The sequence below is a fragment of the Dermacentor andersoni genome, chromosome 8, assembly GCF_023375885.2.
Source record: "Dermacentor andersoni chromosome 8, qqDerAnde1_hic_scaffold, whole genome shotgun sequence".
In the NCBI taxonomy this organism is placed as follows: domain Eukaryota; kingdom Metazoa; phylum Arthropoda; class Arachnida; order Ixodida; family Ixodidae; genus Dermacentor; species Dermacentor andersoni.
Genome location: NC_092821.1, coordinates 15,566,667 through 15,710,845, shown reverse-complemented (window position 1 = coordinate 15,710,845; position 144,179 = coordinate 15,566,667). Strand labels below are relative to the sequence as shown.

Sequence of the window (144,179 nt, the reverse complement as noted above, 5' to 3'; positions counted from 1 at the left end):
GCTCGGTGTCGGCGCGGCCCCTTTTCATCAATTCATCTTTAAATAAACGCACCCCATCGTAACAATATTCTTGTCTATGACATGAAGGCACAAATGAACCACCTAAATGCTTCGTCTCATCGGACCTCGCTGCGTGCTTTGTCAACTTGTCTGATTGTGTGTTGATTTGGCCTGTCTCGTTGTATGGTCCGATGTACGACTTAAGAACTAAAGTTGGTTCACCTTTCGCATCAAAAGTATGCCAACTTTATGCCCATAAAGTTTCAAAATTGAAACCCATGCGTTCCGTAGATTCCGCGGCTTACGCGAGATGCCGCGACAATCCCGCTCGCCATCAAAACGCCTTTGAAACTTATTGCTCGGATGGAGCGGAGCTCCTTGCGTTACTCTTCTGCCTTCTTAGCTATCTCTGCTATCTTCTTCTTTAGTTTCCTGTTTAGCTTTTGTCTTTTCCAGCGTTTTGTGAGCCCGCGTCTCGCCTCCCATAGCCCGAGTAGCCGCCGGTCCACCTCCGGTGTTTGTTCTGTTCTATCTATTTCCCGTGTGTAGAGTTCTTGTATCTGTTTTAGTTGTTGGCTCCATTCCTCTATCGAGGTGATTTCCCTTTTTAGCCAGGCAAGGGTGGCAGCAGTGCTGCAGCTCACTGAACGGCACGCTTAGCACAGCCAAAACGTGGCGCATACTAAAAGCCCTCATGAACCCAACCAAAACGAAAACAGAAAGCGGCAAAGCAATCCAGAAACTGGTCCACCAGCACGAAGGCTCCGACGAGGAACTATTGGAGGCAGTGCGTGTAAAATGTTACGGCAAAGACAATCCCAAAGGCTACGACGGGGAGTATCTGGGGACAGAGAACCCCCACATGGACAGACCGATTACAAGAGAGGAAGTTTACGCGGCAATTAGAGCGACAACCAAAAACACAGCCGCGGGCGCCGACAAGATCAGAAACTCCCTAATACGCAACCTCAGCGACGAGGCGATAGATCAGCTCACAGCATACCTCAACACACTGTGGGCAGAGGGCACGATACCGAAGGAATGGAAGCACGCTGTCGTGGTGATGATACCTAAACCCGGCAAAAAGCTTCAGATTGAAAACCTGAGGCCCATCTCCCTCACCTCGTGCCTCGGTAAACTCTACGAAAGGATAGTCACCAGAAGAATCCAACACCACCTGGAGGACAAGGAGCTATACCCGCACAGCATGTTTGGCTTCCGGGCGAACCTGTCAACACAGGACGTCCTGCTACAGATAAAAGAAGAAGTCATAAACACGTCACCCAGAGCAGGCGAAAACGTTATCATGGCCCTAGATATCAAAGGGGCCTTCGACAACGTTAGCCACGAAGCCATCATGGAAGGACTGAACAACGCCAACTGCGGCAAGAGAATCCACGACTACGTGAGGGCCTTTCTGACCAAACGCACGGCAACGGTGGGATTGGGGGATCTGCGAAGTGACATCTTTACCACCCCACGCAAAGGCACGCCGCAGGGCTCCGTGATCTCACCAATACTCTTCAACATCGCAATGATCGGACTGGCTCGACGACTCAGCAAGATTGATGGCATCCAGCATGCAATATATGCTGACGACATCACGGTCTGGGTCAATCGAGGCTCCCTGGGGCATAAGCAAGAAAAATTGCAGGAAGCGGCCGAGTGCGTGGAAGAATACGTCAGAGCAAGGGGCCTGGCGTGCTCCACCGAAAAATCAGAAATCCTGAGAGTGGGAAGAAACCCCACCAAGGAAGAACTAATAGTAAAACTAGACGGACAAAACATACCTGAAAGGAGCATGATACGCGTCCTAGGCATGTGGATTCAAGGAAGCAAGAAATGCAGCCACACAATCAGCTTACTAAAAAAATCGACAGAACAAGTAAGCCGAATGATAACGAGGGTATCTCAAAGAAGAAGCGGAATGAGAGAAGAAGACACAATCAAGCTGGTCAGAAGCCTAGTGGTCAGCAGAGTCACGTACTCGCTCCCGTACCACAACATGACCAAGCACGAAAAAGAACAGACGGAAACGCTACTAAGGAAAGCGTATAAGACGGCGCTACATCTGCCTAGAAACACGCCCAACGATAAACTGTTACAGATGGGCCTAAGCAACACTTTCGAAGAACTCGCGGAAGCGCAGCTCATTGCACAGATCGCCAGGCTCCAGCAGACTGCCACCGGCCGCAAGCTCCTAAAAAGAATAGGGCATAACACAGACGGAATAGCGGATCGGGCTGCTAGCATCCCAGACAGCGTTCGCCAGACACTGGAGGTTAGCCCCCTACCGAGGAACATGGACCCGAATCTCCACGCCGCCAGAAGGCAGGCACGAGCAGATTTCGTGGAACGAAACCTAGCCGCACTAGAAAACACAGTATACACAGACGCGGCCGTATACCCATGGGACCGCAACACTAGAATGTTTAGAGTCGCGGCAGCAGTGGTAAACCACACGGGAGAACCAATTAGCTGCGCGACCCTGAGAAACTGCACGGTAACGGAGGGGGAGGAAGTCGCCGTAGCTCTAGCGGCGGTTGATGGTTACCGCAGGAACAAATCTCTGATAATTCTAACGGACTCCAAAGCAACATGCAGGAACTACACACAAGGCAGAGTTAGTAAGGAAGCACTGAGAATCCTCCTCAAAACAGAGCCTCCTAACAAAAAGATAAAACATAGGATCTTCTGGATACCGGCACACACCGGGATAGAGGGCAACTCAAGGGTGGACCGCCTAGTTCGCGAACTCACGCACCGAACAGGGCACTCGGAAACCCTAGAGGCCCCCTTAACGGTGGAGCCGACGTATGCAGAAATACTTAACTACTACAGAGGAAGGAGACTTAAATACCCCCCACCCCACACATCGCTCACGCAACATGAGGCAGTAAGCTGGTGAAGACTGCAAGCAGGTACGTTCTTCAACCTGCACACATTACACAAAATGTTCCCTACCCAGTACAGGGATACATGTCCGTGGTGCGGAACAACCCCCACGTTATACCACATCACGTGGGAATGCAAGCGTAATTTCGCATTCCATAAAGTAAATAACCCAAGTGCGGAACAATGGGAGGGTCTGCTCACCAGCAGCGAGCTCGCAGCCCAACGGGCAATTGTGCAGCACGCCTGCGAGGCAGCAAGACTCAGCGGTGCCCTGGAATAGGGGCGCCGACCTTGTGAAGCGGCCAGGACTCAAAACATGAAGACACCGGCCCACCGCTAATCTCTCTGAGATATAGAGAAATAAAGTTTTTCCATTTTCCTTGCGTTACGATATGCGACTCCCGGTGCATGGGCGTTGCCGCGAAATCCAGCCCGATTTCGTATTGTTCGCGCTAAAATGTCTTTTCGAGGGTAAAAAGGACATTCTAGACAAATTCGAGCATGATTTCCGGCGCCGGGGGTTGTTTTGGTCGGCGCCACATGACAGCACAAAAAAATTTCGGGGGCGTCTGAAGCCATAAGCCACCCCCGCCTACGGCCGTGCCCTGGACCACTAGGTAAGTGCTCGTGGTCGTGGTGCCGTCGTGGTCGTTCCGTCATCATCATTCCACCTTTCACATACGAGTATTGTCATGCCGTCATCGTGACAGCATTGTCATCACACAGCCGCCTCGTCATCGCACCGCCGTCGTGATGTATTCGTGGTCGTTCCATCGTCGTCTCTCCAGCTTCGTCATCCCACTGTCGTCATGACATCGTCATACGGGCTTCGTGATAAAGTCGTCACACCATCATCGTCATAAACTTCTGGTCATCTCATTGTCCTCACAGCGCTGTCATGCCATCGTCGTCATACAGCCGTCGTCGTCACGCTGTCGTTTTACCATCATCATCACTTCAGTAACGTCACCCATTGTCGTCATGCCATCGTCGTCATACAGCCGTCGTCGTCATTATTACTTCATCATCCGACTCTCGTTACGCCGTCGTCGTCACGCTGTCGTTTTACCATCATCATCACTTCAGTAACGTCACCCATTGTCGTCACGCCATCGTCGTCATACAGCCGTCGTCGTCATTATTACTTCATCATCCGACTCTCGTTACGCCGTCGTCGTCACGCTGTCGTTTTACCATCATCATCACTTCAGTAACGTCACCCATTGTCGTCATGCCATCGTCGTCATACAGCCGTCGTCGTCATTATTACTTCAACATCCGACTCTCGTTACGCCGTCGTCGTCACGCTGTCGCTTTACCATCATCATCACTTCAGTAACGTCACCCATTGTCGTCATGCCATCGTCGTCATACAGCCGTCGTCGTCATTATTACTGCATCACCCGACTCTCGCTACGCCGTTGTCGTCACGCTGTCATTTTACCATCATCATCACTTCAGTAACGTCACCCATTGTCGTCATTATTACTTCATCATCCGACTCTCGTTACGCCGTTGTCGTCACGCTGTCGTTTTACCATCATCATCACTTCAGTAACGTCACCCATTGTCGTCACGCCATCGTCGTCATACAGCCGTCGTCGTCATTATTACTTCATCATCCGACTCTCGTTACGCCGTTGTCGTCACGCTGTCGTTTTACCATCATCATCACTTCAGTAACGTCACCCATTGTCGTCATGCCATCGTCGTCATACAGCCGTCGTCGTCATTATTACTTCATCATCCGACTCTCGTTACGCCGTCGTCGTCACGCTGTCGTTTTACCATCATCATCACTTCAGTAACGTCACCCCATTGTCGTCATGCCGTCGTCGTCCTACCGCTTTCGTCGTTCAATCTACGTCAATCGTTCTTCGTCATTCTACCATAATGCTTTCGTAATTCAATGGTGATTACGCGGCCGTTGTCATGCCATAGTTGTTACTGAGTCGTCGTCAGACAATCGCTGTCACGCATCCGTTGTCATACCGTTGTCATTCCAGATTCGTCAACCGGTTGTCGTCATACCGTCATCGTAAGTCCATGGTCGTCACACTCGTCGTCATCCTATTATCGCCATGTCGTCGTCACCCTGTCGCCGTTACACGATCACTATCTTTTAGGAATTATCTCATCGTCGTCATCATACCGCCCTTTGTGCTTCCATCGACGTTATTCCTCCTTCGTCATTATATCCTCGTCACTGCGTCGGTGTCATACAGTCGTCGTCATGCTGCCATGCTCATGGGCGGCCTTGGCAAGTGATTGTCATAAGTGGGACGTTAACGGAGTATGTCGTGTATATAACCGAAGCAACGCAAATCTCAGAATGACCACTACAGATGGTAAATAAACGGGACTTCAGCAATGCGGTGTTTCGCTACATGGCTCGAATGGCAATCGCATTACCGTCGACATTTGTCAATCGATCGATCGATCAATCAATCAATCAATTAATAAATCAATCAATCAAACAATCAATCAATCAATCATTTATTTCGGTATCAAAGTTATCGCAGCTTATGTTCTGTCATAACTTTTTGGTCGCAATAAACTTACTGAAAAGCTAGGACGACTCTATAAGGCGGCGTAAATGGCCAGCGGGGATGCCGCTGGCCATTTACGTAAAGTAAGGCATCGAATTCCTACTTTGAGCACCTAATGTGGCTACCGAAGGAATATCGAAGAAAACGTGAGACGCTTGGTCCAAGGAGAACCATACGCATACTGCTCGGTATCCTACACCGGCAAGACAAGGCTTTCCGGAGAGGTTGCGCTCAAGCGAACACGTTGCAATCCGTCGAGTCTCCATAGTGATGGCGGCGAGCAACCATTGTTTGTGTTACTCGTCTGCTAGCCAGATAGAGAGAGAGATAAGATAATGCAGAGAAAGTCAGGGAGGTTAACCAGAGGTAGTTCCGGTTGGCTGCCCTGCACAGGGGGAAGAGTTAGGGGGATAAAAAGAGAAACAGAGAGGAAGGGGGAGATAGAAAGAAAGAGAGACAAGCACGAACAAAGCGCGTACACTACAGAGCTGTAGGGGGCGGCAGTCTGTCGTGAAGCCCCGTAGACCGCAGGAACCTTAACAACGCGAGTAAGGCCTCCAACGCGGATGTTCTTTCGGAGCATTGGCTTTTAGTTCTGATTGTGGACGATTGTCCAACTGGTCCAGTACTCTGCACATCACTTGTTTCTGAGCACTATATCGTGGGCAGACACAGATAATATGTGCGAGCGTCTCGTCGATGTTGCATGTGTCGCACGTGGGGCTGTTGGCCATTCCAATGAGGAAAGCATATGAGTTCGTAAAGGCAACGCCTAGCCACAGACGGTAGAGCATGGTCTGTTCACGTCGTGGTAACCCATGCAGGAGGTGCATCCGTATGTCCGGAGACAGCGAACGCAACCGACACATGGTGAAAACCTTTGAGTGCCACAGGGGCAAAGTACAATCACGGGACATCAATCGCAGCCCAGCCGCAGCGTCTGTTCGCGAAAGCGGAATGAAGACTTGTTGACCACTTTCATGTGCAGATCGGGCGGTTTCGTCGGCGTGGTCATTCCCGCTGATTTTACAATGTCCTGGAAGCCACTGAATGATTACTTTGTGTCCCTTCTCATGGCTTTGATTAGATATGTGCCGAATTTCTGAGGCCAGTTGTTCATTGGGTCCGTGGCGCATTGGGCTTCGTATGCACTGAAGGGCTGCCTTGGAGTCACTATAAAGATGGTCCATTGTTGCGGTGGCTTCTGCTTAATAAAATCAAGTGCAGCACGGAGCGCCGCGAGTTCTGCACCCGTCGATGAGGTCACACATGAAGTTATTAATTTGATTTCCTCAGATTTTACCGGTATGATGAGTGCAGCAGCAGAGCTTTTGAGTTTTACTGAACCATCTGTGTACACATGTTGCCGGAATCTGTGCGCGTTGTGAATGAGCTCCAAAGTTGCTTGTTTCAAAGCTTGCAATGGCGCTCCAGCTTTCTTTCTGATTCCTGGAATTGTCAGTTGCACTTGTGGCCGGTGCAGACACCACGATGGATCTGATAATCGTGTAGCGGGCGTAAATTCTGATGGCAAGTAGGACTGAAGTCTTGCAATAGTTTAGGCAAAAGTTGAAAGTGGCATTTTTGCTGGTAAGCAAGCAAGATGGTGGGAGGGAATCCGAGTCAGGTGTCGGATGTGTGCTCTCAGGACATCTGTATCAATGTAGACTGTCAAAGGAGCGTCTCTGGCTACGGCCACTGTCGCAATCGATGACGTAGTTTTGGGGAGACCGAGACAAGTCCTGAGTGCTTGGGCTTGCACGCTCTGGAGCTTGCGGATATTCGTAGTGCAAGTATTTCCTAGTGCAGGTAAGCTGTACCACAGGAAGCCCAAAAACAATGCTTTATATTGTTAAGTAAGAAGACGCAGATGAAAAGTTATATACAAGTATATCTACAACGTAATACGCCGCACTTGGCCAAGAGGCAACAGCCCGCGCTAGCCTCTAATCGTCGTCGTCGTCTTCTTACTGCTCGCCTCTTCGTCATTGGTAATACTATTCCGTAGCACTACCCCCGGCGGCAAAAGCGCCGTCCCGGAGCGACTAAAGGCCGGATTCGGAAGCAGTGTAGTAGGCCTTGAGCCTACTGACGTGCACGACATCACTAGATGCCAGAGTAGATGACGAGGTTGAGCTCACAGGAGCAATTTCGTACGTCCCAGGCGTCACCTGGCGCAGCACGCGGCAGGGCCCTGTGTAACGCGAAAGGAGCTTTTCTGAAAGTCCGACGTGACGAGAGGGCGACCACAAGAGCACGAGCGCACCAGGCGAAAACTGTACGTCACGGTGGCGGGCGTTGTAGTGACGCTGCTGAGTGGCTTGCGAGTCCGTCAGTCGAGCACGGGCAAGCTGGCGTGCATGGTCGGCGAGGGCGATGGCGTCGCGCGCATACTCGCTTGTTGAGATCGCAGCAGGAGGAAGTGCCGTGTCAAGGGGCAAGGTCGGTTCGCGACCGTAGAGTAGATAAAAGGGAGAAAATCCGGCGTTGTCGTGCCGGGAAGAATTATAAGCAAATGTGATGTAAGGAAGGGCAATGTCCCAGTCATGGTGCTCCTTGGAAACGTACTTGGACAGCATATTGGTAAGAGTACGATTTTACCGCTCTGTCAGGCCATTGGTTTGAGGATGGTATGAGGTGGTCAGCTTGTGTTGAGTGGAGCAGGAACGTACAATGTCGGCAATACCTTTCGAGAGGAAGTTACGACCACGGTCAGTGAGCAGCTGTCGCGGGGCGCCATGAAGTAAGATAATGTCACGCAAGAGAAAGTCTGCGACGTCAGTGGCGCAACTAGTAGGGAGAGCCCGCGTGATAGCGTATCGGGTGGCGTAATCAGTTGCGACGGCTACCCATTTGTTCCCAGAGGATGACGTGGGAAAGGGACCGAGGAGGTCTAATCCAACACGAAAGAACGGTTCCACAGGGACAGTGATCGGCTGGAGATGACCGGCAGGTAGCACCTGAGGTGTTTTCCGACGCTGGCAGGTATCACAGGCAGCAACATAGCGTCGTACGGAGCGAGCGAGACCAGGCCAATAGAAGCGGCGGCGGACGCGGCCGTACGTGCGGGTTACGCCAAGATGTCCTGCAGTAGGTGCGTCATGCATCTCAAAGAGCACACTCTGTCGTAGATGTTTTGGCACGACGAGAAGATCAGATCCGTCAGGGAGGAAGTTCCTTCGGTACAGAATGCCGCCCTAGAGGACATATCGGCGAACCGACGCGTCGGTAGGTGTAGAGCGCAGACGCTCGATGAGTGCTCGCAGCGGTAGGAAGTTCCTTCGGTACAGAATGCCGCCCTAGAGGACATATCGGCGAACGGACGCGTCGGTAGGTGTAGAGCGCAGACGCTCGATGAGTGCTCGCAGCGGTAGGTCTCGGTACTGCTCATCGGCGATGTTAGCGAAGGCAGACACAGAGAAAATGCCGTTGGCGGTACTACTGTCAGCGTCGTCAGGCTCGTCTACCGGGTAACGAGACAGGCACTCAGCGTCCTTGTGTAGTCGGCCAGATTTGTAGGTGACAGTATATGAATATTCTTGGAGGCGTAAGGCCCAGCGACCAAGTCTTCCTGTAGGATCTTTCAATGAGCATCACCAGCAAAGCGCGTAATGGTCTGTGATAACGGAAAAGGGTTGGCCATATAAGTATGGGCGGAACTTCGCAACCACCGAAACTAGGGCCAGACACTCACGCTCAGTGATGGAATAGTTGCGTTCGGAGGGTGAGAGGAGCCTGCTGGCGTAAGCGATAACACGGTCGTTGCCGCGCTGGCGTTGTGCCAGTACTGCGCCAATTCCGTGACCGCTGGCATCAGTACGGACTTCGGTAGGCGCAGAAGGATCGAAATGGGCCAGAACGGGAGGCGTTGTGACAACGTCGATTAGATGCGAGAATGCAGAGGCCTCGTTATCGCCCCACTGGAAAGGCGCGTCTTTTTTCAAAAGCTCGGTTAGTGGTCGTGCTATGGCCGCGACATTGTTTACGAAACGGCGGAAGAAGGAACAAAGGCCGATGAAGCTGCGCACATCCTTGACACACTTTGGAACAGGGAAGTGCGTAACAGCATGGATCTTGCCTGGGTCCGGTTGCACTCCGTTCGCGTCAACGAGATGCCCAAGGACGGTAATCTGGCGACGGCCGAATTGGCACTTCGATGCGTTCAGTTGCAGACCGGTGCGACGAAAAACGTCCAGGACTGCCGAGAGGCGCTCGAGGTGCGTAGCGAACGTTGGGGAGAATACTATAACGTCGTCCAAGTAGCACAGGCATGTGGACCATTTGAAACCGTGAAGAAGGGAGTCCATGATGCGTTCAAAAGTGGCAGGAGCGTTACACAGACCGAACGGCATCACTTTGAATTGATAAAGACCGTCCAGAGTTACAAAAGCAGTCTTCTCACGGTCGAGATCGTCTACGGCAATCTGCCAGTAGCCGGAGCGGAGGTCAATAGAGAAGTAGCGAGCACCATGGAGGCAGTCAAGGGCGTCATCGATCCGAGGTAGGGGATACACGTCCTTTTTGGTAACCATGTTAAGGTGCCGATAATCCACGCAAAAGCGCCATGAGCCATCCTTCTTTTTTACCAGTACAACAGGTGACGCCCATGGACTACATGACGGTTCTATGATGTTCTTGGCAAGCATTTTGCGAACTTCTGCGTGAATAACTTGACGCTCAGCCGGTGACACTCGATACGGGCGGCGATGAATAGGAGGGGCATCGCCGGTATTAATGCGATGTTTAACAGCTGTAGTTTGGGCCAAAGGACGATCGTTAAAGTAAAAAATATCGTTGTAGGAAAACAGAACGCGGTAGAGCTCACGAGCGTGCTCGGACGGCATGTCGGGCGCAATCATTTTCTGTAAGTCGGCGATGGTACAAGTTGTCGACTGCGATGGTAGAGGAGGATCGGCTGAATTGTCGTCTACCTCAATAGATGCTATTGAGTGATCCTCGAATGAGCAAAGCTGGGCCAGAGACATCCCGCGTGGCAGCACTTGTGTCGTCAAGCCAAAATTGACCACTGGCAGGCAGACGCAATTCGCCGTAATAGATAAAACGGTATGAGGTGCCGTGATCCCGTGTGTAAGAAGGACGTCTTGCATAGCAGCCGTGATATAGTGACCATCGGGCACTGGTGGGGATGACACTAGGTCAACGTAAGTCATTGCCGAAGGTGGCAAGCGAACGGCGTCGACGGAACTGAGGCGACTGGGGTTGGGTTCAGCGGGATCCAGAACAGGCAGGTCAAGGCGGAGAGTACTGGCGGAACAATCGATGAGAGCAGAATGTGCGGAGAGGAAGTCTAAGCCGAGGATGATGTCGTGGGGACAGTGGGCAATGACTGTGAATAGCACACTTGCGGAGCGATCCGCGAAGGAGACACGGGCGGCAGACATACCAATTACAGGGGCTGTTCCGCCATCGGCGACACGGACAACATGCGTCGTGGCGGGCGTGATTATTTTTTTCAGGCGGGTACGAAGGTCAGCTCTCATTACCGACAAATGCGCCCCAGTGTCTATAAGAGCAGACACAGGAACACCGTCGACTTGCACGTCAATAAGGTTCAGATGAGTGGGCAACGTCAGTGGAGGATTTGGCGGCGTAGGGAGCAATGCAGCGTCACCTCGAGGCGCTGCATCATCTAGTTTTCCGGCTGGGAGCGGCGTCCGAAGGGAGTCGGCGAAAAAGAACGACGGGGCTGGGGTGAGCGAGATTGCCGTCGTTGGGGCGAAGGCGAACGAGAATAGGAGCGGTTCGGCGCAGGAGAGTCAGTGGCGGCATTATCGGAGCGTGCGGCATAGGGACGAGAAGGGCCACCTGAGGGGCGAGAGTAGACAGTATAAGCAGACCGGGTCGGGGAAGTCCAGCGACTTCGACAGTGCCGAGAAATGTGCCCGATGCGATGGCAGTGAAAACAAATGGGCTTGTCGTCAGCAGTGCGCCATTCAGATGGGTTGCGGAAACGTGGTTGGTAAGAAGATGCGGGACGGGGCGGAATCGAAGAAGCCTGATGGGTATCAGGGCGATCGGCCGAGCAGATAGTGTGAAGGCCCATGTTTTCGAACTCCTGGCGGACAACTGCCTGGATCAGGGAAACCATGACTGCAGGTGCGTTGGTGGGGCTGGATTCGAAAGCAGCCGGATAGGCGGCCTCAATCTCACGCCGGACGATCTTGGTAATATCGGCAGTGTTGTTGGGACGAGGAGCGTCGGCACAGGAAGATGTCGCTGGGGTGTTGGGCAAACGGGCAAACTGCTGGTCGATACATCGGCTATTAGAGAGTTCCAGGCGGCGGCACTCTTCTATAACAGCATCCACCGTCGCGACGTTGTTGAATACGAGCAAGTTGAAGACGTCATCGGCAATGCCTTTGAGGATGTGGGATACGTTGTCCGACTCAGTCATGTGTGCATCAACTTCGCGGCACAGAGCCAAGACGTCCTGAATGTACGTGACATAAGGCTTTGTTGACGTCTGCACACGGCCGGAAAGCGCCTTCTGCGCGGCAAGTTTGTGACGATAGGGGTTGCCGAACAAGTCTCGGAGCTTTTGTTTGAGCGAATCCCAACTGGTGAGCTCATCTTCGTGCGTCCGAAACCAAACTCGAGGTGTGCCACCGAGGTAAAAGACTACGTTGGCGAGCATGATAGTAGGGTCCCACCGGTTATTGCGGCTGACGTGTTCGTACAAGCTGATCCGGTCGTCGACATCTTCCCCATCTTTGCCCGAGAATACGTCGATCAGGATCACGAGGAGCAGGGAGAGTGATGTAGGTCGTCGAAGTGGCAGCAGGTGTCGGGGGCGGCTGAGTCGAGTTGTCATCGCCGGGAGCCATGAAGCTAGGCTCGACGTACCGTCCACTGCGAAGCTCCGTGACGAGGTACAGGGAACGTCCACCTCCACCAGATATGTTACGTAAGAAGACGCAGATGAAAAGCTATATACAAGTATATTTACAACGTAATACGCCGCACTTGGCCAAGAGGCAACAGCCCGCGCTAGCCTCTAATCGTCGTCGTCGTCTTCTTACTGCTCGCCTCTTCGTCATTGGTAATACTATTCCGTAGCAATATAGTTGCAACATTGACGGTACTGTTGCGTCCCAGGACTTCCCGCCGAGAAACGCAAGAAGGTCCACAATGGCGGCCAAACGCTTTGTCATGTACGAGATGTGAGGGCTCCAAGACAAGTCTCTATCAATGATGACGCCAAGAAATCGGTGCGTTCGTCTATATCGTATAATTTGGTCATTAATCCGCAATGCATACGGGGCCATCGCTTTGCGAGTAAAAGCAACGAGTGCACATTTCTCAGCGGAAAGCTCCAGGCCTTGTCTGCTTAGATATGTTGACACAGCTGTTGAGGCTTGCTGAAGTCGTGCGCGAACTTGCACACGTGTCACGCCTGAAACCCATATGCAAATGTCGTCTGCATATACGGTGAGCTGAACGGTTTACGGTAACGAATCAACGAGACCAACGAGCACCAGGTTGAAAAGGGTAGGGCTGAGTACTCCGCCTTGCGGTACACCACGACTGGTATAGCTAGGCGGCGTTGGTCCGTGTTCAGTCAATATAAAAATCTGCCATTCAAATAGTTGCCTATCCAACGAAAGGTGTGTCCACCAATCCCTACAGCTTCTAAGGCGGCCAGAATTGCATGATGGTCTACATTGTCGTACGCACCTTTAACATCAAGGAATAGGGCCGCAGTGATTCATTTCAGACGTTTTTGGTGTTGTACGTATGTCACAAGGTTGATAACGCTATCAATTGACGAGCGGCCGCGTCGAAAACCAGCCATTACCTCTGGATCTACGTTGTAAAATTCCAAGTACCATTCTAACCATGTAAGGATCATTCTCTCCATTACCTTGCCGACACAGCTGGCCAGTGCTATTGGACGGTAAGATGACAATTCCAACGAGGATTTGCCAGCCTTGAGGAGTGGAACAAGCCGACTGGATTTCCACGTTGTAGGGACCCGGCCGTCACGCCGTGATGCGTTGTATAGGCCAAGAAGGGCATCTCTGGCCTCTTGACCAAGGTTTGCAAGCGCAGAGTATGTGATGCCATCGTGTCCAGGTGACGAAGATCACCTGCACCCAGCAAGTGCGGCCTCCAGTTCTTCGATGGAGAAAGGAGCGTCCATACGAGGATATCTGGAGCAAGGGGGGCCAATGGGAATAGGTGCGCAAGGTGAATACGTGAGTGCCGGACCCGCGATCCTTGCGCAGTAATCTTCGGCTACCTCGACTTCTCGGCGTCCTTGATGTAGGGCTAGAGACTTAAATGGACGACGCTGTTGAGGAGCTGTTCGAAGTCCACGGATTGTTCTCCAGACAACAGACAGAGGTTTACGCGGGTCGAGAGACTCACAAAACGCTTTCCAGCGTTGATTTTGCAGTACAGCAAGGCGACGCTGAATTTTCTTTTGAATGCGTCTGGCCTCTCTAAGGTCGTAGAACGATTTGGTCCGTCTGTATCGTCGCTCCGCTCGCCGGTGGATTGCACAGAGGCACTGTATTTCCGAATCAAAATCTGTGTATTTCTCTAATGGCCGAAATGAACGCATAGCGTCCTGCATAGCCTTGGCGATCTCAAATTCTAGTGTGGAAGAAATGCCTTCCTGGCATGCGTCTTCCATAAGTGATTTAAATATGGGCCAATCTATTGTTTGTTTAAAATTTGATGGAACGGATTTGGTGAGGCCTTTTATCTTCAGGTAGGTAGGAATGTAGTGGCTTCCATGGGTTTCTATATCTGTGAACCAATGGACGCAGCGAGTGAGGCATCGCGAAACAAAAGCTAAGTCTAAACAACTACTGTACGTCCGGCCGCGCAGAAACGTGGGACTGCCATCATTTAGACAACAAAGTTCATGGTCGCAAGCAAGGACACGAGGTTTCTTCCTTTGGAATTTATCTTGTTGCTTCCCCAAAGTGACTGATGCGCGTTGAAGTCCCCAACAACAATCCATGGACCAGGTGTCGCATCTATAATGTCCCTCAGTCTCTGCCTATCGAAACGACTTGATGGAGAAAGGTAAGCGCCCACTAAAGTAAACGCAAGTTTTGTTTTTTCACGGTCAAAACACATACTGATTGCTGTCATGTGGCCGCACTGGATGAACAACGTAAGTCAGTTCACACCGTATGTAGATGATCACTTTCCTAATGTCACTACAAGTCGATGACACATGAGGTTCATAGCCCGAGATCCAGACGGGTTTCTGTAGCTTCGGTTCACAGACGGCAACAATGGAGAATCGATTGGTGAAAACGTAATGGCGAAAATCAACGCGGGATTTCAGGCCACGGGTATTCCATTTCATAATAGATGCTTCCTTGACTTGTCTGAAGAACGGCTGACGCGGTAGAGCCATAGTGCTTGCTACTCGAGGGTCGCAAGAACCGGATCCAGGCCGTCCAGCACTTGTAGTGCACATCGAGCCGATGGCATCTGCATGTCATTTATCAACACGTGAATGACATTCTTTTTTTTTAATTATTGCGATAAAGACTTGCCCTTAAGGCATAATTCTTGGTGCGTATATGGGTATTATATGTATGCTGTGAGGCCTGTGTTGTGTATGAATTGAAGCAGTGTTTTGTAGAATCTGTTGTCATGTATCCAGCGGTCATAGCTGGTTGTCACACTGTAGCGGAGGCCGACTTGCAGTAGGAGACGCGAGCGTTCCGATTTTAAACCAATTTTAAACCAGTACATGTCCATGTTAGGTGGTATGCATCTGCTTCCATCACAGGAACGGAGCAGTATGGACACGTAGCACCCAGTGGTAAATGCGACCAGTTCCACCTTGAGATAACAACCGGTGTGAGGGCCACCCCGGCCCGAAGCCTCCTAAGCACAACTTCCTCCGCCCTTGTAAGGTGAAGGGGGAGGGAGCAGACACACGGTGGGATAAGAGCGCGTGTGCCCTGCCGGAGAAAATTTTTACTGTCTCGGAGCGAGTAACGGGGTTGAGGTGGGAGGGGAATAGGCTGAAGATCAAGATTAGGAGGGCAGTGTGCCTGCTGGTCAGCAGCAATGTTGTGAGGGTTCGCTGAATGGCCTTGAATCCAGTGTACCTTGACGCAAGTAACTGTTTTACTATTCATAGTGTGTATTGTCTCGCAGATTTGCATCGCCCTATCAACCTTCTTGAGTTCCTGCATAGCCGCTAAAGAATCAGTGAAGATATGTATTTGCTTGATGGTAGGCAGCTTAGATGTCGCATCTTGCACAGCGTCGTGGATGGCTTGAAGTTCCATTACTAGAGCGCTGGCTTCAGTAGATAAATAGCGCTGGTGGCCGCTGATGAAATTATGCGTAGTACTCAGGAATGATGTCCTTCCGCCGTCTGGGAGAATGGCAGCATCCGTATGGACTTTGCAAGTGTTAGCGCATGATGCATCGACGATATGTTGTTCGTCAATAATACCTGTTGTATCGCTGCGTCGTAACTTCGTTGGCTTATTAGTTGTGATGCTGGTGAATTTCCAGGGAGGCATTGGATAGGGCTGATTGTCAATCCGAGAGCCGCGTTGAAAATGAGCATGCAACGCAGCGACAGCCGGAATAAGTTGATCTTTTATTTCACGTGCTTTTTCACGTTGCAAAATTAGCTCTGCAATTGTGTTGAGCTGGGCATGTTCCTGTAAGGTTGGTATCGGAGTGATGCGGGGCAGTGCTGTGGCGAATGGCTTTCATTAGAGATTTTATTATGGCTATTACTTGCTTGTTTTGACCTCTCACGTGATCTGTGCCCTCATTGGTGCGTCGGTAGTCCACCGTTGACCTTTGTTAGGCTGGAGGACTTAATGTCGGAAGTGCAGTCCAGTCGTTTGCAGTAGAGGTATTCACTGCGTCACCAGACACCGTGTTGTTAGTGTGGGTGAGCGCCTTGGGAGCACTAGCCTCAGGAAGTAGCGTCTGTCTTGCGACGGTATCAGTATTTGTAGTAGACGAGGATCGTCTGCGGTGACGGCAGACACGACGCCGTCGCACTTTGGCGGCGGCCTCTCTGTGAGTTGAGTTGTCTCTCACCATTTGTTTTGAGACTTTCCGCTCTGTCTTTTGTCTCGGGCAGTCTTTCGACGATGGTTCATGGGGACCAGAGCAATTGGCACTCTTGAAGTGAGTCGCACGGCAAGCATCAGCGCCGTGCTGTTCAGAACATCTTGCGCACACGGTCGAATTTTTGCATATGCCACAGATATGCCCGATCTTCAAACAATGACGGCACTGAAGTGGTCTTGGAACGAACGGTCGCACTGGATGACTAAAATATCCAACTTTCACGTGGGACGGCAAGATACCTCCCTTGGAAAGTTATCCTCACACAGCGTGAATCTCCTAGGCGACGGATTTCAATAATAGTTACATCTACTGTGGCGGGTTTGACAAAAATAGGCAGATCGTTGTCGTCGATGACTGATAGATAGATGATAATATTGCTGTCCTGTGGTATTATGGTGCGAACATTTATCTTGCCCAGCATTTTCACTGTACTCAAGATATCCAATGCTGCTCTGTTCTTGACACCAACCGCGAGAATGTTCTTACGTGTGTTACTTCTCATATCCTTAATCTCATTTGGAACAAGAGCCTCCAGTGTGACAGATATGGCTTGCCTGTTTAGCCGATTCAGGTTGTCGGTCGGCGTCTCGGGCAAGAAGAGGATAGTATGAGCCGTGTCATTGGCCCTTGCTGCCACCGTCGTCCTTGTTGAAGACGAGGAAGCCGTGACGATTCTCCTCTTTCCTTTTTGCCTCACAACTGTCAAGTAGTCGCCGTCATCCGACAGATATTCTTCTGAAGCAGAGCAGTACAGCAAATTGTCCTCACTGCCTGTGTCGCTCATCAGGTGATTGCGCTTCCTCGCAGCGCTTGATGCTGTGACGTCGGTCTCCTCCGGACCTCTAGCTGACTACGCTTCCATCGCCTAAGGTCTCGGGAGCGGCGCCTCCCGAAAACACGCAAAAATACTCGCAAAATGAGAGCAGTAGATAACAGGGTTCCACACCAGAACCTAGCCAGAAAGTGTCCACCAGCTAGCCAGAAAGTGTCCAAAAGTCTGCAAGGCGAAAATCCACTCGGCCAGAGAAAAACGAACGCGCACCGAAGTGCGCCGCGTGGTGGTATGGGCAACACGAGAAAAACGCGCATGCGCTTTGGCAGGCTCTGGCAGCCCGCGGGCAGCGAGAACAAGAAAATTGAAGAGGCTCAATGTGTCCTCGCGAATAAAAGTCAAAGTAGAAAAATAAATAAGAGCGTATAGTTACCTTTGCTGGCATTAGTGTCTTGACATGGATACTTTGCGCAGGTGAAAAAAATGTTGATATTCTTTTCTGTGACGTGACCGCACAAATGAAATGCCACAACGCTTCGTCTCATCAGACCTCGCTGCGTGCTTTGTCAACTTGTCTGATAATGTGTTGATAGGGCTTGTCACGTTGTATGGTCCATTGTACGACTTTAGAAAAATCAATGCCCCTTTGGCGTCCAATATTTATAACAACATTAAACCCACAAAGTTCCGAAATTGAACATCTAAATCACGACTTTTTAAATGTCATACACCTTTCGCATCAGAAGTTTATGATAACTTTATGCCCATAAATTTTCAGAATTGAAATCCATGCGCGCCGTAGATTCCGCGGCCTCCGCGAGATGCCGCGACGAGCCCGCTGGCCATAAAAACGCCCTTGAAACTTTGTGCTGGGATAGGGCTCCTTGCGTTATGTGACTCCCGGTGCATGGGCGTTGGCGCGAAATCCAGCCCGAGTTCGCAATGTTCGCGCTGAAATGTCTCTTCTAGTGTGAAAAAGATACTCTAGACAAAATCCAGAATGATTTCCCGCGACAGGGGTTGTTTTGGTCGGCGGTGCATGACAGCACGAAAAAATTTCGGAGGGTGGGGCGGAAGCCCCATAAGCCTCCACCCCCCCCTTATGGCTTATGCTTGTGCTAGCACTAAGCAAGGAATGTGTACTGGATTAAGAAAAAAAGCAGCAACGAGAAATTGCTCCCTGAGAAGACCGATAAACATACATACCTTAAAGAGAAACTGAAAGATTTTTCAGAAGAAATGAGTGAAGAGTTGTACGTAATGGTTTTCAACCCTCCGAACGGGAATATCGCTTCAAAATTGAGCGAAAGAAAGCGCAAACAGCTTCTATTTCAACGAAAAGTGCAGCAGCAGACTGGGGGCAGCTCACGCGCCTCGTTTCCGCCTGTGATTGGTCGGGCGCCTCGTAACGCCAACAATGGTGTTCGTCTGGACCGACCGCTACCGCTACACATGAAGCACGGTGCAAGGTGGTTTGGCGCTGTTGTTTTGCTGAGACGGTGACGGTAAAATTCGAGATCATGCGTTTCTCTGAGGAGTTCGGCGTTGCTCCCTACATAACAGCCGATTGCGAGGACCCGGCATCTCCAAGAAGCAAAAGATGCTGGTGGCAAGTAGTGCCTTCGACGCGAACGAAAGCTAAGTGTTAGCATCTCCTCGTGTTAGAAATATTCTTTGGTCAGTATGTTTTTTCGCAAAGCTGCATTCAGTGATCCAGTGAGTTCGTTTCCGGAGAAAAAACTGTACTGTTATGTTCCTCCTCGTGGAACGTAAGCGGGAATGCGATCGTTGGCATTTGTGCGCTGCCCCAAAGCTGTCGGGAATCTACATAGATGGTTTACGTGCGGGAAAAGCTTTCCGGCTCTTGTGGCACGTGTAGTGACCTTGATGAGCGCGCCATCCGCACGCTACTCGTAACCGGAGCCGTAAAGGCGGCGAATTCCGTCGGCTACGTGAGACGGCTGGTTTCTCTCTGTGCGCGAGAGAAGGGAGAGCGCAGCGTCCTGGGGTGCGCCGGCTTTCAAACACATGCAAACTTTACATAGCACTGCGTTATGGTAGCTGCATGTAGGCTGTTTCGCAACACGCGTGCGAATAGAAAATTAACGGCGGTTTGCGACGAAACCTGCGTCAAGGGTGGGAGATAAACATGCACCTTCCGTTCAGCGTGCTAACACGAAGGAGCTAGCAGTAAATCAAAATCCAGGTTTGGATGAGTTCGTGTATTCGTAAGGTCTTCCAAGACCAGTTACCATCCGTCCGCCCGCACCCGTCCCGTCTTTGTGTATTCGTTGCCCCGACCTTTTCGCGTTGCGTTTAGAAAGCCTGATAGCAGCAGGTCGTACTCTCACTCATTCACGCATTATTGATAAACTCTGGTAGTAATCGTCGTCACAGAAGTGGTTAGAGCACAGCACTATTGTTCTTGAGCGCTTGAAGTCCTTCCTATTCACAGTAGCCTCCCAGTTAGCTGAAAGCTTCTTGTCTTGCGGGAACTAATGGAACATCGTCGCGGCCGCAGGCGTTCGTGCAACCGTAGGCTGCACAGAACGCCGGCATGATCGGCCAGTTCAATTGATGCTGCGCACGTCGACTACCACGCTACATACACACAAACAAATCAATGCAGGGTCGAGCGAAGCAGAGTAGGACGGCACGCACGCAGAAATAAGCACGGTCAGGCACGGTCGCGGAGACTGCGAAGGAACGGAACACCAGTGCTGACGTCACTACGCCGCGGTTTCCGGTCGCCGCTCGCATCGTCAGCAGCAGCGCGCGGCGCTCGACGGGGGGCGGAGCCACAGTGCAATTTTAACCGACGATTATGTCGCTCCTAAGTGAAAAATCCCCCCCAAAATTTTACCTACATGGTTTATAAGGTTCCCGCATCCGTATATGAGCGTCTTACGTGAAAAAAGCAACCATTCGCCATTTGTGTACTGACGATGCCACCCGCATAGGTGGCGAAGCGTCTATGTTTTTGTTATTTTATTGTTCAGTAAAGCCAGTGAAGTATGAGCTTCTTATTGAATTCGACACACTCTTCAGCTTCCCTTTAAAGTGGGGCAAAAGAAAAAAAGATAAGAGAATGTAGCTATACATACTACAGTGCGATGAAACTTTTGAAATAATGACATTGAAACGTCCAATGGTTTAGAAGAAACGGAAATTTTTTTTTTTAATTACCCTCCGCTCCCCGGCAACGAGACGGCCCACGCCGCGGCTCGAGGATGCCGAGCCGCGGCGCCCGCCGGCAATCCCGGCGTCTCGCCCACTGCGAGAGCGATGGGGGAGTGGACGTGGGGGGTTCGCATGACCACTGTAGCATGACACAATGGAGGACTTAAAGAAAAAACTGGACGAAGCTGTCGCAAAAACGTTCACCTCGAAAGTGTAAATGCTGATCTGCGCCAAGAAAACGCGACCCTAAAAAGCTCTTTGAATGATCTAGAGCATCAACTAGCAGTGAGCAATACTCTAGGAATGGAATTTGTAGCTACAGGGTGTCATTAAGAAAGAAAACGAACCTGTCGATTACCTGCTGTGCAAAATTGGTGCAGCCATCGGTGACATGGAAGCATGTCACCGCGTACCAAGTAGAATAGATAACAAAAGCCACATTGCTGTTCAGTTCAAGTTTTGTGCACAGCGCGATAATTTACTGAAAAAAGCCAAAAAGACACGCCTCACTAATGCAGACTTAGGCATAAGAAGCTCAACACCTTTTTCACCCCCTGTGTACGTCAATGAGCATCTTTGCCCGACGCTGAAAAGGCCGTTGGCACTTGCGGTGAAAAAGAAATATGATGTGGAAAACAGTGCGGTCTTTTAACGGAGAGATATATGCTAGACAGTCCGACGCAACAACTGATGTGCGCATACCAAACGAGCGCGACATCGATAAGATTTTTGTGAGGCAGAGCAGTTGTTAAGAGTACTGTGCTTGCCTGTATTTATAGTCTTTTTACTGTTTTCTTCTTGATATGGATTATCTGGAGCTTGCCTTTTCCCAGTGCGTCACCAAACAAGTGAATCAGTTTTACATATTAGTACATCACTGAACCACAACAAAGATGTCGCAATTCTCGAACAATTTCAGTTAACCTTTAGCGCTATCATGTTGTCGGAAACTTGGGGAACAAATGATGATCAGGCATTCAATTTGGAGGGTTACAATTCATTTTCCCTAAATCGTCCAAACAAACGAGGCGGGGGTGTGGCCCTACTTGTTACAATAAAGAATTGCCATATTGTTCGTCAATTTACTGTAGTAACGGATGATTATAAAATACTAAGGATTCAATGTAAGCTTGAGCTGTTTTCTGTGCTGTATCGATCCCCGGGTGGAAGTATTGCCAGTATCTTGCAGTTCTTTAAAAACTTTTTTGGAATACGATTGCAATAACAGCGTGCACCTGGTTTCTGCAGGAGATTTCAATGTGATGAAAGAAAGCGATGTCACCCGTGAACTAAACACCCTGTTAAATTCCACTTGACTTGCTTGTTACGACGCCCACTCGTATTACATGCTCCACAGCATCGGCTTTAGATCTTATCGTGACAAATATTGACACCATTGTCTACAACACAGGAACTATCATATCTGATATTAGTGACCACTGGCCTGTCTTTCTAAATTACCATCATGAACCACTAGATAAAAATTTACGACAGGAGCAGCTCATTATTCAACAAATTAGAACTCGGAATATTGAACTATTCAAAAACGACATAATGAATCAACGCTGGTCCTCTGTAAACGAGAAGGAAAATGCAAATGACGCTTATGATGACTTCATTAATATTTTTGTTCGTATCTACGCAAAACATTTTCCTTTCAAAACTTTCAAACATGTAAAAAAGATTAAAGAAACTTGGGTCACCCGTGAGCTTCTGAAAATGATAAAAAGTAAAAAAATCTGTTATCGTTCATTCTTGCGCACACGCTCTATGGTGTGGGGTTCTCACCCGTGCTCTTGGGACAAAGGAACGACAACACAGTAGTGCAAACAATCACAAGGGCATTTATTGCACCTTTCATAATGCCTGCTAGCCGAGTTGCTATCCACGAAACATGCCGATGGGCGCGCGAAAAATCGCGGAAGTCCGACTCACCGCCACCGGATAACGAGCGATATGTTCGCCCCGTGCTGGAAAGCAACGCCTGGTCGTTCGCGCGTACGGTCACGCGAACGGTGGCGCGTTCGAACGATCGTGTTCGTCCATTACAGGGTAGGCCTCGCGAGACGGTCTCGCAGAAGCATGGCTCGGCGCACGCGCAGAATGTCCGCGCCGCTTGCCGATCCCGAGACAAAGAGGAAGAGCCTTCTCCTTTGTGCCCAAGGCACCCCGCCGTTAGGTGGCGTTAGCAGAGCGACAATCGCGCCATCTCTCGTACTACCCTGCAAGCATACCGGCCGCCGAGTAAAGTAAGGCGGCGAAGCCGGATTAGAGGAGACGAGAGCTATGCGAGAAAACAACATATCAGGGGACGCGTGAGAGTTGCGCTTCCCCACAATGGAAGTGTTGAAAGAATTTAAGAAACTTCGAAATCGAATAAATGTAGAACTTAGACGTACTAATAAAGCCCATCATCTCGTCTTTTTGAAAATGCTAGTCGACAACGATCTAACGCCCACTTCGAAGCTCATCAATAATATACTTGGGCGCGAAAATAAAAATGCTCTGCCTGAATCCTTAACACTTCGCGGTCGCGATTTAACTGACGTCACTCGCAAATCACTTCAACAACCACTTCATAAACGCAGTAACTCCCTGTAATGAACATGTGGAATTGGTTGCAGGACGCGGCAATATAAAGCAGAGCCTCTTTTTTGATCCAACAGATAAAAATGAAATGCATCAGACTTTTATGTGCTTAAATAATACTAAATCACTCGATGCCGTTGATTTCCATATCTCTCCAATAAAAGACGTTATACACTTCATCACAGAAGTTCCTGCATATATGCTTAACTTAATGATCGAATCTGGAGTTCTTTCCAGAAGCTACGAAAATAACTATAATAGTAATTTTTAAGCGAGGTGATCGTAACATGAAATTACAAACCTATTTCTGTCCTTCCTGTCTTTTCCTAGTGCCTAGAAAAAATTATATTTGTTCGAATTACGCGGTTTTTCAATAAATTTAATGTTCTAACAGATGTACGGTTTGGCTTTCTAAGCCGCCGGTGCCGTTGGTCCGGTGCCGGCACGACCTACTGTATAAAGAGAGCTACCTGCGCATCCCGTGGTCGCCTACGGCAGCGCGCGGCCGAAGAAATACCACGTGATCATTGAGTAGGGACCAAGCGTGCCGGTAGAGGCCGCCAGTGCTCACCCTCACATAAAGCCCCTTGATAATTTGAAAGTAGCGACACTCTCCTCCTCACGGCGCTTTCCTCCTCAATTCTCCTCGCCCGCTGGCTGCGCACGGCGCGCTTTTCCTCCTGGGCTCCCGCGGACGGGCTGCAGGATTCTATGGAGGCGTGTTATTTTGGGACAGTTGCGCGCCCCAGTAGGGTTGAAAATTTTGAGAAATGCTAATAACAGCATCGATAATGCTGGAGGCAACGTTTATGAGGAGGTTGGCTTTTCTTAAAGCCGTATGAACGGGGTATACCGATGTAAAGGGAGCTTTGAGGCGAGTTCTATACCCCAGACAATTTTTCTGCCTCACGATCAGATGCTTTACTTCGTGCGTCTGATCTAGTATTGCTTGTGACACATCCCTTTGTGTGTGGCTTATTAAGCGAAAGCCTTAGACCTCTGTTTCAAGGTCCCGTTGTGAGCTACAGAAAATATCACGTCACCGAAGGCGGGAAGCGAACGAAAGCATGAGGAGCCGCGCATAAGAGATGCTCAATGATTAGCAAAGTAATGATTGATTAGTCATTGGATTAAGATTAATTCGGGTGTATTAAGGAGGATTAAGGTCGATGAAGGTGCATTAGGGTGGATGAAGGTGCGTTGAGGTGCATTCAGAACGATTATAGAGGATTATGGTGGATTAAAGCGCATGAAGATGGATAATGGTGGATTAACACGAATTAAGGTGCATTAAGGAGGATTATGGTCGGCTAGGGTGAATTAAAGTGAATGAAGGAGGATTAGGGTGGACTAAGGTAGATGAATGTGGATTCGGGTGGATTAAGGACGATTATAGTGGATTAGGGTGGATTAAAGTGATCGAGGATGCATTAGGGTTGATTAAGAAGGATTAAAGCGCATTAAGGAGGGTTAGAGTAGATTAAAGTCGATGAAGGTGGATTAGGGTGCATTAAGGAGGACTTTCGTGGATTATGGTGGATTAAAGTGAATGAAAGTAGATTAAGGTCGATGAATGTGGATTATTGTGCATTAGGAGGATTATGGTAGACTAACCGGTCTTAATACTCAATGAACCCTAATTCACCTTAGTCCACCTTAATCCAGCTTAATACTCCCAATCCACCTTAATACAACCTAATCAACCTACATCGCCCCTAATGCACCTTAGCCTACCCTATAGGTCGTAATCCTTTTTTATCAACCCTAATCCATCATAATCCGCCTTAATCCTCCATCATCCACCTTAATCCTTATTCATGCAGATTAATCCAATTTAATCCTACATAATAGTCCAAATCTACCTTAATGCACCCTAATCCACCTCTATCAGACATAATCCAGCCCCATGGTCCCTAATCCACCTTAATATACCCTAATACATCCTAATCGGTCTTAATCCCCCTTTATCAACCCTAATCCATATTATACGACCTTAATTTACCTTTATCCATCTTAATCCTCCCTAATCCTTGTTCATGCACCCTAGTCGGTCTCAATACCCTTTCATCAACCCTTCACCATAATCCGCCTTAACCTCCTCCACCCACCTTAATCTTTATTAATGCATCTTAATCCTTCTTAATGCACTCTAATTCACCTTAATCTTCTTTAATACCCTCAAATTAACATTAATCCTCCCTAATCCACCTTATGTCAATCACTAATGATTCATTAATTAACTTGTGTAATCATTCTCTTATACAGGGGTGGACCATGCTTTGGATCACCTCTGGCCTTCCTAGGGTCCCGTGATACTTCCAGTTTACAACGCAACGTTGAAACAGAGATCTAAAGGCTTTCACCTTAAAACTTAAAAAAAAACCTCAATGTTGACTAGCTAACGCTCATCACCTGCAATACCACGGGTATACTTGCCACTAATTTTCTTCAGGGCGCGAAGCAGAATCTATAATGCTGCACTTCCGACTGAATAACAACAGTTAGCGAGGTAATCGAGCCGCCCGAGAATATTAAGCATACTGAGGACAACCGCAACAAGAACACTGGTTAGCAGGACGAAAGAATAAAAAAAATGCAGCATTACGGGATGCTTTGCTACGAGCTATAAGAAAGACGCCTCAGCTCGCAAACAACGCTGTTCTTTGTCGGAACAAAGTTCTTTCGGCCAATGTCATGGAGCCACTGCTTCCTGCGCAAGCCGTCACGCTTTACTTGTGGCATCATAAAAACGGCATAACTATCTTCAGGCTTCTTGCGGCAGTTATATGCGCAACAGCCCGGCATAGCGCTAGCACATAGAGCAGGAAACACAGCGTACAACGTTCGCTACGCCGAGCTATAGTGAACTAGAATACCTTCTAGTGGCGCGAACGGAAGGGAAATGGGCCCTCTTGACACGCCGGACGCCACTGACGGCCGCTGGTGGCGCTGCAGGTCTCTTGCGCATAGGGTGCCTCGACGCCTGCCCGCCGCGCCGCCGTTCAGGGTGGTGACAGCCCCGCGGCGCCGCCATTTTGGTTTGAAGAAGCGCCTCGCGTGCCCGCCGAGCTATCGTTGCAGAGGGCAGGATTCTCACCAATCGCATCGGAAGCTGAAAATTTCTGGCATGTGTGGAATTATGCTTTCGTGCTGAAATGCAGAGCTCATATTCTGTTGTAAAAAAGCCCAGTAGTCATGTTGGCAGAGCGCTGCGGTGTTACGAGGAGAGGCGATTGGCGAGTCGGAATGTTGAGTTTTCACTGTCGCAATATTATTTCGTTTGGACGGTGGAAAAATTTTTTGACAAAACCGTTTGTGAAATAACACAACGCTTTTCTGTTCACGTGTTGGTAGGCTCCCTCGAAACTTTGAAGCACATGTTTCGTTTGCTGCGTTTAACAGCAGTTCACGGCCTTATATCACAGAGTCCCGGCCGTATTTTTATTTCACAGTGATCCTGTACACGATGAGTCTAGATTACACATGAGCTACAATTTTGAGCTTCCAATTAGTGTATTGGTGGCATAATAGCACTCTGCATAATCATATCTCTAAAGCAAATGCGGAGGTTTAAATGTGTTTTTAATAACAGCGGTCGTTTCATGCACTCAGTGAGGTTTACAGAAAACAGGTAGCTTGCGAAAATGTATATAGACTTTGCAAAATAAATTTTATTCAAGGTTAGCACCAGCGACTGTCTTGCTGCCATATGCGTCACATGAATCATCAGGCTGCATCAGCCAACGCAAATAGATGCGTAGCCTCAGCGTTACAAAGCGCTCAAGTAGTCTTTTGTTCAGAGTGGGGTGGTCACTGCAGTGCACCGAAAAAGGAGGTACACATTCTTCCAGGATGCGCCTCAAAGTTTTCATGGGGCTTTTCAATCGGCATATGTCACTTTCCTCAGAAAACTTTTTGAAGGCACTCTCCCAGCTTTCAACGAGGCTCAGTACTCCACGACTAACGTAAGTAAGGTTCCTTCCACCACTCACATATTCCTTCATTTGTACAAGAGCATGTTCCTCTCCTACTTCTTCTGCAGTAAGCGCATTTGTGCACACAGCACAAGAAGTTACAGTTGACAGCAGTGGCCTCACCAGAAACCCTGCTAGATGGGCCACAATGTTGCTTTCAATATGAGAAAGAGGCTCAAGATCTTCAATATCAAAATCATTTACGTGGAAGGTGGAATATTGATAATCATTTATTGATAAGGTGGAATACGAAGTCCTTGAGCACATCTCCACTGACGTAAGCACCTGTGTAATGAAAAGCAATTACTTGTTTCCAACGGGTATTTGTGCCACCCACCATAAAGACAAGCGCATGCTTTGCTGGCTGGTCAGATGAAGGCAATGTTATCATTCCAAGCAGAGTATCGTTGCCACGGTCAAGTTCTATCCCGCTCCGGATTTCCATCTCATCAAGAAATAGTATGCAATCTTTTTCGATATCTTTCATTGAAGATATTTTTGTTTGCATTGCAGACAATATTTCATGCAGCACGCCAGGCTTGAAAGACAGATGCTGCAATCTTCTACATAGTGTGCGCCGTGATGGCAGGGGGTAGCCTTGCTCTATGCGGAGGTCATAACCTGTACTTCCACAGGCGAACTTGAGTTGCAGTGCCTTTCTTACTGTGTCGGCACTCCACGTGCGGCATGTTCTATCCTGCCTTTCTAGAGCTGTCTTCTGGTCTTCGTTCAGATATTTCAAGTTGGCAGTCAACATTGTGACCTTTGTTTCCAGCTTGGCTGCTTGCCTCGTAGCAGTCCTCATCTTCTTTTTAGCGACAGACAGACTTTCCTTAAGCTGAGAGTTTTTCTTCTGCATGTCCTGGAGAGCTTTCCGCATTTCGCTTGTTGACAGTGAGTCAACATCCAGGATGTCACAGTGCTCCTCCTGTTCCCCTTCTTCTGTGCTATCGCTGATGCAGAGTTCACCTGTGTCTAGCTCCTGATCGTTGGGAGATGAAGGTCCGGGTGAGGCAATATCTGTCGACTGAAATGATTCGGTAGCTGAAGTTGCAGAATCAGCTAAACTTCGTCGCCTCACAGGAGGTTTCCTGCATTTCGGTTGCGCTGCATGGAGAAATAAAGGCATTCATATTCAATACGCATAACGCTTGTAATTGGAAGCAACACAGTGACTCACAAGAAATCATTACTTACGTCTAAAATCAAAGAGAGTCGGAACTGCAGTAGACTTCAGCAGCCGCCGCCCGTCTTGTCTGGCATTTTCGTACTGGTCAGGCTCAAGGTGACGCTAGAAAATGTTAACACGGAAGCAATCTTAGAGACAAGCAGACCACACATGCAAGCACACAGAGTAAGCGGGACAGGCTCTTCTGATCTATCATGCAGAGGCACTTATATTCACGAAAGTGTCATATTGACACCATCGAGCTGATCACTGCTAACATTTTGGTTATTTACTGGGATGCTGAAACAAATTCGCATCATCGAACTTTCGGCTTATACCACCGCGATTATTCACGTACCGCTATCAGGATCGCAGTGAAGGTGCACTGAGTCGCGACACGTTGCGCGCTCTAAGTAGAGCGACATAAGCATGCGCACCTGCAGCTGCAAACAAACAAGACAGAACAGTAAAGGGAAAACTACCGAAGGCACCTAAGTCTCCCTACATAGGCTTTCCAAAAATATATGACTAAATAATGCAGCGTAAACAGCAATTTAATTACAATTAACTAGCAGTAATTAATTGAAACCTCTAATGAGCGCAGCGTAGCTATACTGGACATAAGCTATCTAACGATATAACACTTGCGGCTGTATACTAAACATAGGCTACACAGCCACCGCGGACACATTCTGTACACGTCACGTATGAAGAAGAAATGCTACGCCTTAAACGACGGCCGACCAACTTAGACAACTTCCCTATCAAACTCCGAGGCACAAGCAAGCTTCGATCACATACCTCGCATATCTTAGATGTGTCAGTCGCTTTCCACTTCTCCCGCTTCACTTGAGCCTCCCACTTCTTTCTTCTCTCAGGGTCTCGGGGAAACCGAAAAGTACGCAGTCCTTTTTTCCATGAGCTGGTGCACAGCGGGACGCAGCAGCCCGTCATTCTCTTATCTTGTTCACCCACCCACGGGTGAACGATAAGAATACTGTTACACTGCAAGAGCGTGTGCGAAAATGTTTTCAATGTCGGTTGCTCACGAGAGCACGATAATGCCGCCTCACCAACTCGTCGACCGCACGGGAGACACGTGCAGCGGGCAGCAACGTCGAACCAAAATGGCGGCGCGTCTGCCGAACGGCGGCGCGGAGCGGTACAAAGGCTGTCACCACCCTGGAACGGCGGCGCGGCGGGCAGGCATCGAGGCACCCTACTTGCGCATAGGTCCGGTTTATGATCCAGCCCTGCAGTGAAGCCACTCCTCCCGCGCGCAGGAGGCAAATGCCGCGCGGTCAAGTCAAGTCAAGTTTATTTACAACATGTACAAAGTACAGTGTTGAAAGCCACCCTGGCAAGAAAGCTGTAAACATACAGCTTGACGAGGCCAGGGGACCACCACCAGGCAACTTCATCATCGCGCACATCCGCAGTGCAAACAAAAAGCTTTCGTAAGTAGCTTCAGTAATACAACACGTGGTATATATCCACTTCCCTGGGCATGAATAGATCTTCATACATACATAATCATTCCGAGCGCATTGAAATTCGGGTGAATCACATTAGCGCCAGGGAAAGATATACTGTTAAACTTTAAAAAATGAACATTATTAAAAGCAATAATTAAAAGGAAGTTAAACAACAGTAAAGAATGTGCACGTGCAACTTACAAGAAATGAAATGAATATACATGTGACGAGTACATTCTGAATAGGTATGAAACCCAACTAATTTACAAATTTTAAACAGTCAGGTGAAATCTATCAAAGACAAAGATATCGCGGAATAGCATGCCTGATAGAACCGTATCTCCATTTACACACTTCTGCAGTTGATTTAATTGCGCGGGTACGTTGTATGTCAGGGTTTGCATAAAGTAATTTGTTCAATGGTGCCTTATCATCCATTTTTCCGATCCTCTTGTTACACGGGTGCTGGGTCGTTCCATTTGTGTTCCATTTGCTTGTTCGTCTGCTGGTCGCGAGCTACATGCGGCAACTGTACGCAAGCGCTGAGCAAGGTGACACTTTTTAATGCAGGCAAAGCTCGAACGATTGGCGCAGACGGAGGCGCCAACCCACCGAAATTTTAATTTGTGTGTACATATATACACGCACATATACAAACACACGCACGAATGTACATATAAACAATAGCCCCCCCCCCCCCCCCCCCCTCAATCCCTCGAAATAAAATCCTGACTACGCCCGTGGCTCGAACAGCTCAAAAGTTCGCGTGCAAACGTGCATTACCTTGCAACAAAAAGCGGTGCAATGTTTCTCAGCACGTATATTAAGTTTTCTCGCGGAGGCGGAAGACAAATGTTTTCGAGGGTGTTTAAAGAAAACTTCACAAACGTGTGGTAGACAATTACGTGAGCACATTTTGGCTGCCGAAACGAGACGAATAATCAATGTCGCCAACAGAACTATCGTGCCTGCAATTATGTGAGTGACCGTTGACCGTCATTCATCACTAAACGTTGTTCACAGCAACTGCACGTTTTCTATATATACGGTGCAGGCGCGTAAATTTAAGCGCATTTCAAATGTCCACGTGCGCACATCTTATGCAAAGCTTATTTTTACGATTCATACCGCAAACTTAACAGCTGCTTCGTAGCAGCAAATCTGCAAATGGAAAAAGATTGAAGAGGCACGAGCTTCTAGATCAAATTTATTTCGTACAAGGGAATGGATGAGCAATGGCTGGTAGTAGCAGGGGATGAGTGCTGGTTCTTGGAGCCTTGGGGGGAAGAATTCAAAGCCACTGGAAAGGCAACAAGTTATTAAGAGTAACAACAGGTTATTTTTATTGGACTAATCACATAAGATAACAAACTGGCAAAGTAATTATTCACACATTCCAGACTGTAATATGACAGCACATCGTTCTTTATCTCTTCATACTACTCAGGTTAATTTACTCTAACACAGCGCTTACTAAACGTACAAAAATAATTTCGCATTCCTCACGTCGACTAAGGCTGATCGAACAAGCGACATATTGCGGGCGGTAAATGCTGAAGCTATCGTAGCTGTCTCATAAGCAGGAGCGCATGGTGTCTTCGCTTACTACAAAACAATGAACACCAGCACAGCAATCGACTTTACATGAAAAATCAGAACGCCGACAAATTAAAGAAAAAAGAACGGTGCAGAGAAAAGCCAGGGTGCAGCGGGCAAATGTACCTGCTGGCATTTACTCTGTCCTGAACACACTTTTCTGGAGCCGCATAGTCAGAACAATTGTACAAGCAATAAAGCGAATTGAGAGAGTTGGTAAGTGAACATTCTTGGCGTATATGTGCAGCGCGACACAGACGTGCCGTCCTTTCTTTGTACCGCGTCTGTGTAGCGCTGCACATATACACCAAAAATTGCACAACTGAACAACTTATCATGCCAGGCGTACGCATTTCAGCGTGTACACGAGTGTTACTCGAGATAAATGCCGCTTTAGTGTAAACAAGCCGAACTCACCTCTGTAAACAAGGCGAACGGACCTCGCATATCCCGGTCCCTCTCGGAGCCGGCCGGTCTCGTCCGTCTACACGGCACCGCGTAAATAGTTTTGCCACCTTCCGTGCGATTTGCGCAGTTTGGTGCGCTGCAACCCGTCATACTTGAATACAAGTGTAAAAATGACCTGCTTCGTAGCACTTCACCAAAGCCATTAACTTAATATCCTCGAGTACCATACCTGCAACCCGGAGCTGATCGTTGCTACGCACGCTCGCTCGACGGTCCGCTAATTGCAATTTCGGTGGCACTGACAGAAACGAGTCGGCGCCGTTTCCGTAAAGTTGGCTTCGGAGCGCGCAGTTGATCATTTGACGTCATTTTGCGCCACGTGATTGCGCTCGGCGAATAGTGGTGCGAGCGGCGCCGGAAAAGGTATGCGCAACTCTGCTCCCTGCGGGAGCATATACAGGAACACTACTTTTCTAGGACCGCGCGCGCGTCGGTCGAAGTCTTTGCGGCTTTGCGTTCGGTACGTTGCGCACGTTTTTCTGCTTGTGGCCTTGAAATTTCACGTGTGTTTCGCGTAGCACCAACGAAGACGTCTTATATCTCTTCGAAAGCACCATGTGAAGTACGCAATGGCAAAGAGAAAGACGGACACTCACTGTTGTGCTCCGGGATGCCGAAGCGGCTATCCGGGTGCTCCCAAAGTATCTTTGTTTGCTGCTCCGAGGGACGAGGAGCATCGAAAAAAGTGGGAGCGGAGTTTGCGAAGACAGGACAAGCCTCTCACAGAAACCGCTGCGGTATGTGAGCGCCACTTTGAGCCGCATTTCATTTTGCGCGACTACGTTCATGTGATCAACGGCAGCCAAGTGCGGATTCCACGCGGTAAGCCATCGCTGGCACCTGACGCGGTGCCTACGCTCTTGCCTGGTTGCCCGGCCTATCTTTCCGTGAAGCCCGTGAGAGCAAGGACTCAGCGGAAAAGACCAGCTCCAGCAAGCGTGTCAACAAATAAGAAGCGCCAGGATTCTGTCAGTAGCGCAGCGAACGACGACAATGAAATTGTGGACTCATCGGGAACTGAAGCGTTCACGACTGGTGCACTTCGTAGTTTAGAAGTTTCCCCTGAGTACTGGTGCCGATTTATGTACGATGGTGCCTCAAGTCTTGGCTTTGCGACAACAAGCATAGAAACAAGCCCTAGGCTTGAGGTTGTACAGTCGCGATCTTTTTGACGGTGAACACGGGAGCGCGTGGCTTTCCGTACTGCAAGCGCAGTTTAGCGGCGACACCGAGAAGCAGTGCGCATGCGCAGTGCGTCTGGCGTGTGAGAATTCTACCTTCGCGCGCATTGCGTCACGCAAGCACGCGCGTGTCGTCTGCTACACGCGCACCGCGACAAGGGAGCCGTGCACTGCAAGAGCGGCAACAATGTTGAAGTTGAAATTACATTCCACACGATGCATGAATAAACTTGAAACTGTTATCTTTTGCCGACGTTCCTATACTTGTAGGCGTAATAGTGACCACCCCTGTGTTCGAGGAAGGTATGTATTTGATCCCATTACCACGTTTATCAGAGCAGCTGCTTAACCTCAGCATGTCCCGTGTTCCTGAAGACGAGAGGTCGAAAATAGTAAAACTTTCGCTGAAGGAAAATTTTCAGCGCTTCATCGGCGCACTGGTGCACAAGCCCGTGAAGACTATCAATAGGATCATCCAAGCATTCAGGAAGGAAGGCCGCATTTCTGACTCCCCACATAGGCGTCGGGAAATGGAAGCGACAGATGAAGGAGACGCGCTTATGGTAGCTTCAGTAGTGGAGAATCCCTTTCAGTCCGCGAGGGAAGTGCGGGAGCTGCTCGATGTGGCCGCTTCAGTTCTTACCCTACGGCGACCCCTCAGGTGCGCTGGATTGCGAAGTTATGCGGCTGCATAAAAGCCCGTTCTCAGCGCTTCTAACAAGGTGTCACGACTGCAATTTGCCGAAGCTCACGCCTTGTGGACTTCCGATGACTGGGGCCGAGTAATCTTCTAGGAGGAGTCGACTTTTTCAATACGTCAAAAGCACTGCGCGCGGCTGTGGTGCTCAAGAGGGACACGGTAAGAAAATTTTCTCTACGGATTTGATTTTGTGTGAAGAACTAAATTTAATATACTTTCGATGCTGTTACGAGCCAGCCAATCTGCAGGGAGTCGCGGCGAGCGGACGCACCTGCGTGAACGTGTGGGGCGCGCTGTCAAGACTTGCTGTCGGGCTTCTACACCGCATCGAGCGCCCTCTTACTTCGCAGCGCTACTGCAGCGAAATCTTGGACAACGTGCTCCTTCCTTAGGCCCACGCCGCTTTACCAGATGCCGATATTGTGTTTCAGCATGACCTTGCGCCGGTGCACACTGCGAAAATTGTGAAAGAGCACCTTGAAACTAGTAGGGTCCATCTGGTCTCCTGGCCGGCCAAGGGCGCCTACATGAACATGTGCGAAAATGTATGGGGCCGCATAAAAGCAGCCATGGTGCGGCACCCTATTCATTTGGCAAGTGAGGACGAGCTGTGGGAAGCTGTTTGCCAAGAGTGGGAGCATCTTAGAGCAAGTAACTTTGCGCCTGCCCTGTGCTCTTCCCTACCGTGTAGAATGACAGCAGTTTTTGCTGCAAACGGGAATATGACAAAATAGTAAAGAAAATGAAACAGCGATTAATACAAGTTTACAGCTATTACTTTTCTAAGTCTTTCATTATCTTCTGAAAAATGCACAAAATGAAAGTTCAGACGTTTGCATATTTAGCTTGTTTTCTGCATTGTGTGACTAAAGAAACCCGGGAGAAAAGAAATAAAAAAATTAGTTCACGATTCCCAGGTATTTAGCGCAACGCTAACAATCAGGAACAAACCATTTACATTGGAAACATCTCGATTATGCTTACAGTGATAATTCGGTCACTGCCGAGGAAACAAAAAACAGCTAGCAGACGACAAGCGAGCGCTCCGATGACGTGGTGCGCGCGAAGGAAAGCTACGCTCGCCGCGCATGCGCACAGAGATTGTAAGGCGCGGTAGTATCGAAGCCACGCGCTCCCGTGTTCACGCTCAAAAAGATTGCGACTGTACATGACAAGGTTGTTTTGTTTGCTGCCACCGGAGATGAAGTGCGCGCACAAGTATTTGTTAGAGGTGCGTTATGTAGTAACACTGTCGTGTGTTCGCTGGCAGAAGCGGACAATGTGCTGCGAGAGACAGAGGGAATTTGTGTCTGCAAGGGAGCCATGCTGGACACAGACTTCAGTCAAATAACGGAGCGTTTGATAGAAAAACTACGGGCGGCAAGCATTGTGAGTGGGCGTGGCATTTTCAGCACAAAATGTCAAGGAAAAGTGAATCAAGAAGGTAAGCTCGGCTTCTTAGCCTTTTTTTAAGTACAACTGCGCTATGTGATTCTTATGGTCAAATATTTGAATTTGCAGGAACTCCTTGCGCTGAATGCAAGGGCCTTCGAAAGTTGCTCCTTACAAGAAAGTCGCAGACGGCACGCACCAGAGCCAATCTGTCAGTGAAGAGAGCGTGTGCATTGCGGCTCAAGCTGGAAAAGGAAAGAACAGCTCGTCTGAGAAAACGCACCACCTGCATGGAAGAGCGGCTTGTCGCGATGGCGGCAAAAAACAAAAAGATTGCCAAGGAAGATTTTGATGCCAGAGTCGCTAAGCTTCCTCCGAAACAGCGCGAAGCGGTACACCACGTATTTGAAGCGTCATCACGCAAGAGTCCGAAAAGCATGAAGTACTCGCCACAGTGGGTTTTGGAGTGCATAGTGATGAAAATGAGGAGTGCGAAGCTCTATGAGCACATGCGAAAAGAGAACATACTTGCATTACCCTCTAAAACAACTCTTCGCAAGTATCTCAGTTGCTACAAGGCAGGCTTTGGATTCAATACAAAAGTTTTTGATGTGCTGAAACAAGCTACTAGCACCATGGATGAATTCCATCTACATGGAGGTCTCATTGTGGATGAGATGAAGCTATCTGAACATCTCTCCGTAAGCTCTGCTGGCCACATAGATGGCTTTGTGGACCTTGGTTCATTTACTTCTGATGAAGACAAGCACAATGTGTGTGACCATGGCATGGTGATAATGTTTGTTCCATTCGTGGGAAAATGGATACAGGTCCTGGCGGCTTTCGCAACAAAAGGCAACATCAAAGGGACCCTGCTCACAAAGATTATGGTTGAGGCTGTCATACTGACAAGGTCGACTCAAGGTCGACTTCATAACGTCGGACGGTGCGACTAGTGAACCGGAAGATGTGGGCCTTAATGGGCATCAGAGCATCTCTGACCGGCACTAAGTGTAGTGCGCCCCATCCCGTGGATTTGAAGCGACGGCTCCATTTCCTTTCCGACTTCCCTCATTTAATCAAGTGCTTGCGCAACGGCCTGCTTAGCCATGAGTACTTGGTGCCAGAAGGAAGGGCAGTATGGGAGCTCCGGCTTTGCAGCCAGTAGTCGAGGAAGTGGAGGACAAAGTGACTCTGAGGGTGAGCGCTGGTTCGAGGCTCAGCTGGGCAATTCTTGGACGCAGCCGGCCAACACTGGGGGCCTGCTGGCGTGGACTGAGGGACCGCGCCGTTCCCACAGTATTTGCAGCTAAGTGCACAAAACTTCATTCGTAAGTGCTTTTTGCGATTGGCCATGCTAGTAGTGTCCAGCATCAGGAAAGAATAACTTTCGTACACCGTGACGACCACGGTGTACGAATATACTGAGGTGCTGACACTGCGCCCGGCGGCGCGTCCATAGTATGTCCGGCCGCGGCGGGCGCACACTGTAGTTCTACTGCGAGACGACAGATGGCGCCGCGACCAGCGGGCCCAGATCAGAGGGCTGGCGCCTTGAGATCCCACTGCCCACGCTCGATTTTCGAGTTTAGCCATAAAATCAACAATCGAATTCAAAATCAGCGGCGTCTAATGAGTCAATTTTCATAACACACGCTAGTTGAGAGAAAGCGATAACCGCAGTCACTTCTAGCTTGCGAACTTCACGCGTTACCGCGAATCGAATCCAGTTTTGTGCTTGGTCAGAGCTGTCGCTTCGATGGGTGCCGCCATGTTTGCCGACGCAAAGCTTTTGGGGCCGCTATTTGGGCTCCCGCTAAATCGGTGAAATAGCGTTCCCAACGCAAAACCCAAACGCAGTTTGCGTCTTGCGCATGCGCAGTGGCTTCGACGCTATTTCTTTGGGGCCCCTATTCTAAAACTCTATTAACTGCTGTACAGCAGATACTTTCGTATCTGTAAAGCATTAGGCCTGACACACGCATGATTTTATTACATGTAAAGCATTTTCTCAGCGCTTTCAGTTGTACTCACGCTACTAAACTCGAAAATCGAGCGTGGGCAGTGGGATCTCAAGGCGCCAGCCCTCTGATCTGGGCCCGCTGGTCGCGGCGCCATCTGTCGTCTCGCAGTAGAACTACAGTGTGCGCCCGCCGCGGCCGGACATACTATGGACGCGCCGCCGGGCGCAGTGTCAGCACCTCAGTATATTCGTACACCATATCCAATACGATGCGAAAGTAATTGGCCTGATCTTCACGCTTGCTTTTGCACTTTACGAAAATATGCGCTGCTCTTGCTGACGTTCCCTCTTTCGGAGTCACCTTACCATTTTTACAGGTCCCGTAGACCCGGACAAACCTTGCACAGGGGCGGTGCCGGCGGACGCTGTGCCGGCGCTGTGCGTGCGATACCTGCATCGGGCCGACGTCGAGGAGCGCTCGCAATGTCAAAGTCCGCTACCCCGTTGGCTGAGGCCGCCGGTTTGCGACACCCACGGCGCCCCTTTTGCTCTGACAACGAAGTGAAATGCTTGCTTCAGCAGCATCGAGCACGAGGGGTTCATGGCACGCACAACATGTGGCACTGCGCGGGTCTCTACATTGAATAGATAGTATCATAGTACACATTCTATCTGTGAATCAAATTATACGAATGTTTGATATTCGCATACCCCTAACAAATATAGAATAACTATTGCATTAACACCCGTCTTATTCCTGCTGCTCTCTTTTTTTTTTCAGTTGACAAAGTTGACAATGTTCCCAGTCAATAAAATAGTGAACAACATTACAGGGAGCTTAGGTAAACGAAAAACAATTCATATATCTTATAAAGCATTTTGAAAAGAGGTCATTGACGCAGAATGTTGTTAACAATTGCAAAGTCAGTGCAAGCAAACAAAAACACGACAAAAAAATTTATATTCTTCCATAAACGTTGGTTAACCCTCAATTGGAACCAGTGCTTTAATCTTATGATAGGTTAGAAAAGTCAAACAAGTCTGTTCATTTAGACATCGCCAAGCAAAGCACACAACAAAATTAAATTATGGGGTTTTACATGCCAAAACCACTTTCCGATTATGAGGCACGTCATAGTGGAGGACTCCGGAAATTTCGACCACCTCGGATTCTTTAACGTGCACCTAAATCTAAGTACACGGGTGTTTTCGCATTTCGCCCCCATCAAAAGGACGCAACAGGATTGTAATGAAGGAAATTGACTGACATTGCAGGCGAGACAACCAGTAATTTTCGATATTTTTATCTGTGTCAAACCAGTTCGGAATAGTTCCTTCAATAAGCTCTGGTTCAGGCTCAGTTCCGAAATCACCTGTTGTTCTGCTCGGGCTCGTCTGAAGATACCGGTTGAGTTCCAGTTTTTGGTTGTTTGACACACTGGTTAAATGTGCTGGAAGCAATTTTTAGAGCTGGACATATGTATTGTCTGCCAAGTTTCACCCTGGCAATGGTTCCTTTGGGGCAAAAGGGGGAGAGGGCATATTAGGAGAGAGCATAAGGTAAACGTATTGGCTCAGCGTGCCATTCTCACGTCAGAGTATGGTAGGTTTTAGTGCTTCTACTGCACAGGCAGAGCGATGGAGTGGCTGCCGAACAACTACGCATCAACTGAAAACTATCGGCCAACTTGCAGAGTCTCAGACGTCGCATGTTGGGCAGACACTGCTAGTGATAAAGCAAAAGGAATGGCATCACGGAGAGTGCATTGACCAAAACAGGCTGCATGACCTAATGCTCTCTCCTAGTCAATTTCCTTCTTTCATGGGAAGGGGTGGAAGGGAAAGTGTGTGGTAATTCGATCAAGTGCAGGCTAAACGGAGGGGAAGGAAGGGTCAGGTGAGCTCTAGCCAGGCCACGGCTGCACATAAGAGTCTACGTTGCTGAGTGCATATGCAGGCAACACGTTCCGACTTGGAGGCAATCGGCAGAGAGCTCAAAAGCTAGCCGAGATGACTAGTACCTTGATGTGGGTTGTTCGTACGCACCTAGAGTTGAAAGCTGCGTAATCTCAAGTTTCAAAGACTCAGTGAAGCGAGAGGCAGCAAGAAGCACTCACTGCCTATTGCCGGCGCTCTACTATCATGCCGGCATTGCAACAGCAAGTGTTTGTAGTCATCGAGTGAGATCTGTGCATGTTTGGCTTGGTACATATGCAGGGTGTCTACCAAGTTGACATTTCCAAATTCCCTGAGTTTTCCAGGTTTTCCCTGAGTGCCGTTGCACACTTCCCCGAGTGATGCAGAACTATGTTTTATGTCAAGACGGGCTGAAACCATATCGCCTGGTGCTGTCACTCTCTAGTAAGCACATGAAAAAAATAAAAAAGCTACTTAATCCAATTTGAATACTAAGGAGTAGTGTTTATGTTATTCAAAAAGAGAATAGAAGGCAGGGGTTAGTAAAATGCACAGCAAATAAAGTGTCTTCGAAAAAAATTGCAAATGAAGTCGGACATTCACAAATACGAATAAAAAGGAGATACACATAGAAGCAAATATATTCGAATATGAGCTATTTCTATCAACTGATAGCAAGCTCAGTGGTATGAGGCCCGAACTCTGTCATAATTGAGATTCTCTCTCAACCGCTCGTAAGTCAACCTCAACTGTCCTGACATACTCTCAGCCCGCGCACGACGCCTGAGTGTTGTGTTTCACTGCTTTAAAGAGTGTATTTTGGTTTGGATGAGGGACACCTGCATCTCGGCATCAGCCAAAATTTTGTTTTTTGAGCTCAAACTTCTTCAAAACGGCGGCAGCAAGCTTCCTTTCCCGTTTATTCCTCAATGCATACATCATTTCTGTTCTTGTCCTCCTTCTGCCACTCGTTCACCCCAAGGACCATTTGAAGCATCTTGGTCACTTGCACAGTCCACGACCGATTTTTAGAACTCCCTAGGGGTCGGGAAAACGCTCGAAAAATCGGCCAGTCGGAAACAAATAAATGCGTGTCATTTACTGCCCTTAGGGGCTCAAACCGCTACAGGCACGTTCGAAAACGCTCTGAAGGCCTGTCGGTACACATATTAGGCATATCGGCGCTCGTACTGTGACAGGAAATACAGGGTGCACGCGTGTATAATTAAGGAATGCATACTGTGTTCCGTGGCAATAGCCCCTTCCCACGCTTGTTATGCTTCACTGCAATACTTTTGCGTATGCTTCACCATGTAACATTTCTGTAAAGAGGCGAAGCTGACTTTCGGGAACCGGCATCTTGCAACGCACCGTGTTTTCTAAGTTCCTAAGCCAATCACGAGGACCACAAATTTGGAGTCCGCGCCATTGCTGACAGCAGCTAATTCTTTAAATAAAAACTCGGCACCCAACGGCAAGAAGCTTCATAGCGAACATCGAAGCAGCTAGGTCTAGCGTTGCCGCAGTGGTGGCAACGGCTGCCAGCGGATCTGCGTGCGAGAATGCCGGTTCTAGGTGGCGAAGTAATCAAAACGGCAGCGGTGGTACCTTTGATTATTGCCGTTTCGGACCCGCGGTCACGGCAAAACGTCCGGAAAATCGGACGGCGAAGAGTTCTTGCGTCCGAATTTTCACACGTTCTGATACGTTGACTCTATGGGTTACGTGGCGGTGCCGCGAAGCCGTCCAAATTATCGGGAATCCGGAAAGTCGGTCGTTGACTGCACAATGGCAACTCCTCCAGCCGACGACAGCGCGTCAGAGACGATTCATTACGATTCCTGTCTGTTGCTCGAGCCAGCATTACCGCAACTTTCGACCCTTTCAATAAAATTGGCGCTAATTTTCCCTGATAGAGGCCCAAATTCCCTGAGTTTTCCCTGACTTTTTCCAGACTACTCAATATCCCTGAGAATTCCCGGTTTTCCCGGTTGGTAGACACCCTGATATGATACCACACTCGTTAACTTAATTAGTAAGCGAATGTTTACTGCTATTTGTAAGAAGAAAACTATGAATTTTACTTTGCGTAGTCTAATACTTTGCTCTCACTGTTAGCAGTTCACCTTTCTGGCAAAAGTGCACTCGATCCCATGTTCAAACGCCGATAAGGTATACAAGTACGAACGTGCTGGCAGCAGGCTTCCCACAACAGCTGGCCACCAGCCACTTTGCTGGCCACAGAGCTTTGGCTGCTGGGGCTAACGCACACTGCTTTATCGGGCGTAGGCAACCAACATTGCAGTTTCGTGCCACGCCAGTCGACATGACGGCACTTTTGTCTATGGCCGCCATGTCTGCAACACTGCACACGCAGTTCATGGCCGATACCTCTTACAGTGTCTGAAATATCGATTATTGCTGTAATACATTGGTGATAGCGGTAGGCTATAAAAAATCAAGAATCATTCAGAATTCAATCATCCAAGAATCATTCAGGTCCAAGAAATCAACCGGTGACTGTATTTGACATTTTTGCTGCCAGAATATATCTTAAGGCAATGTGCAAACAAAAATTTCCTTTGCTACAACGAAAACCATGATAGATCCCGCATTTCTTTATTTTGTTAAAGCAGGAGAAACTTCACTGAAATGAATCATTACCAACCAAATTTCATATTTACTCCATCATGTCAGAAAATATGTTATTAGATATTCATTATATCAAAGTTCGAGTGTATATAGAAAGACACTACACAGAGAAACACGTAGTAAACTCAGCATTTCATAACGGAACTTGGCAAAGCATATCATTCGGACATCTGCAGTGTAATAATAAGCATTATAATGCATTAAACTGAAGAGACATATTTCAAAACCATAGAAAGCATTAGAAAGAATATAAGCAGCTTGTTCACATACACAGGATACTCCAGAAAGTGTGCGTACTACATGATCGCTGTGTAGCTGGCACAGTCAGACTATCTCAGTGGTGCAGCTTGTTTCATTGTGCAGTTATAGTAAGCCACTTTTTACCTAAATGTACAAACTGCTTCCTGCTCTGCATTATTCTTTTTTTTCTTTACCCAGTGATTTACTTGTGCTAACTAATGCATTTATTATTTCTCTAAAGCTGTGTTATATGATTAAGTTTCACTGGCTTTTTTTTTCGTTGTTTCTGCCTAGCTTGAGTTGTGAAGTGTTCTTGTTCCTTCCAAATGGAATAACTAATTACGTTTGCCTTTCTTTCTTTATTGCTTAAATTACTTGCCTTGTAACACAGTACTGACCACCCGCGATGCTCTCAAACAGAAGCAGCAGTATTGAACATAAATAAATAAATAGATGTTCCTTTGTAGATTATATTTATGCTTCTCAAGAACTGCTACAATTCTAAAATTAAACAACACAAGCGGTTGTGTTGTTCAGTCTTGTCCATGTCCTTTTTTGCACTTTTCTAAATTTTACAACATACTACTATGAACTAACTATCCCAGCAGCAACCCTTGTTATGCTACAATTATTCCATTACGTATTACAAACACAAAAACGTGTTTGTGAATTACAAGATAGTAATAAGACAGTACTTTGATAAATATTTTGGATCCCCCTACAAGACGATTACACACTATATTCAGCAGCTCTGGATAAAAACCTAGGAGAAGAGCAAGATTAAGATATTAGTGGAATGCATAAAAATTTGATGTTTATGATGTTTACTGATTGATCATTCCGGCTGTTTTCACTTCATTGGCCTTTAAATATTAATAATCTCTTGGGCAGAAATTTCTTGATAGGCAAATATGTTATATTGATAAGCAGGGATCTTGGACATGCACTCATTACAGCTTAAGTAAGCTGACTGGCCACGTTGATGAAACTACAGTCACCGACCGTTTATTTGGACCTCATGGGGACTGCGGAAATGTCCGAATAAACAGGTGTCTGAAAAAGCAGATTAAGCAAAAAAAAAAAAAAAAAAGAAGTAGAAATCCTTCATTTCCACGCACTTCTTCGGTCTCGGCAGTAGGCTTGAAGAAATCATGAATGCGCCGTTGCACACTGTTCCGTTTACGTGCAATCAGATAAGCCTGAATCTCGGAGAGGGTCGTACGGTCACTATAGGCAGCTGAAAACACAGTCACTGCTTGTACACGCTCCGCATGCAACGGCAGCGTAGGACATGGTGAGTCATCTTCTGACTCAGAGTCAACGTCCGGCGGTGGAGCAGAAACCTGACAAATGATCTCGCCGTCGTCGAGTTCTGCGCATTTCAGTACAGCACCTATGAAATCAAATGAGACAATGTCCGGAATCGCAATGCAACCACTGCACAGGTCTCGGCAGAACATTTTCGGCGTCAGTAGGGAGCTCATCGGAATGCAACAAATCCTAGGCCTCCCGGCACCTGCTTGCTGGCATTCCCCAGCGCAGTCTGCGCGGGTACTGTCGGCGCCATTAGACACTTGACGCGATGTTTCCGTATGCCGCGTTGGATTACCGCAACCTCGACACAGCACACAAAGCAAACACCACCACGCCGTCATGCCGATACCGGTCGCACAAACGAAAAACGTGGCCTGCTCGCAGCGTCATGCACGAAGAAAGAAACAAATCAGCTGCTGGATTCTCTTGACTTGGCTTACTAAGCTGAGACCGGAACTGCTGTAGCCACTCTATTGAACCAGGCAGAAACGATGATGATGAGCGGGGATTTGCAGTAGCGCCACTTCGTGGGGCAGCAAGGAGGCTCTGTTCAAAACAAAAATGGCATTCAGCAAGCCGAACCATGCCCCGGTCAGAGTCGGTGCATGGTGCTCTCGATCGACTTGGCTCAAGGAGTGTCCAAAAAATCAGACGAGAGGTTTTAAGGTGTACGAACTTTCGGCAGTTGTCATACATTATGGTCTATGGGGAGAATGGCGGTGCCGCGAAGCAGACCGAATAATCGAGCATGTCTGAATTTTTGGAGTCTGAAAAATCAGTCGGTGACTGTATTGCTAAAAAAGTAAGCAAAAGCTGCCTAATTGCACTGTGCCTTATCCACGTCTAACTCTTAAAGGGGCCCTCAACCACTTTTTATCTTAGTGGAGAAAGGCATTCGAAGTGAAAATACGCTATTTCAGAAATACCTTGTCGCAAAAAGTACTTCAATGCGTTCAGCAGAAACGGAGTTATTGGCAATCAAACACGGCCTCCACTGTGCGCCCGTTCCTTCTTCAATGCCTTGCACTGCGAAGGCTACGGCGCACTGGGGCGTACCCACAGCCTTCTATACGGTGCCGTGGTGTGCAGTTCAAATTTCATTTTGGATGTTAACGTAGACGCCACAGCATCTGCCTTTAGTGCCTACGATGCACTAAACAAAAGCCAAACGCGGTTGTCCTCAGCGAGTCGCAGTGCGCTTAGCCAGTAGACTTGTGGCGGCACCTCGCGGCGGCGGCAGTATTAACGCCATGTAGCCGCCACAGCTTGATGTCAGCTATCGGCCAATAACAGCCGCCTAGGGGAATGACAAAATAGTGCGTCTAGAAAAGAGTGAGGGCAGGGCCTTCTGTTGAAAAGAGCGTCTGAGAGAAAGGTGACTTTGCAGTCCGCTTACGAGCTCCATGCACTGTGTATGACAGTAAAACTTGGCTGAGATATTCACAGCACCTGTGGACTATGTTATTTCACCCGGCCCGAGGGGTGGTTCAGGGCCCCTTTAACTGATAGTTATAGTAGAGTAATAACGAAATATCCTCATACCCTTGCACACATACATTATAATCTTGTCCACATATGCAAATACAAGTAGGCGAGGATGGCTCAATTACCTGGAGGACTCGGCAATTAATCTACCAAAAGCCCCAACTAGTAAAGTACCACACAAAATCTGGAAGATGTGGTCCCACCTGCGCCAAGTTATCTTCTCACTTTTTTCCTCACTATTTGAATTAAACACCACAATCATTTTTCTCCATGTTTTCTCTGCCTTCAGTGTCCATTTTCTTCATATGTGTGAAACTTCAAATAGGCAGCAGCGTGTTGAGAACACCAATATATATATTTGAGTAACACATTTGATATCAAAATTTATCACGATTGGGAACATTATTGCGCACACTGAGTCTTTTGAAAGTAAATCTGAGGAGTGAGCATTTCGTTGTTGTGCCTTTGCATGAAAGAATATATAGTCGAACCTGGCTATATCGAACTCGCAAAAAAACGCCTATCAGTTCAATATAGAGCATAATTCTATATAAGCCTGCTAATTAATTGGATGTCATAAAAGCACATACCATTTATAAAATCATTTTATTGGTGAAACTAGCTTAGTTTCGCATGAAATAGTCCTGCATTTTCTTCTGCTTGGGCAATTTCGCTGCCTACGACGCACGCACTTTTCCACATTGTCTAAAGCGTCGGAGCAGCTGAGGCCGCAACCTTCCGCATTTGCGCAGAAGCACCGACTAGTGCGAGCGCACCAATCACTTCGGAGGATGTGGGCCGAGGACCGTCGTTGCTTTCCTCATTGTGCCCACTTTCACTTGTGCTCGGTACGATGTCGGCAATGTAGTCTTCGTTTTCGGGCTCTCCTGTGGTCGCGACACCATCATTTGCGCTCACAAACTCGTCCACCATTGATTCGTCAACAGCTTCCGGAAATTATGACAGCTCGCTCCAAACTTCGGCAACGTTGGCAATGGCTTCGTTGCATTCATGTCGCATTCATCAGAATTTAGTCATCACCAAGCATGCGAAAGTTGGCACGGCTGAAGCAATTTCGGATGAACCACTCGCACACGGCCGTGTGTACGCGTCGGGCGCCACGGGCACCAGGTCGCGAGTTTGGCAGCTTTAGCAGTAATCCCCCCCTTCAAGATCGTGCTGAGAATGCTCCTCGGAATTTTGTATGCTGATGGGACATCCGACTTCTCACCATGTTCAATCCTATTTATGATTTCGAGCTTCACGACGAAAGCCGAATTCTGCCGCTTCATCACGGCAACACTGCAGGAGAAGGCCTACTTGGCGCACACACAATGAACATGCAATAAACCAGGAAAGCAGTGAGACAACTCGCACTTCCGCCATCTTGCACGATGAGGGCACAAGAGCCTCTGGTTGGCTGTCTGAGCAAGCGCTGCGGGCGGGCCAGGATAATTTTTCGCAAGGGGTTGTCAACGGCTTGTCCGAGGCAGGGCGGTCACGGTAGGGAGAGCGGTTGGATGGAGCGGCGCCGCCGGGTTTTCCTGCCACCGCGAGAGAAAGCCACCTTCCGGGGGCACTTTCTGCCGCTTGACGTTCGATATATCGGGAGTCGCTGCTTTTTTTGTTCGATGTAAGCGTAATTTTTGCTATATATACTCATCGTAACTATACCGTGTCCAGAAATTGTTCAATATATAGAATAATTCGATGTAAACGGGTTCGATATAGTCGGGTTCAACTGTAATCGAACCCACTTATAACGATCACAGGTATCTATTGATCTATATCATCTATCGGTTATATTCACTAATTTCATGGCATTTACAATTTTCTGACCCTGCCTATTGAAACTGCGTCCACATATAACAAAACATGTTCAAAAGTGTCGTGCTGTTACAACGAACACTTGAAATAAGGTCTTAAAAGGAGGGCACACATGAAGTTCTGAAGCACGCAAGTATGATCAAACTGGGTGCACAGCAGCGGCCACCCTCCCTCCCCAGCTCCAGTCTGACTGCAATGAAGATCCGAGATGAGTGAGTGCTGTGCGCAGGTTTCAGAAGCAGAGAGGAAAGTCACTCACTTTCAACCATGGTAAGGCAACCGTGCCCTTAAGGCATGCCTCAGTGTGCTTCCGGGCAAAGCAGTACGGCGTACTGTGTCCGTGACCTCCAATCTCGGAGGCAATGACGGCGGTACACCAGCATGGAGTTGACCGTGTGCGCGCGCAATCTTCGGAAGCCACAGCAGCGGTACTCTCATTCTTGCACTGTTATCGGTACGGCACCACGTTCACTATGTTATGCACGCTACTTGGACCAATTTGAACCAAGAGCCGCTCCTCAAGCGTTCCTATTGATATTTCCAAGTTGGCTTGAATGCGGCATGACCTGCCACTGCCAGTAGGTGGTTCATCGGTGCTTCATTTACATTCTTGCTGATAATGGTTTACAATGGTGTTCGACCTTTCGAAGTTCGCACTTTTTCAGTCAAAGCGACATAAAAATGTAACTTCGTAGCTCTCGGCGCGTGTGTGGCCGATGTCGGTGCCACAACGCAACATCTTTGCAAAATGCCGGCATTCCACATTACTTTCCACATCCAGGCAGCTGGAACACTTCAGTATCGTACACAGAATCTATTTGCAGTAAAACATATCACAAGCTCTTGAAGAAAAGTTGGCAGCAAGTTCAGTCATAATTTCAAAACGGCAGGCGATCAGAATGAGCTGAGCGCCGTTTCGAAGGGGCCAGGCCACCGCATTTCTTTCTTTAGATTACGTTTTTAACATAAGCTTGCAGCTAGATAAAGTAAGAGTAATGTGTAAGATGTGGTAGATATGTAAGAGCACAATGGTGTCCAATTATAACTGCCGACACCAGCAACAGTGTAAATTTTTTTGCGTTTTGAAGGGCAAGTCCACATATAACGAACTACTGATAGAACTACTTTTCATGGAACTCAAGTTCGTTATAAACAGGTTGGACTGTACCATGACACTGTAATACACTGCAATATTATTACTACAAACGTCCCTGCAACTTTCTAGATCAGTATGGAACATCATTTGAAGTGACTTGGGAGTTCAACATCTGAAAGTATATGGTGACACTTGTGCTACCTGATGCAGGAGTACACCATTCAGCGTGCTTCACGTGTATGCAAATCCCTAATTCACTCTAGTTCAACGCGGCTGTTGAACTACTTTATGGTATCATGGTGCTTTCTTTTATGTTTCCTCAAGTAATCAGCCCTCATAAATGACTTGGAGCAGACGTCGCAGCAGTACGGTAAGTCACCTGTGTGAATACGTTGGTGCTGCTTCATGGCATACTTCAGTGAGAAGGTCTGAGGGCATGATGGGCATTGGAATGGCCGTTCACCCGTGTGGACGCTCATGTGTTTCTTGAGTAGGGGCTTATATGAAAATCTCTGAGGGCATGAAGGGCACTGAAACGGCTTCTCGCCCGTGTGAATGCGTTGGTGTATGGTTAGGTTGATCCGTTGTTTGTAGCTCCGAGGGCAAATATGGCACTTAAAAGGACGCTCGCCAGTATGGACCCTGATGTGTGCATCCCAATGAGAAGTCTTGTCAGTCTCATAGTCGCAGAGGTGACAGCGGAAGCGGTGTCCCGGCTGCGAGTTGTCACCTTCAGCCAATGCTGCACAAACAAAACAAAAGTAAGATTTCATTATGAAATGCCAAAGAAATGAACTCAACTCATTCCATACCGTGCCCATTCGGCATCGTTAGCCTGCTAATTATGGTTTCAAACGCCGATTTTGAGACTTCTCACGCCGCTCACGGACACACTGTGCTGTCAGACGTGAAGGAGAACTGTTCTTTTGTTTTGTAAGCAGTTCGCTTTTTCCCCACCAGGCATTAATTTTTAAACACACTTCAAAGTTTGGCGAACATCAAAGCAGAAAGCAAAAGTGACCGCACATTCTATTTTCAAAACAGCATGGTTTTAAGTGAGGCCGGTCATGTGAATCCCAGCTTCTTGAACTAACTCCAGACATTCACCTCAACCTTCACGAACTTACACAAACTGACACCATATTTATAATTTTTGCTAATGCCTTTGACAGTGTGGCTCATAACCGCCCGATATATAAAATGAAGCTGATTAAAGTTGACGAAAAAGTAATAAACTGGGTTAAAGAATTTTTAGGTAACAGACAACAAGCCGTAGTAATTAATAATGTCCATTTGTCATTTCAACCTGCTCATTCCGGTGTGCCTCAAGGTTCCGTTTTGAGACCCACTCTATTTTTAATTTATATAAATGATAGTCATCAGGGTATAGACTCGGAAATCCGGTTATATGCCGACAACTGCGTTTTGTATTGGCTGTTAAAATGTAAGGCTGACTGTGTTAAATTACGCAATGTCTTTAACAGAATTGAAAGGTGGTGCTCAGACTGGCGGATGAGCGTAAATACCTCAAAAACTACACTTATGAGATTTACTACTTGCAGTGAAATTACGAAGCACACATACTTTCTTAATGGCGAAGCTCTAGAAACTGCAGAATCATTTAAACATCTAGGTCTTCATCTTTCTCAGACTTTGTCTTGGCATAATCATGTGGGTTGTATTGTTTCCACTGCATGTAAATCTTTTGGCCTCATTCGTCGTACGCTTCGTCAGGCTAATACTGATACCAAGCTTCTTACATACACCACCGTACTTCGTTCAAAGCTTGGGTATGCCTTATCTATATGGAACCCGCACCAAACACATCTTATTACCAAATTAGAATTTTTTCAGAACAAGGCAGCGTGATTTATTACAGTTAACTATTCACAACATTCAAGCATCACCAAAATAAAACATGACCTAGGACTCATCCCATTGCAGACTAGAAGAAAGATATCTCTGTTAACTTTCTTCCATCAGCTTTTTCATCACCCAAATATCTCAGGCACACATCTTACCAGCCAGAAGGAAATTCCCACGAATTGATCATGAATTTAAGGTCAAACAACCATTTGCACGTACTGAACTATTGCAGTTTTCATGTCTGCATTGAATGATGGAATCATCTCCCAAGTAATATAGCCGAAATAACTGACCATATTATATTCAAACACTTAATCAAACATTCGGAAATTAGAAACATTAACATTCTTACATTTCTTCAGATGTCGGAGGATGCAAGATTATTGTTTGTATAATGTAAGAATTATTGGCATATCATGTTGTTGAATGCGAAGAGATGTAAAAGTTACATAGCATGTACGACTTCACATAAGGATATTCGACTTACTTGCATGTTGCCTTATACTTTTGTATATCAACTGTTATTCTCCCCCCCACTCCCTACGTAATGCCCAAGCTGAGCCTCTAGGGTAAAGAAATAAAAAAAAAAGTCTGGCTAGACTGTTGAGATGTAACATTTTCTACTCCTTACATAAATATTGTAAATATAAACCCAGTACTCTTCATTCTCGATGAGAACCTGTTCCTCCCTTCAACAACGACCCCAGCGTGGGTTAGGCGTATGATGGCATGGACCAGCTACCGCTTTTGATATGTCTGACCCCAGTTCCTCCACCGTGCCCGTGAAACTCGCTCAGTCTGTGCGAAGTGCTTCGCGATACGGTGGAGAGCCAAATCACCACTGGGTTTTTAGGTTCGGTCATTTTTGCTTCACCACTGTTGCTCATTCGAGGCCTGCTCTGTCCACACTGTGATCTGATTCACGTCACACGTCATGCGACTGATTTGTCTGCGATCACATCCATCATGTAAATCCAGCTTTATCAGCATCGCCACAGGGGGTGGGGACATAGCCTCTGGCCGAAGACACGATGTGGACGAGTCGTGCATCCACGAGTGGAGACTGTTCTTGCAGAGATCAGAGTGCTGTTGTATGCAGTTATTTTCATGAGCTGTGCTCACAGATGCTCTTTTTATTTCCACGCTGTTGTAATTAGGTGCCAGTTATACACGATGGTAAGCTTTACGCGGAAAAATACGACATATTCATGAATAAAGCTAGCAAAATACCAAACAGAGTTCCTCCATTGTGCCAGCTGTAAAGCCAGTCTGAAGATTATCCAGACTGGCTTTGAGAAAATGAAGTGAAGGTTGCTGCCAATTAATTTTATGCTCGACTAAGATCTCGAGTGATATCTTCGGTGATAGTTTCACTTTTATGAGATTTAATGATTCAACACCAAATGCAATGGCATAATCATCCCCAGCATTTCTGGTGCTATGCCAAGCGCACCATCTGCGCACGGTGCCAGGAACACTATCAGACGCATAAGTGCAGTCGACTTATAGCATTCACTGCATATCGGATATAACTATAAAAATTGTGCCTGGATACGACTACAAAAATTGTGCCTTCAGGACGGCGCTTTCCCATGCAGAAAAATCGTGAAATTTGCATTTCTATGTTCCCCTCAAATGAAAGAAGCTGAGACAGGGAAATATGTTTGCCTACGCGAGTTCGTATCTGCCACCATTCGTATCTGCCACCAAACCATGAGTCTCTCGCACAGTACTTGGTGAGTACTGTGCGAGTGTACATACTCAAGCTTTGAACGAAGTACGGTGGTATATGTAAGAAGCTTGGTATCAGTATTAGCCTGACGAAGTGTACGACGAATGAGGCCAAGAGATTTACATGCAGTGGAAACAATACAACCCACATGATTATGCCAAGACAAAGTCTGAGAAAGATGAAGACCTAGATGTTTAAATGATTCTGCAGTTTCTAGAGCTTCGCCATTAAGAAAGTATGTGTGCTTCGTAATTTCACTGCAAGTAGTAAATCTCATAAGTTTAGTTTTTGAGGTATTTACGCTCATTTGCCAGTCTGAGCACCACCTTTCAATCCTGCTAAAGACATTTTGTAATTTAACACAGTCAGCCTTACATATTAACAGCCGATACAATACGCAGTTGTCGGCATATAACTGGATTTCCGAGTCTATACCCTGATGAATATCATTTATATAAATTAAAAATAGAGTGGGTCCCAAAACGGAACCTTGAGGCACACCGGAATGAGTAGGTTGAAATTACAAATGGACATTATTAATTACAACGGCTTGTTGTCTGTTACCTAAATATTCTTTAACCCAGTTTATCACTTTTTCGTCAACTTTAATCAGCTTCAATTTATATATCCGGCGGTTATGAGCCACGCTGTCAAAGGCATTAGCAAAAATTATAAATATGGCGTCAGTTTGTGTAAGTTCGTGAAGGTTCAGGTGAATGGTACTGAGGTAGGGCCCAGAGCGAGAACCCTCTTATCAGCATTCAAGCAAAGGCCGAAGGATCTGTCTGGGCATCCAAGGCCTGCATCAACGGATGGGCAGCAAGATTTAAAGATTGCAATGGCACTGTCTTTTGTGCCGTGTCCAGGGAAGTGCTGCTGCCAATGTGACTGCGTGCAAAGAAAGGCAAGCTGCCGCAAATCCTGTGAGAGTTGAGCCCAGATGACATCTGCAGCACAGATGAAGCTGCTATTTTTTTTTATTTCTTTCATCTAAAACCTGTTTTTTAAAAGGAGAGAAATGCACCGGCGAAAAGCTCAGTAAGGAGCGAGTGACTGTTCGGTCGGACGCAAATGTGACAGGTATGGACAAAATCAAGCTGCTGGTAATGGCAAGTCAAAACATCCTCACTGTTTCAAGAATGTCACCCCCATGCCTGTGTTGTATGCACATAACCACAAACCCTATGAATTCATCGCGAGGACATGTGGTTGTCAAGGGAAAAGAAATAGGTAATGTTTCTTGAGGGCATTTGCCCGGTAGTACATGGTGTTGTGCCAAGACTGAAATTTATACAGCTAGAATTCTTGCCAGCCAACACCACAAAGCTTCTTCAACCCAAGGACCAGAGCGTAATTTAGGCATTTAAGAGACATACCCACAAAAGCCTGTTGCAGGGAATGTTGCTCTTTGTGGAACAGGCAAAGGAGTGCAAAGCTGTTCTTCGTGCAGTGTACTTTTGCAACGACGCATGGAAGCAAGTCAGTGCGAGCGCAACAGCCAACTGCCTCAGGCATGCAGGACACACGTGATGGGGACAGAAAAAGACCTGCTCAGAATCGGCGCAGCAAGAGGTATCTCATTCTATTTTAATGAGTATGTTCACATCGACACTGATGTTGCAACCTGCACGGAAAACATTGTGTAAAACGTTGTTGCTGAACTTGCTCAAGACAACAGTGAAGACAAAGCGGAAGAACCAGAGGATCAAGTGTTAGCTGAGTCTGTCATTGTGACTGCACAGCAAGCAGAGTTGGCACTGGAAGCACTCAGGAATTTTTCTCAACAGGAGAAAGATTCAAAAGGTTATCTGCAGAATCTTTCAGTAGTGGGCAACTTCATTAAAGAAAAGTGGCTGGAACAGATGAAGCAACCAATGCTGCAGTCATTCTTCACAGTTTAATATGTAGCCAGTGTGTGACTACAAAACATCTTTTTCAGTTGGTATGTTCATTGTGCTTTTTTTGGTCATATTGCTGTGTTTGATGTGCTAGTCAGTGGCTATCATACTAGCCAGTTTGATAACAGTTAGCAACTGACTAGTATATGAAACTATCAGTGCTATATGAGTCAGTGGCTAACTAACTTCCAGTTTTTTTTTTTATGCTATGCAACACCTCTGTGCTGTACAACTGATTTCTGCTATGCAATAAAGTAGTTGCGCCTATAAAAAGAAAAGACACTTTGTGTACCCTTCAGCTCTGTCTCTCCAAAAACGGAACTCCTGATATGTAAAGTACATAAAGCATAGAGCATAAGGTTCCTGCACACCTTAGTTAACTCTCCATTCTGTACCCGCTTAGATAAATGCTTTAGATGTGCTGACCTTCCCGCACCCATAGCTCTCACAACCTAAATCTTTTGCCACTGCAATCTAGAACTGACATGTATAAACATGGTTTTTTTCCCTCAACAATAGAGTGTTGGAATGCATTGCCCGGAAATGTTCGTTCATTGCCCCTGACCAACTTGTTGTCTGCAATTGACCATATGATGTTATCGCCACTTCTGCTATAGCCCAAGATAGGCTGCAGCTTGTAAAAATAAACAAATAAATAAATATATAAATAAACAGGAACAATTTCCCTGGTCCCTGGAGGTTACATAGAGACCACAGTACTTTCATAATGAAAGCTCCTTTTAAAGAATTCCCAGTGTGTGAAGGTACATTATGCACATTTCGTTTATTCTGATTGTAAACACTGGAGAGTTGTTACAGTATTTTTCTTTTATTAATAGAGGGAATTCAAGTGCACTATTATTTTTTTACTTTTAAGCCCGCAAAAATCGGGTGCACATTAAGAGTCGGTGACCCGTTAGAATCAGGTAAATACGGTAGATGTAGAAACATAATAACTAGCTTACACAAAAATAGAAAACCTGCCATTTTTTACAATTCATAATAAAAATGTGTGGGCTAATAAGATACATGAAACACCTAGGCAAATCTACAGCTTATAGTCCATATAATGCTCATACTTGCTTCCGCGAAAGTTGCATAATCAAGGCTCCACTCTGCTACAAATGTCCTTGGCATATCCTAGATTAGGCTGGAACATCAAGAGAAGTGACTTGGCAGTTTGACATTCAAGAACATATGGTGACATTTGCGCTACCTGATGTAGCAGAACATAATGCAGCATGCTGCACAACTGTGTAGTCTCCCAATCCTGAGTTAAGTTCTACATGGCTGTTTACCTACTCCACGGTAGTATAGAGATTTGTTTCCTTATGTCTCTTTCTAAAGTGCTGAGTTCGCCCGAAGGACATGGAAGAGACAGTGCAGTGGTGTGGTCAGTAATCTGTATTTATGTAGTGGTAACCAGCTACTGCTTCATGCTGGACTTATGCAAGAAGCTTTGAGAGCCTGAAGGGCACTGAAACGGAATCTTACCTGTGTGGGTGCAGAGGTGTTCCTTCAGCTTGGAGCTCTGTTGGAAGTTCTGAGGGCACAGCGGGCATTGAAATGACTTCTCGCCTGTGTGGGTGCGCAGGTGTCGATTCATGTTATACTTGCACGAGAAGCTCCGAGGGCATGAAGGGCACTGAAATCGCTTCTCGCTGGTGTGACTGCGTAGATGTTCCTTCAGTTTGGACGGTTGTGTGAAGCTCTGAGGGCATGAAGGGCAGTGAAATGACTTCTGGCCCAAGTGGGTTTGCAAGTGCTTGTTCAGTTTGTACCTTTGCGAGAAGCTCTCGGGGCATGACGGGCACTTAAATGGCTTCTCACCTGTGTGGATGGGTACATGTCTCCGCAAGCTGAGCCTATGTGAGAAGCTCCGAGGGCACGAAGGGCACTGAAATGGCTTCTCGCCTGTGTGGGTACGCAGGTGTATCTTCAGCTTGTACCTTACTGAGAATCTCCTAGGGCACAAATCACATTTAAAGGGACGTTCACCAGTATGGACCCTGGTGTGTAATTTCAGCAGATAACCCTCATCAGTCTCATAGTTACAGAGGTGACAGCGGTGGCGGAGTCTCTGATGTGAGTTGTCACCCTTGGCTGTTGACGTAGATATAGAAGGCCTTGATGCTGCACAAATATAACAAAAATGGAATTATTATAACATGTCAAAGAATAACATAGGTACTTAAGCTAATGATGAACTCCCTTTTAATTTTTCTTTTTTCTTTTCCTTTCTTTTTATTGGAGAGGTCTTGAGAGAGATTTCAGGATAGAACAACACAGGGCTGGTTGACATTTCTGATTTACCGTATTTTCCAGTGTATAAGACGCATTCCTTTTTTTTTAATTTTTTACAGTGAGTCTCATACAATGATGCAACTTATACATGGAATTTACCAAAGGTGGCAGGTGTTACAAAACAGTATTGAGAGCACGCATACTTACAAACGCATACCTATGCATGCACAAACAGTGCGAAATAGGATGTATGCTACGAAACGCGGCATGATTTCAACTCTTCCTCCATTATATTGCCGATGATGAAAGCATCTCGCTTTCTGAACATTTGTTTTGGCCCCCATGTCACTGAGGAGGCAATGTTCAAATGCCAGCCCACCACGAGAGATAACGAAAGCGCAACTAAACGTTTGAAGAGAGAGATGCTTGCCCGATATCGCCCCTAGCTCACCTTTGACATCTGCTGCCTAATGTTTTGGGTAGCCAAAATCTCGGTACATTGGCAGAGCGTAGTAGCTGAGCACGTCAGATTCAAGTACTGCATTTTACGATGAGGATAAGTGCCTGCGAATCTATGATGCATGAAAGGCTTGTATTTTATACAAAGGCACGAATTATACAAGAGGGCGAATTGTACATCAGAAAATATGGTACCTAAAACTTTTTTATTTGAAGCTTGGTGACCCTGCTCGCAAATCTACCTGTTTTCACCGAGAAAATACTTTTTTTTTATTGGTATAAAATAATAAAGTGAGAGAACATAGACTGTTTGAGGATTATCAAAGTTTTCAACAAACCATAGAGAACCGTGTCAAAAACCTAGGACCCAGCTTGCTCTCACAACTATTTAGTGGCCACATGTGATACTTACAAAACTTCATTAATGAATCACTGGCACCAGAACAAATTTATCTCATGAGACTTCATCAATAGGTTTCTCCTTGTTGACAGCATGTAGAACTTTGGTGATGTCTTTGTAAGTTCAGATTGAAAAGAGTTGGCGAGGACATACATGGCCTCTATGAGTGACATCTCACCGTTCTTCATCTGTGAAAACTACCCGCAGAACTGGGCTTTACTAATACTAATCTTTATAGGCTTAACAAATTAGTGCAACATCTTGAGTTCGAGTTTTGCACAAAAGAAAGCAACTAGACACCCTGTGATCTGTCATCGCACACTTCTGGCAAATGCTTGCCAGAACGATCAAGAAATGGCGAAAACAAACCCCTCTCTTTGCGAAAAGTAATGCAAATTTGCATGCTAAAGCATAAATGTGCATACTAAAAACTAAATACCTCTGTGAAAAGGGAGGTAGTGTGCACATTGTTAAATTCCAGTTACTTAGTTTTTATGAAGGCACGGTTGATGGATGAGCACTTATAACTTTGTTGCACCTTCAGGTAAAGGACTACCACACTAACATGACTGAAGCAATGCACTGCAACCTTCAACAGAGCCAGTCACAGCTATGCCCTAGCATGTTGCAACACCTTGTTAAAACATGCTGGATACTCCTGTAAACTCTTGCAATGTTTATGCTCAAATACACAGGCACGTGGCATTAGCACTTTGCGACATACGATGCAACCAAACTTATCTGGAATGATCACAGACAAGCGGAATGGCTTCTATTCGACATTGTTGTAAATACCATCTGCGCCTTATCTCGAACGTTTGTCTGCTATAAATCCGAGTTCAGCCGAGAGTGGGTGGCAGTCCACTCTGACTACCGCTGCCAAATCGTTCCATTTCTTTGCCGGTGAAAGCCAACCTAATCAGACTCGTTCCAGTGCTACGCCATAGTTTGCCAATCTTTTGTCACCTGCACTGTCACCAATATGCGACATCTGGTGAAGGTGCTACCCAAATGGCCACAGGCCAGATTGGCAACCTCAGTGACGAGGCTCGAAGCAATCGCCCTCTTCTAGGGCTACCGCCGAAGCGCGAAACTGGGGCTGTATTCTGAAACGATCCACCTCGCCGATAGTCATGTTCAATAAAACAACCAGCTGCTTGCTGGTGACGACAGCATGCACTGCCAACCTGCACTCTCAAACGCCTCACAATGCACAAGAGAGCGCACCGTGCGAGTGTAGAGCGGCTCAGGTGTGTTGTTTTTTAGTGTAATGGCCGCAGTAAGGGTCCTGTGCACTGATTATGGTTGCCTACGGCTGCTTTAGGTAAATCTAATTAAAAAAGGAGGTGCGAAATGTTTTATTTTAATGAGTAATTTGTGCTACAACTTATGTGGTTGCGAAACACATTTTTGATGATATTATCAAGCGACACTGTGAGTCAGCCGTCATGCACCACCAGAGTGGCATTGTCCAACCTGTCTCTGCTACACTTCACCACCAACCGGTCACTACCAACCATGTGAGCAACGTGTTGTTCATGGTGCCACTGCCAGCTGTTCCAAGGCACTCAATGCAATAGACAACACAATGCAATAGCCGATCAACAGTCAACAAATATTGCTGCGTAAAACTATGTGCAAACTGCTATCAAAATACAGTCGCCGACCAATAAATCGAACACCAATAATCCGGACATGCTTGGTAATTCGAACAGCCTTCGAGTACCATCACTGGCCCCTTAGACTTAATTTAATGTATAACGACGACCGATAGTTCAGACAGCCGCCAGTTCTACATTCGATTATCCGGACTCCGTCTGTGATGTAGCGTACGCTAACACTGGCGCCGTTATCTCCTCTGGTAACCTCCACAATACATCAAGTATGGCCTCAGAGATTACACACTAGGTGGTAATCTCTGAGGCCTTGCCTTGGTTGCCGCTCTACGCCTCTGAGATTTAACTGCAACTGCCAATCTTGGAGGCTTTGCCTGAATTGTGAGGTCACATCGACATCGTGGTCATCACATCCTTTACCGGCACCCCCACGCATGGCCCGCTATCGCCATTCTGTTTGTTGAGTTTGCCTTGCAGACAGCATTCTGCCATGCTGTGCTTGTTTCTTTAGTTTGCGTTCAAGACAGTGCTCTGCTGACTCAAAGAAGTCTTTCTCGTGAAGTTATTGATAAGCCACGTAAAATGGTCCCAACGGCCCTCGCAGTGTGAATGAGCCCAAATCCGCAACTCAAGAGGCTGAACTGCCGTCTACCACAATGAGCTCAAATGTGTGCCAATTCCTGCCGCCGTTACATTTGAAGGCTTTGCAGACGACGACAGCGCAATTTTGTCGTGTGCCGAACTGAACGATGACAAAATAATTTAGCAAATTCTCCCACCGTCAAATGGCAACTCTGACTCAGATGATGATGTGCCGTGTGCTCCGAGCCTTCCACATGCGGATCTGGCTCAAGCCTCTGCAGTCCTTGCATCGTCGTACAGCGAAACTTAAAACTGGTAGAAATACAGGCTGACTTGGTTGCACATAAATGGAAGTGTGTGCAGCAATGCATCGACCATTTGTTTGTTGCACAGAGACCTTGAAACGTAAATAAAGTGATCTTTTTTGGATACATTAGTATTTTCGCACATTCGATAGTTTGGACGTATTTATGTTCCCCGTGGAGTCCGAATTATCGGTCGTCAACAGTATCTATACACTACCAACACTCTTGTCTCTATTACACTACACCACCAACCAACCGCGAAAAGACGCGTTCATTTACTCAATATATGTTGGGAGCACCCGACAACACTGTGACATCAAATTGTCGTAGGCCGGAGCTACTAGATGGTGCTATTTATTTTCAAATTTTGCTAAAACAGGCAATCAATGCATGACGTTGGAGGAGGCATGGCCAATGCGATAGTATCACTGAAGTGGATCGTTTCAGAATACGGCCCCTGTATTGGAGCATACTTGACAGTGCAAAGATTTGACGGCCATTATGACCTTGCCAGGGGCATTCCCCCCCTCATCCTGCAGCAGCCTTGGGTATCTGCAACCTTTAACAGCTCGCCTGGAGAAGACCCAGAAGAATGGCTCGATCAATTCGAGCGTATGGCTACATTCATCATGTGGGAGGATGACATGAAGCTCCATTATGTTTTCTTTACCCTCGATGGCCCTGCAAAAACATGGTACAAAAGCCCACGAGGCCTCGTTGGCGACGTCGAATCTTTTCAAGACTGAGTTCCCAAAGACATTTACCAATATTTTGTGCAACAAAAGGGCTGAGGTTTTACTGCAGTCAAGGGTCCAAAAGCCAAATGAAACTGTGATCATGCATGTAGAAGAGATGAAGCTCCTATTCAGGCAAGCGTACCCAAAAATGACAGAGGAAAAGAAAATAGAACTTCTAATACAAAACATAAAGAGCCCCTTTTCACTGACTTACCCGCAACCCACCGAAAACTGTCACCGAATTCACACATAAAGCATCGATTATTGCAAGGAGCTTAGATGTGCGTGCTCACCCATACAACCGCATAGTGCATGTCTCCACTATCGACCTGCCAGTATTTCCATTTCCGTTTCATTTATGCTGCAGCCAAGCATGAGCTGCACCACCTTTCCCCAACACGGGTACACATGTTTGACTTGCAAGAGAGAAATTAGGAGACTGCACCTAGGTGATATGGAAGAGTACAGGCTTTGCTCCATTCGTCCCTAGTCAGTGGCAATGTCCACTACCCGAGAGCCAGCGCTTTACTCCCGTACGGGATCATAGCGGCCCATACAGAGTCCGTAATGGGGAAGCATGCAAACGAACAGGCTAGCTTAGCAGGACTCTTTGAGGAACTATCAGAAATTGTTTGGGATATCATTACCCTTAGTGAGATTAGAAGAACTGGTGAAGCCTATACACTGCTGACTAACGGCCATGTCCAAAACTATAGAGGTATCCCCGACAAGAAGCAATACGAGGTAGGATTCCTAATCCATAAGGACATAGCGGGCAACACTAATGAATTCTACAGCATTAATGACAGGGTAGCAGTACAGTAAACCTCATTAAACCGTACCCGCTTAAACAGTAGTTTTGCTTTAAAAGTAGTAAAGTCAAATCCCCGACTCAGCGGCCATTGAACATAATGTGTTTTGTATCCGCATAAGCCGTACCAGGTTATTGCGTACGTGTCGGTTAACACATAGTGTTTCCACTTTTCGTCGCGCAAACACGGTGGTGGGTCATCTCCACCTGGCGGCTGTGAAGTTTGCACGTGAAGTCGCATGAACATCAACATCATTTTGGCGCCGTGCCAGAGAGCGTTGTGGCGTCGGGCAAACGAGGACTCGCATCATGCCGAAGCTAGGATAAGCAAGACGCCGAGTGCTGAGCATAGAAGAAAAATTAGACATTGTTCGTGCTATCAAACGTGACACTAAGAAGTCGGCGCTGGCATGCGACAGGGATCTGCTGTTGACTACGGTGTGTGGCATTTGTAATGCGAAGAAGTTGCTCGGCAACACTGCTGTGACCACGAAGAGCTGTCGGCTACGAGGTTCGACTTTTCGCCATTGTTGCCTCCGTTGTTGCTGAAGTGTCAACTAGCGACAGTGATGAGGACGACACGGAAAGCGGCAACACCGGGCGTTTGAGGCCCGACAGTAACAGAAGCTGCACATTACATCAGCCTCATGAATGCAATCGTCGCGATGAGAACAGTACCCCGCAATGAAAAAGGCGCCCCGCGACTTCAGCAGCCCTACTGCGTGCGTGCACGGAGAATACGTAACGCCAACGAGGAATCTTCCATGCGAGTGCTTGGTGAGAAGAGGGGGTTGGCTGAAAAGCTGGCACACAGCTTCAGTAAGTTTAAGGCCGCTGTCGTCGCTGCTAGGCCACTGCGGCATCAAACGAAAATAACACTTTTGTTGCGCGAAGTGAATAAATATTGCAGATTTATTTTCCCTTTCATCACACTCTCTCCGAGTTCCGTGTTCCGTTTTTGACAGTAAGTGGGCACAATTTCGTGCTCTTTTGGTTAAAAAGTGTTACCATTTAGTACGCACTTTTTCCAAGCTCTGGCCAACTACGGTTTAATGAGGTTTCACTGCAGTCGTAATCAAATGTAATGAGAGGTATATATTAAAGGTAGCACAAGCCTACACTCCAACATCCAGACACAATGATGATGAAGTAGATCAGTTTTATGAAGATGTTAAATTAGCGATGAGAAAAGTGCAAACTCGGTATACTGTAGTAATGGGCGACTTCAATGCAGAAGTGGGAAAAAAGCAAGCTGGTGAACAAGCACTTGGCAACTGATGCGTTGATTCTAGGAACGCTAGAGAGATGCTGGTAAAATTCGCAGAAAGGAATAAGCTGCAAACAATGAACACCTTTTCAGGAAGCGTAGCAACAGAAAGTGGACCTGGAAAAGCCCTAATGGTGAAAAAAGAAATTAAATTGATTTAATATTTTCTGCCAATCCCAGCGTAGTACAGGATGTAGATGTGATTAATAGGGTAAAGTGCAGCGACCATAGGTTCTAATGAGGGCTAGGATTCACCTCAATTTGAAGAGAGAAAGTGTAAAATTGGTCAAGAAGAAATAGGTCAACCTAGAGGCAATAAGGGTAAAAGCAGACAAATTTAGGCTGGTACTTGCAAATAAATATGCAGCCTTAGAACAGAGAGATGAAGATGACATAAGAGATAATGAACGAAACCATAACTAGGCTGGCTTCAGAGGCAGCAATTGAAGTGGGGGGCAAGGCACTAAGGCAACCGTAGGCAAGCTCTCCCAAGTAACAAAGGACCTAATAAACAACAAAGAATGAAAGTGTCCGACTCAAGAGATAAGATAGAATTCTAGGAACTGTCAAAACTGATCAACAAGGCGAAAATAAGTGATATTCGAAACCATAAGATGAGAAAGACTGAAGAAGCCGTAAAAAATGGATGCAGCCTGAAGTCAGTGAGAAAGAAATTTGGCATAGGACAGACAAAGATGTATGCACTGAAAGATAAGTAGGGTAATATCATCAGCAATCTCAAATATATAGTAAATGAAGGAGAAGAATTCTATACTGACCTGTACAGTACCCAGAGGAGTTAGGATACCTCCATTAGAAACAGTAATGAACAGGATACAGAAACTCCTCCTATAACTAGCGATAAGGTCAGAAGGGCCTTGCAAGACACGAAACGAGGAAGAACGGCAGGAGAAAATGGAATAACAGTCGATTTAATCAAAGATGGAGGAGACGTAATGCTTGGGAAAACTGGCGGCTCTTTATACAAAGTGTCTATCGATTGCAAGGGTCCCAGAAAACTGGAAGAATGCAAACATTATACTAATCCACAAAAAGGGAGACGCTAAAGAATTGAAAAATTATAGGCCCATTAGCTTACTCCCAGTATTATATAAAATATTCACCAAGGTAATTTGCAATAGAATAAGGGCAACACTGAACTTAAGCCAACCAAGGGAACACGCTGGCTTCAGGAAGGGGTACTATACAAATGGATCACATCCACGTCGTTAATCACGTAATCGAGAAATCCGCAGAGTACAATCAGCGTCTCTAAATGGCTTTCATAAATTCAGTAGAGATACTAGCAATCATAGAGGCATTACGTAATCAAGGAGTACAGACCGCTTACGTAAATATCTTGGAAAATATCTGCAGAGATTCCACAGCTACCTTAATTCTTCACAAGAAAAGTAGGAAGATACCTATAAAGAAAGGGGTCAGACAAGGAGACATAATCTCTCCAATGCTATTCACTGCATGCCTTGAAGAAGTATTCAAGCTATTAAACTGGGAAGGTTTAGGAGTAAGAATCGACGGCAAATACCTCAGCAACCTTCGGTTTGCCGATGACATTCTTCTATTCGGCAATACTGCTGCAGACGAGTTACAGCAAATGATTGAGGGCCTTAACAGAAAGAGTGTAAGAGTGGGGTTGAAGATTAATATGCAGACGCAAAGATACTGATCAATATCCAGGCAGTCAGCCTCTAGAGTCTGTGAAGGAGTATGTTTACCTAGGTCAATTACTCACAGGGGAACCTGATCATGAGAAGGAAATTTACAGAAGAATAAAAATGGGCTGGAGCGCATTCGGCAGACATTGTCAGATCCTGACTGGAAGCTTACCATTATCATTAAACAGAAAGGTGCACAATCATTGCATTCTACCGGTGTTGACATACGGGGCAGAAATATGGAGCTGACAAAGAAGCTCGAAATCAAGTTAAGGATTGCGAAGCAAGCAATGGAATGAAGAATCCTAGGCATAATGTTAAGAGACAGAAAGAGAGCAGTTTTGATCAGAGAGCGAACGGGTATAGCTGATATTGTAATTGACATTAAGAGAAAAAATGGAGCTGGGCAGGTCAGGTAATGCCCAGGTTAGATAACTGTTGGACCATTAGAGTAACAGAATGGATACCAAGAGAAGGGAAGCACAGTCGAGGACTGCAGAAGACTAGGTGGAGCGATGAAATTAAATTCGCGGGCGCTAGTTGGAATCGGTTGGCGCAAGGCAGGGGTAATTGGAGATCGCAGGGATAGGCCTTCATCCTGCAGTGGACATAAAATGGGCTGATGATGATGACAAAGCAACTAATTCACAGTGACAACATGCCATTACGCATTGGTCTGCGGCTGCTGAAGGGGCATCTGCCTAAGCCCCCATCCCCACACTTTGCTCCCCTTGGCAGTAACCCTACACGTCAGACTTGGTGGTAGTGAATCCACTACTACAGAAGTAGAAGGGTGAATTGATACACTGCAGATTAAAGAAAGGGAAAGAATAAAAACACAGTTCAAACAGGCATTCGAACAACGGACGAATCATGAGTGCAGTGGTGTGGTCGCTACACCATTCCAGTGTATTTACCAGCAGTCGCATAGTGCAGCTTGGCTAGGGACGAACAAGCAAAAACGTGCTTGTGTCCGTAGTCCACACAGTCCCCACATTTTCACTCACGTGCCTGCACCATAGGCAAAACAGAAACACGCATTAACCTGCACACGACATAGGCAAGTACCTGCTGTTTGCGGGAGATATATGACGTTGACTGCAAGGAACTGCACCGGCTGCTGCCATCACTGTCACACCCTCAAGATCATGGCATCGTCCTTGAAGGAGTTCGAAATGCATTGGGAATTCCTCAGGCAATGGCTTTTGAACAGAAAACCTCAAACTGTGACGTATACCACCACAGTATGCAGCGAGAGGCATCCTGCCAACCAACGCTGGGAGCGCTATGTGCGGCCCCTGCAACCACAGTCGCCCACCCATATATTTGGAAGCTTCGCCAAGCAAAGCAGACCTCTGAAGGACCCCCGACCAACAACGTTCACTGTCCTTCCACTGCAGTGAGCTCGGCCACATTCTGTGATATTGCTCATACAAACACATGGAACATGGTTTTGCCCTCGACGCACCACGACCCGAACAGCGATCCAGCAAAATAAAAGATTGCATGCGCCGCCCCAGCTACTCGCCCAGCTGTTCATCGAGGTCACCGTCACCTTATCCACAAGCACTGCGTCACCAAGCCAAAGCTATGAAGCAGAACGACTAAAGAAAATGTTCCCCAGACCTCATAAGGGAAACTAAACACAACCTACAGAAATGTGGTTGCTTGCTGGTGAAGTGACAAAAGTCCTCCTCCGACCACACCACATGACGACGGTGCACCTGTGATGCTGCCGCAGTTACTACGAGGATGGCACACACAAAGAAGTGCCAGTACAAGTGATGCCACCACTCTGAGAAATGACGATGTGCCCCAGCCACAATCACATCACCCACTGGAGCCGTGACCCGACACCAAGACCGATGTGCAACCTGAGGGCAATAATCCATGAACTGGACGTAGTTATAGACTGCCGTAATGTCACAGCATTAATCAACACGGGAGCCGACTATTTCGTGATAAGCGGAGACTTTGCTGTGCAGCTAAAGAAAGTGACGATAAAATGAGACAGTCCCCAGATCCACACAGCCAGAGGCCTTCTCGTCTTGCCGATAGGACAATACACCATATGAGTTAATGTCAATGCATGTACCTATCCTGTGACCTTCACAGTCCAGCAGCATTGGTCCTGTCATGTCATCCTGGGCATAGACTTCCTTAACTTCCTTAATGAGCATCATGTGCTCATTGACTTTCAATCCAAGCTCATGACAGTTTTGATGGGCAAAGCCATACTGTTGAAGATAACCCTGGGGCATCACCCAGTCCTGAGTGTCCTCGACGAAGAAGTGAGCATACCACCCTGACCAGGCATCACTGTCCCAGTGTTTACTCGAAATCCTGAAAACATCGAGGGCATCATCAAGAGAAACAAGCAGTTGCTCTTGGACAAAGATCTGGGCATCGCAAGGGTAATCACCCATTTCTGGGTGAAAAAGTCAAGCTGCTGGTGGCAAACTTCAGCAAGAAATTCCGACACCTCAACAAAGGCCCCACAATTGCTTTCTTGAACAAACTAAAAAACATTCAAGATGCCTTCTCCCTTTTCGGCCCATCTCCACAAGACTCGTATAACAAAGACCATAGGCCTGCCTTCAACATCAACCCAGCGCACTTCAGGCACAGACAAGACCAAATCCACTCTCCTTCAGAGTTACAGGGACTGTTCTGCATCCTCATGGTCCTAACAAACGCCGATTGCCAAGCATCGCATCATAACTGATGAACGTGCCCAACCTCTCCGCCAGAGCCCCTACTGTCTTGTCGCAGGAACGTCAATCCTGCGAGATCAAGAGAACGAGATGCGTTGCAATGACATCATTCAGTCTTCCAAGAGCTTTTTGCGCAGCACCGGTTATCCTTATCAAAAAGAAAGACAGGAGCCTAAGGTTCTGCGTCCATTACTGTATATTAACCAGCATAAGGAAGAAAGCTGTTTAAAGGATGGACATTTGGGCGAGTTGGTACTGGTTGAACATCTTGAAGGGGCAGCGCAAGACGACAAAGACAAAAAGGCAGGAAACGCACAGGACAGGAATGAACATTGCACATAGCAATGAGACTGCAAGGGAGATTATTCAGGCCTACTATATCAGAAAAAAAAAAAAAAGATCGGATTGTGTAAGCATGCCTTCATTAAATTTGAATGACAGTGAATTTGCATTTTTAAACCGCTTCATAGCGTGGCATTAGATTATATGGTTTTGCCGTTTGCCTGTGCACTGATAATGACGCCATTGATGGGAGAGCACGTGGGTATAGGTTGCAGCATTTAAGTTTCTGTATGCTTTCTAATAAAGTTAGTTGCGAGTTCAGCGCTGTCCTGTGTGTTTCCTACCTTTTTGTCTTTATCGACTTGCGCTGCCCCTTCAAGATGTTCAGAAAGCTGTCTACCCGCTCCCGCAGATCAACGACACCCTTGACAGACTCCACAATGCCAAGTACTTGTCCATGGATCTGAAAAGTGGGTACTTGCAGATTGAAACTGCCAAGAGAGACCGCGAAAAGACGGCCTTGATCATCTCAAGAGTTATTTGAGTTCAAGGTCATGCCATTCAGGCTTTGATCACCACTGGTAATGTTCCAACGAGTAATGGGCACAGTGTTGGCTGGTCTCAAGTGGCAAACCTCTCTCCTATATCTGCGTGGCCTTCACAGCGAGCTTCAATGAACACCTTCAGAGGCTGAAGGCAGTACTGGACACAGTCAAGTCTTCTGGACTTACCCTAAAGCCTGAGAAGTGCCGCCTCACATACCAGGAGCTGCTGTTTCTCAGGCACGTCATCAGCAAGGATGGTGTACGCTCCGACTTACAGAAGACGATCTCTCTTGTGCAGTTCCCACGATTTGTCCAGAACTTTTTGCGCACCACTGGGCCTTTGACCCAGCTGACAAAGGCAGATGTGCCATTGAAATGGGAAGCACCACAAGCGGAAGCCTTCAAGGAACTTCAGCATCGTTTACAGTCCCCTCCTGTCCTCACATTCGAACAAAAGTGTCGAGACGCAAATTCATATAGACGCGAGCAGCATACCTAGGTGCTGTCCTCCTTCAGAAAACAACAGGCTGGAGAAAGTAATTGCCAACACTAGCTGTTTGCTGTCAAAGGCCAAGGCTAACTATTCAACTACCAAAAAGGAGTCATCTTAGCGATATTGAAATTCCGTCCATACTTCTACAGCCAATCATTCAAGATTGCCAGTGACCATCACGCCTTGTGCTGTCTTGCCAATTTGAAGGACCCCTCCGGCAGCCTTACTCTGTGGAGCCAGTGTCTCCAAAAGTTCGTCACCATATTATATAAGTCCGAGCGGAAGCAATTAGACGCCAACTGCCTGCCAAGAGATTCTGTGGATGCATCACCGAAAGAAAACGACGATGACGCTTCCCTTGGGCCTATCAATAGCAGCACTCTTGCGCAGCAGCAGCGCTCAAACCCCGAATTAAGAGCGTCTCATCCAGTACCTGGAAGGCAAGGCGTCTTCAACCCTTCCAGCATTCTGGGTTGTTGTGGCAGTGTTGACAAGAGCTTTGCGCCCAGCAAGAACGCCTACCTTTTGGTCATCGCCAACAACCTTCTAGAAGAAATTCTCCAGGCTTCCTATGACGAACTGACAGCTGGGCACCTCGGGTATACCTGGGCTGTGTCCAAGTGTGATATGCGCATGACGACATGCTTGTATTGTGAGACTTGCTCGAGGACTGCAACATGTACCCAAGGAGGAACAAGCAATATCCGGGGAAAAGAAAGACAGGTCGTGGCGAACTGAAAAGGGAGAAGAGAAAGCGCGAGGGATGGGCGGACGAGAGCGTGCACTGTGGGGCTCAGGAGGCGAGGTGGTACGGGTTCAAAAGGAGATGGTACGGGTTCAAAAAACAGCAGCTGAGCACCCCAAGGGAGATACAGAAGGCAGCCCTGCAGGTCCATGCAACCGGACTGTTTCGGGGACGTCCACGGACGACGCTCCACAGTCAAGCTGTGCTTTCTGGATGAAACAGACTGGCCAGTCAGATGAAAGGACCTCGGCCCCCCTGACCAATCAATGCCAAGCGCTGAACCCGTACCCGGCCCTTCCAACGTCTCCTGAAGAACGCAGCTTCAGCCCAATCGTCGAACATGCTGGTCGTGACTAGCAAGCATGGCATTGATGACAGAGTTGACATGGGGCTCTGCGGCTCGTTTACTGCCACTTTCTCAGAACTATCCCGTCGTCTGGGCCAAAGCAACTCTACCAATGAATCCGTGTTTACACAATCACTGTGACTATGACTTACCGCGTCATTAACGGGCGGAACAGTGAAGTATTTAAAGGAACTCTATAACTTTGATTGCCTCCTGCCTATACGCTCCAGCCTACTTTAACAATGCCATCTTCCAAGTGCTCCTGCGTAGTAAATATAGCTTATTCCCTTTTATGAAAGTGTAGTGTGAAAAGATTGCATTTTGTATAAAAACGGCTGTCTGTAATTTGCGCCAAGGTTGCCCTTCCATGCGCGTGTCCTCACAAGAACCTGACTTTACACCATGACAAATACTTCTGGCCACAACTGTCCACCAACATTGCACGGTACATAAGAACCTGCTGTTTCTGTCAGAGACGAAAGATGCCACTGACCAGAGCAGCTGGACTGCTAAACCCCCCATCGACGAAGTCTTTCCAACAGATGGGAATGAACTTCCTCAGCCCCTTCCCAACACACACTTTGGGCAACAGGGCCAAAGGATATGGAGTGGACGGTGCAGTGGTGTGTTTGCTAACCTGTACGAACGCGTAGGTGCTGCTTCATGCTGAATTTATGGAAGAAGCTCTGAGAGCATGAAGGACACTGAGAAGATATTCTCATGTTGTAGTGACAGTGAAGAACGATGTGGTATCAAAACTGTGAGTTACAAATTCAACTCTCTATTGGGCGAACTTGTGCCCAGCAAAACAAGTAACACTCCAATGCACTGATAGTAGCAAGTAAAGTCCGCAAGCGTGGAAAATCTGATCTACGAGTCAAGCCTGTCGGCTTTTATACATGACTCGTCGAACACTGCTGGTGCCTGCATGGCTTCCAGAAACTACTACACAATTCGTGTCGCACATGCCATCTGATTATACAAGGTTCGACGAGAACACACACAACAGACAGAATCAACGATAACACTAGAGTAAGTTCCAAGTCGTTCAGGCGCATCTTTAAGTTGTTAGCGGGTGAAATGCAGTCCCAGAGAAAATGATAAGTAGGCACACATGTCCATATTTCACCTGTGTGGATGCGCAGATGTCTTCGCAAGCTGGACTTATGCGAGAACTTCTGAGGGCAAGAAGGGCACTGGAATGGCTTCTCGCCTGTGTGGGTGCGCAAATGCACCTTCAGCCTGTACCTTTCCGAGAACTTCCGAGGGCACAAATCACATTTAAATGGTCGCTCGCCAGTATGGACCCTGATGTGCAATTTCAGCACATAAGCCTTATCAGTCTCATAGTCACAGAGGTGACAGCGGTGGCGGAGTCCCTGGTGCGAGTTGTCACCCTCAGCTGTTGATGACAATACAGAAGGCCTTGATGCTGCACAAATAAAACAAAAATAGAATGTATTACAACATGCAAAAGAACACATAACCTAAAGCTGATGATGAGTTTTCTTTTCATATTTTTTTTATTATTGGAGAGGTCTTGAGAGAGATTTCAGGCATGATGGAAGAAGGCAGGTGGCTGACCTTCTTGATTTACTCCAAATTTTGCTATTTGAAGCTTAGTGACCCTACTCGCGAAATCTACCTGTTTTCACTGAGAAAATACTTTTTTTTCATTAGTATGAAATAATAAAGTGAGAGAACGTAGCTTATGCTAGTTTTCACCTTTGTGCCATAGTATAATAATTCACATTGCTCTTGGCAAAGAGATAGGTTTGTCTTGACCGAGTTTGTCAAAAAGCTTCGACCCAATTCGCCCTCTCATCCTCAAGAATGATTTAGTGGTCACATGTGATATTTGCAAAACTTCACTGACAAATCACTGGCACCAGAACAAATTTATCTCATATGAAACTTCATCAGCAGGTTTCTCCTTCTTGACTGAACGTAGAACTTTGATGATCTTTACATACGCTCAGATTGAAAGAAGCCAGCGAGGACAGACATGGCCTGTCCGAGTGACATCTCGCCGTTTTTTCATCCAAGAAAACTACTCAAACCTGGCCATTACTAACAATAATCCTTACAGGCTTAACGAAGTATAACAACACCTTGAGTTGGAGTTTTGCCCAAAAGAAAACAAATGGACACACACACTCCTCCTTGTGATTTGTCATCAGACACTTCTGGCAAATGCTTGCAGGTACTGCAAGAAGTCAAGACAAACCTATCTCTTCGCCAAGAGCAATGGGAATTATCATACTACAGCATAAAGGTGACAACTTGCATAACCTAAACAGCTGCACGCACAAGTGAGGTAAGTGTGCACATTGTCAGATTCTGGTTGCTTAGTTTTATTGTGACACTCCAGGCGCATTTCTGCCGTCGACATCGCTGTGAGGTTCCGTATGAGCGAAAGCATGAGAGGGTGAGCCGGTAAGCACTGTTCAATCTAGCATGTGCAAGCGACAAATGTGGCCTGGAGGCGTGCCCTCTCCTGTCACGCGCGAGGCAGGGCGGTCAGGCAAGGGAGGAGGGGTGGTGCTCTCCGGCGGCTGCTGGGTACCTCGATGTCCTCCTCGCCCTCTCCTCCATATAGGCTAGAGCCAACCGCGGCGTCTACTACTACGTTGGCCACGCGAATTGTGGACGCCGTTGTAGACGCCTTTGGCGGACGTCGTAGGGACGCGTTGCCAGTGCTCGTGTGTCTTGAAAGTGATCTGCGACGTGGTCAAAGTGCGCCCACACGGTCCTCATCTTCAAAGCGATCCGCAATGTTTGCAGAGTGCACATAGTGCCAGTAGCGTCAAATGCACTGTGCTTTCGACATTTCACTCGTGTTGAAGGGACAAATGCATGAAGGTCAATCCGCTTGCTGCTGTAGCAATTGCTCCCTCCAGAATTTTGACAGCGAGTTAGAGCGAGATGTGTTTATGTTTACCTCTGCACGCATGATACCGTGACGGTTAATTTGGTTGGTTTGAATTCATGATAGAACGTGACTGATGATGATGATGACGATGTATGGGGTTTTATGGTGCAAGGGCCAAGTATGGCCAAAAAGCGCCATGTCTGTGCTAATGAGTTTGCAGTGTAATTATGATTACTATGAAGTTGGTGTGACGTGGCTGTAAAGGGGCCTTAAAATACACGCTCTAAAGTGCGTAATATCTGTATAATAAAATTATGGTGATGACATATGACTTGTACTATGAACATTTAGATGCATTTAAAAAGAATGATACGATAGGTAAAATATATCAGATTATAAGAAATGCTAGAGCACTACTGCCTCCTTAGAGCCCTTGAAACACAAGGGCCTGGAGGCACGTGCTATGCAAAACAATTATCGCAGTGGCATCCTCTGGAGAGAGAAGGCGCTACGAATGCATGGGACTAATAACATGTAAGACCACATCTCTGAGGAAACCTAGGACTGTGTCTGTATTAAAAAGCGGTTCTGGGCCAAGAAGCATTGCAGGATGAAGAGGAATGTGCTGTCGGTATGCTAATGAAAAATGTCTCTGTCTCTCAGATTCGGCTTCCCGACACTCCAGGAGGACGTGGAGTACGGTCAGCCTCTCCCCGCATCTACCACAGGTTGGAGGCTCACTTCCGGTGAGTAGAAAATTATGGGTGCCAAATGTGTGTCCTATTCTGAGACGACAGAATAGGACATCTGTTCGGCGCGATTTTGTAGTAGAGGGCCAGAATCCTAACTGTGGTTTTATCAGGTGGAGCTTATTATCAGTTTCCGCGTCCCACATGCGTTGCCAGTGGTCTCGCAATCTCCTTCGCAAGAAAGGTCTCAGATCTGTGATAGGCACCGCAGCAGTAGGGTTAATAGCTTGCGATGCGATTGACGTGGCCATCTCGTCCGCCAGAACGTTACCCTCGATGCTCCTATGGCCAGGCACCCAGCATATAATGATATGCTGGTTAGATCTGTACGCTTTACACAAGACGGAATATAGTTCATTAAGTACTAGATTTTTGTGTGTATAGAGTGACATCAGGGCCCTCACGACACTTAGGGAGTCGTTATATATTGCTGACTTTTGAAGTTTTGATTTTCTTATATGCTTCACTGCAGACAGTAATGCGTAGGGCTCGGCCGTAAATATACTTGTTTCCGAATGTAGTACATCGGATTCTGAGAAGGATGGGCCGACGGCAGCATACGACACCCCGGCATTAGACTTCGAAGCGTCTGTGTAGAACTCTGCACAGGAGTGCTTGTGCTGGAGTTCTAGGAAATGAGCTCGTATTTCGATCTCTGGTGCGTGTTTTGTTACTTCTACAAAGGATATGCCACATTCTATGACCTGCCACTCCCAAGGCGGTAACAACTTGGTTGGATGCATTAGGCGAAGCTCGAGGAGTGGGACATGCATCTCATCACTAAGGTCCCTCACTCGAAGCGAGAAAGGCTTTCTTACAGAGGGACGATTATGGAAAAGTGTAGTGCAGGTGATATCGTTAACAGTGTTAAATCATGGATTTTGATGATTGGAGTGTATTTTTAGGAAATATGTAAGGCTGATTTAAGTTCTCTATAGATGGAGGGGCCATTCATTTGATTCCGCGTGTAAGCTTTCAATTGGGCTTGTTCTGAAAGCGCCAGTGGCTAAACGGATACCTAGATGGTGGACAGGATCTAGGATCTTTAGTGCGCTCGGAGAGGCAGAGTTATATACGACGGCACCATAGTCCAATCGTGATCGAATTAGGCTCTTATAAACATTCATCAGACACTTCCTGTTGCTACCCCATGTTGAGTGGGATAGGATTTTAAGCAAGTTCATTGTCCTTAGACATTTTTCTTTAAGATAGTTAATGTGCTGTATAAAAGTAAGCTTGGAGTCAAGTATAATACTTAAAGATTTGTGTTCTTTGTTGATAGGCATTTGATGTCGACACAGTTGAACACAAGGATCTGGAAGCAGGCCTCTCTATCTAGTAAAAAGGACACAAGAACTTTTGTGGGGGTTAATTTTAAACCCGTTTTCGTCTGCCCACTTAGATATCTTGTTCAATCCCTGCTGTACTTGTCTTTCGCACACTGCAAGGTTACAGGATTTAAAACCTATTTGTATGTCATCTAAGTAGACGGAATAAAGAATGGCAGGTGGTAATGAAGTGCACGGTGTGTTCACCTTAACTATAAAGAAGGTGCAGCTGAGCACACCTCCTTGGGGTACACCAGTTTCCTGTATAAATGGACGTGAAAGTACACTCCCGACTTTCACGCGGAATGTACGGTTGGACAAATAGCTTTCTATTAGGGCAAGCATATTGCCACGGATGCCCATTCCTGACAAGTCTCTCAAGATTCCGTAGCACCACGTTGTGTTGTACGCCTTCTCCATATCGAGGAATACGGATAGGAAATATTGTTTATGTAGAAAGGCGTCGCAAATGTTTCCCTCAATGCGCACAAGGTGATCGATTGTGGACCGCCCTTCTCTGAAGCCACACTGAAAGGGATCAAGCATTTGGTTTAATTCCAGGAAATATATGAGTCGCCGATTAATGATTTTCTCAAACAGCTTACAAATGCAACTTGTGAGGGCTATCGGGCGGTAACTTGACGCCAACGAAGGATCTTTACCTTGCTTCAGAATGGGAATCACAATCGCTTCTCTCCATGCAAGTGGAAGATATCCAGCAGCCCAAATAGTGTTGAAAAGTGCAAGTAAAGTCAGTTGTGTATCAGTATGTACGTTCTTAATTTTGTCGTACATAATTCTATCAGGTCCTGGTGCAGAGCTCTTGCATGTGATCAAGGCAGCTCTCAGCTCGGCAATGCTAAAGGGACGGTTGTAAGGCTCATTCTCTCGACTTTTTCTTGTTAATGGCTTACGTTCTTCTATTTGTTTGTATTTGAGAAAGGATTGTGAATAATTTGTTGGACTTGACACGCTCTCAAAATACTCCCCAAGTGACTCTGCCTGGTCTTGCAGTGTATCGCCCTGTGTGTTTACAAGAGGGAAAGAATATGTTTGCCGCCCTCTAATCCTATTAACCCTGTTCCAGGCTTTGGCCTCATCTCTAAACGAGTTAATATTCGATAAAAACTTGTGCCAACTTTCTCTTCTGGCCTGTCGGCGGGTTCGCCTGCCTTGGGACTTTATTTTTTTAAAGTTGACAAGATTCTCAGCAATGGGAGAAGCGCGTAGCAACCCCCACGCCTTGTTCTCATTCTTACGGGCGATCCTACATTCGCTGTTCCACCACGGTACACGTCGTTTGCATGCCAAACCACTCACTTCAGATATGCATTTTGATGCGGCATCTATTATGAATGTTGTAAGATACTCCACCGCAGCATCAATTTCTAAAGAAGACATGTCAGCCCATGAGATGCTAGTGAGAGTTCGAAATTTCTCTCAGTCGGCTGTGTCTATCTTCCACCTAGGAGCTTGTGGAGGATATTCGTTTTCTTTAGATGTTCTTATCAGTATGGGGAAGTAGTCGCTCCTGTAAGGATTGTTCGTAACTTCCCATTCAAGTTCGGGCAGTATAGACGGGGAAGCTATACTAAGATCTATTGAAGAATAGGTTCTGTTTGCAAGAGAGTAATATGTGTGTTCCTTCTTATTCAACAGGCACGCACCAGAAGAAAAAAAGGAACTGTTCAACAAGACGTCCTCACGCATCTATACGAGGGTCGCCCCACAAGTAGTTATGTGCATTGAAATCGCCAAGAACAACATAGGGTTCTGGCAATTCATCTATAAAGGACTGAAATTCATGTTTGCTTAGTTTGTAATGGGGGGGTATATAAAGCGAGCAAATAGTGATAAGTTTGTTTAGCAGAACAACTCGAACCGCCACTGCCTCAAGGGCCGTTCGTAGCTGTAAACATTGACACGCTATGCTTTTTCGAATTACAATTGCAACACTGCCTGATGATGCGACAGCATCATCGCGATCTTTGCGAAAAGTAACATGCAGTCGAAGAAAGTTTATGTATATTGTGTGTTTATGGATGAGTTCTTGCACATCATCAAGATTCCTAAGAAGACCTCTGACATTCTATTGAATGATTTGTCTATCCATATTTAAAGAAAGTTGGTGCTGTGTTTACGGAAACGGAAGGGATGCCTTAGATTTGCAGAGAGGCCCTTTAATAGGGGTTTTGCCCTTTCTGAAGCGTTCGAGCGAGTCTCGGCGCTCCTTAGGCGTTTGGTGCGCCTTGAGGACAGGTGTAGTGTCCATTGCCTCCTGTGAGATGCCGGACAAGCTCTCTTGCGAGCGAGAGGTTTTCCGAGAGAGTCCTGCCCCGGAAGGCAAGACCCCTGCGCCCACTAGCCCGGAGGTCGATGGGGCTCCCTGAGGGATTTGGCTGCACTGGAAGGGGCCTCGGTGGCTGGGGCAGCCTCGGCTGCGCCCACCTTCGGGGTCGATGGCCCCGTATGCTGCGTTGGCGGAGCAGCGCTAGCTGCAACCACCGCGGGGGCAGATGGCGTAGCTGCCGACTCACTGCTTGTGGGTCGGACAGCCGCCGGAGGCCGTTGTGACGCTGCCCCCTGACGCGCCACATCGGCAAAGGTTTTCTAGGGCAGGTACGATACCCGCCTGCGTGCCTCCTTGAAACTTATATTTTCCTTTACTTTAACTGTTACACTTTCCGTTTATTTTTTCCAGGATGGGCACGACCGCGAGTACGCGGCGTGCTCCCCATCACAGTTTACACAGTGGAGAGAATTCTCACAAGCTTCAGAAGTGTGTTCATGCGCGCTGCATTTCGCACAAGTTTGGCGGCCTCGGCAGCTCTCCGAACTGTGGTCAATACGCTCACACTTAAAACATCGCAGGGGATTTGGCACGTACGGCCTAACACGAAGCTTGATGTACCCGGCCTCGATTTACTCGGGCAGGACACTCGAACCGAAGTTGATTATCAAGTGTTTCGTTTGGATTTCTTTTCGATCTCGCCTCATCTTAATTCTCTTGACATTTATAACATTCTGTTCACTGAAGCCCTCCAAGAGCTCAGCCTCAGTGAGCTCCAGCAAATCATCCTCCGAGACAACGCCGCGGGAGGTATTCATCGTGCGGTGCGGGGTTACTACTACTTGGGTCTCCCCAAATGATACTAGCTGAGGCAGTTTCTCAAATTGCTTTTGATCGCGGAGCTCCAAGAGGAGGTCACCGCTAGCCATCCTCGACACCTTATATCCTGGACCAAAAACTTCGGTAAGAGACTTACCCCCGTATTCAGAAATGCGCCTTGACTCGAACTTGACTTGCGGCCGCCTCAAGTCGGCGCCAACGCGCATCATAAACCTCCCTTGACTTGAAGCGCCTCCTCGCGGCGGACTTCACTTGATCAAGTACGTGAAAACTTCAAGACAGGGCCAGCGCTACCTTGAAGTGGGCTTGACAGGTTGAGGAGCCATGGCGGCTTATAGGAGCGACGTTGCCAGAAGAATCAGCGCGTACGAATTTGCGTGTAGAGCATGTGATGTCGTCTTCGGTGATGCATTTTACATGCAAACTGTGCCACGGCCATGGATGCACGACAGATTGAACCCGATGGAGCTGTACGACGACGAGGAGTTTCTCACGCGCTATCGCTTCACGAAGCAAACAGTTCGTGAGCTGCTCGCCTTTGTGCCACTTGAAGCGAGCGGCGACAACCGAGGATTGCCGCTGACACCCATGCAGCAGCTGCTTGTGGCACTGAGATTTTACGGCGCCGGAACCTTTCAAATTGTGAGCGGAGACTTGGTCAATGTGTCCCAGCCCACGGTGTGCCGCACGGTGAAACGAGTGACGCGCCTTCTTGCAAGGCACCTGTTCCGAGCAGTCGTCCGCTTCCTGGATGCCTCACAGCTGTCAGGTGTGATGCGAGATTTCTACGAGATCGCCCACTTCCCCGGGGTGACGGGCTGCATCGACGGCACACATGTACGCATAAAGAGTCCCGGAGGCGATGACGCAGAAGTTTACCGCAACCGCAAAGGAGTGTTTTCTATTAACGTTCAGGTAAGCCCTTTCTCACCATGTGTAGGGATCGTACGTAAGAGATTAGTTTTGCAGAAACAAAGAAGCAGCGGTAAAAGTCATATTACAATTCTCGCATGCTGTTTTAAGTAACTGTGTTATGCGCGTCATATTCATTCACACGCTATATTTGACGGAGAGACGGTACGAGTGCCGCTGTTTAGTCGAATGTGTGGTCTCAACTGTAGCGCTGCGGCAAGGACGAGCTTCGCTTGCTGATCACGAAGCAACTGATATGATGTGCGCGCGCACATATTTTTATTTCACAACGTAAGAAATGGGCTATTACACTTCTGTCCATCGTGACCACTACAAGCTGTGCAACAAATTCCGTATTTACATGTGCCGTGGCAAAAACAGGGCGGTGAATTATGGGCCACATTAAATTTTTAGTTAGTTGAAAATTTCTGCGAGATAGCCTTCAGTTGTTTTCAGATTTTTATCTTCCGTATTGCTGGGAGGTAAAATGTACTGACAGTTGTTGCAACGACAACATTTCGTTCCTGCACTCATACTCTAGTTTTCTTTTTTTTTTTTTTTGCAGGCGGTTGCCGGACCAATGCTGCAATTCTTCAACGTTGTAGCGAGCTGGCCGGGGTCTGCCCATGACAGTCGCATATTTGACAATTGTAGAGTACGAGTTATGTACGAACAGCACCGTGTGCCTGGTCTGCTGCTTGGAGACATGGGCTATGCCTGCTCTCCTTTCTTGATGACCCCCCTTGCTGAGCCAGGTCCAGTCAACTCACCAGAAGGCAGGCAAGTAATGCCTAATCCTTTCAGGGGTGTATATGATAGGTAACACCTCTCCCCATAATAACATACTGTTTTTGTAAAGCTATGCAATACACCTGAGGTGTATTAAAGTGAGTAGCTGTAATGCATAAGCAACACATTCCTCTGCTATCTGTTGCTGCACCAAGAGCGCACAGATGGTGTTGCCTATATAGCGCAAGATTGTTACAGTTCCGTTCAATATAATGGTCGGTAATGAAATATGGCTGGGCAGAACGAATGCAAATCTAGGAAGGTGCTACATCGTTTGCAGGAAATGGAATGTATTTGTAACCATTCAATGTAGATCTGTGCTAACTACACCGAATAAAAGCTTTGGAACAATATAATGTACAGTGTGTATTCGAAAACTAATTGCATTGTATTGTCATTCTATCAGGTACAACAAGGCGCACATCAAGACCCGCAACTCCATAGAAAGGGCCTTTGGAGTGTGGAAAAGGCGCTTTCCATGTTTGGACATGAAGCTGCAGCACAAGCCTCGTAATGCAGCTCGCATAATAACTGCTTGCGCTGCCCTGCACAACGTGGCCCTCCTACGAAGAGAACCCGAGCCACTCGGTCTCCATGTTCCCACCAGCCGATGCAGACGTACAGGAAGAAATACTTGCCAAGAGCACCTGCCAACTGTTAATGGTGTGGGGGACAATCTACCTGGCATGCGTGCACGGCAACTTCTTATCCAGAGAAGTTTCTCTTAAGATTGTTGTTTGAAATCCACCTCGTGTTTCTGAATAATAGGGGTGTGTGAACAGTGAATTTTGGGACTGAATCGAATGGAAATCTAGCAGAATCAAATCGAATGGCTTTGGAATAATGAAGAGGCATTAGCAGCATTAATATAAAACAATGCTCACATCCTAGTATAGTCGGAAAGGTTCTGTCATTACATAGCACATTATGAAGTGTTTATTAAAAGCGGAAAGGTTCTGTCATTACATAGCACATTATGAAGTGTTTATTAAAAGCACAAAGAGCATCAGGAGCAGACCAGTAGTTTCTTTGTATGCACAGAACTCTTTAGAGTGTGCAAATGGTCACTGTATAGCCTGTAATGTATGGCTACCGAAGCAACGTAGCCTGTTCCACTACGCAAGTTCTCATGTTTTATGACTATACTATGCCCGAGGGGTAAAAACTTACCGTGCTGTTGCTCCAATTTTGTTTAATTAGGCGCGGTTGATGTTTTGAAATATTCAAAAAGTTTCGAATATTCACACACCCCTACTGAATAGTTGGGTAATGGGTTTAGGGTTCTTCTATGTGTCGTGTGGCGTCTGTATGGCACTACAGACAGACGAAATGTAAAAAGACCATGTGTGTTAAAAACTCAGTTACTGATTAGACACGCAGCCTCAAGGTGTCATGCAGCTTTTATTCATTGCATTCAATTTTGCAAGCTCAACTTGCTTTTGAAGATTCAATATTTCTATTTTGAGCTTATGCTCTTCATTTCTTTTTTTCAAGTTGTCTGCATGCTCCTCTTGCATCAGACGCATTCGCAACTTGTGCTCCTCCCTGAGTAAAGCAATCCTGACTTCATTTTCGGAAGCCAAAGTTTTCTCTAGGAGTGCCATCCTGCTTCTGGGTGGCCTCTCGCTTGTAGCTTCTCTGGCTCGTTCTCCTTGTTTGACTCAAGAAGCTCTGGCGCAGCTGTAGTGTGATCCACAATGGGTGAACTTGTAGCGTTCAAGTCATTATCCATTGATTGGTCGTGTTGTACTAGATGGCCAGGGCTCCTGTGCTCCTCTGAAAGGATCATTAGTTCAAAATTATACTCATCATGTGGCACACACTTTGCATCGCTGAATGTAAATGCCACAACAAATTGCTTTCGACATATTCAGCTGAGGGTTTTAAAAAAGCCTAAATGCCTTCTAAAGACATATGTAACTTCTCCGCACTGTACAACAAACAGGCTGAAGGTACCAATTGCACAGACATGTATACAGCATCAAAGCCTCAGAAAACACGATAAACTGGGAAGTGGTTCCTCCCACTTTCCTCACAGCAGATTGCCTTCAAGTTTCATGACACAAAAACTTTGCAATGTGTTTCATGAAATAGTACTATACCATAATAGTCATATGTTGCTTCCACTTCTCCTGTTATCATCAACTGCAGGAGCCGAACAACAGGCTCACTGTCGACGGGGGGGAGGTAGGTTGCGCCATCAGAGTCTTCTTCATTTGGTATTCTGGTGGCCATGTGGCCTGCCACAGCCCCAACCAAAGCCGACAGTGGTGTCATGCCTGCTGCAGCAGGTCCTCCTCCTAAAGAAATGCGCAACAGTTGTAACATTCTATGAAGTACACTTATGAAGTGCTTTGAGTGGGCCCGTACACAATGCACATTGAATAAAAATGTTCAACATATTTGATTTTAAGCAGGTTGCTGAAACTGCTGTGACCCACTCTTTTACTCGCATCCTCTCCAGTATTGCATGCAAGGTATATTACAGTATTACATTGTGCCACATTTCATGTTCTCTAATCTTTGTATAAATGTGTTAATATTTTCCTAGTACATGTATTTTTGTTACCTGCATTGCCTTTCAGCGTATGTTTAGAAGACCATTTGGTATTGCATAAAATGTCACTGCTGTATTGTGGATACAATACACAATGCTCATTGAGGCTGTTCTGAGTCTCGCCGAAATAGGGTGCAGCAAACTTCTATGCACATACAAACAAGTAGGCAGGCTGTTATAGTAATAGGGCATTTCAGGAGTTACAAAATGTGATTCAGTGCCAAATTTTGTGAACTGGAGCTTATGTGTACCTGATCATACTGAAATAAAGTACCCTGAGCGTGTCGAACTACCGCTAAGCTGTTTTTGCCAGCATACAGTTATGTCGGGGTACCATTAAAAAGACGTTACTTTTCAGAGCAGTAGAATGAGCATAATTTGCTGTTTGAACAGCTCGCTTGTTGCATAACTACTTCTAGCCTAATGCCTGCGTTTAGCAAACCTAAGCTGTGTCTGCTCGTGTGTTACCCTACGCCCCATGTGACCCCCATTATGTGTTCCAGCATATGCACCACGCGAGAAGTGCTTGCGCATCACGTTCATCACTTTGAGGAAAAAGCTTTTGTACCGTGCACCATTTCGGCCAGCTGCAAATCTCAACTCTACACGAAGCACACGTGTAAGCAGTACAGTACAAACGTGCGAAAACGTGGCAATGTTAATTTTCGTGACAACGTCGAAATGCGGAGACATAAATAACACGAACATACAGTACGATGCACTGTTCGTGTCACTTATACGTAGCGGTGTGTCGTTGTTTTCGCAGTCAACGACGCGAGCCTCGGCAAGCATGCAATCACCGAAGCCAATATACTGTCGACACCACACACACAGACACGCAGTTTGACAACACAATTCCAATGACCTACACAATGGTGCTAGTCTTCTACGTTCCATCATCAATAAAAGATCACTTACCTGTCTTGTGAATTTTTCTTTTTTCTTCAGAATTCTCTTCTTTCCATTTCTGCTTCATGTTTCCCCAACATTTCTTCAGCTGCTTGGGGTCGCGAGGCGTGACACCATGCTGTGCATTGTACTCCACAGCAAGCTTCTTCCACGCCGCAGTTTTCGCGCTTAGTGATGCCACGTCCGTCTTTTTACATTCTAGAACTTTTTTATGATTGTTGACTAAGCTCAAAAGAAGCGACCTCTCCTCGGATGTGAAGCGCGGTGCCGGTTTTCTCGAGCCACACGGTGCGGTCGTCTCCTCCGACGCCATTTTAAAAGTGACCGTCGAGCGGCAGTGGATCGACTTGGATGGTTATGGCTGTTTTCGTGCGATTTTCTTTTATTTATTTCTTTTTTCTGCCAATGCCTGTCTGCAAACGGGCACCTAGCTTAACCTTTCAGGAAATCGTCGGTTCTACAGATATATGAAATATTATTACTGTCATTCAATCTGGTAACCTCGCTCCCAGACACACCGCGGCGTAGCTTGGGCTTGACTTGACGAAGGAAGGCAGCGAGAACGTTTATGAAACGTGATCGCTGCCTTCAGCGTGTTCAAGTCGGGTGTAGTCTTGAGCAGGACTTGTTCAAGTCAAGGCGCAGCTTCAAGTTAAGGCGCATTTCTGAAAACGGGGGTTAGATACAAGGAACGGGGAGATTGTTTGCACTTGTTTAGCTGGTATTTCTGCGTGGATCACGTGAAAACAAGGAAAATTGTGGACTTGGCGTCCGAAAAACTGAAAGACCTCTTCGGTGCGCCCTTGTTTCTGAGGGCGATCAGGGAGCTTAGGAAAAGCGTTTTCTATAAGTACAGATGGGTTTTTGGCCGCGATGCCGACCACCCATCATGGAGCCCAACAGGGGGACGTGACAGAAGTTCCTGCTAGAGAAACCCTGCCAATGTCAGCCGTACATTGCTGCTATAATCAAATACAGCATAACCAAGGCTGGCTAGCTACACAAGGTTAACCCTTGCCGCCGGGAAACTAGGAAGTGAGGAGAAGTGATAAGACAGGAAAGATGAAAAAGGCGCGAGAGAAAGACGAAGATTGGAGAGGAGGACAGGAAAAGGCGACTGCCGATTTTCCCCAGGTGGGTCAGTCCGGGGGTGCCGTCTACGTGAAGCAGAGGCCAAAGAGGTGTGTTGCCTCCGCCGGGGGGCCTTAAAGGTCCGAACAACCGACATCGGCTCAACCCCCAGGATCCCCCTTTCCCCAGACACGGCTAAGCCGCGCACGGCTACACGCGGGAGGGTCCAACTCTCGTGTGCTCGGGTACGTGGTGTCGCAACACACCAAACGCCTGCTGACGCAGACGCCCCTGCGGGGAACGTGACTGAAAAAGGACGTAGAAAGAAGCAGACAAACAAAGACAGTGCTGTCTCTGTGTCTGTTTCTTTCTACGTCCTTGCCGAGTCATGCTTACACATTCTATCATTGTTAATTTAGTTAGTAAGCATATGTTTACAAGTTTATACGGCCGATACAACTACTATCCTTACTTAGTACAGCTATCTACTGATTTGCTACTGCAATCAGTGCTTTGCCATTCGGGCGGAACTGTGAATTTTTTTATGAAGTCATAGATGATCAATAAGCACTTTGTTGTGCCTTCAGATGAAGGACTACCACACTAACATCACCGATGAATGCCGTGCAATCTGCTTAAGACAATGCGCCTACAACCTTCAACATAGCCAGTCACAGATGTACCATAACATGGTGCAACACATTATTAGATCAAGCTGGATATCCTGTAAAGCGACTTCACATTCAGTCTTTAACACCATATTGACAAGTTTACATTCTCAATGTTTATACGGTGAAAATTTTTTCTCACTGGCTGCCGCTGTTACAAAGTTGATGCTCGGCGCATGACAGGCTTCCCTGTAATGGATCTTTCTCGAATGTCATCACCAATTCTGTAGATAGTTTTTCTAATCAGATTTCATTTTGAAGCAAATAGTGGTGCACAGTATGGAACTTACACAGCACTGGCAATTATGCTGGAATGTATCGTGAGTCACGTATAAGTGACCGACACATTTGACCCAAGAATTGTATTTCGACGACCGTTGATTGTGCTCGCCACTATTGTTGCGCTATGAGTGTTACTTTTTTTCTGGGCAAGGGTTCATTTAGCAAGAGATTTCGTACTCACACACATAATGAACCCACTCACAAAATGAACCGAACCACCACCTTTTGTTCTCAAAAATTTAGTTATCTCTCCCTCGCATCAAAAATGCCCACCCAACCTTCGTGGCTGACGTTCAGAATGTCCGCTTTATCTCGGCATAATGGACCCTTTTCCTAATTCGCAAGTGCACTTCACTGCACTGCACATTTGCTCAACTAATTTGGCACCAGTCATTGTTCAAGAAAAAGACTAAGTGCTCACTGCGCATGCTGGTGCTTGTCTCTTGCGCATGGTTTCGTAGGGAGAACCACGTCTACATTTTCCACGTCATAATACAGGCAAAGTGTGCTTGTACTTGCTGTTTGAAAAAATGACTATGCTGCCATTAGTTGGTAAAAGTAATCGTTGGATCACACCGTGATGCAGCAAACACCTTTAGAAGTGACTGATGCTATACATTGGTGACACCAATGCAAGTGATGCAAAGACGAAATTTGTTGATAACGAGCTTTCGTTGCTGAAGATAATAATGGCACATGGTGGCTTCAACACCAAAACATTGTCGCTTGTAGTGCCATAAAAATATGGTGGCAGCGGAAAAAAGACAATATACTTTGGCCCATCACACCCCTCTGCCATTCACCATTTTGCCAGGACATTTTATTTGTTGATCGGGTGCCGCGCCGCACCATCTTTTTTTTATTTCTGGAGTGCTGCGCACCTTCTGTGTGCTGTGCACTGGGCCGTCGTGCCAGTTAAAATGCGGCTAGTGCACACCACTGGACAGCATTCCAATGTTGACACAGTCCATACACACTACTGAAGGAAACAACAGGACGAGCTTACAGCTACAAAGGAAGATCGTCACACAGTCGTCACACTGTTGTTTTACCATCATCATAACTTCAGAAACATCATTCTATTGTCATCACATCACCTTCATTGCTTTATCGATGTCATTTGTTCTCGATCATTTTATAGTAATTGTTCTGTCATCACTCAATCGTGATTATGCCGCTGTTGTTATACCATCGTCGTCATTGCATCACTGTCATACATTGATTGTCCTACCATCGTGGTTGTGCCAATGTCTTCATTTCAGCTTCGTCATCCAGATGTCGTCACACTATAACTGTAATACACTCATCATCCCATCGTCTTCACATCGTCGCTGCCATTATGTCATTGTCACCATTTAAGAATCGCCAATGTTGTCCCGCCATCATCACACCGCCTTTGTCATTCTATTGACATCATTCGTTTTTCATCACTGCATCGACGTCATACAGTCGTCGTTATGCCGCCATGCTCATGGGTCATCTTGGAAGACGAGTGCCATGGCAAAGTAGGAGGATACGACAGTACGACACATATAGCCACAGCAATGAATGCCTTATAGAATGACCACAATAGATGTCAAATAAACGTGACTTCAGAAATGTGGTGTGTCGCTACAGTCCTCGAATTCTAATTGCATTGCCCATCGACACTCATCACAGGATAAGTTCTGTCGTAATTTTTCTTTCCTCTTACTTGTTCTCAATACATCGATCCAATGCCAATAAGTCTGGTGCACTCTCTCTCTGCTAAATCGTGCGCTGACCAGCTACAGCTCGTTAAAGAAGATGGTGGTCCAGTTATGACACAAGTCCAGGATTTTTCTTGTGTTCAAGACTTTTCCGTCACACTGCAAGTGGAGCACTTGCTCCCGTTGTCAGGCCTGGAAAACCAGAGACCAATCTGAGCATGCAATAGTCCAAACTTCTTGAGGGCAAAAGGGCTTGTCAGTGCACCCCGTGGCAACCACAGTATATCTACACTATGCAGCACGGTGGCTACGTCAAGGAGCCAGGCATTAGTTAATGTGTCACTTCCAGCGAGTCATAATGACTTTTTTTTTTCAGTTTCACTATCAAACACAGCTATTTTTGTGAGCTTTTCGTGGTGCTCACACTTGTATTTCAAGTGTAAAATTTTGTACACCTGCTGAATTGCCCTCGGCAGTAAAATGTAACCACCTGAGCAGGCTGTCGCACCAAGCTAGGCAAACCACGCCATTTACCATAAACTCACACAAGCAGGCAAAAGTAAAATAAGTGCACACATCTGCGGTCACTGCCTACCTGACGTGAAGCTTGACCGGCGCACAGTCTGTGTAGCCTTCACACTCCTTGACTCGCTCCCTGCTTCAAAGGAGCACCCGACAGACTTGTCAGCCACAGGCAAGCAGCACTGCACGGCAACATTGACCTGACCGACCTCGAGAGCACTGTGGCATGATGCTTCGGCAACAGCAATTCCTAGGCTCATCGCTTTTGTGAGGCCTGCAGAAAATAGACCGATTACAGTCCAATTACAGAATCAAGTGACAAATACAATATTAAAAATCAGGCAGACTACAATACGTAGCCGTAGAAAACAAAAACATTTGGGTTCAGCGAAGGGCTACAACAGACAACACCCATTAAATACTTGAAAGCAGGGCAGCTTTACTATGTGCAAGGTTCATGACAGCACAACGTATCTCACACTCATCTGACAAGTTTTTATCTCATGTTTTATCTCATCTCAGTTTTTTCTATCTAAGCTATTCTTGTCGTCTAACCGTTGCAAACCGACTGCAACATGGCAGAGTCATCATCACCAGCCTATTCATTGTCCACTGCAGAATGAAGACCTTACTCAGCAATCTTCAATCACCCCTGTTTTATGCCAGCCGATCCCATCCAGCCAGCAGATACCTTACTCAGAAATCTTCAATCACCCCTGTTTTGTGCCAGCTGATACCATCATCTGTTCGTAGATTTCCACAATTCATCACACCACCAAACTGTCTGCTGTCCATAAGTGCAAGTCTGTAGGGTCAGTGAGAGACCAGTGACCCTACAGATTACATTGCCTGCCCAAGTTATTTTAAGGCAATTAGCATTCTTGGTATTATTCATGCACTTTCCACTGTCTTTCTGCCTATGTCTAACCATTTTCCAGCCAACTAAGGTCACTGGGTAGTTAGTCCATAGTCTTATGTGCTGAGAATAAGGCTGCTGTGCTGAGAGAACCATGATCGAAACCAACAATTGGACCAGCTTGGATTAGCAAATAGTATATATAACCATGTAATGGCCACATTCATTTATCAGCAGCACCTCTAACTTCGCAAAGAAAATAAAAAAATTACCCACAGTGCCCCCACTGTGTGGTGTGAGAATTCCAGAACTCTTTTTTTTCAATTATTGCCGAAAGGTGACATGCAAAAATTATGCGTGGTGCGATTCTCGACATCGGGAATAGGCAAGAACAGCCACACCACCACCACCTGTTCTTGCTTTATCTTGTTCACCAATCATGCGAAATCTCAGAATCAGAAACCATTGATCCTCTGTTTGCTCCTGCACTCGTGTGTTTACAAGTTCACTGCTATCATCCCTTCTAGATGGGGAAACAGATTAGCTATACCACTCACTTTAAATTGAGATCGGTTGATTTTGCAGAAGGAGATGTAAAAAGAGCATCTAACTGAAAGTTTGAGGTTGACAAAGATGCGTATGACAATGGTGCTCCCAAGAACATGCCCTCCAGAAAACAAATCTATGGAGGCATGCTTTCCAAGGGAAGCAGAGCATGTTCCCAGAGATGGAAGACTCACTCCTCCGCTACGTGACGAAGAGGCGGAGCAACGGCTATGCAGTTTCAATGGAGATGCTGCGTATGAAAGCACTCAACATCACCACAGCTACGCTGCTTAACTCTTTCCCTACCATGGGGAAAATCCTCTTTTGCAGGTTAAGCCAGATCTTTTCTTCTGAAGGTACTGCCCTCAATATTTTATGTAATACATAAACAAAAAGCAGAATGAATGCACTTTTCATGCATGATAGTTTTGCTAACGACATGTATTTTATAAAGAAAGATATAAATTGCCAGAATCAAGATTGTGGGACAAAGAATTGAACAAATTTTGTGAAGACATGTTTGTATCAACGAATGAAAATATGTAACAAAAATTATTGGATATACAAAATGTATTGCTTCCTACTAGTAATAGGCACTATATCCGAAAAAAATCTAAATTAAGGTCATCATCATCATCATCATCCTGTTATAAGTCCACTGCAGGACGAAGGCCCTACCTTCCGATTTCCAATTAACCCTGTGCCCCGCCAACCGATTCCAACTTGTGCCTGCAAATTGATTAATTTCAGCACCCCACCTAGTCTTTTGCCATTCTCAACTGTGTTTCCCTTCTCTTGGCACCCATTATGTAACCCTAACGGTCTACCGGTTATCTAACCTACGCATTACATGACCTGCCCAGCTCCATTTCTTTCTTTTAATGTCAATTAGAATATCAGCTATGCCTGCTTGCTCTCTGATCCACACCGCTCACTTTCTGTCTCAGGTATTGAACAGGTATAGGAGTAATATTGTTTATCTGCAAGCAAAACAGTTGGGCACACCAGGCTGCGGGTGCCGAAGTTCTGGGCTGGTTTGCATCGTCGTCACTCTCAGAATCAAAGTCAGACAAAAAGGCAGCCTCAGACTCGCTGCTGCTCGATCCATCCATAAAATCAGCCACAGATGCAGTGGAGACGCGGGATCTGCAATCTTTCGAAGAGAGCATGGCTCGCAGAGGTGGCCATTTTTTGCTTTCTACTTTATGATGGCAAAACTTCGGAGAACTTTAAAAAATTACCACGTGGCAGCAAAAATGAAACTGCTTAGAAAGCAAAAATATAGTTCTCCTCCTTCATGTCCAATGGTGCAGAGTGTTCATAAGTGGCGCGGAAGGTCTCGAAAGCAGCACTTCAAACCAAAGAGAGCGGGCGGCCATTTTTGCTTTCTACATCGACAATTGTGAAAACTTTGGAGCACGTTCAAAAATTACCGCCTGGTGGGAAAAAAGCAAACTGCTTAGAAAAAAATAAAGCTCTCCTTCACCTCTGATAGCACGGTGTGTAAGGTCTTGAATGCGGCATTTCAAACTATCATTAACAGGCTAACTATACCAATGGGCGCAGTACGAAAAGAGTTAAAGGCACCAATGTATGGATCCAGCGCTTCTGCGAGTACTTAGTTTAATCAAGGCAAGTAGCACAGAAAGTGTATGAGAAAACAAATGTCGCCTTTTTCTATGTGTAATGACTGCATGCATTGTTGACTGCAATGACTGCAATTCTCACTCCAAGTTCTTTTATAAATACTTGTGGTCATTACACGCATATATGCAGTATGCAACACCGGTTATGCGGCACCCTTCACTGAAACTCTCAAAGATCAATGTCGGACACTAGATATGTGTCAGTGGGTAAGTACCCCTTTTCATAATATTCATCATTACATATAAAACATATCATCAATTACACAGGCATCAAGGACCGATTGCTAACTGCATTATTCTCACCAATCATCTCCAAAGGATGGATGTGCTGCTAATTTTTCTCTCTCTGAATCGCAACATCTATATCGGCTAGTTCCGTTTGCTCCCTCATTTAATGTCCTCGACACATCACGCCTATCATTTTTTGTTCCATCACTTTTTGTATGGTTTAAAACTTCTTTTCAAGCTTCTTTGTTGACCTCTGTGGTTTTATCCTATATGTAAGTACAGGTAAAGAGCAATGATTGTAGAATTATTTTTTACAAGAAGAGCGGCACATTGGCAGTGATAACTTCGTAACCTGTTTCGACTGGTTTAGTGATCAATATCACAAACAAAAACTGCATGAAAAAAGCTATCAAAGGAGGTCCCAAAGTAAAACTGTCGTGGAACCTACTGTAAAACTAGCATAAATATTAGTAACAAAAATACAGTAGATTTAGCAAATACAAAACAAATATGTGATTTTAGACATTCATAGAATGAATCATTTGTAGACATATTATACACCACATATAAACTACATACACCACACACACACACACACACACACACACACACACATATATATATATATATATACACAATCATATCATATAAAAAGTCAACAAAGACACCAAAGACAACACAGGGGAAATTGCTTGCACTTACTAATTGAATTAAAGGAAGAATAAATTAATGGAAATGAAAGTGGCTGAAACAACTTGTCGCAGTTGGGAAATGATCCCACATCTTCACATTGCGTGTGCGATGCTCTGCCGATTGAGCTACCGCGGCGCTGTTTTCCCACTACTTTCTGGGGTATTTATGTGTAAGTACTGGTACTAACCTTGGGATGGGAAAAGGGTGCCGCAGTAGCTCAATTGGTAGAGCATGGCACGCGTAACGCGAAAACTTGGGATCGTTCCCCACCTGCGGCAAAGAGTTTTTTCATCCACTTTCATTTCCATTAATTTATCACTTGTTTAATTCAATTAGTCATCATCATCATTATCAGCCTGTTTTATGTCCACTGCAGGAGGAAGGCCTCCTTGCAATCTCTAATTACCCCTGTTCTGCGCAAACAGATTCCAAATAGCGCCCGTGAATTTAATTTCATCGCTCCACCTAGTCTTCTGCCATCCTCGACTATGTTTCCCTTCTCCTGGTACCCATTCTGCAACCCTAATAGTCCAACGGTTATCTAGCTGGCGCATTACATGACCTGCCCAGCTCCAGTTTTTCTCTTGATGTCAATTAGAATATTGTCTATACCACTTTGTTCTCAGATCCAAACCGCTCTCTTTCTGTCTCTTAACGTTATGCCTAGCAATCTTCGTTCCATCGCTCTTTGCGCGGTCCTTAACTTGTTCTCAAGCTTCTTTGTCAGTCTCCAAGTCTCTGCCTCATACGTAAGCACTGGTAAAATGCACTGATTGTGCACCATCATTTTCTATGATAATGGTAAGCTTCCAGTCAGGAGCTGACGTCTGCCCTATGCGATCTAACCCATTCTTACTCTTCTATGAATTTCCTTCTCATGATCAGGGTTCCCTGTGTTTAGTTGACCTAGGTGAACGTACTTCCCTTCACAGACTCTAGAGGCTGACTGGCGACCCTGAACTCTTGTTCCCTTGCTCGGCTATTCATCATTATCTTTGTCTTCTGCATATTAATCTTCAACCCCACTCTTACATTCTTTCTGTTAAGGTCCTTATTCATTTGTTGTAAGTTGCCTGCATTGTTGCTGAATAGAACAATGTCATCGGCAAACCGAAGGTTGCCGAGATATTCACCGTCAATCCTTACTCCTAAGCCTTCCCAGTTTAATAGCTTTAATACTTCTTCCAAGTATGCAGTGAACAGCATTGGAGAGACTGTCTCCCTGTCTGACCCCTTTCTTTATAGGTATCTTCCTGCTTTTATTGTGTAGAATTAAGGTAGCTGTAGAACCTCTGTAGATATTTTCCAAGGTATTTAAGTAAGCGTTCTGTACTCCTCAATTATGTACTGCATCTATGACTGTTGGTATCTACTGAATCAACTGCCTTTTCGTAATCTATGAAAGCCATATAGAGAGGCTTATTGTACTCTGCAGATTTCTCGATAACCTGATTAATGACATGGATGTGATCCATTGTAGAGCACCCCTTCCTGAAGCCAGCCTGTTCTTTTGGCTGACTAAAGTCCAGTGTTGCCCTTATTCTATTGGAGGTTATTTTGGTAAAATATTTTATATAATACTGGGAGTAAGCTAATGGGCCTATAATTTTTCAATTCTTTAGCGTCTCCCTTTTTGTGGATCAGTATAATGTTTGCATTCTTCCAGTTTTCTGGGACCCTTGCAATCGATAGGCACTTTGTATAAAAAGCCGCCAGTTTTCCCAAGCATTATGTCTCCTCCATCTTTGATTAAATCGACTGTTATTCCATTTTCTCCTGCCGTTCTTCCTCGTTTCGTGTCTTGCAAGGCCCTTCTGACCTTATCGCTAGTTATAGGAGGAGTTTTTGTATCCTGTTCATTTCTGTTTCTAATAGAGGTATCCTAACTCCTCTGGGTACTGTACAGGTCAGTATAGAATTCTTCTCTTTCTTTTACTATATATTTGAGATTGCTGATGATATTACCCTACTTATCTTTCAGTGCATACATCTTGGTCTGTCCTATGCCAAGTTTCTTTCTCACCGACTTCAGGCTGCATCCATTTTTTACGGCTTCTTCAGTCTTTCTCATCTTATAGTTTCGAATATCACTTATTTTCGCCTTGTTGATCAGTTTTGACAGTTCCTAGAATTCTATCTTATCTCTTGAGTCGGACACTTTCATTCTTTGTTGTTTATTAGGTCCTTTGTTACTTGGGAGAGCTTGCCTACGGTTGCCTTAGTGCCTTGCCCCCCACTTCAATTGCTGCCTCTGAAGCCAGCCTAGTTATGGTTTCGTTCATTATCTCTTATGTCATCTTCATCTCTCTGTTCTAAGGCTGCATATTTATTTGCAAGTACCAGCCTAAATTTGTCTGCTTTTACCCTTATTGCCTCTAGGTTGACCTATTTCTTCTTGACCAATTTTACACTTTCTCTCTTCAAATTGAGGTGAATCCTAGCCCTCATTAGAACCTATGGTCTCTGCACTTTACCCTATTAATCACATCTACATCCTGTACTACGCTGGGATTGGCAGAAAATATTAAATCAATTTCATTTCTTGTTTCACCATTAGGGCTTTTCCAGGTCCACTTTCTGCTGCTACGCTTCCTGAAAAAAGTGTTCCTTATTCGAAGCTTATTCCGTTCTGCGAATTCCACCAGCATCTCTAGGATTGACGCCGTAGTTGTCAATTGCTTGTCAACCAGCCTGCTTTTCCCCCCCTTTTGCACTGAAGTTGCCCATTAGTACAGTATACTATGTTTGCACTTTTCTCATCGCTAATTCAACATCTTCATAAAACTGATCTACTTCCTCATCATGACTGGATGTTGGAGTGTAGCTTGTACTATCTTTAATTTTTATGTCTTATTAGGTTGATTACCACTACAGCTACCCTCTCATTTATGCTGTAGAATTCGTCAATGTTGCCCGCTATATCCTTATGGATTAGGAATCCCACCCCATATTGCTTCTTATCTGGCAAACCTCTATAGCAGAGGCCATGGCTGTTATTCAGCAATGTATAAGCTTCACCAGTTCTTCTAATCTCACTAAGGCCGATGATATCCCAAACAATGTCTGATAGGATAGTTGCCCAAAGAGTCCTGCTAAGCTAGCCTTATTCAACAGAGTTCGGCAATTAAAGTTTGACAGGGTCAGTTTCCATTGGCAGCCTGTCCGGACCCAGAGATTCTTAGCATCCGCCGCTGCGTTACAGGTCTGACTGCTGCCTTGTTCAGGTGCTCCGCAGCTGCTGGGGACTGAGAGCCATGGGTTTATTGAAAGAATCATTTGGGAAGTAGCGGCCGAATACTGCACCAGAGAGGCCAATTCCTGTTCTAGTGAGGGAGTGTCTTTGTTGAAGCTTAGTGGGCCTTACTAATTTGGTTATACCTGGATTAGTACAGCCCCACTCACTCTCGGCATCTTGTGCCGGTGTCAGGCGTTACTCCAAGCCTGCAGATTAGTAAGTACAAGCAGTTTCCCCTGGTTTTTTTTTCAACCCCCAAGAAGCTTGCTCAGCTAAGCCGTAGCATCACTTGTGCAGACAAAAATGTGGCCTGTAAAAAGAACCATGAAAAGTGACTAGCCAAGTGTTCCAACGACATTGTGGACGAGATCCCCCTATCCTGCAGAAAAGTATAGATCGGCCAGACGGGGCAATGCATCATTGACCGACTCAGGGAGCATCCAACAAATCTGGCTAATAAGGAGAATATACATCTTGCTGACCAGTGCAGTAGCTGTCCCACTTGCAAACCACGTCTCCATAGTGTGAAAATCCTACGCAAGAGCAAGCAAAAACTGATTGTGAAACGTTAGAGGCATTTCTTATCAGAAAAGCCAGTCAGGATTGTGTTAGCAAAACATCGATTGCACTGTACAATGCAGAAATGAAATTCCTTTCGCACCTTGTTAAATTACTTCCTGTTTGACGAATCCCATTTTTCCTTGTAACGATGCGTCTGCGCGGCTAGCGGATATGTATACCTGTGGGTCTGGCTTCAATAAAATCAGTTATTAGTTTGCACCTGTGTTCTTCCTTTCTGTTGTGCTATCCTGTTGTGCTGTACTTCAATATTGTTCTCATGTCAAAATACCAACCAGCCCAGCATTGAACTCATTTATAGTTCACGTGGGCTCTCCCGTGCTTCCGAATCTCACCGGCAAGGTGTGGACGCTGCTCATTACACGCTGTATAACTGCTGAAAATAAAGTTGCTGTTGCAAGGAGTAGTTGTTCGTTTTTCAGCTCTCTCGAGTAGGCGAGGTGCCCTTGCACGCACAGGCACCATTCAAGACCTCACAATGCGAATAATCTTCGAATGTGTTGGGTGCACCTCGTTGGTCACGGCATATTTGTGGCCACTGCCTTCAGCTCATTTTAGCATCATCATCATCATCATCATCATCATCATCATCTATTGTCCCTTAAAGGCCCCTGTCGGGGTATTACATAAGGGGGGAGCGTATACAGGGTAGATAATAAAAACAAAGGTCATAAAAATATAACACTGCAACACAGGGACATAAAAAGAAACAAAGAACGCGATTGTTATAACGGTGCTTGTCCATATTGGCTTTATGCCACAAGCGCCACACACGTCGGCAAATGGTTAGGGCAGCAGGGCGAGTACACAATGGTTACAGGTGGAAAAAAACTCAATACAGAAAAAGGGATAAAATTTCATGAACACAAATCGGAGCAAAAAGAAACATGTCAACCCAGATGATTTAACAACATCGCCTTAAACCTTGTCGCGTCGTGCTCATTAGTTAGTGAATGGACAGCAGGTTCCATTCTTCCATTGCGGTCGGAAAGAAGGACTTGTTAAAAGCATTAGTGGAGCCATGAAGTCGTTGGACACTATTTGAATTGAATAGGCGGCGCGATGTACGAATGGGAGGAGATATAAGGGAACCACGCAGATAGGGGAAATATAGTGTATGGAATAAACACAGGCATGCAACTTTTCGTCTGAGAGCTAAGAAAGTGAGGCCAAGTGATAGTTTAATGGAGCTTACGTTGGAATGAAAGTCGTATGTTAACAGCCCTTTTTATTGAGTTATTTTAGAGTTGTTTATTGGGCAAAGCTTTATGCCCGGGTTTGCTTCTCCGGGAAATTTTTACCAGGAATATTTTAGGAGCACCAAAGCTAGCAAAACATGTTTCCTTGGCGCTTCGCAGTTACCTGGATTGGGATGTACGCTTGTGCGGTACACCACGTGGCACATGGAGACACGTCTCATTGTTGTCATCTGATTTATACAGTACCTTAACGAAGTTCAAGGCTAGAAATACAAAAATAACATGCTACATGTATACGTTACGTATCGACAATGTTCATACTTGACTCACCTCCTATTTCAAACATAGACAGTCGCGGGTGCGCCTCTAGGCCCGTCGCCGTTCGATATTGAGGCTATATCGAAGCTAAAATCTTAGTGGCAACATGCTAAGAAGTTTCCCAATCTAAACAACTTGTTGATGCCTCTTGGAAAAGTGTGAAAACTTGCCACTCGTCATCAACAGCCCATTTGCCGAGCACCCTCCAGCACGATCCCACATACCAGCATGGCGCCGGACAATAGACGGTGCTGTGATCGCAAAATGATGGCGCCCTCAACAAAATGGTCTATATCTTTGTTTCTATATGCCCATTTAAACGTGCCCACATTCACTCCAAAGTTTTTCTGATCATGAACAGTTCACACCCAGCAATAAAAAAAATTAAGAAAGCAGGCAGGTTAACTTCTGTTGAAATATATGTAAAGTGAAGTAGCTTGAGTAGTTTATGTAGAAGTTTGAGTAGCTTATGAACCATATGGGCATATTAAGTGTGGTTTTCAAGGTATAAATGTTACTTGAAAGAGCAATGTGTGTTATACGAAGAAATTATTTTATGTGCAGTGAATTGTAGAAAAGCTGGATATTATATATACATATTTACATGCAGCACTATATAAATAACTTATTTACATTTTCTGTACCGATTTATAGTGTCATGTTGCACTGATGGTCTTTCTGATGTGCCAGTTTCCTTTAGTGGGACTGCGAATTGACACATGCTAAGCATCTCAACGCAATGGCTTCCCCACAAGAAAGGGCGTTCTATGCTATTTGTCTAGGCACGTGTCGGTGGTGTAATGGTTTCCATATCAGGCGTGTGTGCTAGATGTCCTGTGTAAACATTCTGCATTGGATAATTTCATTAATGTTTATTTATTTATTCATAACACCATACTTTCTTGAAAATTATGGATTTGCAAAATGACAAAGCCGTATGCGAAGCCAAAAGAATGAAGTTTAGGAATATTCACGTACTAGCCATCATTCCCATGCTGGCTTAATCACCATTGCTTGCAGCTCTTATAGACATAAGCGCCTCAGTTCCCTCTAGTAATTATTGTACAAAACTCTATGCTTGAAACGGTAAACTCGTAAACTACATCTTCCCTGCCCCAGTCCTAGATGGTGCCGCCATCCTGTTAAAAGCCTTTGGCGCTAGAAGCCGGACACGTACGAACCAGTGCCTCGAATTCGGCAAGAACACTTCGCTTTAAAAAGTGCATGAAAATAAGCTTTGGGACTTATTATACTTGGTTGTGCATTTCTAATGCACACATGGCAAGCCAGCGAGACCCCGAAGAATGGCCCCCACTCTCTCGTGCCACGTGTTCTGAAAGCGCACACCATTGGCTAGTCTTCTTGCTCGCTTAGAGGTTTAGCCAAATACACTTGAAGCTATGTGCCCAGCGGTCGATTTAGGCATGCCTGGCCTTGGGTTCAGCAAGAGCAGGGGGAAAGTAAACATGTCCACAGTAGAGATTAGTAAGCACCGATTGGAAGATTGGTGGAAGTAGGGAAACGACAAGCAATGGAGGTGTGCAAAAACAAAGTTCTCAATAGGGGTTCTGAAAGTTTGGTTATAGGAATTAATCGTGGTTTCTTTTTATTTTATTTTTAACATAGGTAGGACATTAAGCAATATAATAAGAGCTTGGTAGGGCAACCCATCGCCCTGTTCCAATAGGGGACGCTCATAGCATCCATCCATCCTTCCGGGGCCCTGCCGGGATGGGAGCGGACCAATCAGAGGGCGTGTGGGAGGGAGGAGTGGACCAATGAGAGCACACGCCGGGGGAGAGGTATAGGGGCAGGTGTTTTACCAGCGTGTGCCCTTTTGCACCTTGGATTTCGCTTGGCACGAGCGGCAGCAGGACCTCGCATGAGAGTGGCAGTGCCAACATCGTGCAAATCTCGAGCTTCAAGAGCAAGAAGCGCAAGCCAAGGCCCGGTGGAGACAACCCAACCCACAGTTTAAAGAGAAGGCAATCCAAGCCGAGCACCAGCAGAAACAACTAACTCCCAACTTCGAGAGTTGGAGCCCAAGAAGAGACGTCGATGCAGAAAGATTCTTCTCACGGAGGCTGCCGACGGACTGTTCAAGAGTGAATTCCTCAACTGTTACTGCGGTCACAGCTGAAGATGTGCGATAGACTGTGGTTTGATCACAATCTCATGCAACTGAAGAGTGCGTGCAACCCAGAACAATGTGCGAGAGCCATCGTAACGCTGGACAGGAAATTCCCAACCACGTCGACTACTTCCATCGCCAACTTCAGGGTGTGCAGAATGTGCAAGGAATCGTTGCTCGTAGGCAAGGTACTACCACTACCAGCTACCACCAGATAAGACCACCAGCTTCGCTGCTTTGACAGTTTTCACTGTGAGGAACTGGGTTCACTTTTTCTTTACCTCCCCTTCAAACTGCTCCCAACTATGCAGGTGACCCCTCCTTCATGCCCCTTTGTCATAATTTGAATATCTGCCTTTAGTCTGCCGTCACCTTACAAAATGGCGCCATTTCATAGCGATGCCAGGAAACTTTGGTAATGATAATTGCATGACATATGTACAGCATACAGATTTTCTGTCGAGCCCAGCATAAAACACTTTTGTTTTAAAAAGCATGGTGACAGACATGCCAGTACAACAATAGCAACAAAAAGAATATATATACACACACACACACACACAGGTAAAGAAATGATCAAAGAAAAAATCTCACATTATGCACACTTACATAAACTACAAATTTTATTCAGGTGTCTCACATTTGTTGTGAAAGGTCAAGCTTGATCTTTGGGAAAGGGTTCTCAGACAGTCCATTCCACTCATTAAAGGCAAAAAAGAAGAAATACTTCAATAAATTAGTTCTCATTTTCACTGGCCTTAATTTCAGCCTGTGTTTCCACTGACATGAAATGTGATATAGATTAAGCAAACATTTTGACTTGTTAATGCTTGTGTTACTATAAAAAAAAAATTAAAAATACAGTGGAAGTGCCTAGCTTTTCATTTCCGTGACAGTACTACACCAGCGATAGTTACCAGTGTTTATAAAGCACACTGCTTGGTTCTGGGCATGTTCTAATTAATGTCTTAAGTTTTGCTAATAGGGATCCCAAGTTACACACAAATATTCAAGTATTGGTCTGACGTCTGAAATACACAATAACATCTTGTTTGGATTGGGGAAGGGGTTAAAGTTCTGAGCAAATAACATTAGCATGCAGTTTGCTTTTATAGCAATTTCGGCTATATGTATTACGGAGCCAACCGAGCACACTCGAAAACTAGAAGCCATGATACTTGACCATCGTTACTATCAGAAAGGTCGTATAGCTGAGACTGTAGTGGTTGGAAGAGCCACATTTTTTCTGAAAAAGCATACCTAGTTGAACTTTGATTCACTTAATGTCATTAAAAAATGCAAATGAAATTTTGGGGTTTTACTTTACAAAGCCACAATATGATTATGAGGCACGCCATAGACTCCGCAATAATTCTGACCACCTGGGGTTCTTTAACGTGCACCTGATTTATGGTACACAGGTGTTTCTCACACTTCGCCCCATCAAAATGCGGCTGCAATGGCCGGGATATGATCCCACGCACTCGGGCTTGTATCAGCATCGCCCCAACTGCTCAATAAATCTCAGCATGAATGCCCAGGATTTATTAAGCAGTTGTTTTATACAGTGAAATGGGGCAACGCCCCTCAGGTGCTCATGCTAGGATATACAGAGAAGTGGGACAATGCCCCCTCAGCTTATCATGCATAGCACACGTGTCAAACGCGATACAATATATCCTCTTTCGTTACGAGAAAGAAAAAAAAAACAGCACAATTATTTACAGATGTGGTATAGTGATGACTCCCGAGCAGTGGCGTAGCTAGGTCGTCTGGCACCCGGGGCCCATAGGTCTTCTGAGCGAACACCTCAATTTCTGAGTTCATGCAAGGCCAGAAGATGAGACGACGAGCCCTAGCTTTATATTTGTCGATCCCTAGATGACCCTTGTGAATCGTGTGCAAAGTCACTCGCCTCATACTGCTTGGCATTATGACCTTGCACCCCTTGAATAAGACACCTTTAATATGAGATAGCTCAGATAAAAAGGGTTTCAATGCACCATCTATTGACTCATTTGTTAAGCTTTGCAGCACCACTTTCACATAACTATGCTTGGCTGTTTCTGCTGCGAGATGCTTCCATATTTCGTCGCTGATGAGTGAAGATACTGTATTCATGGCGTGCACTTCTAAGTCAGTGGTGCCAACCGCATCCGTGTCCCAATTGCTGGGTGCTCGAGACAGCATGTCCGCGAGCACGAGCTGTTTTCCTGGAACTAATTGCAGGTCGAAGTCATATCTGAGCAATCGCATAATGAAGCGCTGTAGTCAGGGTGGCATATCACCGATTGCCTTCTTACACATAACAATTAAAGGGCGATGGTTGGCCTCAATGAGGACCTTTCAGCCGCACACAAAGTGGTCGAATTTTTCGCAGCCGCACGTAATGGCCAGCGTTTCTTTTTCTATTTGTGAATTGCGTCTTTCCGCTTCTGCGAGTGTTCTCAATCCATACGCAACCGGTTTCCATGTGCCACTGTAGCTCTGCAAGAGTGCGACACCTATGCCACTGCGTGATGCGTCACACGAGAGTTTTGTTTCTTTTGCTGAGTCAAACACCGACAGCAACGGTTGTCTACTTAGAGTGTGGCATACTTGATGCCATTCTTCCGCATGGTTCGGTGTCCATTCAAACACCGTCTCTCTTAATTATACTGCACAAAAGGTTCATCCTTTCTCCCAGTGTTGGAATAAACTTGCCAAAATAATTTACAGGTCCAAGCATTCTCTGCGCAGCTTGTTTGTCACGCGGCTCTGGAATTCTGAGCATAGACTGAACGAGGGAAGAACTTGGTCCGATTCTTCCTGCAGCAATTACGTCCCGTAGAAAGTCTATTTCGTTGACTCCAACAATGCATTTGTCAGGGTGGAATGTTAGCCCTGCTTTTTCTGCAGTCTTTTGCACCAGCCTCAGTCGTTCCTCATGCTCTTGCCTTGATGAGCCCCGACATATACCTTCATTCCTGGTACAGTCTCAAAAATATTGTTTAGGGCCTTTTGCAACACTTCCGATGCTGACGATAAGCCAAAAGGCAATCGGAGAAGACAGTAGCAACCGAAAAGGTGTCGTGAAAGTGCAGGTTCTCAACATTTCGTCGTGCAGCAAAATCTGGTAGAAACCTGAATTAGCATCTAGGTGCGTGAACACTTTAGCTCCTGCGAGCTCAGATTCAATGTCCTCTCGCATGGGCATTTCGAAGTGTTCTCGTTTAATGGCCTCATATCTCTTATGCAGGTCCATGCACACACATAGCTTACCATTTTTTGTGCGCACAATGACATGAGGGCTCACCCATTCAGTAGGCTCAGTCACCTTCGTGATTATGCCTTCCAGTTCCATGCACTCCAGCTCATCTCGAAGCTGCTCTTTCAAGGCCAGTAGTACCCAACGCGCCGGCTGGACTACTGGGAGTGCTCCGTCGCGCAGGACCATGCGATAGTGGCACTGGATACAGCCTATGCCAGAAAAAAGGTGGCGTAATTCATTCACAACTTTTTCTGATCTGCTTTGCAATACGCTGTGTACTTGTCGGGATACTAGCCCCATGGTCTCGCATGCCTGCAGACCAAGATTTGCTTGGCCTCCCTTGCGGACAATGAAAAAATCCTGAGCGAAAGTGCGGTTGCACAGCGTCACTTCTTGCCTTACGGTTCCCAAATACTTGATTTCACTTCTCCCGTAAAATCGGAACACCGCACTGCTGGGCTTTAACTGTGGCTTTGGGTTCATGTGTGTACAGCGCTAATGGTAGTAGATTGGCATGTGATCCAGTATCTATATTAAAATCATTTTTCCTCCCAACTTCGCTTTCACCGTCCAATCTGGTCGGCTGGTCTTATTTCCAATAGCAAGAATTTCAAAATTATTTGCCCTACCTTGCAACTCGCCTACTTGCGGTTTTGTTTTGCAACATATAGCGAAGTGTTTTTTTCCTTGGTATGCACAACATCTTTGTCCGTAAGCTGGGCATTTTCGTGGTGCATGTGCCCTTGCACACCTTTGACAGCTGTAATTTTTGTGCTGTTTACTTCCAAAGCACCACTTGTCTTGTACATTGCGTCGACCTGCTTTTGTTCTCGCATCCAAATTGCCTGGTTCGCTACTGCTACTTCGGCTGCCTTGCACTGTTCTTCTGCCTTTTGCAGCATTAACTGATTGTTAGAAAGAAGCTTCTCTTGAATCTTTGCGTTGTTTGTGCCAAAAGCAATTTGGTCTCTGATCATTGACTCTGCTATCCCACCAAATCTCTTAAGAAATGTTCAAAAGGCTCACTGGGCTCTTGCATTTGGCTATGGAACAGGTATCGCTGATGTACCTCATTGACTTGTGAAGCTAAGTATTCATCGAACTTTTTGATTACTGCGTTGTAATCATCCTTTGACTCGCCTTCCGTGAAGCTGAAGGTGTTGTATACCTCGATGGCTTCCTCTCCAGCAACGCAGTGTTTGTCATTGCTTCTCTTTTCTTACTCGCTGGTTCTGTTGTCATCGGGAATAATTGAAACCTTTGCTTGAACAGCCCCCAGTGCTTGCTTATGTCACCTTCAAACCGCAATGGCTCCGGTGGCTTTATGAAATCCATGCTGGCAGCCTTTGTTCAGAGACTGCTATCCTTCAGACGAGCGGATGTGGGCCGGGGCTAGACACTTCTGACACCATGTATCAGCATGGCCCGTGCTTGCGGTTGCGAGAGCATGAGTGCCCGGGATTTATTGAGCAGTTGTTTTATACAGTGAAACGGGGCAACGCCCCTCAGATGATCATGTTACAATATGCAGATAAGTGGGATGACACTCCCTCAGCTTATCATGCATAGCACACGTGCCAGACGCGATACAATACAGGGCTTAGCAGCACAACGCCGAAGCAACTACGCCACCGTGGCAGGTAATTTAGCATTATAGACGACACGACATGCCATTCTGAAATCATCTTAATGTTTTGCAAAACATCGCCGTCGTTTAGTGAGACATAAACAACGCAGTCATCCGCATACAATCGCAGATTTGATTGTGTCTTCAGAAACATTATCCATAAAATTGACAAAGAATAACGAGGCTAAATTGAATCTCTGCACGCCAGGCATAACTGGAAGAAATGGTGAGCAATGTCCACTGACCACAGTAACCTGCCTGCAATTTGTGTAGTTATACAACACCTTCGTTAAGTTCGCAGGGATATTTAGATACTAAAGCTTCTTCATTACAAAATATACGAAAAACCCAATCAAATGCTTTTTAAAATCTAAGAACAAGCAATCAACAATGGTACCCTGATCTACTGCCTATAATGTCAAAAATAAATTTTGTTAGTCGAGTGTCGCAAGAAAACCTCGCATGAAAACTACGCTGTCCTGAACAGAAAAAATTATGCAAGTTCAAGTGCTTCATTAAGTTCTGCACACTAGGTGTTCCAGTATTTTTGAAGCACCTTGTAACAGAGGAATCGACCAATACTGTTGAACTGAATTTTTTGTCCTTGCTTACGGACAGGGACAACACGAGCAAATTTCCATCTGGCTCCCTTCACTCAGTGACTTAACATACAATGCGTCTAAAGATTGCACAAAAGGGTGGTGCATTCCTTCAGCACTCGGTTTGGTATGCATCAGGCCGTGTCATTTTAGCAGTATCTAGGACACCGAGAAGCTAGAAAACACCATTGACTGATCAAGTAACATTGTGCATTTGCTCATAAATTCCAACACAGGCTGCTGAAGGGGAATTGTGCATATGTGAATTACTGGAAAGATCCGACCTAAAATAATGATTGAAACTGGTGACCGCTTGTTCATTAGTTATAGTCATTTTCAGATTCAAGATAACGTATTCCAACCTGTCCTTTCCAGCTGTTTTTCACAAGCTTCCACATATCATTGACTTGTGCCTTGCATCTAGCGTACTAAATTGTGCTTTGTTTGGTCTAATTCTTGCCTTACATATTTACTGCTGGGAAAGTATTTCTTGAAGGATAACTCGCCTTTTAGATTTGGAGAAATTTGCAAAAAAGGCCAGTGTATTCATCTCATAAGTTGACGAATATCATTGGTCATCCATGGTTTATCTTTCATGTGTCTTGTGCTTAGCAGTTTCAACAGTATATATTGCGATATCAGTGCAAGTATCTTGGCTTTTGAGAATTCTCCAAGCACTATTAATGTCTCAATCAGTGCATATATCTTCAAATGCAGAGATAACATTGTTTAGTTCTGTTTTCACTGCTAAAAAATTTCCACCATCATAGGAATGTACCAAGTATTGGAGAGGGGGCTTGGTTTTATTGTAGTGAGGACAATAAACATTACTTAAAACAACAGCATAGTCGCTGATGCCAGGAATGCAAATGGGAGGTGAAACAAAGTCAGCCTCATTTGTAGCAATACTTGCAGCTATGTTTGTTGTCAGAAAGGCAGAGTCAAGTCAGATCTTGATAAGCAGAGTAAATATTAGGTGGAGGCACAATAAAGTGGCATAAGCAGTAAAGACAGCAGCAGCAGCCACAGAGTGAAACAAATTATAGGCCAGTGATCCAGGCCTAGTCCTCTTCACAATGCCACAGCCACAAATATAAACGTCTGCTCCACATGCAACAGGAAAAACATCACTTAGCTGTAAACAGCTCGATTGTTTGGAGTTCGTTTAGTTCATTAATAGTTTATATTCCAAAACAGCCCAGACAAAAATTAAGCACACACAGTGTCATCTGCCTTCTTGCCATTTCTATGATCTCAACCATGGATGCAAAGTTGACATATGATCAACGAGAGCAACACATATACATACAGAACGGTGAGCTGATCATACACTCATATGTGTTTACTTTTGAAAGTGCCAATAAGCAACAGCAGCAGTGAAGCAAGTTTCTCTACCTGCACGGTCACTCACAAAGCACGCATATCAAGACAAGTCCACAGCTCACATATAAGAGCTGCTAAGAAGCTTTAAGTGAAGAAAATACACTGTCACTGCCTCAGTGTCACAAATTGAAGGTGATGATGGCACCCCTAGCTAGCTAGAATACAGCCGTGTCTGTGACCAATGCTGAGCACTGTAGTAAGCCCAGACCACGACGTCCGAATGAATAGGCACATAGCTGTCATATTATCATCATCATCAGCCTGGCTACGCCCACAACAAGGGCCTGCAAAGGGCAAAGGCCTCGCCCATACTTCTCCAACCACCCCAGTCATGTGCTAATTGTGGCCACGTACCTGCAAACTTCTTAATCTCATCCGCCCACCTAACTTTCTGCCGCCCCTCTGCTAAGCTCCCTTCCCTTGGAATCCAGTCCGCAACCCTTAATGACCATCAGTTACCTTCTCTCGTCCTTACATGCCCTGCCCATTTCTTTTCCTTGATTTCAACTAAGATGTCATTAACTTGTGTTCGTTCCCTCACCCAATCTGCTTTCTTCTTATCCCTTAACGTTACACCCATCATTCTTCTTTCCATAGCTTGTTGCGTCGTCCTCCAGGTTTCTGCCCCGTAGGTAAGTACTGATAAAACACAGCTGTTATACACTTTCCTCTTGAGGGATAATGGCAACCTGCTGTTCATGATCTGAGAATGCCTGCCAAACACACCCCAGCCCATTCTTATTCTTTTGATTATTTCAGTCTCATGATCCGGATCCGCGGTCACTACCTGCCCTAAGTAGATGTATTCCCTTACCACTTTCAGTGCCTCGCTACCTATCGTAAACTGCTGTTTTCTTCCGAGACTGTTAAGCATTACTTTAGTTTTCTGCAGATTAACTTTAAAAACCACCCTTCTGCTTTGCCCATCCAGGTCAGTGAGCATGCATTGCAATTGGTCCCCTGAGTTACTAAGCAAGGCAATATCATCAGCGAATCGCAAGTTACTAAGGTATTCTCTGTTGTATCGTCATGGCACCGCACGTGCCTATGAGGCTGGGCGCACCTGCTGTAATCACTTTCTTCCCTTACTCTCTATTTGTCCCTTCCCCTTCCTGCTGTGTGCAATATATTGCACGCGATACCCGTAATAAACATTCTTTGCTCGGTTGATCTTCTTGGGAGTACGTGGTTACTTCAGTGGCAACGAGGATGGGATAAGCCTGCCGCCCCACCAGCAATACCCCAGTAGCAATGGCCGGATACGCAAGCCCACCGCAGTTCGAGGAAGCTACGGACCACTGACCGGCATATCTAGTGCGGCTAGAAGCTTTCTTCGAAGGCAACGGCATCACGGAAGAAAAGAAGAAGCGAGCATTGCTCGTAGCAGGGCTGAGCACTCACACGGTGGCCGTCATTTGTGGACGCTGTGCGCCAACAAAGGTGAACCAGCTGTCGTACAATGAAGCCCTTGACATACTGCAGAAGCATTTTTCGCCCAGCCCGAATGAAATAGCCCAATCCTACAAATTTTTCTCACGCAACCAGATGCCAGGAGAGCCAGTCAGAGATTTTCTTGTAGCCATTCAGCAATTGGCAGATACCTGCAACTTCGGCACTTCACTTGACAGGATGCTCCGGGACCGTATAGTTTGTGGCTTGCAAGACAACTCAGTACATCGTCAACTGCTTTCGAAGGCATCCTTAACAAGAAGCGATGCAGAGGAAATCGCCTTAGCAGTAGAAATGGCGGAAGAAAATGTGAAGACGTTGAAGACTGCGCCTGAGGACGAAGGCGTACACATGTTAAGAAACATGTATGCACGACGTGAAAGTCGGCCACCATGCTTCAGGTGTGGAAAAACAGGGCACGACCCCAGAACCTGCCGGTTCCGCTCGGCCAAGTGCTACCGGTGCCAGCAGCGCGGTCACGTTCGCAAGATGCGTCCCGGACAAGCAGACAGCAGAACGAGGGAACCGTTCACGTTGCCACACCAGCAAATTAATGCCGTGCATCCGTCAGCAGGAAACTGCAACAATCCGGGATCAGAAGCTCTGTTCCTCGTTGAAACGGCAGATAATTTCGTTGGAAACATTCACACCGTAAAGGCAGTAATGTGCACTCTACTTTGGAATGGAATAGCGATCAAGATGCAGCTGGACACAGGGTCCCCGGTTTCCATCATCACTTGGCCCACCTACGTACAGCATCAAGATGCCTGGCCGAAACTGCAAGAATCGCCGCTCAAGTTGTCATGCTTCCTGGGACCACTGCCGGTGCGTAGCCAGTTACAGCTCGACGTTTCCTTGGGTTCGAAGACTACGAAAGCCACATTAGCGGTGCTGAGTTGTTCCAGGCCGAACCTGTGTGGCCGGCACGTCATGACAGCGCTGGACCTTCTTGGGGAGCCGGTGCTCAGCGCAACGCAGGAAGGTGAGAGTGCAGCCATTCGTGAAGTTGACAATGGCGTTCAAGTCTTGTTAGAATAATTTTCCGACGCGTTTCGACCCGAGCTAGGGCTCATAAAGGGACCGCCCGCCCGTTTGCCATTGCGGGATGATGCTGTTCCTCGGTTCTGTAAGGCGCGGCCGGTGCCGTACGCGTTGCGCTCAAAAGTGGAGGCCGAAATTGATCAGTTAGTCGAAAATGAAATTGTTGCCCCGGTCGCACACTCGGAGTGGATGGCACCCGTGGTGGCGGTAGTAAAGCGTAACGGAAACATTCACTTATGCGGCGATTTCAAAACTACTGTCAACCAAGCCTGCCATACGATCCAGTATCCTCTCCCGCGCATAGAGGACATCATGGCGACGTTAAACGGCGGTGAAGTTTTTACAACTATTGATCTCCGGGACGCCTACAAGCAAATTGCGTTGGACGAAGAATCGCAACTGCTCACAACGGTGAATACACAGAAGGGGCTTTTTTGCTTCACACGCCTTCCGTTCGGAGTAGCCTCTGCGTCAGCGCTAATTCAGCAACGCATGGAAACAATTTTGCAAGGACTGCCCGGAGTACAGGTCTATTTGGACGACGTAATCATTGAAGAAAAGCGGAATGACGCCGCCACCTTACGCCGAGTTCTGGGAAGGTTCCGCGAGTTCGGGGTGCGGCTGAATCGGGAGAAGTCAAGATTTCGTGAGAATGAAGTTGATTTTTTGGGTTACAAAATCAACGATAAGGGCGTGCATGCCAAAAGGGAAAATATTGAGTCTATTCTGGACGTCGGCACACCCACGGGAGTGCCCGAGTTAAGGTCATTTTTGGGTCTGGTCACCTATTACCAAAAGTTTTTACCGCAGGCAGCCACGATCCTTGCACCTCTGTACGAACTATTGCGCGCCAGGACGGAGTGGAAGTGGGGCATTGCTCAGCAGCAGGCGTTCCAAGAGGTCAAAGCACTGATAAGTAAAGCAGAATTTCTTGCCCATTACAACCCGAACAAACTGTTGGTACTAGAATGTGACGCTCCATCAGTCGGCATTGGAGCCATCCTTTCTCACGGCACAGCTGAGGGGATGAGGCAACCCATTGGCTTCCGCTCCCGCATACTCACAGACGCAGAGCGGAAGTATTCGCAGCTTGAAAAGGAAGCCCTGGCGTTAGTGTTTGGAGTGGCGAAATTCCGGGCATATTTGTTGGGTAGGAAATTCACACTTCTGACTGATCACAAGCCATTAGTCAGTATTTTCAATCCAGATGAGCCGGTTCCAGCCATGGCGGCCGTCCGCATACAACGGTGGGCTCTCCAGTTGAGCACCTACTCCTACATCGTCAAGTTCAAGGACGGCAAGGCGAATGTTCCGGCTGATGCACTCAGCCGCCTGCCACAGGCAGCGCCTTTCGAGGAAGTGTCTGGAGACGTGGACGGCGCTGATGACTGTGAGTACGTACTTCTCACCGCCTGTTTGGACAGTAGAGTGTTGTCAGCCAAACAACTGGCCCGCTATATGGCCGAAGATGAGGAGTTACTTGTGATGCAGAAGTGGGTGCAGGAAGGCTGGCCTCTGAGCAAGTCACTCTGAAGCCATACCTAGTCCGGAGGGATGAGCTAACTGTGAGAGAAGGCCTGGTGTAGTGTTGCAGAGAAGAGGAACGTAGTGTTGCAGCTGATTCATGAGACACATCAAGGAATCACCGCAATGAAGAGACTAGCTCTCTCGCTGCTTTGGTATCCCGGCATTGATAAACAGATTGAGCAGCTCAATAAGACGTGCCACTTATGTGTTCAAGCTGCACCGGTGCCTCCACACCAGGTACCAGTCCCGTGGCCGGAAACTAGGCAGCCGTGGTCTCGTCTGCACATTGATTTTGCGGGTCTGCTGGATGGCTACATGCTATTAATTGTGGTCGATTCCCACAGTAAGTGGATGGAAGCTGTGCCTTTGCGAACTTCCACAAATGGGACGACCGAAGATGCCCTGCGCACCCTCTTTAGCACTTTTGGGTTGCCGCGCACACTCGTCACAGATAATGGGCCGCAGTTTGCAAGCCGGGAATTCCAGACTTTCACTACGGTGAATGGAATAAAGCACATGCGCACTGCATCATGTCACCCTCAATCGAATGGGTTGGCGGAACGAGCGGTGCGTACCATAAAACAAAGCCTGCAGAAAAACAGGCAAGGATCAATGCGAACGTGGCTGGCCAGGATCTTGCACAACTACCTACGAATGCCGCTGTCAGGCGGAAAAACGCCGGCTATGCTGCTGATGGGGCGTGAGCTACGCTCCCAATGAGATAACTTGTTGCCGTCAGAAACAGAGCGTTACAGTTAACCTTTTGCCAATGATTTCTTGCAGAAGGATAAACCAATTTGGGTGTGAAACTACGGTTGCCTCGGAGACCCATGGACTCAGGCAAGTGTCCAAACAACAGAGGAGTCTCGTACGGTGACTGCCGAGGGACCGGAGGGTGAACTAATGCGACGACACTTCGACCAAGTGCAACCGCGTGTGGTGGTGCAGGACTCGGAGCAAGTGCAGCTGCGTCTCTCAGCCAGAAGCGACAGAGCCGTCGACAAGACTGCTAGTGCGAATACGACGCATGAGACCACAACCCTGGAACTACGAAGGTCAACACGTTCGAGACGTCCCCCTGACAAGTTCTCTCCCTAAGAGAAGAGGAGACTGTTGTATCGTCATGGCACCGCACGTGCCTATGAAGCTGGGCGCACCTGCTGTAATCACTTTCTTCCCTTACTCTCTATTTGTCCCTTCCCCTCTTTCTTGCTGTGTGCTATATATTGCACGCGATAGCCGTAATAAACGTTCTTTGCTCGGTTGATCTTCTTGGGAGTACGTGGTTACTTCATTCTCCATAAACTCTCACCCCCAATTCTTCCCATTCCAGGTCTCTGAATACCTCCTGTAAACACGCTGTGAATAGCATTGGAGAGATCGTACCTCCCTGCCTGAAGCCCTTCTCTATTGGGATTTTGTTGCTTTCTTTGTGAAGGACTACGGCGGTTGTGGAGCCGCTATAGATATCTTTCAGTATTTTTACGTACGGCTCGCCTACACCCTGATTCCGTCATCTCATAAAGGTGGAGAAAAAAGAAAAGGGAAGAGACACTGCAAGACAGCATCTGCTGACGTTAACACCCGAGTGCATATGCGTATGCAGGCGAAGGGGCCTACCTCTTATTACGTAGCGACTGAAGACATGACACATGCATGTTGTACACAACTAACAGTAGCACTCTACTGATTCAAGAAACAGCAAGTAGGAACTGCAGAGTTGTTCATCGAAGGGACGAATGAATAAATAATCCTGCAATCACTGCGAGACCAGCGGCAATCGTTTCGCATTCGCTGGCATGTCTAGATCACTTTCAACTGGTTGTTTCTACAAGCGCCAGGAAAAGAATGTGTAATTGCGCAAAACTCGTAGCAGGGACGCGCTTTATTAGTGGTGCCTTTTCACGCTTCGTCAGCGGTAAGCGACCCTCCGCCCGCGTTATCAACGCGATCAGCCGGCCATGAGCGGTGGGTAGATTTATGATAAGACTGGCATAGAACCGAGCGGAAGGCATGGCTACAGAAAAGCACCGCAGAACCCTCACCTTTGCTCTAGATGCGGTGCGGTAACACCAGCAGCTGGGCGACAACTCTAATCAAGCCATGGCCCACCGGAATATGGGCAACTCAAACATCCCAAACACGTACAAAAAAACAAGGAGCGAACCACAACACCGCAGCAGAACGCGAAATTCGCGCTGCTTACACGGCGATGCGAGCCTGTCTTAAAGACTCCGAGTTCGAGAGTACATATTAGGCCCGAGAACGAACTACAGGGGCGCTGCGAGCGCTGCGAGCGTGACGTCAGGGCACGGACTCGCGCCTGTCGTCTGCTGCAGTTCAGGCAGTACGCGTACGGGCGCTTTCTGCAGTGTTTTACTGTGTTCGCTCTCGTTCCCTCTACTTGTATACTTATGGCGGTCGTCTCAAATATATTTTTGCGAGAATATGTTGTGCGAATTATATTTTCGCTCGCGAAAATTTATTCTCAAAGACAACGCTACAGTACCAGCCGAAGGAGCGCAGACCAACCCACTGCGGTTATTTCGTGCGCGGATCGACAACCGCAAAAGCATAGCATATAATAATCCAGCTATGATACCATACCTGCCACGGTACAACAAGTATGTTACAAACGCTGCCTATATATGACTTCTACAACCGTTACCTTGATTTTAGTCCGCTATAACAGGTTTGCTCACGACGAGTGGTTCATGGTATAATATCGAATTTTTGCATTTCTTCACAGAAACACTCGGCAGTAACACGAGGACTTCTCTAGCACTGCAGTTTAGATTCTACAGCACCACTTGCTTTTTTAACTGCTTCTCCAAGTTAGGCGGTTCTTCACGTATTTATTATAAGTGGCGGTAATTTGAAGTGAAAAACTAATTGAGGCTTACAGCTCTCTGCAGAATACGCAAAGAAATGTACCAATATATATTTCCTTTTTCGTGCTACACGTTCAACTCCCTTCAGCAATTTACTGGTGTTTGTTGCTTGAGGAATATACAGGACGAATCTCTTCGGCGAACTGACACAGGTTCTAAAAGAGTTGACTGCTGGGCTAGTTGGTCGTGCATATTTGAAGTAGTAACTTAGCGCGAATAAAAACACGGGAACAAGAAAGACGGACAAGGACCAGCGCTTGTCCGTCTTTATTGTTCCTGTGTTTTTATTCGCGCTAAGTTACTACTTCAAAAAATGACACAGGTTGCTCGGCCCAAATTAGCCTTTTGGACTGTATGGCTGCCGCCAGAAAGAAGCCGAAGCGTCATTCATTAGTAGTACGGTACATATCTTCAATATATAATTTCCAGGCGGAGGGTCAAAAATGAAGTGAAATATGTAAGGCTTGTGGCGTCTTTCTTATGAAGGTTTGCGAAGTTCTTTTTTATGTACTGACGAAGCGTATAGTTCTCCGGTTGTATAATTACACAACGCTGGATCGAGACAAGGTGAGGCAGAAGGTACTTGAATTTTCCTTTTCTATGCACCTTAAGCTGCGCTGTAGTACGTACCTCGCGTATACTCTAGGCGTTGCAATTGGAGCTGTGAAAAACTGCTTAATGGTTTCAATTCGTGTAGTGAACTGATGGGTTTCGCAAACAATGCGTCCCTCGCCATACCGACAGTCACTTGCTACTGTTGAGTGAGGGGTGTGCCATATGTTGATAAAGGCTAGTGAATGCCATCATGAAACAATTCATCACGTGCACTTCATTGGCTCTCGATCTTAACCACGAAACATTTTTTTCAGGTGATTGCTACTATGGTATTTGGGAATTAACTATGTAAATACTCTACACGAACGTGCTGTCGTGTTATCAGCCATGAGCAATTCGTTTTATGGGGCCTGTCTGAGAGAGCAGTGAAAGTAGCAGCCAACTTTTCATACGAAATGCGCACTTAACTCTTTCTTTTACGCATTAATAATGTAACCATATTTGACTGGAACAACTCACCAGAATAATAAGAAGCGTGATGACAGCTTCGCTGGGCAGTGTCTTTCTAACATGGATAACATGTTGACACCAAATACCAAGATGTTTCTTCCATGTAAAATGCAACGTCTCTCATAGCTAAGTACTAAGCGAATGTTAAGTGCTTAGCAAAGCATCGCAAACAACTTCGCTTGTTGAATTTGCGGACATGGTTGTTACGCATTTATGGACAGATAAGCGCATATATGCATTGCCAAACCAGTAGACCCCTTCAACGCTACGTAGCTTGCGATATCCAAGCTACAAATTTTCTCGACTGACGCGTTTTTGAAGAAGGAACTGTGGTTCAGGCATGGCAGCAGAAAGAAGACACATTGAATAGTACTGCTCTAGCCACCTATACCGCAAGCGAACACGAAGGGACCGAGCGCCAGCCACAGCGAGCGGCGTCCTGGCCGTGACGTCACTAGCGAGAGGGCGCCTCTCCAAGTTCTCGCCGCTAATAGCACAGAGTTTCATACAAATTGCTAACAACCAGACGTACGCGTTGAAGCGCGTCCGCATGTGCCGCGCTCACTCGACGTCGAATCGCGCCCGACGGAGGAAGAGGGCGCGCACCCAAGCGATGCACGAGTTGCCGCGCGTCTAGCCGTGACAGTGGCTAGAATCATAGAGTTACTATACTGACTCTAGAGGACAAGCTACCCATAGGGCCCATGCATAGAGTTTCTAAAAATACCCTAGAGGGAAATGTGGCGCTAGTGTCTACGGGGGTTCTCATGAGCGTTGCCTCAACCTACATGGGAATGATGGGAAGTACAGGCTTCGGATTGACTTCGGTCTTTAGACTAGTGGCGTTTGTTTCTGACGCAGTAAACAAAGCTATACTCAAATATTATCGCGTAAAATCTAATTCTATTTCTGCAGTATGTTATATAATGTACAACACGCTGCATAAAGTTTGTATGACTTTGAGATGGAAGCATGGTTTACTATGGTTTGTCACCAGGACATATCAGGGTATGCATACTTGTGCGATTCTGTTCCGAATTTAACGCCAAAGAATAATTATTTATTCATTTTTTTCAACAGCAAAACAACCGTGCAAGTACTTATATAAAAATACTCATCAAGTATTTCTGGAAATAAAAATGTTGTATTGTGACAAAGCGTTGCGCCCTTGAGAGGAATGCTACAAGTGTCGTCTGCTACGACGCCTGCTCGCTGCAAACGCGAGACTTTTCTCGCAGACGACAGCTAGGCACTTGCGAACTCTCTCGCTCTTTCGAAAGGTTGCGTCGGCTGTCACGATTGCTGAACGTCTTCAAGTACTTTTAAGCACATCTGCTGCGGTGCTAGCTAGGACGCTAGTGGCCTCCTACGAGTATGCTGCATCATATTTTATATTGGCGTACCGCTTCCGAAGCGTTACAGCGTGGCTTTGCGGGTACCCATTGTGCGACACTAGACTACAGCTAGGAAGCAGCTATCTTTCCTACCACAAGTAAGTTTGTGTTCTCAAAGTCCTAAAACACGCATTTCAATGAGCACATAAACAAACACATAATGAAGCCCTCAATAAAATTTGATTGTCAAGCCACTAGAAGTACAACTGTATATGTCTTGTGTCAGTAGTGCCTTCTTTGTCCTATTCTGAAGTTTCATAAAGCACGTAACGCTACAGTGCCAACCTAACACACTTAACAAACAAAGGTCCAAACGCTCAAAACATGTTCTTTCAACGTTTACGATGCCGCCGCTTTCTCGTCACGGCTTCGACGCCGCACCGCGACACAAGCATCGTCCCAGTCGCTGGCCCAGCGCGCTATCGCCACTCCGAGCAACATAACAAAGGCAGAGAGCTTTGCGTTGCACTGTCCAACTGCAGGTTATAGCAATTGCGCTTGGAGCGAAACCAAAACTGCCAAAAAAATACTTGTACACTAGTTCGCCAGTCAATAGAATGCCAATCCGAAGCCTGTACTTCCCATCATTCCCATGATGGTTGAACGATCGCAGCGCCAGATTTGCCTCTAGGTATACTAATATGAAACTCTATGGGGCCCATGCATTGAAATCGGGAACCGCAAGAGCGCCGCCATGTTGCTACGCGCCGAGGTTGCCAGCTCCTGAGACGCTTGCTAGACTTGGTGACAGTAGTCAGTTTTAATCCGGCAACCGTAGCAGCGTAGCAGCATGGCGCCTCGCTAGTAGTGTCGTGATGTGTGCGTGCAGCCGTGTGTTTGGGCTTTATGAGTTGGTTCTTTATTCTATGTTGCGGGACGGTGTGGGTGTGGTCCATGTTGGCCGTACAGGTGGCAGTTATGCAACCGAGGGATGATCCTGTTGAAGTTTCCGGCGGTATGCGGTTTTCAGCGGTCATGCCTGTTGCAGGAGTGTCACGTACTCGACGAGGTTACGAGCTCGAAGCTGTGGTCAGATTCTTCGTTGGCGTTCCGTAATTCTCTTCGCACGGGCGCGGTTTGTTGCAAAAGCCGCTTTCGCGATCTATCGTAGCGACGATAGATCGGGTTTCTTTATTATTATAAGTACTGATCCAGCTGTAGGGCACATGTAGCCGACAAACGGAAGTCTCAGGAGAGCACCTGAGATTTTAATAAAGCAGGCGGCACAGGAACTCCAGGGCACCCATGGGACAGTGGGGGGATCAAAGCTCGAAGCAGAACGGTACGTAGGTTGGGGCCGCCGAGGCAGGTGTGTGCCAGGGAGTGTTCGCACACACTGTTAACATTTGCCTGCAAATGGTCCTATCAAACAAATATACTGAACAAAGGTGCTTTCTTGGGATTGTTGGCAATTAATGAGAAAAAATGACGTACAGCGTGAATGAAAAAGGACTGCGAGAGACGACTTGGACTGCGATGACTTCCAATAATATTTTGTTGCGTTGCCACATCGTGTGTATATATACAAGAGGGGCCATGTGCAGAAAATGAATGGCAGTCACAAGGGGTGTTCTAACAGCAAGTCATTGTACAAAGAACGGGGTCACTTGAAAAAAAAAAAAACATAGTTTCTATCTGTTGAGATACAAGACTTCACTAGGGGTCAGCGCGATGGAGGGGGCACTAACGCCCACACTACCCAGTTTTCTGGTGAAATTTGCTTCTATAATTTCCCGGATGACCTATGAGCTGTGTAAAACTTCCGTATCTTCAAAGAGGGGCACGCAGCCACAGTCCCGGCAATGGATGCCCAAGTGGCCTTTGACGGTGTTATGGACATTGTTATAGTGCTCTCGTAAACAATCGTTTAGGCACCTGCCTGTCTGTCCAACAAAGTTACTGCCGCAAAACAGTTCGATAAACCACATTCGTTGCGCATGTCCCAAGACGTTTTCTGTACCCGACAGAGCAACAACACTGACGTGATTTAGGCGCGTTTACACGCTTACAAAGCCTTGCTTCCTATTCCGGAGCTGAGAAAACGACTGATTCCTGCAGGTTGCCCAATCTTTTTTAGCCTATGGGAGGCATCATGCACATACGGTAGCACTGCGAACCTGTCTTTCAACCGGCTGGTTCCTTGACTGAGCGGGCTCATCACGGTTTGTGCACGTCAGAAGCTGTTCCGCTATGGCTGAAATTAAGGCGAAAGGGTAGCCAACCCTTGAAAGGTGATCAACCTGTGCAGCAAGACTAAGTTACATCTCATGTGGGCAAGATTTATTGAGGCTGTTAACGAGGCAAAACGTTTAATACCTCATTTAACGAGCTTTGAGTGTGCAGAGTTAAAGGGCGAGGGTGACTTCTTACTTCTCGGTTCAAAGCACCAGCCTGAGATCTACAAAGTGCAAGGAATCATCAATGGGGATTTCATGCGTTAGTTCTAGAGGCTTTCTTAAAGATCGCCAAGACTATCGAAGCAGCAGGCTCGAAAGCGCGATCAGTGCAATCAATACATACGAGGTAATCATCCACAAACCTGCACACTTTGACAGGAGACACATCTAGGTGACCTTCAATATTGCAATCATGATGAGCTAGATAAATATCACTTAGTGGCGGCGCCAGGCATGATCCTATACAAACACCATTCATTTGTATATTGTATAGGATCATGCCTGGCGCCGCCACTAAATGACACTTATCTAGCTAATCATGATTGCAATATTCAAGGTCACCTACACGCATCTCCCGTTGTCCAAGTGTGCAGGTTTGTGGACGACTGCCTGGTATTTATTGATTGCACTGATCATGCTTTTCAGCCTGCTGCTTTGGGAGTCTTGGAGATCTTTAAGAGCTGCAGTCTCTACAACTAACAAATGAGGTTCTTTGCACTTTCTAGATCTTAGGCAGTGCCTTGCAAACAAACAGGTGTGCTAGTGCTTCGAACCGAGAAGTAAGAAGTCACTCTTGCCCTTTAACTCTGCGCATTAAAGCTTGTTAAACAAGGTAATGTAAAGTTTTTCCTCATAACAGCCTCAATAAATCTTGCTCACATGAAATGCAAGGTAGTCTTGCTGCACAGGTTGATCGCCTTTCTTGGGTTGGCTACTTTTTGGCCTGAATTTCAGCCATAGTGGAACAGCTTCTTAAGGGCACAAAACGTGATGAGCGCACTCAGTCAAGGAACCAGCTGGTCGACACAGGTTTGCAGTGCTACCGTATGCGCATAATGTCTCCCATAGGCTAAAAAAGATTGGGCAACCTGCAGGAATCACAGTCCTTTTCTCGGCCCCAGAAAAGCTGGCAAAGCTCTGTGAGCGTGTAAACGCGCCTAGATCGCGTCAAAGTTGTTGCTCTGTCGGGCACAGAAAACGTTTTGCTATATTTGCAACGAATGTGGTTTACCATATACCCGTTTTGAGGCAGTAAATATGTTGGATGGACAGGCAGGTGCCTAAATGATCGTTTAAAGCACTATAACATAACACTGTTCAATGCCACTTGAGCATTCATTGCCGGGACTGCCGCTGCATGCCCCTCTTTGAAGATACGGAAGTTTTAGTGAGACACAGCTCACCCGGTAAATTATTGACGCCGATTTCACCAGAAAACTGGGTAGTGTGCGTTAGTGCCGCCTCTATCATGCTGACCCCTATTGAAGTCTTGTATCTCAACAGATAGAAATTGTGATGTTTTTTTTTTTCAGGTGACCATGTTCTTAGTACAATGACGCTGTTAGAACACCCCTTGTGACTGCCATTCATTTTCTGCACATGGCCCCTCTTGTATATATACACATGATGTGGCAATGCCATAAAATGTTGGAAGTCAGCGCAGTGTATGTCGTCTCTCGCAGTCCTTGTCCATCACGCTGCAAGTCATTTTTTATACTGAACAGTGAATATTAATTGATTCAAAATTAGAAAAAATATAGTACACATCTGAGCTGCAAAAATGCAATTGATGCAGCAAACGGCGTTTAGCTTTCCAAAAAAAAAAAAATGTTCACGGTTAACCACGAGGTACAGAGACTCCATTCTCTGAGCATCTTGACCAATAAATGCAGCACATGGCACTGCTGGTATCTTGCATCCTGCATTAGCAAAATAAGAAGAGAATCATGAGAGTTCAGTCTGTGCAATTACATATGTACACTGCGGAAAATTTGATAAGGCGACAAGCTCCTGAAAGTAACAAACTTAATTAATGTGACTGGGCACAACGCGAAGCTATTTTCCTTAGAGCACGTCCCCTTCTTTCAATGGGTTAGCTTGGAAATATGGCGACAAGTAGTATTTCCAAAGATCATAAGTTTAAATAAACTTATGATCCTTCCTCATGCTCCCACTTTCTACTTCATGCTCTGAACTGTGAACCCCTCCTAGGCAGTTTATGTTAATCTGCGAATACTTACATGGTCCTTCTTTCTGTATCCTCTCAACTAGAGTCTGAAATTTCTTGTCTCCTAAAAAAATCATTTTTACCGCCCAAAATATATTTCACGGTTACCCCTCACTTGGGGGGGGGGGGGGGGATTGTATATAAGTGTTCAGATATTCAATGAACCTCAGAGCCACAACCATTTCTCATCCTGTGTTGCTACTACCGCATGAGTCGCAGTGGTTGTAAATTGGCTACCCGCCCTGTCCCGCTTAAAAGTACATTTTGCCACATGGAAAATGACCACAAGCATTGCATTTGATTGAATGAGTGTTCCTGCACATGTTTTTTTTTTCTCGTCTTGTAATGGCTATGTTCAACATGGTAAAGTTGTCTGAAAACTGCCTAGCCTCACCCAATACTTGGTGTAGTTTCAAAATTATGAAACATTCATATTTCAAGACTTGTCCCAAATTAAGCATGAGACAGATTTTCATGATGCAAATGAGGAAAGGTTGTGCTTAGAGACAATGATAGGCCTGCTATATCCTGCAATACTGTGTGAAATGAAATATGCTTGCAATTTTCATGAGCAGCTAGCTCAGTACAAGAAATAGGCACATTGCCTGCGGAAATGTTTCTTTAACACGCCCGAGAAGTCCTGGTTTCTTGTAAGTTCTTCAAATCCCTTTCAGTCTAGATTGCAATCCGGCGCATTTTGATTTTGATATTGTATTCAAAATAAAAACAGCTCAAATTTTAAGGTTTTGAGAATTATATGGGAATAAATTAAAGGTAGAAGAGTGTAATGCAACGAGCAAATAACAAGCTCATTGCAGATAGTAAACAAATATTCCTTTCCTGCAAATAAAATGGTAGCAGGAAGGTCATACAAAATTAGTGAATGCACAGTAAAGAATATGATGCTGCAATGACCCATTCTGTGAATATTCTTGCACAAAGAAAATCCTCATTATGAAAGGATATCAAGAAAATGCAAGTGTATACTTTGGATCAGGAGTCATACCGGCAGTATGCACTGTACCATCGGCAATATTTACAACCACACACAACTGCACATGATATCAAGCTTAGGCGGCCAAGGAGCCTCAGAGTTTTAAATTATAACTTGACTTATTATATTACACCACACACCTATATCTACTTACAACCTTGCCTTCCCAACTGCTTTCAAGAAGACATCAATCATCTGTCTGAAGGCGAACGCAAGTGGCTTGTTCTTGGTGGAGGGCACCAAGGCTAGGCATTGTGAAACTGCTGCTATCATCTGCATGACCTGCGAAAAACAACGCTCTAAGTTCAAGATAAACAAATGCTATTAGAACAAAAGACAAGATCACTAGCATTGAGCCTCGTTTTGGTTTGCACGAGAAAAGCAAAAAATATGGACTTTGTGCTGCTTACTGAAGAAGCAAGCCTCCTTCCAGATGTTGCAGTCATGGATTAAGATTGTCACACAGCTGCATGTTTGTATGCTCATAGGCTGCTGTCACTACTGTGCCAGCATGCTTTGCATAGTTCACTATTTCAAGTTATATAGATTATTGTGTTTTCTTGCCAATTCTCGGCAAACAGCACCAGCAAGGAAGTAGCTCACTTACACACATACTCCCTTTTGAGGAGCGAATTCACACGCACGCACGCATACATGCACACACACACACATGCACACAAGCCTCTACCACATGAGCAACTTCCCACGCTTGACACACTGCACTTCTTTTTATCCTTTGACACTCCTAGAGCTAAGGCATAAAAAAGCCTTTGTGTGACCAACCCCAAACTTCTCAACCTACACTTCCAGCTTAAACACTTTCTCGAGAGCCAGGACAAGCCTTCTAGCTTCCACAGTGCTCCAAACTGTAGTTAGGAATTTTTATAGGGCTATAGGCGACAGCTCTCGAAGGGCATGCAAACTACCCGGAGAGACCTAGAGCTTGCATATGATATCTCTAAAGCACAACACTTCAAATTTTCAAAATTAATTAAAGCTCCTGAAGACAATTGCTATATATGTAGAACGTCTCGAGTACCTACCATTCACAATTTCAGCGGTTGTTTACATCAACGGAAATGTGGGCTAATGGGAAATCCACGTCTCTAAGATCAGAATGAGTGTAATGGCGAAACACACTACCTGACTTCTTAATCATTTATTTATGCTCTGGATGTAACGTTCCTTTCACAATAACAATCAAGGATATCGATTCATCAGGGCAGAGGAGGGAAAAAGGAGGAAGCGTATACCTGACAATTTCCCACAGGTCCTCCCGAGAAACGGCGCCTCATAGAGCAGTTGTCCAGGGTGGCTTGAAACCAAACTCGGCTTTCAGGCGGGAACACTCGCTGCATCAAATTTGAAGAGCTTTATTGCGAGTAAAACTCTACCCACCTTACGCAATACATACGCACGCACACACAAATGTATGCACTCTCAAAGCGCAGACAAAAAAGCGCGCACGCGCACATTGATACACAGAAACGAGCACACACATGCAGGCAGACACGCTAACACGCAGACACACGACCCACACAGAAACATGCGCGCGCACGCACACATACACAAACACGCTAACAAAACACGTAGTACGCAGCACACACACGCAAACACGCCGGTACATACAAACCGGCATGAACGCGCGTGCGCGCACACACACACAGCGAGCCGCGCGCACACACAACGCAGACACAGCGAGCCGAGCACGCGCGCGCGCGCACGCACACACACACACAGCGAGCCGAGCGCGCGCACGCACACACACACACATAAAGGGAGCCGAAAACATGCTGAAGGCGTCCGACAAGCAGCAACAGCACAGGACCGCGTCAGGGAGAACCAATACCGCGCCGATTCTTTCGAAACGTGGCAAAGCCAGTCGTCATTTTTCTACGCGGCGGAACAATGGCCGACCACATTTCACTTAAGTGCGAACGACCGTATTACAAGCCGCGCTGAACGTACAAGAGATTCACATCTACGGACGTTCAAGCGCTGAAAAACAAAGCGGAACTATGCAGGCGCACCACGCCCGTTGTATGTTTGACAAACATTAGTCATACGGGGCACGATCGAGGTGAACTTGCCCTACTACGAGCGCAGCTGCTCTTGCCCTCACATTAGTGAATTATGCTACGAGATCACAGTAAGATACTTCTATAGCGAACAAAAACACGTAACCCACCAAAGCAATATCAAATAAATGGGCACTTGCCTGAAAATTTCCATTATAGGCAGGTTGCGAACGTAGTTCCCGCGCCTACTAGGACGCCCCTCGCGGCGGCGAGCGCGCAACTGGCAGGATACGACGGGCCCGCTTGCGATCGGAAAGCCTGTCTGTGCACTCTTTCGCGCGTAGCTGTTGCCTTTCCTGAGCAATGTTGAAGTGCAACCCGAGCTCTTGCGTAGTGGGCTTCAACAGCACGTACACCAACTCACTAAGAACAAAGTTTTACAAGTTTCCGAGCCGACCGTATGAAGCAGAACGGCGTCAATGCTGGCTCGCGCTTGTGCGACGGCAGACTTTTATGTTCCGGCGTTATGCCAAATGCGTTAACGCTGAATTCGTTGCTTTTAGAGCAACGATGGCAGCAACGGGACACCTGTAGTGCGTACTAGGATATGCAGCAAACAAAGTAATTTGTTTCCACACACTATCGAAGTAAAGCTGTGGAACTCGATCTTTCCCAATCCTCTCCCATTCAAACAGCGCCAGGACTTGCTGAGAGCTATGAGGAGGGGTTGCAGCTGGCTCAGCTGGCGTACTCTTCTGCGCCCAGCATATCAACTAGAGGGCAGTTGAGATCACCAAAATATTTGACCGCGTGGTTTATTGCAATCTCCTTTGCACGCACTGAAAAATCGCAACAACAAAAAAAGAGTCGGACTTCCAGTAACTTGGGCGAAAATATTTTCCTAGCGTAGCCTAACAAAACTGGTTAGCTCCTCACTTTTTTGTGTTAGGGAAGAGCAACGTTAGAATACCTCGGCTAGGTCTTACGAGACGTTGTTACGCCCCACGTTCTTGGTTGAGATGTTTTGGAGTCGCATTTGCCGTCCTGTATGCACAGGGCAACTACCGCGGCGTGCTTGCTCTTCCCTACGATGTAAGCACGGTAATCGCAGCTCCCCGCTACGATTTGTTTGCTGTCGCGGATCTGCAAGAATCAATGTAACCTATAATTTCATGCGTCCACAACGTATATAACGACGTAACTTACGCTGAGCTTCACGCATCTCGCTGATGCGGTGATTTAAATTTCGTTAGCGGAATACACCTAACAGCACCTAATGCCCTAATGCCCCGCTTCACCTAATAATGCCCCGCTTCACCTTCACCTTCACCTAATACACCTAATGCCCCGCTTCAAATTGACGACTTCCTTTCTCCAAATTCTTTCCACGAAAAAAGCTGGCAAGATCTTGTGATTCCCGAAACCCGGCTAGAATTAATATCGGAAAGCTGTTTCGTGCGATCACTACCGTTTGACAGGGCGCCAAACACGCAGCGCAAGCTGCTGACGCCGTGAGTAATCCTACCACATTTGAGCAACTATTCGTCAGATGGCGCTAGGGGTCCGAAAGACAGGGCTCCGCCTAGCACTTGCAGCGTGCCCATGGCAGTACTACCACGGAGGAACGAAACTAAGGAGAGGCCCTACCCCACGGAGGAAGGAAACTAAGGAGAGGCCTACCCCCTCCGCACGCTAGGAGAAAAGTGTGGCGGAAATGACGTAGTAGGTTCTCATTTTTTTGCTGCTTTTTTATTTTTTCTGTTGTATGGCCACGCCTTTTGGGCCACAATGGCGGCATTGTTATGGTTTTGAGCGCTCACACGTGTTGCTCTGGTAGGTTTCGGGCCGTGGCAAAGGCGCTGAGTGGGCGGCTTTGCGTTGGTCACCGTGTCTTGTTGCGCTGTGTTACCTGCACCGTGCTCTGCCAGATGTTGCGCGAGCGCGCGCGCTCCGCGCGCGACACCACGCGCTGCGCGGCGTGGTTTTGCGAAAGATGTAAACAAGCGAGGAGGGTGGCCCAAAAGGCGGAGCATCGCCATGAGCAATGCCAAATTCCGGCTTCACTTTTGCTTCACAAAGAGTGACGTCAGGGCCTCTCCTTAGTTTCCTTCCTCCGTGAGTACTACCGACCGCCGACACCGGGCACGTTGCAACTGCTCGTCTCAGCTTTCATGGATCCATCTTCAAGTGCGTACGAACACTTTGCTTTGAAGTGGGGCACGAGTAATACACTAAGCACGGGCCACATCTTTTTCTACATCGCACACAAAACTAATCACACGTTTAAAATTATTTCGCACAGCGCGTGACGCGAACACGGGCGAAATAGAGGCGAAATGGCGCAGCTTCCGCGTTCCCGTCCTGCCGCGCGCCTATAGTTGTCCGTGTCTCTACAGCGCCGTTGCGTCACCAATTCCGTTCTTTTTTCCTTGGGCAGGGGGCGGCCGCGTAGATTACGCTGCGCCGAAGTTAGTCGAATTATTTAAAAAAAGAAAGCCTGCTGCTATCCGTTTATTCTGACAAGTTTCCTCGCTCGCATGGCTGCCTGTTCGCTACTGTTTCGTTCTGGTCGCTAACTAGCGCGGTGAGCTGGTAGTTGCTACTACGTTTCGTGCCGAGCATATACATTTATTTTTTTTGGGGGGGGGGGGAACGCTGTCTGTGCCGCATCACTGTGGGTACAGCACACAAATCGTGACCGTGAGGGAGACGATCGGCGCTCTTCTCTGCTGGTGGGATTAGATTACTCGCTGCGTCCGAACCAAGCAACCTTGCGAGGTCACAGCGTGGTTTCCGCGAGGTGGCTCGATAAAGGCGCTCATATCTTGGTCGTGCGACGGCGAAGTGTAAGCATTCATGAGGCGACTGAAGAATGCGTTTGTAAGAGCGTATGCTGTGGATAAGCAATTACAGCTTTGACGACACCAGCCCCTAATATATAGTCTGAGCCTTACAAACTGTTTCCGAGGATGCGCTAGAAAGCAGATCAGTAGCTTAGTAAAACTCTGAATAACTTAGGCAAGGTACGTGGAGATTCGGGTTTGAGAACTTCCAGCGTGATCTCCCCGCTATACATTGTTAGATATGGGGCCGTTTCATGAGGCTACTTCGAGTTCCCCAGACCACATCGAATCGCGCCACTGCTAAGTGAGGAGCGAAGAAACACGGATGCCATATTCCCGAGAAAGCGAGGGGATAGCCCGGCACTGCTGGAAGTAAAGTGGGTCCCGAACCAAGACGGCTGTAATGCGCCGTGACAACCTGACGGCTGTAATGCACCGTGACAACCGGACGGCTGTGATGTACCGGGAAGGCCTGGCAGCGTCTCACCGGCCGCCTTTGAAGAGAGCATTGCACCACAGCAAGGCAAGACCGCGGGGAGCCGCCGGGTGTGACACCACCGCACGGGTGCCTACCATTGGCCGAAGGTGGCGTCATCTGAGCGGGCTCTTCCATTGGCCGAACATGACGCGCCTTCCAGAGATCGAAGGGCTTAAAAGACGCAGACCGAGAGCATTCCAGGGATTCCTAGAGCATTCCCGGATTCATCTCTCTCGAACTGCTTGCCGCGGGCCGCAGCGTCCGAGTTGCTGCCGGCCCGTAATGACTGTACGACTGTTACTTGACTCTCATCTCACTGTAAATAATGTAAAATAAACCCTCCCAAGTGTTTTCATCCCGAAGTCTTCCTCAACTCCTACAACTGGTGGCAGCGGTGGGATCGCCTCCAACTCCTACAACTGGTGGCAGCGGTGGGATCGCCTCCGAATGCAACAGCTGGTGGCAGCGCTACGGATCAACCTTCGTCGAGAGAGATCCTAAGGAACCGGGAAGAGCGAAGAAGAGAGAGCCTTCATCGAAAGAGGTCCGAAGAAACTGGGAGTAGCGAAGAAGAGCGAGCCTTCGACCCAGGGAGTCCGGAGGAACCGGGAACAGCGGACCAATGAACCGGATGGCAGGGTGCTGCAACCGTAAGTGAGCGCGTGGTTTTTTTCCTTTTGATTCGCCAGACTCAAATGTTGTGTGTTCATTTTGATAGTTCTGGGAATCGGGAATTTGTTGCATTGTGTGTTTGCACAAATTAATTAAGGAAAACGGTTCTAACCACCTGTCGGGGCAGCTGCCATGAATCTTAGAAGGTTGACGAGGTTAGACTTGTTGGTGTGCGACGATTTGGGAGTTGAGGCGGATGAACGGATGAAAACGCCAGCTATCATAAAAGCGATTCAAGATAGTGGCAATGATGATAAAAGCATTGAGCTTGCTTGGGAGGTGATCCAAGAACCACGGGAGCGTGAGCGTCGTGAACGTGAGCGAGAGCGTCGTGAACGTAAGAGTGAGCGTAAGCGTGAAGAACGCGAGAATGAACGGAAGCATGAGCTTCAAGAACTTACTCTTAGGTATGAGCGTCACGAACGTGAGAATGAACGCGAACGTGAGTATCGGGAACGTAAGCGTGAGCGTGAGCAAAAGTATGAGAGAGAGAAGGCAGCACTGATCAAAGTGATACAGTATTGGGATCAGTTAATGGCACGGAGACAACGGCTGTCTGAGAATTCTGTAGGTAGTACAGAGCGAAAGAATGAGGCAGCATCGAGCGGATTTTCGCCAAAAGCCGACGAGAAGAGTAGTGCCTGTGAGATTGGCTGCAGATTCATGAGTGAAGGGAAAAGGCTAGCTGCTAACGATGCCTTAGTGGCAACAGAGGCCGTTAAAGGTTGCAAGGAGAGCGACGAGGTGCTGTGCCAACAGATGACTGTAGAGACAGCTAGGCCAGCTGCGAACAAATTGGCACAGTTACCGCGCGTGTGCGTCGCTTGTAATGTTAGCGAAGTTGCTAGCGAAGAAAAGGGTACTGTTGACCCGACAGACGTGAGCACCCATGTCAGGTCAGATCTGTGTGCAGAAGTGATGTGCGAGCTGGACGATGCAGCTGAGAATAGTTCTCGGGGTGGCGAGCTCCGTAGCTCACGAGAGAACAACTGCATGGTTCAGGGATCGGTGCGGCTCTCCGCCAGTCTAGATAGCCTAGATAGGGATGATTCCGTTGTTAATCATTCGGACTGTGCGCGTGAGACAGCGATCGATACCGACGGGCTGTGTGTCGATGCACAGCGTGAGCTGGGCAGTGCAGTAGAGGGCAGTTCGCAAGAGTGCGAGTTGCATAACTCGAGTAAAGCCTGCTGCATTGTGCCAGAGTCGGTTGAACTGTCCGCCAGTCGAGGCAGAGAGAGTGTTGATTTAAATGTAAATCACTCAGACTGTGCGGGTAAGAGACCGATCCGGGACGACGAAATGTGTACCGGCCAGCACGAGGCACGAGAAGGCGACATGAAAGCGAGTGCAAAGAGAAAGCGCCGTAAAAGGAAGCGCGGTAAAGACCGAAAGACGGTAACTAATGTAGTGCCGCCAAAGATGGCGAGAAACCCAAAATGGCAGGGCGCGAGGAAAAAGGTGCGGTCGTCACGGACGATGTTGACGCATCCAAAACGTTCGAGCCACCGGTCAAAGGGGGACCGCGAAGCATGTTCTGCACGGACGCGGACAAAGGGCACGGGGCAGTTAAACTCCTCGTCGTTCCATAGTTCTTTTCAAAGCTCAGCGTGCAGTACGAAGAAGCGCAAGGTGGCAGGACGAGACCAGGTGGGGAGTAGCGACGCGGTCAATCGAGTTGGTGAGGAAAGCGGGGCGCCAGGACGCAAATTGGCAGGAGACCGTAACGTCTTGGGGGAGCTGATAGTGAGTCAGCCCTTTTGTTGTTCCTCGGAAGCCAGAGTAGCTTTCAAACCGCGACCACCTCGGGTACGGCTCAAAGTATGAGTCAGACGTAAACGTTTGGAACGGGAGGCAAACAGAGCTTCCGTAGAAGTAAAACGTTCTGTTTTGTTTTATTTTTGAGCACTTGGTAATTCTCGCGATGTAAGTTCCTTTCAATATGTAAGGTATGAGCTGTCTTTATGTTTTATTTGAGAAGCTCAAGATTTGAAAGAGGCGTTTTTTTGTAAACATGTAGTATCGCGAGGTGTTCATTAATAAGTAGATAGGCTTTCTTTTTTTTTGTGTGTGTAAGTAACCTGAGTGTCAAGGTTATTGTTGAGAGGCCTATCGTAACGCGCGCGTGTTTTAGTTAACCTTCTTTTTTTATGTGTTTTTTTTATTTTTCTAAAGTTAACCGCGTGGGTTTTCAGTGAGTGCATGATTTGCACCGAGAAGCGTTCTTAGTTCCATTGGCGCGTGTCCTGTGTGGACGGAAGGAAGCAGATTTATGACTGGGTTGCTCGTGTGTTGAGGGCAGCCGTATTCTGACTTCTCTGATAAGTATGCGTGGAACGAGTTATTAGAAGACGCATTATTTTAAGGGTTCTGCGGAGTGTGTAAGTCCCGCAAGTTTAATTGTTCGTTTAAGTCACGTGTCCTGTAGGACTTTCAGGGAAGAAACGTGAGTCAGCGTAAATGAAAAGTTTGCCTACAACGCAAGTACGCGTTGTGTTTAGTGACCACAAGGCTAGTGCGCTTGTGATTACGTACTTGTGAGGTTGACCAGATTGTTCAGTGGCACCAATACGTGCGATAAGTACGCCACTGCGATAGATTGGAAACATGCTGTTCGTGTAGTTAGGCCACTTAAGTTATGCTCGGCTGTTTTCATTTGTTGTTTGCAACGTCAACGACCCTTTGTTTTGCTACAACAATAGTACTCTGGTCTTGTCAGCATTCTGGGAGAAATGGATAGCGGTTTGGAAGGGTGGTTGGAACTACTTTGTCAAAATTGGGGAAATAAAAGATCAGGGTTCATTTTGCCTCAGTAATAGCCTGGCGAGTCAGGGGTGAAGAGCCTGCGCTTACGCGTGGTGCAGCACTGTGTTGTTTTGTTTGACGTATGTTTTCCAGGGCCCAGGATCCCGAAGTTCGTCAAACGAGGCTCGACACCATTACCCTGCAGGTTCTTTCAGCGTTCCTCATGGCCAGCGAATTGAGTTCACCGGCCATTCAGAACATTCGGGGCGAGGACGAGCTGTTAGATATGGGGCTGTTTCCTGAGGCTACTTCGAGTTCCCCAGACCACATCGAATCGCGCCACTGCTAAGTGAGGAGCGAAGAAACACGGATGCCATATTCCTGAGAAAGCGAGGGGATAGCCCGGCACTGCTGGAAGTAAAGTGGGTCCCGAACCAAGACGGCTGTAATGCGCCGTGACAACCTGACGGCTGTAATGCACCGTGACAACCGGACGGCTGTGATGTACCGGGAAGGCCTGGCAGCGTCTCACCGGCCGCCTTTGAAGAGAGCATTGCACCACAGCAAGGCAAGACCGCGGGGAGCCGCCGGGTGTGACACCACCGCACGGGTGCCTACCATTGGCCGAAGGTGGCGTCATCTGAGCGGGCTCTTCCATTGGCCGAACATGACGCGCCTTCCAGAGATCGAAGGGCTTAAAAGACGCAGACCGAGAGCATTCCAGGGATTCCTAGAGCATTCCCGGATTCATCTCTCTCGAACTGCTTGCCGCGGGCCGCAGCGTCCGAGTTGCTGCCGGCCCGTAATGACTGTACGACTGCTACTTGACTCTCATCTCACTGTAAATAATGTAAAATAAACCCTCCCAAGTGTTTTCATCCCGAAATCTTCCTCAACTCCTACAACATGTCTTCGTTATGGCTTCACCAAGCAGATTGTACGTTGATGCCATTGTACAGCAGGGGCTCGTCTAACAGCACGTCCCTGTTTGTTCGGCAATTTATCCAGACAGCTTCTTTAATTTCGCCACTTTTTGTTGGGCTTTTAAGGGCACCGAAATATTCGTGCAGTATTGTGCAAGTTGCTCGCGCGTTTTTATTCTGCTACTGCAGTTTGTCTTAGAAGTGTTTAATTGCATGATTATGTTGCTGTGAGCACTAAATATAGTGATAATTAAATTGTAAGTGAATGTGCGCACTTTTTCTCGATGATACATTTTGGAGTGGTCGTCATGCCAGTAACATCAGTATCCTAGAAAAAGATCGACAGTCACTTAAGAATGCGAAAACGTAATGACTTCATGGATGTACAATTGTAATTATCACGTGACCGTGACACGTTAGTTCATACATTGTCATGTGTCCTTCACAATTCTACCTTGATCTGCTGTAATCCACCTTGCTACAGTTTGTAACAACCTTAATCCAATTTATTCGACCCTAATTCACATTATTTCACATTATTTCACATTATTTACCCATAATTGCTAATAATTAGCATTGTTCAATTTACTACCTTCTGTATCACTACTGACGTCATACAAGACGCTGATGACGTCACATTTTATTGATTTATTATACATAGTTTCAAGGCCTAGTAGGAACAACAGAAAGAAGGGCTGAAAGCATACAATATTTGCAGTGCAGGGCAAGAATAGAAAATCAAACTGTAAGACACTTTGAACAGCGATCTTAACTTAGTGGTGTCCCAAATTGAGACTGTGGAGGCGGGAAGGCGGTTCCATTCAGTGGCTGTTCTTGGCAAAAAGGAAGGATGGCACATCAATTATGTGTTGATGGTCGATGCGAGACGAGATATAACTTGGTGTGGTGAAAATATTTAAGAGAAGCGTTGAAGTACCATATTCTATGAAACATACAGAGGCGAAATTACCTACGACGTAACCAAAGGTCAGGTTGACCTAGTGTTCTGTTCATGGACGTGACGCTAGAATGACGTGAATAATTTCAGAGAATAAAACGGGCGGCGCGGCTCTGAATGCTTTCTGAATGCTTTCAAGGGAAATGACAAGATTGGCATGAGCAGGGTCCCGTATGGATTGTTGTTGCGGAGAACGCCAGCTTTCCTACCTGAAAGGCCGTAAAATACTTTCATATTAAAAATGCAATACATACACACATTGCTCAATGCGTGGACGTGTACACGTTACTTAGATTTATGCATCAATGCGTTCAACACCCTTCAGGAGTCGATTTAACACCCTTCTTCGAGCAAAGTCACACCTTATGTGTGGTATACACCCTTGTGCTAGGGTGTTTTGGCCAGAAAGGGTGCTAAAAGGGTGTGGGCATGGGTGTAAATGCAGAAAGCACCCCTTTTAACACCCATAAGGGTGTAAAAGTGTTTAGTGTGAAGGGAGGGATGCTTGAAAATCGGTTGTTTTCTTGACATTTTATGGCATTGTTTGGGAGGAGTCTATGTGTTACGAAATGTATGTAAAAGTGAATTAATCTGTAATGCCGCTCATTCACCACATACGCACGTTTAGCCTCTATACGCAATATTTCTGTTAGGTTAATATACCAAAATGATACATGCTTGTAATTTCCATTTTTTCAGCTGATGGCATCCGGTGAAGCTTCGTACGGCAACGACTGCTGCTTACCTGGTTCCACAACAATGGATGAATGCAAAAAAAGCCCGGAACGACCATTTATATAGAGCAAAATAAACATTTCCTCACTTCAGAAGGCATCTGGCGTTTACTTTCTGAAATTTCACGTGGCACAGATTCAGTGGAGGCTTGTAAAGATCGTTCGCAATCATTTTTACTAAATAAAACAATTTCGCGCCTAGACCGCCCCTGGTTCAGCAGTAGAAGCGAAAAAAAATCGGAGCCGGCGTGGCGTGTACCAGCTGGCGTCCAAAACGCGCGCGCCGAAACCAACACGGGAAGGTGTGAATCCCATCCGCTTGGTGCGCTGCAGTCAATTCGGCCGCTGGGCTCTAGGGGAGTGTACGCTCTTGAGTGTTTCAAAATAAATGCAATTGTTATGGATTTATAGCTGTTAGATCAGCGCAAAAAGGAAAGAAGCACTTTCTTGCATGATATAAATCTACTTCACTGAGAGTTGAATGTTCCACGCCGTAGCTGCGTAGCCAGGCGCGCCAACGCGAGGCAGCCCAAGCGCGCGATAACAGAGAGGCGCTATTCCTCGGGATCAAACCGCGTTTCGACGCGTGCGAGCTATGCCGCACCGTCTGCGCATGCGTGGGCGCGCGGACGCGAGCTTGCGCGCGTCCGCAAGCGTACGTGTGGTCTGGGCTATAGGCATGCCGCACGCCGACACGAGACAGGTAAAAATAGCGACGCCGCTAGTGTACTTCTGCTGGCTACTGGCGTGGCTAATAGTGTTCTGCGATGCTGACTTTTCTAGATGGCGCTTGGTATGCGCCATATATCATAAGGTTTATTCGATTCAGCCAAGTCTCTCTGCACCTTCTGCACCTATGCACGGTGCACTGCACCTAGACTCTTGATTTCCCGAGGTGCATCAGTGCACCCTGCATCCTCGTGCTCTATTGAATGGGGTGCAATGGGGTGCAACCTGGAACCTTGCAGCGAGTGGGTGCAGCCCGGCACACCATAACAGGCACCCCCTGCACCTTTTCGTTTGTGGTATGGTATGGTATGAAGAACTTTGTTTAGGTCCTGAGGGATCAGTCTGGGACTGATGCGGGCCGATCCCACGTCGGTACAGAGAGGCCGAGCCCCTCTGCCGTCACACGGGCCCTCTGGATAGGCCTGGGTTGGTCCGCCAGCACTTCACTGTGCAGCAACCGCTGCCACCACTGTTCACCTCGAGAACCATCACCGGCCAACGCCAAGCAGCGCCAAAGCACGTGTTCTAAATCGAGCAAAGCCCCACACTTACTACATTAGACTGAAACCCCGCAGTCCGGATTAATTTTATTCATGATGACCGGGTTAGGGTAGGTTCGTGTCTGCAGAAACCTTAGTTTGCGTGTCTGCAGAAGCCTGGAGTTGGCACGGAAGCAGCATTTGGAGCACCATGGCTCATACAGCGCACCTTTCCACTTCGCAGGCGATCTTCGCGTTCTTGCTGCTGCTGTGTCCGTGCACAGCGTATTCGGAGTATGACCCTTCGCCACCACTACTACTATCAAGCAAGACCACAATCTACCAGCAGACCGGCAACTATCTCCACATCGACCCACTACAACTACTGCGCCCAGCCTTCTGCGCACCATCATCGCCAACTGTGTCGTCACATCGCAGTGGCAACTTAAGTGGCTATCCGAGTGTCAGTCTGTTTAGTTGGCAGGGAAGCAGCATTTGGAGCACCATGGCTCATACAGCGCACCTTTCCACTTCGCAGGTCTGTAAAAACTTTCCGCTTTATGCTAAGAAAAGTGACGACCCATTTTTGATATTGCTTCCGTGCCAACAAGTGCTCTGTGAAATTGTCGCAGTCTGTTTCTCTATGGCGTTGCTGTTAATGCGCTCAGGTGATGTGGAAACTAATCCCGGTCCTACTACGCGTACTGAGGCATTACTCGAGCTGCAGAATTTGCCATCAAATCCTTCTGAGCAGACGGAAGTTCTTTTCCAGCTGTTAAAAGACCTTCAGGCTCGTTCTGTACAATCTGCTAAGGGTCAGGCCGAGTTGGTTAACGACGTCAAGGCTATTAAGGTTGGTCAAAAGAACATCGAGACCAAAATGGAATGTATCCAGAAAAGATTAGACAACCTTGAAGAAAAAACAAATGTTTTAGACCATCTCCATGATGAAATGACTGGCATTCAGGCGTCGGCTCAAGCCCAAACAACTCGGCTTGACTCTTTACTAATGCGCGTTGACGAACTTGAGGACAGATCTCGACGCAACAACCTCATATTTCATGGCATCGGTGACTCTCGGGAATCGTGGGAACAGTCCGAATCACGCATACGAGAAGCACTAACCGATGTAATCGACAGCCTGCCTGACACGACAATCGAACGTGCTCATCGCATTAGTCAGTACACGCCTAATAAGTGTCGCCCAATTGTAGTTAAATTCACCAACACGAAAATAAAAGACAAAGTACTTTCTATGCGCGCACAGCTGAAAGAAAAGGGTATTTCTATCCCCGAAGATTTTTCGCCCGCCACCCGTCACGTCCGTAAAAAACTAATTGAGTACGCTAAAAGCCAGCCCAACCATGCCCTTTCCAGTTAAGGTACACCAAAGTAATAATGAATAAAAAAGCAGTTCGTCTATGACCCGGCAACAGACACCGTCAACGAGCATGCGCCATATTAACCAGGTGATGACGGCGGGCATGCAAATTCCCAGCACGTGCCCAGTTAGGAAAACGTGAGGGGATGTGGACGAGAATCATGCATCGTATCTGTGTTCTTTGCAAATATTCAAAGCGTCATGAATAAGCGCACTTCCTTAGCATCTGCCTTGGAGACTTGCAACGCCGACATTTTTGTGCTTACCGAAACGTGGCTACATTCACAGATTGAAGATAACGAAATTCTTCAAACCGCACACCATTTTTCACTGTATCGTTGTGACCGTACAATGCGTCAGGGAGGCGGCGTGCTCTTAGCCATTTCTAAAGATTTCCCATCTCAGTGTATTCATGTCAATACTGACCTCGAAACAGTTTGGGCCATCATTGAAATAAATCACCAGAAAATAATCATTGGTGTTTGTTACCGCCCCCCAACTTATTCATCTAATTTCGTAAATGAGATGCATATCATTAATATTTTTACATCTCGTCATCCTGCATTACCTTTATTTTTGCTTGGCGATTTTAATCTACCGAACATAATATGGAATACTGAACCTCCAACTTTACACCCTTCTTCTTCATTAGCCAATGAGTTCTTAGACATGTGCTCTGTCTTTTCACTTTCACAACTTACCCCCCGTGTTGCTCAGTGGCTATGGTGTTAGGCTGCTGAGCACGAGGTCGCGGGATCGAATCCCGGCCATGGCGGCCGCATTTAGATGGGGGCGAAATGCGAAAACACCCGTGTACTTAGATTTAGGTCTCCGCAGGGGCGTCTGCGTCAGCAGGCGTTTGGTGTGTTGCGACACCACGGACCCGAGCACACGAGGGTTGGACCCTCCCGCGTGTAGCCGTGCGCGGCTTAGCCGTGTCCGGGGAAAAGGGGATCCTGGGGGTTGAGCCAATGCTGGGTGTTTGGACCTTTACGGCCCCTCGGCGGCGGCAACACACCCCTTTGGCCTCGGCTTCACGTAGACGGCACCCCCGGACTGACCCACCCGGGGGAAATCGGTAGTTGCCTCTTCCTGTCTCTCTCTTCCTCTAATCTTCGTCTTTCTCTTACTTTTTCATCTTTCCTGTCTCCTCCTAGCTTCCGTTTACTTCCAATTTTCCAGGCAGCAAGGGTTAACCTTGTGTGAATAACCAACCTAGGTTATCTCATATTTGGTTATAGTGATAACGTACAGCTGGCGTTTGCAGGACCTGTTCTTACAGTCCCTGTAGCGTCCCCTTGTAGGACTCCACGGTGGGTGGCTGGCGTTATTGCCGAAAATTCAATCCCTTTATGGCAACCTCTTTCCCTCCGCTTCCTGATCGCCCTCACAAAAGAGGGCGCACCGATGAAGTTTTCCAGTTCCTTGGACGTCAAAGACCAAACTTCCCACGTTACCATGTCATCCACTCAGAACAATCCGACAAACAAGTACGAAACATTTCCCCTTTTCTAGTTTGCAGGTCCTTAACTGATATCCTTGGCCCAGGCTACAAGGTATCAAGGCTGGCAAGTGGTGATCTCTTGTTAGAGCTCCATGATCAGAAACAGTACGAAAAGTTGCCCAGTTTAGTATCATTTGGAGATGTTCCACTAACAGTAACTCCACACCGCACTCTCAACACCACCCGCGGCGTTGTCTCGGATGACGATTTGCTCCAACTAACAGAGGCTGAGCTCCTGGAGGGCTTCAGTGATCAGAATGTCGTCAATGTGAGAAGAATTAAGATAAGAAGGGATGGAAAAGAAATTCAAACAAAGCACCTGATACTCACATTCGGTTCAAGTATTCTGCCCGAGTCTGCAGAGGCCGGGTACATCAAGCTCCGTGTCAGGCCATATGTGCCAAATCCCCTAAGATGCTTCAAATGCCAGCGTTTTGGCCACAGCTCGCAGAGCTGCCGAGGCCGCCAAACATGCGCCAAATGCAGTGCCCTTGAACACCCCACTGAAGCTTGTGCAAACACTCTCCACTGTGTAAACTGTGATGGGGAGCACGCCGCGTACTCGCGGTCGTGCCCATCGTGGAAAAAGGAAAAGGAAATTGTAACAATAAAAGTAAAGGAAAATATAAGTTTCAAGGAGGCACGTAGGCGGGTATCGTACCTGCCCAGGAAAACCTTTGCCGATGTGGCGCGTCAGGGGGCAGCGTCACAACGGCCTCCGGCGGCTGTCCGACCCACAGTCAGTGAGTCGCCAGTCACGCCATCTGCCCCCACGGTGGTTGCAGCTAGCGCTGCTCCGCCAACAGAGCAGACGGAGCCATCGACCCCGAAGGTGGGCGCAGCCGAGGCTGCCCCAACCTCCGAGGCCCCCTCCAGCGCTGGCAACGGCCAGCGCAGCCAAATCCCTCAGGGAGCCCCATCGACCTCCGGGCTGGTGGGCGCAGGGGTCTTGCCCTCCAAGGCGGGACTCCCTCTGAAAACCTCTCGCTCGCAAGAGCGCTTGTCCGGCGTCTCACACGCGGCAATGGACACTACACCTGTCCCCAAGGCGCACCAAACGCCTAAGGAGCGTCGAGAATCGCTCGAACGCTTCAAAAAGAACAAAACACCTATTACAGGGCCTCGAAAGGGCTCTGTAATATAAGGCATCCACTCCGTTTCCGTAAACACAGCACCAATTTACCTTAAACATGGATACACAAATCATTCAATGGAACATCAGAGGTCTCCTTAGAAACCTTGATGATTTGCAAGAACTCATCCACAAACATAATCCAAAAGTGCTGTGTTTACAGGAAATACACTTAAAATCTAAACACACAAACTTTCTGCGTACGTATGTTACGTTTCGCAAAGATCGCGATGATGCCGTCGCATCATCGGGCGGTGTTGCGATTCTTACTCATAGAAGTACTGCGTGTCAACCTCTACAGCTACAAACGCCCCTTGAAGCAGTGGCGGTTCGAGTTGTCCTACTAAACAAACTCATCACCATTTGCTCCCTTTACATACCCCCGCATTACCAACTGAACAAACATGAATTTCACTCCTTGATCGATCAATTGCCGGAACCTTATGCTCTTCTTGGCGATTTCAATGCGCACAGCTCCCTGTGGGGCGACTCTCGTATAGATGCGCGAGGTCGCCTTGTTGAACAGTTCCTTTTTTTTTCTGGAGCGTGCCTTATCAATAAGAAAGAACCCACATATTACTCTCTTGCAAACCGATCCTTTTCGTCAATAGATCTTAGTATAGTGTCCCCGTCTGTACTGCCTGAACTTGAATGGGAAGTTACCGACAACCCTTACGGTAGCGACCACTTCCCTATACTGCTAAGATCATATAAAGAAAACGAATATCCACCATACGCTCCTAGGTGGAAGATTGAGAGAGCTGATTGGGAGAAATTTCGATCTCTAACTAGTATCTCATGGGCTGACCTGTTTTCGTTAGGAATTGACGCTGCAGTCGAGTTTTTTACAGCATTCATAATAGATGTCGCATTTAAATGCATATCAGAAGTAAAAGGCTTGGCCTGCAAACGACGTGTCCCATGGTGGAACGACGATTGTAGGATCGCTCGTAAAAAACAGAACAGGGCGTGGGGGTTGCTACGCGCTTCTCCCACTGCAGAGAATCTAGTCAACTTTAAAAAAGTAAAATCCGAAGGCAGGCGAACCCGCCGACTGGCCAGACGAGAAAGTTGGCAGAAGTTTCTATCGAGCATTAACTCGTTCAGAGATGAGGCGAAAGCCTGGAACAGGGTCAATAGGATAAGAGGGCGACAAGCACATGCACTCCCTTTGGTAAACACAGAAGGCGATACCCTACAAGATCAGGCGGACTCACTTGGGGAGCACTTTGAGAGCGTGTCAAGTGCCAACCATTACTCGCAATCCTTTCTCAAATATAAACAAATAGAAGAATGTAAGCCACTCATGAGAAAATGTCAACAGAATGAACCATACAACTGTCCTTTTAGCATTGCCGAGTTGAGAGCTGCCTTGAGCGCATGCAAGAGCTCTGCTCCGGGATCTGACAGAATCATGTATGAAATGATCAAAAACTTACATAAAGACACCCAAGTTACACTAGTCACACTTTTCAACACGATTTGGGCTGCGGGATACTTCCCGACTACATGGAAAGAAGCCATTGTGATCCCGGTTCTGAAACAAGGCAAAGATCCTTCCTCAGTGGCAAGTTACCGCCCGATAGCCCTGACAAGTTGCCTTTGTAAAGTATTTGAAAAAATGATCAATCGCCGTCTCGTGCATCTCCTAGAGTCCAGTAAAATGCTTGACCCATTTCAATGTGGTTTTCGGGAAGGGCGATCTACAACCGACCATCTTGTGCGCATCGAAGCGAGCATTCGCGATGCCTTCGTGCACAAGCAATCCTTCTTATCTGTATTTCTGGATATGGAAAAAGCGTACGACACAACCTGGCGGTACGGAATCCTGCGCGATCTTTCCGCGCTAGGTATCCGCGGCAATATGCTAAATACTATAGAGAGCTACCTAGAGAACCGTACATTTCGAGTTAAAATAGGTCCTGCACTGTCGCGTACATTTAAACAGGAAACTGGGGTACCCCAGGGTGGCGTACTCAGCTGCATGCTCTTTGTCGTAAAGATGAACACGCTTCGTGCATCTTTACCACCAGCTATTTTCTATTCCGTCTACGTAGACGATATACAAATAGGTTTTAAATCCTGCAACCTCACAGTCTGCGAGAGACAGGTACAGCATGGTTTGAACAAGGTGTCACAGTGGGCAGAGAAAAATGGATTTAAAATCAATCCTCACAAGAGTTCTTGTGTTCTGTATACAAGAAAGAGAGGCCTGGTTCCGGATCCTTGCTTAGAACTGTGTGGACAACAGATATCTGTAAACAAAGAACACAAATTTCTAGGTGTTATACTTGACAATAGACTCACTTTCATCCCACACATAAAATATCTTAAAGAAAAATGTCTGAAAACAATGAACCTCTTGAAACTTCTATCGCAAACTACGTGGGGTAGTGACAGGACGTGCCTAATGAATCTCTATAAGAGCCTGATTCGGTCACGATTAGATTATGGTGCCGTGATCTACCATTCTGCCGCCCCGAGCGCGCTAAAGATGCTAGATCCGGTCCACCATCTAGGAATCCGCTTAGCCACGGGCGCTTTCAGAACGAGTCCCATACAAAGTTTATATGCAGAATCGAATGAGTGGTCACTTCATATCCAGAGAACATACATCAGCCAAACATATTTTTTGAAAGTCCACTCTAATCCTCAACATCCGTGTTATAATACCGTTAACGAGATGACATACGCTACACTCTTTCGCAATCGTCCCTCCGTAAGACAGCCTTTCTCGCTGCGTGTGAGGGAGCTTAGTGAAGAAATGCAAGTTCCACTCCTCGAGCTTCGCCTAATGCATCCAGCCAAGCTGCTACCTCCTTGGGAGTGGCAGCTGATACAATGCGATACATCTTTCGTTCAAGCTACAAAGCACGCTTCAGACATTGAAATCCAAATGCATTTCCGGGAACTCCAACACAAACACTCCTGCACGGAGTTCTACACAGACGCATCGAAGTCACACGACGGGGTGTCCTACGCAGCCGTCGGGCCATCCTTCTCGGAAACCGATGTACTGCATGCGAAAACTAGTATCTTTACGGCTGAGGCCTACGCACTATTGTCGGCTGTGAAGCATATCAGGAAATCAAAACTCCAGAAAGCAGTCATATATACGGATTCCCTTAGTGTTGTGAAGGCCTTGATGGCATTCTCTAACCACAAAAATCCGGTAATTAACGAACTCTATTCTGCTCTGTGTAAAGCGTATGTAGGTAATCAGCATGTCATCATATGCTGGGTGCCAGGTCATAGGGACATCGAAGGTAACGTTCTGGCGGACCAGATGGCCACGTCAGTTGCATCATATTCTGCTAATCCCACCGCTGCAGTTCCTGTCACAGACCTGAAGCCCTTCTTACGGAGGAAACTACGGAACCAGTGGCAACGCCTATGGGACGCGGAAACAAATAATAAGCTCCACGTGATAAAGCCGCAGTTAGGATTCTGGCCTTCCGTAACAAAATCACGCCGGACAGATGTCCTATTCTGTCGTCTAAGAATAGGACACACTTTTGGCACACATAACTTTTTACTCACCGGAAACGAGCCTCCAACCTGTGGTAGATGCGGGGAGAGGCTGACCGTCCTCCACGTCCTTCTGGAGTGTCGGGCAGCCGAATCTGAAAGAAAGAAACATTTTCCCTTAGCATACCGCCAGAACATCCCCCTTCATCCAGTAATGTTACTCGGCCCAGAACCGCTGTTTGACTCCAGTGCAGTCCTGGGCTTCCTGAAAGATGTTGTCTTGCATGTTCTTAGCCCCACATGTTCGTAGCGGGTCCTCTCTTCAGAGGATACCGCTGTGATAGCTCTCTCGTATAGCACGCGCCTCTAGGCCTTTGTGTCTCAAGGGCTCTGGCGAGGCAGCAGTGCTCCAAATAATTTTACTATCTTATACATTTTCCATTTTGCATCATTCTCCTACGATGGATTTTAATGGTCATAGTTTTCTTCATTAATCATTGCCATAATTTTATAGCACGTAGATTTTACGCACTTTACAGCGACTATTTTTAGGCCACTTTACAGCCAAGTCACATCTTCCATAATACATCAACATTAACACTTGTCATGGCGCTCTTTGGCCAAACCTGGCCCTTGCGCCACTAAACACAACACATCATCATCATTAGATTTAGGTGCACGTTAAAGAACCCCAGGTGGTCGAAATTTCCGGAGTCCTCCACTACGGCGTGCCTCATAATCAGAAAGTGGCTTTGGCACGTAAAACCCCATAATTTATTTTTATTACTTTCACAACTTGTTACTCAACCCACACGCACTACCGAATCCGTTGAGAACACACTTGACCTTGTATTAACATCGCGGCCTGACCTAGTTTCCGACATCACCTATTTACCCGGCTTGAGCGACCATTCAGCACTTTCGTTTGACATAAATATTTTGCGGCCAAAAACCGGTAAAAAATTCAAATCTTTTCGAGACTACGCGAAAGGAAATTTTGAAGCCATCAACGCCGAATCATCTGCTTTTCTAGACGTATTTATAAACAACTTCGACAGCCGTACCGTTCAGACCAACTGGAATATGTTTGCTGCAAAAATTGCTGAACTAACAAACAAATACATGCCACTGCGCACCATTGTATGTAATCTAAACGCCCCATGGTACAACATCCGTCTCAAGCGCCTGTCTAATAAAAACAAACGCCTGCACAAATTAGCCAGACGTTCACCTAGCGTAAACCGCTGGGCCAAATACGAAGTGGTGGCAGATGAGTATGTAGCCGCACTTAAACAAGCCAAAGATCACTTTCTTGTCAATACCTTGCCTTTAATGCTTAAAACCGACACCAAGAAATTCTGGCGCGTCATTAACCCCAAGGCGGACGACATGATAACCTTAATCGACAGCTCTGGAAATGTTATTCCAACTAATCAATGTGCGTCCGCGCTTAATGATGTTTTCATGCACAACTTTTCATCAACTACACACATTACTCTTCCATCCACGCACAACTACGATTACCAAGCAATGTTTCCCATAATCATTGAACCAGCAGGCATCGTACCAATTATCTCATCTTTAAAACTATCTTCGGCTCCAGGACACAATTTAATAAACGCGAAATTTTTGAAAAGCACTAGCTGTTACTCTACAATTTTCCTAGCAATGATATTCCAACAGTCGCTAGACAAGGGTTCTTTGCCTGATGAATGGAAGATTGGGAAGGTGATCCCAATCCATAAGTCGGGGCACAAGCATTCTCCATATATATACCGCCCTATCTCGCTCACTTCCATTCCATGTAAGATGTTAGAACATATACTTGCCTCTAATCTTGCTAACTTTCTTGAAACTAACTCATTTTTTTCACCATCGCAACATGGCTTCCGCAAGACATATTCATGTGAAACACAACTAGTTTTATTTACGCATGAGCTAAACGTCATTCTTGACCGCTCTTCAACTGCCGACTGTATATTTTTAGACTTTTCGAAAGCGTTTGACAAAGTGTGCCATAACCTCCTAATGTTTAAGCTGCATCGAATCAACATTGATCCCAGACTGCTTGCATAGCTTGAGTGCTTTCTTTCTAACCGTTCACAGTTTGTCTTTGCTAATGACTCAAACTCTCAACCGAGCAGAGTACAGTCCGGCGTACCTCGAGGGTCGGTACTTCGTCCCCTCCTTTTTTTAATTTACATAAATGATCTACCCTCTTGTGTTTCCTCTAACATTCACTTATTCGCCGATGATTGCGTAATGTTCAGGGAAATAATATGTGACACTGATATATCTTCTCTTCAATCCGACCTTAACGCTATTTCTACTTGGTGCCAATCATGGTCAATGGAATTAAATATTAAAAAATGTAAATTTATGCGCGTGTCCAGAACTTCTAACCAGCTTCCTTCTTAATGCGTTAATAATCTCCCCTTAGACCCTGTTTCCTCCTACAAATATCTTGGTGTCCATATTACTAGAAACCTCTCGTGGTCCATGCACGCTTCTTACGTAATTAAAAATGCTAACCGCATGCTGGGATATTTAAAACGCAATTTCACTAAGGCACCACCTTCTCTGAAATTAATGTTATACAAGTCACTAGTCCGCTCAAAACTTGAGTACGCCGGAGCAGTTTGGGATCCCTTTCAGAAAAACCTAATTCACTCTTTAGAAATTGTACAAAATAACTCTGCTCGTTTCGTTTTTTCCAATTATAACCGAACTGCCAGCACTTCTGTAATGAAATTAAACCTTGATTTGCCATCTTTAGCCTCTCGCCGTAAAGGCCTTAGACTTTCACTTTTTCATAAGATATTTCATCATCCTTCACTTCGCGATGAACTTATCTCCCCTCCTCAATACATTTCATCAAGGTTAGATCACAATAACAAAGTTGGAATTTCATTATGCCAAACCAATGTCATGTCTCATTCATTCCTTCCGCGTACATCTGCCGAGTGGAATCGCCTACCAGCCTCAACCGCTACTATTGTTGACCATCAGCACTTCACGGCAGTATTAGATAACATTGTATAAACAGGAACATTTCATTCGAGTTTTTGTACTACCAATTGTATCACTGTTTTTGTATTACCGGAACACTGTACTACTGCACTGCATGCACCGTATTTAATTTTATTGACCAGCACTCCAGGAACACTCAGATAACATTGTATAACCGAGAACCATCTATTTCTGTACTATTAACCATTTTGCTGCACTGTAATTTTTTTTCTCTGCATTTGATGTAACCACTCCCCTCTTTAATGCCTCTGGCCCTGAGGGTACACGAAATAAATAAATGAATAAATAAATGTAACCGCCTGTGGCCTATTTAATTTAGAATGTGGCAGGGGGAATGCGCTGCGCCCTAAGTAATAGTGCTTGGTGATTTCGTTGTAGGTTAACAGTTGGTCCCTGTACTCAGATCTCAGATCTGAGTACAGGGACCAACAGGTACTCAGATCCAGCCCCTTCAGGGAGTACACGGCATACTAATCCTCGTGCCTCCTTGTGCGCCACCTCGTTGAGGTTACGCGGGGCTCCCTCCACTGTCCCCATATGCGCCGGGAACCAAGTAACTGTGTGCGAAGTGATATCACTACCCTGCAGCAGTCTGTTAGCCGGTTCCGCAACAAGTCCTCTCGAGAAGGCTTTAATCGTAGATCTCGGGTCACTAAACACCAAAACTCTTCTTGAATCAATTAGTGCTAGAGCAATAGCCACCTGTTCGGCAATCCCCGGATCTTTGGTATAAATGGAAGCAGCATTTCTAACGCTCCCTTTGCCATCTACCACCACCACCGAATAAGCAGTTTTACCATCAATCCGTGCGGGGTCAGCAAACGCAGACTTCTCCTCCTGATCCTTTGCCTCTCGCAACAAAGCCCTAGCTCTCGCCACCCGCCTCCCTACATTGTGCACGGGGTGCACATTCCGCGGAAACGGACGAACCATGATATTGGCCCTAAGGTTCACGCTCAACTCGTGTAGGGGCGCCCTATCGTGCGACACAGCCACCGATTCTTCAATTGACTCCAAAATATACCTACCCGTTGGTGTACCTAGCAACCGCTCCCTCTGTGCAGTACACCGAGCCTCGGCAATTTCACCTAAAGTATTATGCAAACGCAGTCGTAACAACATACCGTTTGACGTAGTCATAGGCAGACCAAGCGCAGCCTTGACGGCTTTTCTGATTAATGCTTCCAATTTATTTTTCTCCCCCCCTATTACAATTTAGCATAGCTGCCACATACGAGAAATGACACATAATAAATGCGTGAGCTAAGCGCATCGCACCTTCTTCTCCTAAACCCCTATGCCTATTAGAGATCCTCCTATAAGTCTTATGACTTCCTACGTCTTCCTGGTAATGCGCTGAATGGTTCTAATGTTTGATCCGTTCGCTTGAAGTACAAAACCCAAGACCCTGATTGCTTCATTTTGGGTATCACCGACCCTTCCCTAGTATAAATTCTAATGCAACGCTCAACTTCCGGTACCCAACCCTTCAGCCTACGACCTAGCTTCTTAGATTTGAAGATCAACAACTCCGACTTTTTAGTGGAGCACTTGAGCCCCATGAGACCCAGATACTCCTCCGTAAGCGTTACCACCTTCTGCAGCCTAGCCTCAAGCTCTCAATCACTACCACCGACACTCCATATAGTAATGTCATCCGCGTAGATAGAATAGCCAATATCCATGACAGTGTCCAGTGTATTAGCCAACTTCGACATCGCCAAATTGAATAACATAGGCGAGAGTACGGATCCCTGCGGAGTACCACAGCAACCCAATTTAAAGACTTGCGACTTTATCTCCCGAAACCTGAGACATGTCCTTCTATCCATAAGGAAAGCCTTGACAAAATGGAAAAGCTGCTGCCCCATATTCAAGTCCGATAGCACCCGTAGAATGAAAGAATGTCGGATTCTATCGAAAGCTTTTTCCACATCAAGTCCAATTAGTGCCTTAGTATCCCTTGTCGGCCGGTCAAGGAGCTGATGCTTAATCCTGATCATAGCATCCTGAGTCGAGAGGCCGGGCCGAAATCCTATCATCGAGTGCGGAAAGACCCCATTGCCTCAACATAACGCGTTAGCCTATTTAAAATGACATGCTCAGCGACTTTCCCCAAACACAATGTCCGGGAAATGGGTCTGAGATTTTCAAGCCCTATGGCCTTCCCCGGTTTGAGTATCAGAACAGTAGTTGCAAGTTTCTACTCTTCCGGGAAAGAGCCTTCCTTCCATCGGCAATTGATCTCCCGCTTAAGGCACTCAGTTGACCCGTCGTCTAAATTCCGTAACATTTTATTCGTAATGGCACC

At 46.7% G+C, this 144,179-nt stretch overlaps 2 protein-coding genes and 2 pseudogenes across 4 annotated transcripts; 2 read left to right on the top strand and 2 right to left on the bottom strand.

The window, feature by feature from the left end:
- Positions 1 to 41,404: 41,404 nt before the first annotated feature.
- LOC126526639 (uncharacterized) lies at positions 41,405 to 110,250 on the bottom strand. 2 transcript variants are annotated; one of them, XM_055068326.1, is made up of 6 exons: positions 110,072 to 110,250; positions 100,446 to 100,609; positions 85,793 to 85,993; positions 69,372 to 69,674; positions 54,515 to 55,153; positions 41,405 to 48,266 (listed from the first exon to the last, which is right to left on the bottom strand). In XM_055068326.1, exons 2-6 carry the CDS (start codon positions 100,447 to 100,449, stop codon positions 47,806 to 47,808), a joined length of 1,608 nt encoding a protein of 535 aa, XP_054924301.1. In that variant the 5' UTR covers positions 100,450 to 100,609; positions 110,072 to 110,250; the 3' UTR covers positions 41,405 to 47,805. The 2 variants fall into 2 exon arrangements, with proteins under 2 accessions (XP_054924301.1, XP_050030461.1); XM_050174504.2 differs by lacking the exon at positions 100,446 to 100,609.
- LOC126526640 (putative nuclease HARBI1) lies at positions 76,609 to 79,073 on the top strand. Of its 2 annotated transcripts, XR_011895936.1 has the most exons (4): positions 76,609 to 77,236; positions 77,799 to 78,013; positions 78,429 to 78,926; positions 78,976 to 79,073. XR_011895936.1 is itself a non-coding variant. In XM_050174506.3 (3 exons), exons 1-3 carry the CDS (start codon positions 76,646 to 76,648, stop codon positions 78,748 to 78,750), a joined length of 1,128 nt encoding a protein of 375 aa, XP_050030463.1. In that variant the 5' UTR covers positions 76,609 to 76,645; the 3' UTR covers positions 78,751 to 78,969. The 2 variants fall into 2 exon arrangements, 1 of the variants encoding a protein (XP_050030463.1); XM_050174506.3 differs by lacking the exon at positions 78,976 to 79,073 and having other exon boundaries at positions 78,429 to 78,969.
- LOC140219767 (uncharacterized) lies at positions 79,220 to 82,157 on the bottom strand (annotated as a pseudogene).
- Positions 105,261 to 109,413, top strand: LOC129383667 (uncharacterized; annotated as a pseudogene).
- Positions 110,251 to 144,179: the final 33,929 nt, after the last annotated feature.

Excerpts from the sequence above, each read along its gene's own strand:
- LOC126526640 (XM_050174506.3), top strand. The coding sequence starts at position 76,646 with ATGGCGGCTTATAGGAGCGACGTTGCCAGAAGAATCAGCGCGTACGAA. Across the intron at positions 77,237-77,798 it reads TGTTTTCTATTAACGTTCAG|GCGGTTGCCGGACCAATGCT; the intron begins GTAAGCCCTTTC and ends TTTTTTTTGCAG. Across the intron at positions 78,014-78,428 it reads GTCAACTCACCAGAAGGCAG|GTACAACAAGGCGCACATCA; the intron begins GCAAGTAATGCC and ends TCATTCTATCAG.
- LOC126526639 (XM_055068326.1), bottom strand. Across the intron at positions 55,154-69,371 it reads ACATCTGCGCATCCACACAG|CATCAAGGCCTTCTATATCT; the intron begins GTGAAATATGGA and ends ATATTTGTGCAG. Across the intron at positions 48,267-54,514 it reads ACACCTCTGCACCCACACAG|CATTGGCTGAAGGTGACAAC; the intron begins GTAAGATTCCGT and ends TTGTTTGTGCAG.